This window comes from Arvicanthis niloticus, chromosome 11 (genome assembly GCF_011762505.2).
Source record: "Arvicanthis niloticus isolate mArvNil1 chromosome 11, mArvNil1.pat.X, whole genome shotgun sequence".
NCBI classification, from domain to species: Eukaryota; Metazoa; Chordata; class Mammalia; order Rodentia; family Muridae; genus Arvicanthis; species Arvicanthis niloticus.
Window position 1 is genome coordinate 13,555,585 of NC_047668.1, and position 144,179 is coordinate 13,699,763.

A 144,179-nucleotide genomic window follows, 5' to 3' on the forward strand; every position below is an offset into this window, starting at 1 on the left:
CTACAGTACGGTCCTCTGCAGAGGTTTAGATCTTAGCCCTGCCATGGCATGACTTTAGGCTTGATACCTTCATGCTTTAATTCTCACTTGTAAAGTAGAGATAGCTGCCTACATGAGTTACATTGGCTAAAGAAGCATTATATTTTGAAAGCTTAAAACTTTAGTAGGCACGATGTTAGTTATTAGTAGTAATCAAAATAATAGGGCATAAGTTTGTCATAACTTTATTAGACAGGAGTGATGGATTTATGTTCTTAAATCCATTGTTAACTTATCTTCATTTCCCTAATTCTCTTAAGAACTTATGGTTTTTGCTGGATAAACACCAGATACCACCTATGATTGGAGAGGAAGCAATGATCAATTATGAAAATTTTCTGAAGGTTGGTGAAAAGGCTGGACCAAAGTGCAAGTAAGAGTAATGTGATTTAAAGAGAACCATGTTGTTGTTATGTTAGACATTTTTTTAAAAAGATTTATTTTTATTTATATGAGTACACTGTAGCTGTCTTCAGACACACCAGAAGAGGGCATCAGATCTCATTACAGATGGTTGTGAGCCACCATGTGGTTGCTGGGAATTGAACTTAGGACCTCTGGAAGAGCAGTCAGTGCTCTTAACCTCCGAGCCATCTCTCCAGCCCCATGTTAGACATTTTTAATGCCTCAAATATTGATGGAAGTTAGACTTACCACTTTGACCGACTAAAATGTAATAAAATTATTTATAGTCAAGAAAACGTTGGAGGTTGGGGAGATGGCTTAGTTAGTTGGATTCCAGCAATTATATAAAAACTAGGTGTGGTAGCATATGTGTGTGAGCCCCACTGTTGGTAGAAGAGACATGGTCAGATATGTAGAGGTTGATTAGTGAGCTAGTCAAATCGATGAGCTCCAAGTTTAGTGAGAGAATCTGTCTCAAAAAATAGGGTGGAAAACATTGAGGAAGACCTCCTGTCAAGCTCTGGCTTGCACATGCACATACACACAGCAACACAAACACACATATACCATCCATACACAACTGTTGCTGTGGAGTTACTGAGAGAAATAATACAAAGCTGGGTGTGGTGGCACCTGTTTGTAAGCCCAGCACATGCACAAATTGAGGGCCAGCTTGGGCTCTATAGTGACATCCTGTCTCAGAGAAAAGAAGGTACAAGGTTAGGCATAATGATATATACATGAGATAACACACAGACACACAGACACACACACACACACACACACACACACACACACGTTAATCCCAGCACTCCCAAGACTGAGGCATTCAACTTAAAGAAATGTAATAAAACAGCAAGAAAAACAAAAATGAGTGATATGAAGTTAAGAAAAATATTACCACTGGGTATGGTGGCATATGCTCTTGATCCAAGCACTCAGTAGGCAGAAGCAAGTGAATCTCTGTGACTTTGAAGTCACCCTCCTCTACATAGAAATTTCTAGGCTAGCTAGAGCTACATAGTAAGACCTCCATCATAAGAGAGGGAGGAAGGGTGGTAGGATGTATGCAGGGGCCAGGGTAGGGGGGTACTAAGTTGAGAATGATGATATATACCTGTCTTCTAACACTCTAGAGTCTGAGGCAGGAGGATTGTAAGGTCAAGGCTAGCTTGTGCTGTGCTGCATAGCAAGGTCCTGTCTCAGAGAAAAGAAAAAAAGAATAAAAAAAATGTCATTTATTAATTCTGTGCCTTCATTCCTTTTTAAATTCCATAGCAAAGATTTACTTTTTCATATTTACAGTCTTTTTAATATAAATATAAATCAGATTTGCTTACTATAAAGCCAGTTTTACGGGCACACAAAAGGTTAAGCACAAATGATGAAATTAAACCCAGCTGTCTGGAGCTACAGTGAGTAGAAGGCAGTTAGGTGTCTACAGCAGAGAGCTGGCCGCCTAAGGTGGTGTCTTCACAGCAGACTGGAGATGCATACCCAAGAGCAGGAACTGCATAATGTACAAACCCCACAGTGGGCTTTGTGCATGTTGAGTGCTTAATGATAACTTAGATATATATATGGTCTTTATATCAACTCACATCCACTTAAACACATATTTTCTATTATGTGGTTATAAGACTGTAATATTCCTTTTAGACAAACTGGTTAATATAGTTTTATTGGTAACTTTTTAAATGCTCCATACATCATGACCAGCGTATTATATATCATGACCGCTATATTAAATCATTTACATTATATCTAATGACCAAGGGAAATTTATTAAAAGATGCTTAGACATCAGTGTGACATACTCAGTAATTGATCCCATAGGTAGAATTACAGTCATGATTTTAGTTCCTTTGTCTGTAGGCTAGATTAGAAATGTTCATTTATAGAACACGGGCCTGCAACCACCCTAGGAGTGTGTTGGCTATTCTGTTAGCTATCACAAGCTCAGATGTGATCTCTAAATATGAACAAACTCAGAGCCAGTTCTCATCAAAATGATGGTAGTGGTTTTCAGGTGCCTTTAAAGACAGATTCCCAGTCTGTTAGAGAGCTGTAGAAACAGAGGCAAAACCTTCAGAAATTCTGCTAAGAAAAAAAATTTTTTTTTTTCGTGATTGAGCTTTGCTTTGCTTGGTTTGAGTTGATTTAAATTAGGGTCTAGCTCAGGCTGACCTAAAACTCACTCTGTAGTCCAGGCTGGCCTCAAACAGAACAATCCTTGTGCCTCAGCCTATCGAGTGCTGGAATTGCTGCATGCACAAACCAGCTGCTCTTATTCCAAGCACATGTTCCATATGTCGAGAGTAGCTATGCACTGGCTTTGGAAAGGGGCTCCTCAGCTGGGATAGTTCACTGTGCACGCTTTTCATCCCAGCACTGGAAGGCAGAGGCAGGCAGATGTTTGTGAGTGCAAGGCTAGCCTGGTCTACATAGTGAGATTCTGTCTCAAAAACAACAACAAAAAGGAACTCTGGATGAGGGGATGTCTTCTCACTGTTCTGACCAATCTCATATCCACCTGGAGTTTTTCTTCTGGATGCTTTGGGTTTATTTCCTTCTCTATATAACCTACAGAAGGAATGATGTTTTTAAACTAGTGCTATGTGTCTCTGTTTCAGAAGCCCTGTTTACTGTCTTGTACCTGTTATCAAGGTGGGATGACACAGTACCTTAGGGGTTTTTTTTGTTTGTTTGTTTTGTTTTTTTTTTTTTTTAAATTTTTCGAGACAGGGTTTCTCTGTGTAGCCCTGACTGTCCTGGAACTCACTCTGTAGACCAGGCTGGCCTCGAACTCAGAAATCCGCCTGTCTCTGCCTCCCAAGTGCTGGGATTAAAGGCGTGCGGCACCACTGCCCGGCGCCTTAGGGTCTTCTATTACTGTGACAAAACATCATGACCAAAAAGCAAGTTGGGAAGAAAAGGGTTTATTCAACTTACATTTACACATCACCAAAGAAAGCCAGAACAGGAACTCAAGCAGGGCAGGATCCTGGAGGCAGGAGCTGATGCAAAGTATATGGAGGGGTGCTGATTCTGATTAATGGCTTGCTCAACCTGCTCTCTCTCTCTCTCTCTCTCTCTCTCTCTCTCTCTCTCTCTCTCTCTTTCTTTCTTTCTTTCTTTCTCGTATGAGTGCTCTATCTGCATGTACACCTGCAGGCCAGAAAAAGGGTATCGAATCCCATTACAGATGCTTGTGAGCCACCATGTGGTTGCTGGCGATTGAACTCAGGACCTCTGGAAGAGCAGTCAGTGCTCTTAACTGCTGAGCCATTTCTTTAGTCCCTCGGCCTGCTTTCTTATAGAACCCAGGACCACCAGCCCAGAGATAGCACCACTTACCATGGGCTGGGTGCTCCCCCATCAACCACTAATTGAGAAAATGCCTTACAGCTGGATCTCATGGAGACATTCCTCAACAGAGGCTTCTTCCTCCCTGATAACTCTCTCTTGTGTCAAGTTGACATACAAAACCAGCCAGTTCACACTGTAAGAGCAGAGCCATTGGGGCTGCTGTGTCCAGATTCTGCAGGCATCCAGCAGTATTTGTTCCATATCATCTTTATACACAAACAGGCTAGAATACTGCTCTGATTTCATTACCCACCATTCCTAAGGTGTGTCGGATAAGTCTCCAGCAACCCTACTGGTTTTCCTCTTGCAACTTAGGAGCCCCACTCTGCACAATGTCGCCCGAGGGCAGCTTTGCAAAGGGACCTGCCTCTTACTAAGGCTAGGCCAAGGGGGCTGTCACAACAGGCAGCTAAGCCCAGGCTTCAACAGGCAACAGCATGCACACATCTAGATCTTTCATTCTTTGAAGAACGTAAAGAAAATGCAAGTATTTATAACTTGTTTCAAATGTTGAGCTATGTTTCAAGTGTTGAGGAGTCTTTATAGTCTCTTACTTTGATTTTTAGTTGTATTAATTCATGTTGTTCTTACAGACATTGTTTTTATACTATGCTGGTAGGCAATTTAATGTTTATTTCCTTTTTTTAGGCAATTTTTTACTGCAAAAGTCTTTGCCAAACTCCTTCATACAGATTCATATGGAAGAATTCCCATCATGCAGTTCTTCAACTACGTCATGCGGAAAGGTGATTTATTGTGTGTGTTAGTTTGAACTCTTGTCTGTCTGGAAATCAAGCTTCAGTCTGTGCTTCTCCATGACTTCTTTTATGTCACATCATGTTACTTTTTCCCTATTCTATTATGGTCCTCCTGGACACCAGACAGAGCTGTGTGTGTATTAAAATTGAACTCATTATTTATTCAAAAGTCTTGTGTACCCCAAGGAATGTGGCAGAATAGAGATAGCAGAAACATTGTTTTCACTTTTTCTGGTCACACCTGTCCTCTTCCCAGAGAGCCTTTCCCTGTCAGCTCTGTCCTGTTGCCATAGTGTCCTCACCTTGCATAGGTTGATGTCTTAATAACGATGTGAAGGAACAGAAGTACACATGGGGCAGAAAAGTGTACAGTGCAAGGCACAGTGTTGCACTAGTCCATTTGGTGGTTTGTGGTAAGGTATTGAGACGCCTTAAGCCCATTCTTGATCTGCTGAGATCTTTGCCATCTAAGTAAGGAACCAGTTGCTATTTGCAACTGTCCTGAGAAGAACAGATTGAGAGAGAACTGAACTCATCAATTGGCACATTCCTGCAATATCAAGAGACTGCACTCTCAGTTAGAAACCTGAGCTGTCCACAGCCTGCCCTAGTGGCAAATATCTGTCTGGTGTACTTGATCGAGCAGTAAGATCACTTTAATCATTTTAAAAATCAGAGCAAGAGTTTTAATGGGTAGGTTTGAAATGATTTCAATTCACTGGTAATTTCATTTAACTAATATATATGCCTGAAAGGATAGTCTCAAATCCAGAACTGTGTTGTTGTTTTCAAGAAGCCTGTATTAAAATATTTTGGAGTTGTTATGAATCTCCTAAGAGTATATGATCTGCAGAATCTTACTGTGCACTGTTGTTAATGAATAGATTGGCTGCAGTAATTAACCTCAGGAGGATACAGACTTCACTGAAGACACAGTGTGGTACTAGCTCTCTCTGTTTGGGGGAACACCAAGTTTAATGTTTGGAAACCAGTATCCCCAAGGGTGTCAGCTTTACTGTAGCTGTAAACATGGCAGAATTTTTGGAATCTGCCATTTCATGGCTTTTTTCTGTTGGTTTAAATGTCTTACAGGCCACTGATGACTGACTGTGTGTGAAGTGGGGCTTTATGGAGTTCCTGAATTGGCCTACACTTGTAGTCTAGCACATTACTCTTTTGTTCATATGTGTGCTACAACACACATAAGAACAGATCTTAGCATTTACATGTAATTTTCTTGTTTGTTGTCAGTTTGGCTACATCAGACAAGAATAGGACTCAGTTTATATGATGTTGCTGGGCAAGGATACCTTCGGGAATCAGTGAGTATTGATCTTAATTTAATAAACATTATAGACAACTGAATATTAATATTAATTACCAATGAGTAAGTTGTCCTTGTAGGTAAGTCTTACTTTGCTTGACTTTGTCTTAATCATTTTGTTTGCCTGGCTTTGCCTTTGTAAACATGTTAACTTTAGTATATATTGACCACATAAATAATCTTTAGGTTCTTTTCTTCTAGCCTTTTAGAAAAATGTTTTGATCTTTTTTTTTTTTTTAAAGGAAAATGAAGCTGAGCATCCTAGCACATGTTTCTAATCCAGGTACTTCAGAGGCTGAGGCAGGAGGATTGTTGAGAGTTCAGAGTTAGCTGAAGCTCCATATAGAGTTCCAGGTCTACCTGAGCTATATAACAAAACACTATCAATCAATCAGTAGAATGATCTGAACAGGCTTTAAAACTGATTGACGAGTGAGGTGCGGTGCCACACACCTGTAATTCTAGCTTAGGAGGCCAGGATACAAGGACCACTGCAAGCTTGCAGCTAGCCTGCTCCATACATAGAGTTCCAAGGTGGCTAGGGCTGTGCAGTGAGACCTTGTCTCCAAGATCCAAAAGAAAAGAAAAGAAAAGAAAAGAAAAGAATTACTGAAGAAAAAAATGTGTTTGTGTGTGAGGCATGCGTGTGTGGCATATGCACAGCAGACATGGAGGCCTGAGGTTGAGCTGATGTCAGGAATCATCTTAATTCACTCTTTCTTTTTATTCATTCAGGCGGGCTCTTAGAGTCAAACCCAGAGCTCGCTACATGGCTGGTTTGGTTTGCTAGCCAGCTTGCTCTGGGATTCCCGGGCTAAGGCTGACGTTACAGGAGGATCACCAGCCTGCTGTCGTTGACATAGGCTCTGGGGTCTGAACTCTAGTTCTTCTACTTGCAAAGGAAGTGCAGTAACCACTGAGCCATCTTCCTAGCCAGCCCCCGTAGGGACTAGAAAGAGAAGCACCAGGGCTCACCCGTGCTACCGAACACATGGAGGTTAAGGATACTTCATGTACTTAGTGCTCTCTTTCCACCTGTACGTGGTTTTAGGGCTCAGACTTAACGTCTTTGGCTTGCACAGCAAACCCTTTATGTGATAAGTAAGCCATCTCACCTCGGCAGATCTTGGTTATTCTCACATATGCATTATTTTATTATTTTGAAAAAGAACAGGGAGTTTCTTTTTTATAGAATAGAACCCATGTGGCTTTGTTTTTACTCACAGGTTTAGAGGCACATGATAAGTTACCAAGAGGATATTTGTTTCCTATTAGGTTTGCATGTCGTTAGGTCAGGTTATGAATAATATTAAAACCTCATGATCAAAATAGTTATGCTATTTCCATATTTTTGGCAGTTATCTAAATTATGTAGGTACATTTTTTTGGCTTATATTTTCTCTCTAATATGGAGCTCTCTTACAGAGCTTAAGGGAGAGGGTATGTTGGGTATAAATATCAACCACTGAGTTAACTATTCAAGTATGTGTTTAATCATCATTATTATTAACCAATAATGTCCTTCCAAGGACACTGTATAGTTCTTGTAGTAGAGGCTCTTGCTCCTGCCTGTCTGTAGAAATGGAAGCCAGTGTGGCTAGAACAAAAGCTAAGGTGGCAGGGAGATCTCAGTACAGCAGCCACACACTGAGCCTTTTAGGCTCTAGTGCAGAGTTTAGATTGATTGTGAGACTCTGAAGAAGCCAGTGAACATTTGAATGTGTTGTCAGGATTGGGTTGTTAGTTTGTTTGTCTTCCATTTATAGTTTGTGAGTGAATGTGTGGAGGTCAGAGAACATCTTGTAGGACTTGGTTCTGTGTGTCATGTGGGACCTGGGAATTGAGTGCAGGTCATCAGGCTTGGCTACCATGAGTGAGTGCTTTTACACACTGAGCCATTGTTCCTGGTCTGTGGTTTTGAGTTCTAAAGAGTGATCCAGATGTATTATGAGAGATTATAAGAGCATAAAATGGAGGCAGAAGTAATAGGCAGCTGCTATAGTCGTTGAAAATAATAGTGGCCAAGGTGACTGGTGACTGTCGAAGAAGCTAGAAATAAACCTGGATATGCCGGCTCACACTTGTTAAGCTCACCGAGTAGGCCAGAACAGGAGAGGACTCACAAATTTGAGGCCAGCCTGAGTTACACACTGAGACCTTATCTCACCACCCACAAATAACCCCCCAAAAGCTAAAAATAGATCCATTCAGTATACATTTTGGATATCCTACCTTCACGTCTACCACACTGAAAAGGAAGGGAGGGGGGGAGGGAGGGAGGGAGGAAGGAAGAAAGGGCAGCAGAAAGGAAAGAAGAAAGTAAAAATGAAAGAATTTACACACCTTGCTGCTAGGTTGGATATGTGGTACAGGGAATGGGACACTGGGAAAGGAACTATAGAAATCGAAGTTGAGTCCTAAATTTTATTTTTATAATATAAAGTGGGGAATGGAAGAAAGCCCACAAAGGCCGTGAGGAGCTGAGAAGAGCTCGTTTTAGACACCCGGTGTGAGTGCCTGTTCGTTTATGAACTTAGAGTCTCTGATCTACCAGGCATGTGCTCAAATAGTTAGAGCAAAAACAAGGTTGTTAAAATAAATATAAAATGGCACAGAAGACTTGTATTTGTTAATTTGACTTTTATGAGACAGAGTCTCATTTTGTAGCCTTTGTAGCCAGCCTGGACTTGAACTTGCAGTGATCCTCCTGCCTCTGCCTCCTCCCAGATTCTGGGAATACAGGTAGGTGCCAGAGAGTTTTAAATATAATAACTTGGTGTCTTAATATTGTGTCTTTTGTGGTAATAAAATGTTCTAACCAAAAGAATCTTGAGGGAGGGAGGGTTTTATTTGGCTCCAGTTCCAGCTTCCAGTCTCACCACCATGGAAGTCAAGGCAAACAGTTAACCAACTCCGTGTTTTGTTCCCAGGACTTAGAGAACTACATTCTGGAACTCATCCCTACTTTGCCACAGTTAGACGGCTTGGAAAAGTCCTTTTACTCCTTTTATGTTTGTACGGCAGTTAGGAAGTTCTTCTTCTTTTTGGATCCTCTTAGAACAGGTAAAAAACATTATCTAATTTAAATATTGGGATATTATTTGTTGATACTATCTTAGTATTAGACACATTTCAACAATTTCTCTTTGTTTTTAAAGTCAGTGGCATAATCTGGCAACTCTCAGCGTGTGGGCAAGTGTACAAGCCTGCAGGCTTTCATTATATAAAGAGCTTCCAGAATATTTTTGCATTGACTGTAGCCAGCAGTCGTGGGATGTCACCTGCTGTCTCAGTGTTGTAAAGAGACACCATGAGCACGGCAACTCTTGTAAAGGATGACACTTAACTGGGGCTGGCTTACAGGTTCAGAGGTTTATTTAGTCCATCATCATCATGGTGGGGTGTGCGGAGGCAGCTGAGAGTTTTAGATCTGGATCCACAGGCCGCAGGAAGAAAGAGACTGGGCTTGCACTTGAACATTTGAAACCTCAACTCCTCCGGCACCCCTCCCCACCCCCACCCCCCCACCCCCTCCTCCCACCAGTGACCCACTTCCCTCAGTAAGGCCTAATCCCTGTAAGTGCCCTTTCCTAATGACCAAGCATTCAAAGATAAGAGCCTAAGCAGGCCATTCCTATTCAAACCATCTCTATTCAAACTGTAACACCTACCCTCTTAAGATTTTCCCTCACACTGGGCATGGTGGTGTAGCCCTTTAATCCCAGCACTCAGGAGGCAGAGGCAGACAGTTCTCTGTGAGCTCAAGGCCAGCCTGGTCTACATAGTGAGTTCCAAGACAGCCAGAGCTACATAGTGTAACCTGGGAGACCTGTCACTATTGCTTCTTCCAGTTCTGCTGATGTACTGTCTGTGGTTCATGACGTACTGGGTGGTTGCTCTCTTCTTTATGAGAAATTTGTGTTGGGAAGTCATTTATTTATAAGGTATTCTTTCTCTTTTTTTGAGTGGTGGCCAGATTAGTAAATATACTTTATCAGTATACTCATAGAAACCCCCAATTCTTTAGTTAGCTATACTCTTTTATTTAATTAGTTAATTAATTAGTGATACAGTGTATATAGCCCAAGCTGGCCTTGAACTCACAAAGATTCACTTGCTTCTGCCTCCTGAGTGTCTGGGATTTAAAGTGCGTCTCCGTACTTGGCAAAAGGAAAGCTGGGAAGCTAGACTTTGACATTGATGGCACAGGTGCTAGAAACTTTCAGAAGGATGAGCCCTGGCCTTCAGCTGCCGAGCTATAAGCCCTACCCCTCGTTACCAGTACTGTCTCTATTGGAAAAGCTTGACATAACCTTTTGTAGATTTTGATAGCATAATTTTAGTAGGAATTTACTGCTTAGTAGCTTCTTGCAGTTGGAGGCATCCAAGTAGCTATGTAGTTTTGTGAGTTGTTGGGGGTTGTCTTGTCTTTTTGTCGTCTAGAGTGTTTTTGTTTTACTTGGCTTGTGTGCTCGTCTAGCTGTTTGTTATCTCAGTTATAGGCTTGCCTTTGTAAAATAACATCTTTTTAAAAAGTCATTCTCAAAATGAAATTGAGTCTCATTATATTTTTTTAAGGGAAGATCAAAATTCAAGATATTTTAGCATGCAGCTTCCTAGATGATTTACTGGAGGTAAATATTTTTTGAACTACATTTTATCACATGATAATTGCTATTTTCTAATTATATTTTTATGTTTCTTTAGCTAAGAGATGAGGAATTGTCCAAAGAAAGTCAAGAAACAAATTGGTTTTCTGCTCCTTCTGCCCTGAGGGTCTATGGTAGGCTCTGGTTTCTGAAGTCCCACTGTTGCTTCCCCATGGGATGGGTGTTCAGAGGACTGTTGTATACACACAGGCTGTCTGCCTCCCACCAGACTGTCCACCACTTAAGGATCAGTACTGTAGGCTACTAAGATGTACTTCTTACATCTTAGTACTAAGATGTACTAATGTTTGAACGTTTGGAACTCTTCCATAGTAACTATGCTTTGTTCTCAGTAGAACAATGTAATCTGATCCTTTTTCTTTATCTGAGAACAACAGCTATTGTCTCATTTTGTGATGAAATGTGGTTGTCAGGATTCACACAGGGGGATTTGGGAATGATTTGGTTTCACTGAATTTCATTAGTCTTCTTTCAGTATCATTTTGTGTTTCTTTTTTGCAAGGTCAGTATTTGAATCTTGATAAAGACCATAATGGCATGCTGAGTAAAGATGAGCTCTCCCGATATGGAACAGCAACCATGACCAGCGTCTTCCTAGACCGTGTTTTCCAGGAGTGCCTCACTTACGACGGAGAAATGGTAGTTACTGAAATCTGCTGAGTTTATACTTTAGGCTTCTACAATTTCCATAAGCTATTTTCTTGACATAAATCAACAATTTTTGTCTGTCTTAAAGACAGGGTCTCATGTAGGCCACGCTGGCACTGAACGTGATTTGTAGCCAAGAATGATCTTCGGTTCTTGATCCTCCCGTCGTACCCTCCCAAGTGCCAGGACTGCAGGCGTGTGCCAGCATGCCTGGCTTCCTTGAGCTTATTAATATCAGTGTGGAACAGGATCTTAAAGTATGAAGTCAATGGAATTATTTGACATGCTGAGTCTACTCTTAAGGAAATTCAGTTAAAAACACACACCTCCAGCTGGGCAGTGGAATATGTTTTCATTCACTGACAGTGTCCCTAAGGTATAGGAGTATCGACTGAACTGTCAGTGAATCCTGTAAACCGTCTCTGTGTAAATAGATCAGTCATTAAATTACCAGGTCTGACACAGACCACATATGCTATGACTTAAATCAGGCCCATTGCCTTAATTAGTTGAGACAGAGGCTACCTCTGTTGCACAGGCTGGCTACATTACTGTATCCTCACTCCTGCTGAAGTCGCCTAAGTGCTGGGATTCTAGGTGTGAAGCTGCCATAGCCATCCAGAGTCATATTGGATTCTGTGTCTGCATTAATAGCTGAAGATAACTGACTTGTAATTGTTTTTTTCCCTCTTAAAATACATGGATATCTAGTTACACTTAGTTTTAGAACTTACATCTTAGAGTATACAGATATTATAAAGAGGTAGAGATTTTGCTAAATATTCCCTTTAATGTTTTCAAAACACTTGAAGAAGAAAATTATTTTTCTGACGAGGGGAGAGTCTCACTGTGTAGCTCTGGCTGGCCTTTAACTTACTATGTCAGTCTAGGCTTGAACTTGGCTTTGCCTCCCTGGTGCTGGGGATTAAAGGTATATACCACCATGTCTATCAAGATAGCTTTTTCAAATAAATAAATAATAAATAAATAAATATCTCACTCTGTAGCCTTCACTGACCTGGAACTCATAGAGATCCACCTGCCTCTGCCTTCTGAGTGCTGAGATTAAGATGCACCATACCCAGCTTTGAGAAGAAAAATTGTAAATAGCATTTTAAAAATCAGTATTCTTGGGGCTGGAGAAATGGCTCAACAATTAAGAGCACTGACTGCTCTTCCAGAGGTTCTGAGTTCAACTCCCAGCAATTGTGAGGTGGCTCACAACCATCTGTAATGGGATCTGATGCCCTCTTATGGTGTGTCTGAAGACAGCTGTGGTGTACTACTATGCAGAAAATAAATAATTCCTTTTTTTTTTTTTTTTAATCACTATTCTTGCTATTAAAAACACATGGAAGTCAGGCTTATAATCCTCACATTGGTGAGTAATGAAACAGTGTTCTGGCTGGACGTTGCCAGCATGAGGAAGTGTAGTAAGGGTGTCGGCAGCATTAGGAGCTTGAACACTAGTGCAGCGCATCTTAAACAACTAGAGGGATGTAGTAGAGACATGGTTTTCCCAGGCAAGAGAGCTTAGTAGTAGTCAAACAGATAAGAGTGAGCTCGCACACTGTGCTGCGCCACTGGTGCAAGCAGGTTAGGCAGCACTGCTCTTGGCCAGCAGCAAAGGAAACGTGTCCAGGGCTCCTGACATAGACTGCTGGAACTTATGGTAAACTGATACCTTCTGGTGACTGGCAAAGATCAGGGCAGGAAGTGGATGGGGTGACGCCTTGATGAAGCTCCATCTCCTTAACTCTTGTTTTGTTTTGCTTTTTTAAGGCAGGGTGTCCTGGCATTGAAGCTGGCCTCGGTGCTAGGATTACAGGTGTGCTCTGCCATGCCCTGTTTACTCTCTGCTGGGATTTAGTCCAGAGCTGCTTTTGGGTGCAGGCAAGCACTGTAACAACTGAAGTAAATCCTTATGCCCCTTCCTTAATCTCTTATGCTACAATTTTATGCGAAACCATTCTTTAGCATATCCTACAAAATCTTTTTCAAGAATGTGAATTTCTTTTCCTATCCTTTTTATCATATAAGACAAGTATTCTGCAAGGCATGGTGGCTCATATCAGTAATCACAGCACTCAGGAGGCTAAGACATAAGCTCCTTGAGTTTGAAGCCAGCCTGAACCATGTAGTAAGTTCCAGGACACCCTGGAGTGAGTGGGACTCTGTTTCAACAAGCAAAATTAATAAAAACATATAAACACATAACCTACAAATATCCCCTTTGCAAGGGTTAAACAATCTGTTCTTTTTATATGTTTCTAGCTTCCATTCATAGTTTTGCATTTTTATGTTCTTGTGTGTGTGTGTGTGTGTGTGTGTGTGTGTGAGTTTACATGCCAGTGTGTATTAGAGGCCTACAACTTGAGGTGTCCTCCTCAGAAATGCTGTCTGTCTTGGGACAGGGTCTCTGGCTGGCTGGGAGGCACTATTGCAGACTGGCTGACCACCAGACCCTTCAGATCCTCATCTCAGTCTTGTCAGTCCAAGCACACGCCACCATGCTGGACATTTTTACCTGGGACTGGATTTGAACTCAGGTCCTTGTGCTTGTGAGGCAAGCACTTTGCCAACTGAACTACCTCCTCATCCTACTGAGAATCTTTTGATTTCTTTTTTCTTTTATTTTGGAGAAATAATTTTGCAGGCCCATGCTGGTTTCAACTCAGAACTCACTGCTTCAGCTTCCCAAGTGCTGGGATACAGGCATGTGCCACCAAGCTCAGACCTGACTGTAGACGCTTCCAGAATCCATTTTGGCTCCAGTGTACTTGCGTACCTGGGCTACGTGTATCCCTGATACAATATAAATGGTGTGTAATTGTACTGTGTTGTTTAAGTACTGACAGGAAACGTCTATGATGGGTGAAAATTAACATTTTTTTCCTAAATATTTTCAGCCCACAGTTGACATGATCCACAGACATGGGTGAGCGGGTTCTGAAGAGTCAATTTAAATAGACTAATGTCTATTCTAGAGAAAATAGATTCTTCAAAGAAACAACACTGAAATGAAGATATAAATTTAATGGCAGCAAAAAATAGCTTAATCACTGTCTTGACAATTTTATAGTATAATGGAAGAAAATTATAGTTTAAGCAAATCTCTCAAGGAAAGTGAGTTTGGTCTCTCAAAACTGTCCTCCAGAGTAGTGCCTACTTAGAATTCTTAGAAACTAACACTACATGCATAAATGGATTTATTTCATATTTTTAAAAAATAGTTGAGTTTGCCATCTGTGATTACAAAATAACTTCATCTCAGCAGGTCCTCATTTAATGTCACTCAGGACTCGGTATGAATGCTCTCTCTCTCTGTCTCTCTCTCTGTAGGACTATAAGACCTACCTGGACTTTGTTCTTGCCTTAGAAAACAGAAAGGAGCCCGCAGCTCTGCAGTATATTTTCAAACTGCTGGACATTGAGAACAAGGGATACCTGAATGTCTTTTCCCTTAATTATTTCTTTAGGGTAAGTATGGTTTGGGTAAAGCAGCATGGTGGCCCTAAGATATCTTAAACTATTTGGTTTTAAATTATGTACTAACAGTTTTACCTAGCTTGTTTTTAATTAGGTACACATTCAGTTAGACAGCGGACCTCAATGCTGTGTCTAACTGAATGTGTACCTAATTCTGGATCCTCCTGCCTCCTGAGTGGGAGGATACAGGCATGTGCTGCTGTGCTGGGCTTTGGGTTTAAAGGGAGAAGTCTTGGTAGTCTAGCTCTGTTGTTTTCTAAGTAGAGAAAGTGGAGAAGTGAGTAGAGTGATCTGTCTTTTAAAATGGTGACTTGGGGCTGGAGAGATGGTTCCATGGTTAACAGCACTTGCTCCTCTTGCAGAGGCCTCAGTTCCCAGCACACATATGGTGGCTTACAACCACTGTCCAGGATATCTGACACTTTCTAATTTCCTTGGTTACCAGGCACACATGTAGTACATATACATATATGCAGGCAAAACATTTGTATATGTCTACATTTAAAAGTTTAAAAAAACAAAACATGTGAAAGTATAAGCCTCTGTGAAAACCGGGAGAAGCTGGTTATAACAGTAATTGCTAAGGTCACGTTGGGGGCCCACCTGAGGCTGGAGAACATTCTGTGTAGTAACAGCAGTTTGCAGTCTTCACCCTCCCTCCTCACCCCAAGTTCTCAACTGCTAAAGTATAAGCATAGAAAGTCCATGGCTTTGCTCATCCAGTGTGGATACAGAAAGACTGCAAGCACAGTGAAGCTTACATACAGCGTGGAACTGGACGTGCTGAGAAGGGTATTATGGGTTTTATGAATTTAATTTTTTATTTACAGATTTATTTCCATTAAATACAGGCCATACAAGAACTAATGAAAATCCATGGACAGGATCCTGTTTCATTTCAAGATGTCAAGGTTATTACCCTTTTATTTACCTATATAATATTGTCAGATAATATAGCCACATAATATGAAATAATGCCGTATCCAGTGTTGTATGAAAGTGATTTATGAAGTATGAAACACCATTCCAAATCAGGTTTCTGCTGTTACTCGTTCTGAACTGAGACTTAAATCATCAGAAATGGAGACAAAATTGGACTCACTGATTTATGAGGTTGATAATTTCATTATCAGTCTTGTGTTCTCATGAAAACATTCATTTTATTTGAAAAATGTCAGTTAGCTTGCATCCTTTAGCATTCCTTTTCACTGTAAACCCAACATTCAACTGAAAGGCTATAGAGATCCAAGCCCCTTTTTAGTGTGCTGCCTGAGCCTGCATAACTGATTTATTAAATGTAAAGAAACACTCATCTTTCAGTATGAAAATCATCATTATTTAAGGCCAGAATGACAGCAAAGCCAGTAAAAGAGTCAGAGACTGCATTTTATTCCCAGCACCCATGTAGGATACATGCTGGGCTGCTCACAACCATCTGTAACTCCAGCTCCAGGGGTCTGAGGCCTCTCTGCACACACCTACACACACACACACACACACACACACACACGCACGCACGCACGCACGCACGCACACACAGATCTAGAGAACCATCATTATTTGAACACATGGCATTTAGTCAGCAGTTTCACCAGCTAGGAAAAATCATCCAGTAGGATCTTTTTGGTTCAAGTTGACTGACATAATAAAAGACTGATCAATTTTAACCAAGAATAAGCCAGAGGACTATTTTGATACACAAATGGGGGAAATTTCAAACTCTGTAACAGGAATTTAAGAACCAGCACTTTAATCTTTAGCAAATCTGGAAAAAGAATACACACTTTAAAAGTTTGTATTTTGTGAACCTGAGTTACTCTACATTTTTTAAAAATGCAGTTGCTTCTTTAAATGCTATTAAAAGTTCTAGAGTAATTTTACTACAAAAGATTAGAAAACATGGGTTAATGCCTTGCAAATATTTATACTGTGCACTTGATAATGGAGAAGAGGTTCTTTGCAGAATTGTAGTTAAGTCTTGGAACAGTTTTATTATTGTGGATGACTAATTCTTTCATATGGAGTTCCATTCCTGTCAGACTGGGAAGAGAGTAACAGGCACTGTTACTGGAAACGGAGCTTTGTCACTATCTCTGAGCCACTTGAGATCTTACTACTTAGCTGAGCTCTTACTTAAAAGCTTAGTGGCAGAGTGCTTGCCTGCCTTGAGACTAGATGTCTTGGGTTTGATTCCCAGTAGTGGGGATGAAAAAGAAAATTGTGTCAAGACTTTACTTCGCCATTAGAAGGCAATAAAAACTGTAACAACTAGTTAGTCGCTTTCAAAGAATCCTGTATTAAATAGCTCGTCCTTTATTAGCTGTGAGCTTCAATTAAACTGAGCCTGTTTTCTTCATCTATAAAATAAGAGAGTGATTCAGCTAAAGAATAAAGAGTTACCCAAGAAAATCCTGTGGTTAGAGAGACCTATCAGGTGGGGAAGAAGAAACTGGAATACAAATGTGTACAACAATTCAAATGTCCACCCTGAATTCTACATCACTGTGTGACAGAAGTGACTTCAATCAGATTTCATAATTTTTTTTTCTCTTACAGGATGAAATCTTTGACATGGTTAAACCAAAGGATCCTTTGAAAATCTCACTTCAGGATTTAATCAACAGTAATCAAGGAGACACAGTCACTACCATTCTAATTGATCTCAATGGCTTCTGGACTTACGAGAACAGAGAAGCCCTTGTTGCAAATGACAATGAGAACTCTGCAGATCTTGATGATACCTGATCTCTGCAAGAACAGACTTCCTTCATAAAGATGCCTGAATGCTGCATGCAAAACCTTTGAAGCAGAATCCTTAGAAACATTATAAATAAAACTCATCACGTGCCTGTACAACACAGCAAATATCTTGCTTACTAGAGTTTTGGTTACAGTTGGAACAATTTGAAAGTAATAGGACCAACTATTGTTTTTTATGAAGTGGTAAGTTCTAGTTTTGTTTAGCTTAGAAGTGGAAAGTAAGGTTTGCTGTAGTTAGTGGTGGAGTTTCTTCATGTGGAGTTACAGGAGCTGTTCTTCGGGAACATTGGGGACAGTAGACTTCCCATCAGTAGCACCACTGTCTCTGGCCTCAGAAGCTTTAGATGTGACTTCTGTTGTTGTTTTGGTTTGTCTGTTTGTTTTGAGACATGGTCTCACTATGTGGCCCTGAGTGGCCTGGAACTTGCTATGTGGGCCAAGTTGGCCTTTAACCCTGAACTCAGAGACGTCTGCCTCGGCCTCCCAAGTGCTGAGGTGAAAGGCGAGTGCCAGCAGGTCTAACTTCGTTTGTTTGTTTGTTTTTGCTTTTTTTTTTTTTTTATGTATTTCTTGTGTGTACACCAGAGCACACATGGAGGTCAGAAGACATTGTTGTGATTCTCTCTCCTTTCCCCATGTGGGTTCTGGAGATCAAATTCAGGTTCTCAGACTTCCCAGCAAAGCAGTTGTACCTAGCTAGAATCCTCTTGCCCTCCCAAGGTTTTTTGTTTGTTTGTTTGTTTGTTTGTTTGTTTTTAATATGGTGTTTCCAAAGAAAGTATTCAAACAGACATTTTGTTTCATTAAACTCATCAGATTGTATGAGATTTTGTCTAGGCTTATTAACCATTTATAAAACTAACTTTTGTTAAAGGTTTTGCTAGAGAATTTACTAATTCAGTATACTAACTCATGGGTTTGTGTTTTTTTGCTATTGTTTGTTTGTTGTTAAGGGTCTTGCTATGTAGTCTAGGCCAGCCTCCAACTCATGATCGTCCTACCTCAGCCTCCCTACCCCTGGGGTACAGATGGACACTACCACACCTGGCTGTGCTCGGTGCTTATAAAAAGAACAGAAGAAACTAGGATGTCATGAACTGTGATCCAGAGGGAAAATAATTCTTCTAAGGATTAGAAAATAGGAAGAGGTGAGGGAGACTTACAATAAAACAACAATTTAACCATTTATGATCATTTTATAGCTCATATAAACCAAAGTATAAAAATGTAAGGCACACAAATAACTGTAAACATCACCCACCAGCCAGTGCCAAACAAGCAGCAAATAGGTCAACACAGGAAGCTCAGGCCTGCATGGTACCACTCTCGTGCTGTGATCACAGGCTTGAGCATACACTCTGAGATGCTAGCCCTTCAGGAAAGAAGGCCTCGGTCTCCTGTAGACCTTCACCTCATAAACAAGTGTCTGTGGTAGCATTGTCTCAAAGTTAAAAATATACCAAGAGCAAGAGGTCAGGCCAGCATGTTTTAGCAACTATCAACTGAGACAGATTTTTAGTAAACTGTAGCTGATCGTGACATTGATTACACAGTGGAAAGATAAATTCCTAAGGCGAAGTCGCATGTTTCCACCCATGAAGGTGCTCAGCTCCTGACTCAGAGGACAACTCCATGCTTGCTAGCCTTACAAACGTCAGTCCAACGGAAACTTATTCAGTAATAATTCACCTTTGAGTTGAGAGTGCTGGGGTCCACTGGCAGGTCTCTACAGTGCTCACCTCCCCATGTTTTCATTGTAGACATTGAGATGGAAAGAGCCGTGGTACTTAGAAGGCTGGTTTATAACCATTCGTCTCTAAAACCTTTTAGAGCTGAGAAGGCTTTTAAATGATGAGGATTTCCAAAATATGGCCACACTTTCCTTTTCTACATTTGGCTATAAATCAAAGTTATACAGATACAAGGTTCTAAGCACATAGTCAGGAATATTTCTTAGAAGAAGCTTCATATTATATAACTTTGTGAAGGAGTAAGCTAGTAAGAAGAGAAATGGCCAAACTTGGTTTACATTAGCTGTCCGAGTTACCATTGCCACTTCAAAATGGTGACCAAAGTAAACTGTTCTCAATTGTTCATCCCCTGTATGTATCATCACTCTGCCTGTGATACATAAAGAGCTGATAACTGACATGACCAAGATGCCATGTGGGTAATCACTAGGTATCAATGCATGACTACAGCTACAGATCCATTCAGTAACTAGTGTTAACTTGTGATCAGAGCAAGTCAATTCGGTAACTACTGAAAAACACAAGGATGCCTTACAGTGAAAGTGAAACCCCAATCTTTTCCATATAATATTCTCAACAAAAGGAGATCCACAGTGCTTCCATCTTGCTCCTTTTATTATACATTCTGAACCCTCTTTGTGTAAAATCCAGGGGCACTTTATACTGAGGCTGTTAGGATTATTAATGATTAATCAATACTTAACCTTTAAAAAACAAAACAAAACAAAAAATGCCCCCAAACCAAAAATCTTAATGAATTATTTAACTCTTCTTACTGTGGAATGCCTTCGGGTTTTGATGATGATATTGTTTTAAGACTGAGTGTCACCATGTGGCTAGGCTGGAGCTCACTATGTTGACCAGGTTGGCTGTAAACGCACATAGAACCACTGCCTCTGCATCCCTAGTGCTGGGATCAAAGGCATGTAGTACCATGCTTGGCTAAATGTCCTTATGTTTTATAAAAGATCATCTTCAGATCAAAGCACTGGGCTTAGGGTAGAGTCCTTAGCTAGTGAAAGGAGCCCTGGGTTTGCTTCTCATCGTGGGGGCTGGGAAGGGGCTCACTAATGTAACTCAAAAATATCCCAACTTCAGACCTTACTGTAATAGATATGGCATTAGAATGAAGAAAGATTTCCCTTAATAATTTAAAATATAAATAGTTGTTTTAAGTCCCACTAAAAACATAAAAAGTTCCTGATTGGAAAGTTTAGGGTTTGACACTTTATATACAGTCATTTCATTCTATGGTGGGACAGAGACTGGACGTTGTTTGTTTTCCTTAATTGCTTCACAGTCTTCCTCCATTTCAAAATTAATATTCACAAATGAGCTCGACATTTCTGGTTGGTCTGTCTGTACAATGGAATCAGCCTGCAGCTTGTTTTGTTGGAATTGTCTTTCTGCTTCTTCTGACATCCTATTTTCTTCTTCCTCCTCCTCTTCCTAAAAATGGGAAATAAAGTAGTTAAAATAGTACAGCCAAAAGGAACAAATATTCCTTCTCAGTAGCATCGTTTATAGTGACATGTCTAATCCGGACAGACACCCGGGCCACGGATGCAGCTCAGCGGCCAAGTACATGCCTAAAATACTGAAGAATCCAGGCTTGATCCCCAGTACCACACACACACACACACACGCACGCACGCACACACGCACACACACACGCACGCACACACGCACACACACACGCACGCACGCACGCACGCACGCACGCGCGCACACACACACACACACACGCACGCACGCACGCACGCACGCACGCGCACACACACACACACACACGCACGCACACACGCACGCACACATACACAGGGAGGGAGGGAGGAGAAAGAGAAGAGAGAGAGAAGAAAGAGAAGAGAAGAGAGAGAGAGAGAGAGAGAGAGAGAGAGAGAGAGAGAGAGAGAGAGAAACTGTTACTGCCAAACCAAACCTGCCCCTTTCCCCTGTTGTCAAAGTAAAATAGTTGTTTAAAAGCACTAGATGGCCTAGCAGTACTTAGCTTAGGCGAGACCTAAATTGAGTTAGCCTAATAAAGAATCAAAATAGCTTCTGTACCACTTTAATTATAAGGTATCATCCAATTAACAGGTTGGTTCATTCATTCATTAAGTGGTATCACATGGTTTGTTTTCCCCTAAGCACCTGACCAATGTATAGATAATCTGGTTCCTTCCCTTAAGAACTTTACAATCTAGTCGGGAAGTTAAGACTCAGGAGATCGTGATACAGGAAGAAGCACTGGCAGCCACTACAGAATAATCTCTAGTACACAGTTGAGGTGGCATCTGTATTTTGACCCTGAGATATATGCAGTCAATACAGAGTGAGTTTCCTCACTGAGAGGAGACTCACTGGGAGATCAGGCAGGAGAGTTCAGAAGCTACTGAAGTGGTCAAAATGAGACCAGAAGGCTCTAAGCAAGGCATTCAGTGTCTTCTTGGGTTTTGGTTTTTTGGGTTTTTTGTTTTGTTTTGTTTTTTAAAAAAACATGTTTGAAGCCACACAACAAAATAAGGGTGATCTTTCTAGGCCTGCCTCTAGGTACAGCCCTCAAGGACAAAGCTTCTTGCCTTTACCTAACACACACCCTATATGTTCATGCCTCTACCTGAACTATTCCTCTTTTTTCACTTAAAGGAAAGTAGCGAACTCTAGCTTACTGTGCACTTGTCAGTGCACACCAGGTGCTGCTGTGAGCATTTTACATACTAATCCAAGAGTAGATGGACTTCTCATGACAGGGAGCTGAGACTTACAGAAGTTAGTGACTACCACCCTGCTTACACAGGCTGGATGTTGTTCCTTCATTTTTAAAGTGACAATACCCAACGATACATAAAGATCAAATACACATGAGGAGATTCAGTTGTTAGCACTGGCAGACAAAGCCTAGCATAGGTTTTATACATTTACCTTAGGAAATCCGAATTTTGAAGACTCAGAAAGCATGTTAATTTGATAAACTAAATAAGCTGGCTTCAGTGGTAGAGCCTTTGTGTGGCATGTAAGGTCCTGTGTTTGATGTCTAGCACTGTCACAAATGAAGGAGCTGGCTTTCAGGCTATTAAACCATCCACATGGCCACGAAGCTCAACAAGGCTCCAAACCACCAATAAAGTGAAAAGAGGAGACACACCTCCTTCTTCATCCGGTAATACTCATCGATGGCATACTGGTATTTTGGGGTGCTGATGCCCAAGACTGATGCAATCTTCTCTCCAAGAAAGTCACACACTAAAGATAGAAAAGTTAAAAGATATATAACACCATAAATATTTCTTGAGCATTTTATGTAATACTAAGAATACAAGAATTACTGTTTTGTCCTTAAACACAATATCACCCTGTCTTCTCACTTTTGTCCTGGACACTCAGTTTGTTCACATCTCTATCTCTCTGTGTGTGTTGAGAACAGCTTCTCACTCTGTAGCAGGGATTTCAGAGTATTTTGTCAGTGATCTTCCACCACCCTCCACAGTGCTGGGATTCCATGTGTGGTGCCATGGCTGGCACAATTAGAACAGGTCTCATTAGTTACTGCAGTTATCAGGTACAGGTCTAGTCCTTAGGACAACACACTGTATTAGAGCATCACTGGGAAGAGGGCTGGTCTTGCCACCAGGACTTCCTCACCAGAATGGACTGTTCCCTTGAGCTCTGCACCAGAACAAACCCTTAAGTTCTTGTGTCATGCCTTCTGTCTCACCAAGATCAGCACCTGATACAGAAGGCTCTGGCAGGCAATGAGAGGTCAGGCCTAGTGACATAATGCTGCTGCCAACGTGGATAAAAAAGCTAACATTGAATACAGATCTGTGTAAAGCTTGTGCCCTTCCATCACACCAAACTGTCTCACATACAGTACAGGCTCAGGAGATGTTGGCTCAAATACTAGCTATGATTTGCTCTAAAAAAAAAAAAAAAAAAAGTGCCGGGCAGTGGTGGTGCACGCCTTTAATCCCAGCACTTGGGAGGCAGAGGCAGGCGGATTTCTGAGTTCCAGGCCAGCCTGGTCTACAGAGTGAGTTCCAGGCCAGCCAGAGCTACACAGAAACCCTATCTCGAAAAACCAAAAAAAAAAAAAAAAAAAAAAAAAAAAAAAAGTGACAGAGTCATCAACTAGTTAACTGGAAGCTGTAAATTTTGTTATTTACACATTAACATTTCCCTTTAAGTATCAGTTACATTTCTATTTAAGAAGTGAAATATTGCTGGGACATAGCAATGGAAGAGTTTCTGCCTATCGGGATGTACAGGACTGGTCAATACTCAGCAACATGAAAAAGTTATATGCAAAAAAAGTATGCTTCCTTGTAACTACATAACAGAATAGAATGGTAAGATGCTCGTATGCAAGGAAGAAATAGTAATGCAAATAAAAATATGAATGGTTTCTAATAAGGCTTTAGAACAGGCAGTGAGCCGCAATAAGATCTTCAGCAATAGGGAACCAGTTGGTGACAGAAGGGGTGATGACAGCTTTAAAACATGACAGTCCTGTCTACGTTAATGGTGCCATTTTCCACGGACTTTTTATTATTACACTAACAGGGCAGCAGAGCATATTCTGTGGAGACCAGAGGACAACTTGTGAGGAGTAAGTTCTTCCCAGAGGGATTCCAGGAATCAAATCTGGTTGTCACTTTGATGGCAAGCACCTTTACATACCTGAGCAAACTCACTGGCCCTAGCTTGTTTCTTTCTAACACAACTGTAAACTGAAAACCATTTGTACAAGCTAGAGTAATAGTGTTTCCAGTGCTAGCTGGCTACCTATAGAGGACAAAGTAGTCCCCTACTTTGTTTCTGTGTCAGTGAGAACATTTCATTTGATAAAGCTCCTGTGTGCAGAATATATTAGAGCAGTCATAGAATAGTCAGTTCAAAGGGCAATACCTGAGAGGGTTGAGGTGGCAGCCCGCAGCATGTAAAACCATAAGTAGGGGCCCCAGGTAAGTTTGGTCTGCAACAAGAAGTCAGATTAGCAACATTGATCTGATAGTATCTTTAAACAGAGCGAACTAGCCAAATGATTAGTAGGCATGTAAGGCATCCACAGGTAGCATTGCAGAAGCCAGTCAGATCAAAACCTAAGTCTAGCCAAAGTCCACAAAGATGCTTCATGTTTTTCCATATGATTATCACCGCCTTTACCCTTGGAAGCACTGAAAACAGGTTTAGTCTGGAATGGCACCGGAACTCAGGCTAGACTGCCCACAGCCTTTCTCCTCTTTTGCTTTCTTGTCTTCATTCTTGATAAGAGCATCCAGGAGAATGCACAAAGAAAGGACCTTGCAGATACACCTGACAAACACTGCATCAGGAAAATTCTGGTACAGAAGTGAAGGTAAATAAGGGGATATCGAGTGAGCGATCAATGGTAAAAAGTGAGCGGCGCTGGAAGGGAAGGATGGGCGGTTTGTTTGTTTTAAGACAGGGTCTCGCTCTGAAGCTTTGGCTGTCCTGGAACTCACTAAATAGACCAGGCTGCCCTCAAACTCAAGAGAGATCCACCTGCCTCTGCCTCCTGAGAGCTAGGATTAAAAGCATACAACAACACAGTCAAAAGGCATATTCACTAAAGACCCCAGTCTCTTTTTTCCAGTTTTATTGTTGTTTGGTTGTTTGGTTTTTGAAATAGAGTCTCTGTATGTAGCCCTGGATATTCTGGAACTCACTATGTAGACCAGGTTGGTCTTAAACTCAGAGATACCCCTACCTCTGTGTCCTGAGCATTGCGATTAAAGACACATAGCACCATGCCAGACACAATTTCTAAAACATAATGTGAAATTTCTATACGTTTTGGATTGTATGTGTAAGGAAGTACTTAGAAAAAAACTAGGCATAAAACCCAGGTGTGTAGTGTGTGCTTGTGATTCCAGCACGGGAGGCAGAGGCGGTGCCTCTCAGGGCTTGCTGGCCAGACAGCCTACCTAACTGGCAAGCTCTAGATCTCAGTGAAAAATCCTGTCAAAAATCCTAGTCAAACAAGGCAGACAGCTGTAGAGAGCAACATCTGAGCTTTTACCTCCACATGTGCATGCACAGGCACACCAGCATACATGTGATCATGCACACACAGCTACACAGGCAAAGGGAAACAGATATTCTCACAGGACAGTTCTGAAGTTGTTTCTAGAGACAGTAACAGCCAACACTGAAGCAAGGACTATCAACCCTGTCCCAGCTGAGGAGATAGACGGCACCTGTCATCACCCCATAACTGCACAGAAGGAACTTATCCAGCCTGTTACTTGGACACAGATATTGCTAAGTCAAAATCACAGGTAGCTCAAGTCTCCCCACAACCATGTCACCATCTCAGAAGCACATATCTGGGTCTACACTGGTTTTTCCAGGCTTTGAGTTTACAAGTAAAACCACACATTTTTCTGTTCCTTCAAAAATGTGTCTGTCTTCCGTCTCATGACCTTTGATTTTCAAATGACTCTGGTTAATAATATGGCCGTACTCTCTAAACCAGTGGTCCTCAACCTTCCTAAGGTTGCAACCCTTTAATACAGTCCTCATGGCATGGTGACCTTCAACCATAAAAGGTTTCATTGCTACCTCATAACGGTAAGTTTGCTACTGTTATTGTAAGGTGAATACCTGATATGCAGGATATCTGCTGTGTGATCCTGTGGGGGTTGCAACCCACAGGTTGAGAACCTCTGCCCTAAACAGACCTATAATTCAATAAGCTTTCCACTGCCTTCTCCTCAGAAGTTAGCAAACTACTTCTAAAATTTACATAGTACTTTAAGGGACCTAGAACAGCCAGACAATCCTGAAAAGAGAAAGGTGAACAAGTCCTGTACTCACATTTTTCAGCTTCAAAATCTATACCCAGGCACAGGTGCATTCTCCTGTGCTCCGGAAGACAAGAGGCTAGGAAGGGTACTGGCACAAGAACAGATTCATAGAACTAATGGAGGCCTTAAGTCCAGAAAAAAACATATTCAATAGTCAGAGGGTTTAACAAGGGCAGCAAGACCATTTATGGTAGTCTGAATAAGGATGGTCCCCATAGACTCATCAATTTGAATGCAAGGTCACTAGGGAGTGGAGCTATTTGAAAGCATTAGAAGGTGTGGCCTTGTGGGAAGAAGTGTGTCATTGTGGGGTGGGCTCTGAGGTTTCAAAAGCTCAGAGAATCAGTGTCTCCATCCTCCCCTCTCCCTGCCATGGGATTAGGATATAGCTCTCAGCCAACTCTCCAGCATCATGTCTGCCTCTGTGCCACCATGCTTCCCACCATAATGACAATGGACTAAACCTCTAAACTATAAGCCAGCCCTCAAATGTTTTCCTTTATAAGAGCTGCCTTGGTCCTGGTGCCTCTCCACAGCATCAGAACAGTAACTAAGACACTACTTGAAGAAAGAGATTCTTCAAATTATACTGTGAAGTCTGGAAAATCACATGGCAAAGTATGATGTCTGACCCTTACCCATATACAAAATTAACTCACAACAGATGTGGCTGCTGGCATCTATCCGCACACCTGTAATCCCAGCATTCAAGAGGCTGAAGCAGGAGGATCACCTTGAATTCTGAACAAGCATTGGCTACAGGTTGTCACAGAACAAAAACCAGTACCAAAGACCCGAACGCACAAACTGTGCTCCTAAGGTCTCATTATGTAGCTGGCCTGGCCTGAAACTTACTATGGTGCCTAGGCTAGTCTTGAACTTGGTACTTTCCACGCCCAGTCTGACACTATAAAACTAAAACTAAAAAAAAAAAAAAAAAAAAAAAAAAAAAAAAAAGCCTAAGAATTAACTCTAGCTGGGTGTGGTGGCACACACCTCAAATCCTAGCACTCAGGAGACATAGGCACTGCACATACATGGTACACAGACATAACATACAGGCAGGCAAAACACCCACACACATGAAAATAAAAGTTTTTAAAAAATGAAAAAGAACAAAAAATGGTGTAGCCACATAGAAAGTGATCAGGCAAAGTTCCTCAAATGTTTAAACAGTTAACAAATGACCCAGCTACTCTACCCCTAGCTACATGACCAAGACAAAAACCACGCAGTGACACAAAAGCCTGTATTCACTGCACAATATTCATATGACCCAAATAGTATAAACAACCAGTGTTTGCACTAACTGACGAAGGAATGAATGAAATGTGTATAGTCACACAATAAAGTATTATCTTGTTCTGTAATATAACAATAAAGGAACAAAGTACTAATGCATGCTATACAGGAATGAACCTTGAAAACATCAAATGAAAGAAGACAGTGAAAAAGCACACAAGGCTGTGTATCACAGGGAAATCTATGTCTGCACACAAAGACTGTGTACCAGGAATGAGGTAGGGCATGAAAGGTAGAAAGGAAGCTAACGCTTTTCAAGATGGTGTAACTGTGCTAAAACGGACTGCCCATGGCTGTGCCATGCTAACTGAGGATATGCTAACTGCTACTAAATTATACTTTAAACAGGTGAATCTGTACGGCATGTAAGCAGGAGTTCAACCAAGCTTTTTTAAAGAAACTGAATCTATAAGTGTAAGGATTCAGGCTTTCTCTAACAATGTGCCACTCTTGTTTCTATGGAGATACTGGGTAACTTTTGAGACAATGGGGTTGGGGGGTGGTGGTGATGGAGAGCTTTTTTTTCCTTTTTCTCTTTTTCCTTTGAGACAGAGTCTCATGTAGTCCAGACCAGCCTCAAACTTGCTATATAGCTGAGGCTTGCCTTGAACTCCTGATCCTCCTGCCTCCACCTCTTGCCACATCAGCTGAAAATGATTTTAAAACATGGAAACATCTTTTAAATGATTTCTTTTTTTTTTTTTTAAAGAATTATTTATTTATTTTATGTATTCGAGTACACTGTAGCTGTCTTCAGACACACCAGAAGAGGGCATCAGATCTCATTACAGATGGTTGTGAGCCACCATGTGGTTGCTGGGAATTGAACTCAGGTCCTCTGGAAGAGCAGTCAGTGCTCTTAACCACTGAGCCATCTCTCCAGCCCTAAATGATTTCTTTATTTTCTGGGCATTGGTGTGAAGGTGTCAGATCCCTTGAAACTGGAGTTACAGGTAGTTGTGAGCTGCCATGTAGGTGCTGGGAATTGAGCCCAGGTCCTTTGGAAGAGCACTGAGCCATCTCTCCAGCCCTGTATACAAACATTCTGAAGACAGTTCTAACTAATCCCTTCAGAGTACTTTAAAAGAAAAACATTTATCCAAATAATCCTTCTACTTTATGGATTACCTCTAATATTCAACATATCTGGCTATTCTGAGTATATTGTACTTTGAATATTTTCTGTACTATAGAATGTGGAATTGCTTTTTTTTTTTTTTTTTTTTTTTAAGGAGCTGGGGAAGTTCTGAGACTCAGTTTCTCTGTGTAACAGCCCTGGCTGTTCTGGAACTCACTTTGTAGATCAAGATGACCTCAAACTCATGGAGATCCACCTATTTCTGCCTCTTGAGTGCTGGGATTAAAGGCATAAGTCACTGAGCCCGACATGGAATTTCTTAATAGCTAAAAATTTACTCAGCTAAACCTTATAAAAATTAACATCTTAAATTAAATATAATTTTTAAATTCTCTAATCTATTTCTAGGTTTTATCTGTAGCCTTATGAGAGCCTTCTTAATTATAGGGCATTTGTTTGTTCATTGACTGTATTCTCATATGGCTTATACAAGCCACTGCCCCATGAGCAGCATCTGAACCAGAACCTCTCAAGGTGCCCACTGTGAACACGGGATCAATGGACTCTGTTACCTCTAAGAACACTCACTGTGTGAACTGAAAAGGACTCAGATTCAAACACTGGACTTACTAGAGCTTCCTATAAATTCCCACTGATAACAAGCTCTGCTACAAAGAAGCAGAACTGGCTCAGGCCACTGAAACGCTGGAAATATTTCCATCCATACTGTGTGAGGATAATGTTTTCTACCAGATCATAGTGGATGGGACTTGGCTTAAGCTTCAAGTGGTCCCTTCCGTTCAGTGTTCAAGAGACAAACCTAAGCAGGCCAGGCCAGCAGCAGCAAACGTACCGGGTCGACAGAGGGCAGCACGTCTTTCTTGTCCAGGCCGTCCACCTCGTCCTCGTCGGTGCTGTACTCCTCCATAGTCTCTCCGCTGACGAAGTGGATGACCCTCCTAGGGACTTTCTTCTTTTTTCCCATGACTCCCAGTTCTACATTCTCGAAGCCTCTTTCATTACTCAGCTATGTCAATGAAAAATTAAGAAAATGAGTTTTGAGTGAGTCTTTCATTGTATATCTAACAGATGTTTGATTGCTTTATTTTAAAGATCAAAGAAACTAGAACAATTCTTAAGCAATTTAAAAAAAAAATTATACACACCTCAGGAATACTAAATCCAGCTCCTTTTAGGCCCAAGAAATTACCCAAAATTGATAAATCTCTACAGGGATGAAGGGCTCCTAGGAAGATGCATGGCCCAACTAAAAGCATTTAAAGTGAGAGGAACCTATTTTTTAGATTTATATGTTCATGAGTGTTTTGCTCATTTATTTACAAATTATTTACAAATAATATTGTATGTGCAGCACACGTGTGTCTGGGCCCACACTGGATCCCAATGACTGGGAGTTATAGACGGTGTGAGCCACCATATAGATGTAAGTAGCCAAATCCAGGTCCCTTCTGAAAGTAACAAGAGTTCGTAACTGCTGAGCCATCTCTCAAGCCTGGGTTATGGGGGAGGATTTTAAATACTGTGCCAAATAAAACCTAAAAAGCCATCAGTGTTCTATACCCGAATTTTCAGATAACTTGGTCATTAGTACATATGTGGCAACAGGGTTTTTATTATTATTGTATTGTTTGTTTGTTTTGACAAAGAGATCTACACATTTCAAAACTGCTTATACAAGACTGGCATGGTGGTACACACTTTTAATCCCAGAACTCTGGAGGTATAGAGGCAGACATATCTGTGAATTTGAGGCCAACCTGGTCTTTAGAGTCCCAGAACAACCAGGGTTACATAGACCCCCATCTCCAAAACAAAAACAAAATGAAACTACTTGTATAGAATTCTAAACACATCCGAATTTCATTCTGAGGAATTATTTACTCTGGTTTCGTGTGTGTGTGTGTGTGTGTGTGTGTGTGTGTGTGTGTCCGCAAACTTGCCATGTAGCTGATATAGCTATGAACTCTTGATCCTTCTTTATCCATCAACCAAGTAGTGAGGTTATTCATAGCTTCAGAAGTGCGGGGGTGTGTGGTGTGTGTCGGGGGATGGGGGGATGGATGCACTCATGTGTGACAATCAGGACAATCAAAGTGTCATCTAGCGGTTTTTTTTTTTTTTTTTTTTTTTTTTGTCTTGTTGTTTTGTTTTTTGTTTTTGTTTTCGAGACAGGGTTTCTCTGTGTAGCTCTGGCTGTCCTGGAACTCACTCTGTAGACCAGGCTGGCCTCGAACTCAGAAATCCGCCTGCCTCTGCCTCCCAAGTGCTGGGATTAAAGGCGTGCGCCACCACCGCCCGGCCTTTTTGTTTTTTTTTTTAAGACAGGCTTTCTTCTTGGCCCTGAACTCTCCAAGTAGGGCAGACTGGCTGGCTAGCAAGCCTGGGACCCACCTGTCTCTGCCTTACCAGTGCTGGGATTACAAACTTTTTTAAAAAATATGTCTCAGGGATGGAACTTGTCATTCTTGTCCTATGTAAGTCATACAGGCTAGCATAAAATTCCTGTTAATCCTAACTTTTGCCAGTTTTTAAAAATCTAAAAACCAGGAAGCCTAAAACATGATTCACAGGGGGTTTTTTTGTTTGTTTTTTTTATAGTACCAAAACTATATAAGTATACAACCAAATTTTGACTAACACTTGGCATGTGATAGTTTTAGTGGCATTTGACTTATTCTAATTATCACATTTCATATAAAAGCTTTATGATAGCTATGGTAATACAAGCCTATAATCCCAATATTTAGGGAGAGCCAGGAGGATCAGTGGTTCAGGGCCAGCCTCTACCACGCAGTAAACTTAAAGGCAAGCCTGATCCTCCCTTAAAAATCAAACAAAAGAAGGTGAGGCACAGAGATGGCTCAACACTTGTTGCTCTTAAGAGGATCTGGGCTTGGTTCCAGCACACACACACGATGGGCTCTCAATCATCTTAACTCCAGAGCCAGGGAATCTGACACCCTCTCTGGCCTCTGCAGGCAGCAAGTGTATGTGGTATACAGACATACATGCAAGCAACACACTCATATACATACTAACAGAAATTAACCATTGTTTTTGACATGGTAAATCTCAAATTGTAGGCCTATATTTTAAGCAAACCTTGTGTAAAAGCCAAATAGTAATAATATCTTAGCTTTTACAGAGCAGCTAACAGCAGATCTCGGCCTGTGGGTTGTGACCCCTTTGAAGGGTTATATATCAGATATCCTGCATACCAGATATTTACATTATGATTCATAATAGTAGAAACATTACTGTTATAAAACAGCAACAAGATAATTTTATGGTGACAGCATGAGGAAGGTTGAGAACCACGGAGCTAGGGCTTCATAAAAGAACTCTGCAAAACAGGCAAGGATGAAGAACCACTTATATGGACACCATACAATGGCCATGAATGGCTTCTAATAAAACTTAGCATGAAGTGGATGAGGAGCTGGACCTGGTTCCTGGCCTATGGCTTGTGAGCCAGACTGGAAAGCAACAGGCCTATGAGAGTCGGATGATTCATGACCTGAGGGTGCTTTCAACGGGAACTTGGGGAATGGAGCGGTGAAGGGAGGTATCACCAGGCAAAACCAACCAAAAAATTAACCCGACACAAAATTTCCAACACCTATAAATAAAGTCTGGAATATTTTCTGAATATTCCAGATATCTCATCTTTACAGACAGTAAACCTGTGTAGGAGAATATTTTGCTGGGGACTGGGGGACAGGCAGATCAATGGCTTAGGGGTCAGAGTGTGAGTTGTTCTTACACAAGACCCACATCATGGCTGACAAGCTCCATCACTCAGATGGTCCAGCACTCGGTTACCAAGCACACTCACGGTACCCATACATACAAAAAGACAAAACATTCAAACACATAAATGTCTTTTAAAAAGTATTTTATTGTCAGTTATATAAATTTCATTTTCAAAAAATCCAAATATCTGAAAACACAATTTTCTAACAGTAGTAAAGTGAGAAATATAATGTCCATTAACATTTAATTATACTTTATGGTTAACTAGAATGAGAAGCTTGAGTCTCAGGAGCTGTGGGGTGTTGTTGTTGTTTTGTCTTTGAGACAGATCTCTTTCCTGTCCGTCTCTGCTGTTTTTTTAATAGGTACTGTCTTTCTTGTAGATGTCCACAATGCTCAGGCCTTCTTTTAAAATAAATACAACACCTGGAATTATTCTGTCATCTTCCTCAATGGGGATTTTAGCAATGCAGGGTAGGTAATACCACACCCTTTGGTCAACAGCAGCTCTTGATACACAGAGACAGAGGTGCTCAGGAAATGAATACAGCGGAAACCTGAACTTCAGCTGTACTGAGGCTGCGACTCTGTTAAAAGTCTATTCAGAAAAGAGTCTGAATACTGTGTCCTATTAGATCCTAGGTGGCCTGGTAAGGCCTAGTTAACAATATGGTTGAGTCTACGGTTTCTCCTCCTGCATGGTGCTTCGGGTTGGCCTCTCTTCTCTCTCTCTCTCTCTCTCTCTCTCTCTCTCTCTCTCTCTCTCTCTCTCTCTCTGTATGTGTGTGTGTGTGTCTCTCTCTCTCTCTCATTTTTCTTTTTTCTTTGTGAGGGCAGGGTTTCATTGTATAGCTAAGGCTAGTCTACAATTCAATTCAAAATGTAGCCTGAGCTGGCCTTAAATTCACCCTCCTGTCTCAGATTCCCAAATGCTAGGATTACAGCTATAAGTCCCCACACCTGGATGGGGTTTCTCTGTTTGTTTAACAGTGCAAGGAGAAATATAAGTTGTCAGTAGCCTCTTCCTCCTCCCAGATCTCCACAGACCTCTTCCTCAAACCGGGCAAACCCCTTCAGTTCTCAGAGGTGTTTTCAGTTCAGAAATGTAAGATAAAAAACCGGTGAATTCCAAGAGTCTCTATCTATGGTGTGAGTTTGTATTAACAAGGACACAGTATGTACACAGGACTCCTTTGACATTTGTATTACACAAATGGGAACTCAGGAGAAGAGGCCATGGGGTATTCCTGGTAGGTTTACCTTTTCCTCTACTGCCTGTTTAAATATTTATTTATTTATTTTTAATCAAGACTATGAAAACTGGGGCTGGAGAGATGACTCAGCAGTTAAGAGCACTTGTTCCTCCAAAGGACCTGAGTTCAGTTCCCATCGCCCATCTCACCACAGCCGAAACTCCAGTGCCAAGCATTCAACTCTTCCTGCCTGAGGGACCCAAACATACATGGACACACACACATAAGTAAGAGTTTTGGGAAAGACTATGAAAACACTGTGGTCTAACACTTTTTTTTTCCCTCTTATGGTAACAAGATGCCATCTTGGAATGAGCCTTAGTCCTGGAAGTTAGACCATAATACATGGGTGGCCAGGTCTGTGGTGACTGTGATGGACCTGTGAGCACTCCTGAAGGGAGGGCTGGGAAACCCTTATCTGGGATTTCAGCCATCATTCCTTTCCCAACTAGAAATGATCTTGGGAGATTCGAGACAATATATAGAAGCAAAAGGTTGATTAAATGAGAGGCTCCCTGAGCTCAGTATCCATGACCGGATGGGACAAGATAGTGGTACAACTGTTTGAGCCACCTACAATCCTGTGAGGAATTCATCCATACTCTGTAAGAAGGCCCGATACTGATAACCTCCCACGGACGGACATGGTAAACTTGCATCTTGGTGTGTCTGTGGTCCCCATCTGGGGTAGTTGGAGGTTTGCTTGTGCCTCCCCATGAAAAGTTAACATAACAACTAAATATTAAACCAAAGTAAGGAGCCACTCTTGAAATAAGAGGCAACTGGTCTGAGTATTGATTATGCTTCCTCTGCAATCAGTTCAAGCTGAAGCAGTGTGAGCACAGCACCAAAAGCAGGAGAGATTATGAAGTGCATCATGGACCGCACTCCTGAAGGGGCAGGGCAAGCCAGCCAGGCAGCACAGAGGGCCTCCCCTCAACCACCTCATTTTCAACACTGTAGCCCAGCCAGGTGGACCTCATACTGGTGGCAACCCTCCTCAAGCCTCCTAAGTGCCTGAACTCTTGACACCTTTCTCCTTCTACATAGATAGAAAGGGTAAGGATAAGATTCCATATTGACTCATGTAGAGCAGATTTTGTTAGCACACTACAATTTAGACTTAAAAGTGATATACTCACAGTCAAATCGTAATTCAGGAGCCTGTAGTTTCGGAGAAGTGCCCAACCAACACTCAATTAATTTTTGTTAAAATATGAAGAAAGTTTTAAAGTGATTTTTTTTTTCTAAACTAGTGATGACTGAGACAACCCCCAGCAGCCACTAGTGGCTTGTTTGGATTTACAATGTAACCAGTCACAACCGTATTCTGGATTTGGGACAGCAATGGAGGGTATGATAGCTCAGGGTGCAGAAGACGGAACACCTGAGTTGTCCTATGACCTCTTTCCTTCGCTCTCTTTCTCCCTGCCCCTCTCTCTAGCATACCGACACAGCCAACTACAAATTAAAGAGAATGTAAAACACTTCATTAGTAATATTTTTATTACTTATATGTTGAACTGTTTTTTTTTTAAACAAAGGATCAAATACATTAAAGTTAGTATCACAGGATTATTTATTGTCCTAAAGTATCGTCCTTTCCCTGTGACTCACAATTGCTGTTAGCACATGTCTGTGTTGGGCTGTGCAGGTCACATCATCCGTGAACCCATCTCCAGACGTTGATATAGAAGGATTAGATGAACTGAAGACTAAAAGTCTCAGAGAGAGGTTTTCCAGATCAAACTACCTTAACTGACGCGGGAAGGCAGCCCGAGAGTGAGCAGCCGGCAGAGTTCCCTGAGTCTGGGCCCTGGGCTGAGTAGTAGTCGACTGATCTAGCTTATAGTGCTATTCCCTGGTTCCTCGCCGCTGTAAGGCGGACCCCGACCTAACAGCCCTGGGTTGTCGTCCCTGGCTTTCGGCTACTTTAAGGACAGGCAGCCTTTCCGGGACACGCCTGTTTTCTCTCTCTGGCAACCGGTGGCTGGAGTGTCTCCCCGGAAAGCCCGGGCACGGAGGCCGCGGCGCCTTGCCTGGGCAGCCGCTCCTTGCCCGAGCAAAATGAGGACACCGAGCGTAACCCCGAAATGTCCAGCGGCTGCCCCTTTCCGCCAGCCTACCTGCCGTGTCGTGTCTCCGAACGCCGCGGCGGCCGCTGCCTCGGTTTCTCCCGCCGCCGCGCATCCCGACTCACGGTCCATCGTCAGGCGCCGGCCCAGGCAGCGGCGACACGGAGGTTAGTCGGAGGAACGCTCCCCACCGCCCGCACGAAGGATCCTACCGGGACGCCCAGGCCGCGGGGGCTGCAGCACCCCGTCCACCCTCCCGGCAAAGGCGCGCCTGGATCGCAGGCGCTGGGCAGAGCGGGGCGGGGCGGGGCGGGGCCTTCGCCGCTTCCGCGGGCCCGGGGGCGTGGCCTCTGCAGGTACCGCCCTACCTGCGCCGGATAGTCTCGCGGGCTGCGCAGGGCCCAGTCTGGGACTGAGACCCACCACACCAGTTCTCAGCTGGTAAAACCAGAATTGCATTCATGTCGAAAGCTGAGATGGAGGCTCTAAAGCTCGAAAACGCACCGCTCAGGTTACGTGTTCCGTTTCTCACGAAATGCCCTTGAAATAAAGACCCAAAGGTGAACATTGCTTACAGTATGCTAGGGAACGGGGACTTTATTTATTATAGGACGGTGTGTTGGTGGACCCCCAAGACTTTATTTTTCCTAGTGTTCAACCAAATTATAGAAGTCATAGCCGCAATAATTACTACAAGACTTCCTGGTTTCCTTTTTGAGACAAGGACTCTTGTAGCCCAGGCTGGCATCAAACACACCCTAAGTAGATCGAGGATGTGTGCTGGGATTTGAGGCAAGTGCCACAACGACGCTGAGGTATTATTTCATGACTTCGACATTATGCTAGTTGGAGCACTTCCAGGTAAATAGCTTTTTACTAACACGAAGATCTTCAATAATACATAGAAAGACAAAATAGAAAATACAGGCCAGCCTGGTGGTCCACACCTGTAATCACAGCACTTCTGAGAAAGAGGTGGTGTGTGTGTGTGTGTGTGTGTGTGTGTGTGTGTGTGTGTGTGTGTGTGTGTGTGTAGAGGACACCTCCCACCTCTATCGTGAGCCTGAAGCCATCTTAGATGGCTTACAATATTTGTAAAAATAATACACATTATTTTGGCCAAAGAAATGCGATGGTCTAAAGTTGCCTGTATAAGTGTTTCTGTTCAGGTGGAAGGGTATCCTGAGATGCAGAAGCTCAGGAACCACAAAGCTCTGAGAGGAAAAGGTATCATGGAGGGGCATCATGAGACACAGGAGTTCAGGAATCACAGAGCTCTGAGAGGAAGCCTCCTCAGCAGAGGCTTGCAGCTCCTGGGGGAGGGTATCCCGAGCCGAGCTCAGGAGCTCCGGAGCCTCAGCCCCGCCCCCTCTTTGCTTCTTCTCTTGGGCAGAACTTATATAGGATTTCTTAGTGGGCAGAGCTTTTCAGGGCAGACATTTCCAGACTGAGGATTGATGGGATTTCTTTTCTTTGTTTCTTTCTTTCTTTCTTTCCTTCTTTCTTTCTTTCTTTCTTTCTTTTTTCCTTCCTTCCTTCCTTCCTTCTTCTTCTTTTTTGTTTTTTGGTTTTTTTTTGTTTTTCGGACAAAAACAAAGACAAGACAAAAACAAGACAGGGTTTCTCTGTGTAGCCCTGGCTGTCCTGGAACTCACTCTGTAGACCAGGCTGGCCTCAAACTCAGAAATCCGCCTGCCTCTGCCTCCCAAATCCTGGGATTAAAGGCCTGTGCCACCATTGCCCAGCAAGGATTAATGGGATTTCAAGTCCTGAGTTTGAGGAGCTCAGGGATTGGTGACTTTTTTTCACCCCCCTGCATCGGTCCCACGAGTTAGGGTGGGAGACTCCATCTCTGTGGGGTTGCTGGGGTGCGATGGAGAGGAGGTGCTGCCACTGTGGACAGTTCCTGTGGGACAGACACCTCCTGCTGTGGTGTTTCACCAAGGCTGTAGGCTGAGGCAGGAAAACTGTCCTGGACACCTCCTGTGAAGGCTGCAGGCTGAGATGTCTCCCTGCCTCCATTTTGACAGGAGCCGCCAGTTTTGATAGTTCCTCCTAGGCCACCTCACCGCTGCCATAGGCTGGAGAGGGAAGGGGCTGGCCACCGCTTTGATGGATTTTGTGGTGCTGTGCTTAGGGATTACACCTGTAAACATGTTTTCTTACACATGCAGGAATAAATAAAATATTCCTATTTCCCAACCTACTAAGCAAAATTCACCCGCTGGGCTTTTAATTCACACTCCATTTTTTGAGGAATGGGACACACATCGTGAGTGGTGCTTTCAGAGACAGCACCCCCTTTTCAGCTTTCCACATGCACTTTTTTTTTTTTTCAAATGTAAAGTAGGCTGACCTCAAATCTGCCTTTCAGCCTTGGGATTACAAGCCTGGCTCATTTGATAGATTTAAATTGTATTTTCATGCCAGTCACAATTCAGAAATATTCCCTAGCGTTATGACATGTGTTATTCAGAATGGCAGCAGCAGGCCCAGACGTTAGCATCCTTACATGGTCATTCTCCACAGGGCTATCGTTCTTTCCCTTACTCTCAACATAATACTCTTGTACACTTTCTATCCTTATGGCCATCTAAAAACAATACCCAAAACCTTTAAGATATAATTCTTTAAAATCCATCATCACTGAAAAACTGGTAATGAATATAACCAAATCGACTTGAAGTAAACAAATTATGACATGATCTAATTCGATAGTGTCAAAACAATGCAACAGTCCAAAACTGTCGTGCCCCACTCGACCAGCAAGGAAGACGCGAACAACCGGATCCTTCTCAACAGCCTTTATTGTAGAAGCGCTTCTTCATTATACAGGGGACCCAAGTGCCCAGGGTGAGCTGCTTATATACCCTCAGCCCCTGGGCAGGGAAAGCGCGTGGAGGTATGCGATTGGTCAGGATTGCAGTGCCTCATTAGCATATCCCACTCGGGAGGGGTTGGCGCCAAAACTGAGTTGGCCCAAGGGTGATCGCATGCGCAGTGCACTTGTTTACCAGTAGATCATACCAGAAGCCGGCGCCATCTTGACCAGCCGAGTCCGGTTGGCGGCCTACACAAAACATCAAAACCAAACTGTGATCAACTGAAAATAGCCAATTGCTAAGTTTTGTGGATTGGTCTTATAAACAACACAGTTCTGCACTGTATGTATTCAGATATCTCTTCCCTCTTACTGGCATGAGGGGCAATCAACAATTGTCATTATTAAAATGTAGGTATCTATAAATGCATGCTACTTGGCAAATTAGCAACAAACATTGTTATAATGTTCGCTGCTAAATCAGAGTAATTTTCATGGTTTACAAGTACCATGTTTATTGAAAATTCAAAATGTAAGCTATATTTTGATAAACTGTAAATATTTTCTAAAAACAGCATTAAAAATGTATGCGTGTTTTGTATACATGTATATCTGTGATGGTGCCAGATCTGGAAATGGAGCTACAGACAGTTGTGAGCTGCCATGTGGTACTGGGAATTGGATCCAGATCCTTTAGAAGAGCAGCCAGTGCTCTTAACTACTGAGCCGTCTCTCCAGCCCCCAACCAGCAGATTTTTAACAGAGGAAGTTGGAGAGCGACTCCTTATAAATCTACCATACAAAGTAAAATATCAAAGAAATTCCAGTTGTTTGAGCATTTATAGCCATTTCCAAACTGTCATAGCACAACTAAATGAAAGCAGGCAACAAAGCCACACGCCAAGATATATGTCCTTTCACACTGTTGGCTATAGAAGCTGTAACATGAAGGGAGGACTACACATGCCTTCCTACATACCTGTTCTTGAAACCTAAATGGTACACCCAGAGCTATAAAGGTAAATTTGGATCTACTCACTGTGTAAAACTAAAAAAATAAAGCTGAACAAAAACTGGAAATCAGGAATATTCATGGAACATGATGGCTTTTTGTACAATTCCGTGTGTGTGTATGTGTGTGTGTGTTTGTGTGTGTGTGTGCACGTGCACATATTTAGTTGGAGCTACCTTTTAGGTTATCTTATCCCGTAAGTACAATTTTTTTCTGAAGGTGGATGTTTCATCAAATATGATACACAAGGTTGAGGGACACATAGCTCAGTCGTAGAGCACTTGCCTAGCCCGTGTGGTCAAGGGCTAGTCAAAGTTCCAGAGGATCTGACACATTGACACAGACACATTTGCAGGCAGGCAAAGCATCAATGCACTTAAAATACTACCCCCCCCCCCCAAAAGTCAGTTTTTAAAAACTTAAAAAAAAAAAAAAAAAGGAAGAAAAATACAGCCACAACTGGACTGTCCCACCTTTTCTCTAGGTTGGGAAAAAGTATTTGGAATGTCAGCTGTGCAGTGGTAGCTCATGCAGAGGCAGACAGATCTCTGAGTTCAAGGTTAGCCTGGTCTACGGAGGTTAACCAGAGCTACACAGACAAACCTTGTTTCAAAAATCCAAACCCCGCCCGGTGGTGGCGCACGCCTTTAATCCCAGCACTTGGGAGGCAGAGGCAGGTGGATTTCTGAGTTCCAGGCCAGCCTGGTCTACAGAGTGAGTTCCAGGACAGCCAGGGCTACACAGAGAAACCCTGTCTCAAAAAACAAAACAAAACAAACAAACAAAAAAAAGTCCAAACCCGAAATGTTAATTCTTTTCTAATATTTAACATATATGGGTGTCTTGCTTGCATGTACTTCTGTGTACCACATGTATGCAGTGCCTGTGGTGGGCAGGAGGTGTTAGGTCCCCTAAAACTAAGAATTACCGATGGTGGATAGCGTGTAGGTGGGTGTCGGAATTGAACACTGCCCTCCAAAAGAGCACTCGTGGGCTGGAGAGATGGCTCAGTGATTAAGAGCATGGACTGCTCTTCCAAAGGTCCTGAGTTCAATTCCCAGCAACCACATGGTGCCTCACAACCATCTACAATGAGATCGGATGCCCTCCTCTGGTGTGTCTGAAGACAGCTACAGTGTACTCATACAAATAAAATACCCCCCCCCCCAAAAAAAGCACTCGTTAACTGCTGAGCCATCCCCCCCCCCCCCCCCCCCCCCGGTAACTTTGTAACTCTTCTATTTGACTGGATCAGACACAAGATCTCGCGCAGGCAGGACAGCTTACAGCTCTTGGCAACTGTTCCTGGAGTTCTTCCTTCTTTCATTCTCTTGGCTGTAAGTTTAGCATGTTCTGTAGCTTGTTTTCTTAGTGCTTTGTTTCTTCAGAGCCATACACTGGTGTCCATGCTACAGGACAGGTAGGTAGGGTAACAAGATGCTAAGTATTGGCTGCTCTGCACACTTAATGTCAGGCACATCTCAATTACCCCCAAAGCAGCAGGTACTATATGCAATTTCTTACCTGTTTTGTTTTTAACCTTTATGATCCAACCAGTATTGATAAATGCATTGTTTTAGGTTAATAAAAATCCCTTAAGCAAAGTGAAGCTAAAAGATATGTATGGAGAAAGATATGTATTTTTTTTTCAATTGGAGAAAAAAAAAATAAGAGTTGTAAAACAGAAGAAATACACGCAAGCCAAACATTGTGCTGCATACCTTTAATCCCAGCACTCAGAAGGCAGAAGCAGGTAGATCTCTGTTGAGTTCTAGGCCAGCCTGGTCTACAAAGTGAGTTCCAGAACAGCCAGGCTGTTACTCAGAGAAACCTTCTCCAAAAACAAAAAACCAACCAAACAAAAACCCTAAAAGAAAACAAACAATGACTTACAAGATAGGCTCACATTAATGAAGTATTACTAATTACACCATTTACAGAGGTCCCTTTTCATTTTACAAGCATACACTTACCTGGAGATCACTATCCTGCTGCAGACTGTAAGGCAGTGCAGGCAGCTGGCCTAAGACCACAGATGAGCAGAGTACTCAACAGTAAGCAGATAAATGTCTTTCCTCCTTGCAAATTGTTGGGAGAAAACTAGCATAGAACATTTAGCATACGTTACCCGTGATGGTTTGTATGAGCTCGGCCCAGGGAGTGGCACTACTCCTACAAAATGAGATATTGTAATGGGTTTCTTCTCTTGTCATCATGCAATGAGTAATACTTCCCATACCCGTCTCGATGCCTTTTGACGGGGGGGGGGGGGGGGGGGGCACAGCTGTCCGTGAGCGGAGGGGAGGTTTTGGCATCAAACTTTGTGCAATCAGGAATACTTTCGGGAAATCTATCCACACTCGTGGAACATTCCCTGCTGAGTACCCACTAGAAAACACCTCAAACTGCCAGTAGTGTACTCTTTGTGGGCTCGTATCTATGAAACCCGCTTTGTTGTCTCATGCTGCTATTCCTCTCCAGGCACTGTCTTTCAAAATGCCCATGTTTCCCGCAAGTAAAGCAGGCTCTGGTTCTTTCTATTCCTTTTGCAGCTTGCAGAACAGCAGCTGCTAATCCTGCATTGGACAAAGGGCCTCCTATCTCCCTGCATGCCTTCATCCATGCCTGCAATCCTTTGGCCTTCCATGGAGTGATAGCATTCCTACACTCCTTAGTACACTGTTCATAGATGAGCTGTTCTACCAATGGCATGGCTGAATCTGGGTCGCCAAAGATCCTCCCTGCTGCCTCCATCATTCTTGCCACGAAGTCAGAAAATGGCTCCGTGGGTCCCTGAATGACCTTTGTTAGGTTTCCTGATACCTCTCCTTTGTTGGGCAGGGACCTCCATGCCTTTATGGCCATGGCATTAATTTGGCCATAAACTTGTATGGGATAAACTGTCTGATTTGTGGCCCATTGACCCTGACCCATCAACATATCAAATGACCATGCAGCCTGGCCATCGATTTGGTTGGCCCAAGCCTGGCTTTGAGTGTACTTGGTATACAGGGCCTTCCAGTTCAAATATTGACCCATGGTTAAACAGGCTTTTAACTGTACTCATCCAATCGAATGGGGTCATGGCACGCAAGGTTAATCTTTCTAACAATGCCTGAGTAAAAGATGCATTAATCCCATACGCTTGGACGGACTCAGCCAGGGCCTTTAGTTGTTTAAACTCTAAAGGCTCATAAAATCTCTGTTGGTTGTCATCCTCAAAAACAGGAAAGGCCCACGCGGCCTCCTTCCACGTCTGAGGGCAAAGGGAAGATCTCTGATTCAATGGTGGGCACTGTGGAACCTCCGCATAAGGCGGCGTTCCTGCAGGAGGAGTCAAAGGCGGCACAATGGGTACCACCCAGGGCGGTGGCTTAAGCCCACTTCCGTCTTTTCTCCCCTACTGTTTCCTTTTTGAAAGAGTTATCACCTCGATTTTGGCTAGCAACTCTTTCAGCTCCTCCTCCATCTTGTCTAACTTATCTTCTTCCTGTTTGTCCTTGGTCTTATGACTCTCAGGATTATAAGATGGCACCATCTGTCCCTGATCTGTCTTAGTCTTATTGATGTTTCCTCGATCAGGATCACATCCTTTTTGTATATACTTAGCGGCCTCCTTTTCCAGCTCCGCTTCTTCCTCAGAGGCTAACCCAGACTCATCGGAAGTCTCCAATTCCTTCAAAGAGGGGTAAATCCCTGTGGACCCCTCTTCCCTCTTATCCTTTTCAGGCCGTTTAGGCCTGTCTTTGGTTCTGATAGCTTTCCCCTTATCCTTTTTTCTTTCCTTAAAAGCCCTTTCCTATTCTGGCATGCCCTCCTGATGCTCTTGAAGCAATCTCTGTCCTGCTTTCACACCCTCAACACATCTTTTATCATCCAAGCAGGCGTGTGCGCCAAAGAGGCCTCACCCTGGGTTTCACCGACCCTTCCTCAGCCTCCTTATCAAGATCTCGACCCAATTTTTCCCATGAGCCAATGGTTAGAGACCCCGTGAGCTCAAACCACAGGGCTACTCGCTCTATTTCACGTAAAAAGCCCTCTAGGACTTTTCCTTTTATATCAAGGTGTCGTTGCTCAAGGAGCTTGTGCAGTGTGCTCAAAAATTGGTTGGAATGAGTATTCCCCATGTTACTCACTTAGCTACGTGAGGTTTACACACGGGTGGACAGGCGGAGTTGTTTAGCCTTGTCTGTCTTAATCAAATATAGGGCTTACATTGTCTCTTTCCCTCAGAAACTTCCCCCGTCGCTTTACTGCTGATGGACAAATTGCCTCTTTACTGAGGTCTTTTGAATCCATGAACTTTCAAATCCTCTCTCTCCCAGGACCTTTTCTTGTTATCCCATTTGACCTGGGAACTTACTGGTACTGCCGTTTCTAGGGTGAAGAGTTCTGGATCCACGAGAATTTCTCCTCGGGTCCCCGGTTCTCAGGTTTCTTCTTTCTTCCATTCCGGGTTTCTTTTTTCTTTTCTTCTTTTTTTTTTTTTCTTCTTTTCCTGGGTTTTGGCACCACTTGTCGTGCCCACTCGACCAGCAAGGAAGACGCAAACAACCGGATCCTTCTCAACAGCTTTTATTGTAGAAGCGTTCTTTTAGTTTTCAGGAGGAGACCTCAAATGCCCAGGGCGAGCTGCTTATATACCGTCAGCCCTGGACGGGAAAAGCGTGTGGAGGTGCGCGATTGGTCAGAATTGCAATGCCTCATTAGCATACCACATTAGCATACCCCGCCCAGGAGGGGGTGATTGGTCAGGATTGTGGTTCCTCATTAGCATACCCCATTCAGGAGGGGTTGGTGCCAAAACTGAGTTGCGCATGCGCAGTGCACTAGTAGCCGGTACCAGAGGCCGAGGCCGATGCCATCTTGGCCAGCCGAGTCAGGTCGGCGGCCTACATTGCCTGGTCATGGTGTGTGTTCACAGCAGTAAAACCCTAAGACATCACCTAACTGCTACAACTCATCTAGAGCTAAAGTTTAAGCTAATCTCTTAGCAACTGAGATAACAATTAACCAGACCAGTAACTTTCAGTCCAAAAGCAGAGGGTGTTAAGATGACATTTGATTAAATACTATAATGTTCCAAACACTGTAACTGAAAATTAAAGCAAAATTTAAAGAAAATGATTTGGGGACTGAAAATGGTGTTGGTTAAGGGCACTTGCTGGTTTTCCAGAAGACCTACTTGCATTTGGCTCAATGGTGGTTTGAATGACAATGGCCTCATAGGCTCTTGTTCTTGAACACTTGGTCCCATTTGGTGGGACTTTTGGGAAGGAGTAGGAGGTGTGGTATTGTTAGAGATGATTCCAGGAGCAAGCTTTGCGGTTTCAAAAGCCTCTTCTCTTCCCCAGTGTGTCGCAATCTTCTTGCCTCCTCCTTGCAGATCAAGATGTGAACTCAGTTGTTCCTTTGTTCCACCATTCATGGAACATATATGTTGCACACTGACCTTGGGGGTAGCCAACAGTTCTCTAATTGGGCTGGAAATGATGCTTGACACCAGAACCCTAGCCAACTTACCTAGGGGTTAGTGAGGTCAGATCTTGGAGGAAAACCTAAAACTGCCATTTTACTAAACCTGCAAAACTAATCAAATTCTGAATATCTGTCCTTGTACCTACAGAGAGATTCCTCACCCCTCATCAAAAAACCTTCTCCTTGTAACAGAGATCATTACAGAAACAACCATTAAAATGTAGAGTTGAGACATCCAGTCCTGATGGATACTTCTACAAAACATTCTACCATCTAAGGCTCAGTAAGTATTTCAAGAGTGGGTGGGAAGGCTCTGAGAACTAGAGGATCAGGAGTTGGCTTTACAACTGTGTCTCCTAGAAATGTCAGAAGCTATACACATAAAATTTCACCTACATGGCTGCCTAAAAATGATCTGAGCAAGGACACCACCAACAGACAAGCCAACATGGACAAAGGAAAAGTCCTTGAGGCCTTAACCTTACACAAAAACACAACAGGGAACTAAGGAATGCTGAGAGAGAGAGATAGTCTTCCCCAGAGAAAAGCAATCAATGGGTTATTAATAGCATATTGTCAGCACTCACTGAGCCTTGGGTGGTGGAATGTAACATTATACAGATTATATTTATGTATTTAAGAATATACATCCACCCACCTCCACACGTACATGTATGTTACAACTAAAGAGAGTCCATGAATCTAAGAGAGAATAAGGGGGAAGAGTATACGGACGGAAGACTAGGAAGGAAGGCAAGAGGGGAGTGATGTTATATTATAATCTAAAAAAAATTTAAAAATTAAATGATTATCCACCCGTTTTAGCTTTGGAGTTTGTTGCTATTTAATACCTACTTTTGTTTTTGAGGCAGCTAGGCTGTTTTATGCTTATGTTTAAGCAACTTCTTAATACAATTAATTTAACAATTCAGTGCTATACAGTATTTGATGTATCTAATGACTCATGTTGGGAAAACTGTCAGATCCTTAAAAACTAAGAAATAAGATTTAAAGTAGTAAAAGATAAAGGGCAGTTAGTTCAAGTTCACAGAAAAGGATGAAAGTTGGAAGCTGACTGTGATAGCTATTCCTGGTTGTCAACTTGACCATATCTGGAATGAACTACAATCCAGAAATAGAGGACACACCTGTGAGAGATTTTCTGGCTGGTTTGAGGTGGGTGGATCCACTTCTAGTGCAGACCTCTGAGACAGAAAGACACGTGACTCTGATCCAGATCTTGAGGTGGGAAGGCACACACCTTTATCCCAAATCTTAAGGCAGAAAGACATACCTTCCAAATGGACCTTACCTTCTGCTAGAAGTCTAGATAAGAACGTGGAAAGAAGCTTCTGCTCCTTGCCTGCATGTCCTCCATCTTGCTAACACATCTACTCTCACTGGCATCGAAGCCTACTTATTTGGGATTCCAGCAACATATAGAAGACCAGCTGAGCCATCCAGCCCTACGGGACTAATCAACTACTGATTCATGCCACAGTTTTTATAAAAATATCAAAACCCATGCAGAAAGCATTCAGGATGCTATGTCCAAAGGTTCATCTCGTTCACCTTTATTAAGTCAGAACAAAATATCCAGAAAACAGAAATCACTAACACACATAACCAGAAAAGGTAGTGTGCACAGTTTAATTACCACTTACTCTAGTTTCAGATGTCTATAGCTATACCTTGCCATGCCACTTTTGCAGAACACAAAATATGTAATTTTTCCATGGCTATATACGATGACCACTAGGGAAACCTTAGTCTTCTACTAAACAATTCTTAGCTAAAACATCTGTCCCTTAGCAAACCACAAAACCAGACGCATTCTTGTTACATTTTTGTTTTTTGCGACAGGGTCTACATAACCTATGCTGGCCTCCAACTCATGATCTCCCTACCTCAGCCTCTATTTAAATAGTGGAACTGCTAAGTGCTGCCAGGCCCAGCTGAACTGCATTCTTTATGAGAATACTTTTCTAAGAATGGCAAATCTACTATAATTCCTGCACTTAGAAGGCAGAAGCAGGAGATTTGTCATGAGTTCCAGACTAGCCTGAGCCTTTCTCCTAAAACCAACAAAAGGTAGACATGGTAGCACTGTAGTCCCAGTACTTCTACAGCAAGATGGGAGGCAAAACCAAAGAGGGTCCCAAGAGCTTGAAGGGCAGCCAGCCTGGCTATATGGAAAGTCAACAAGGAACCCTGTTTAAACAATGTAGAAGGCAAGGATGAGCCCCTGAGGAGGTCTTGACTTCCAACGTGTACCCTAGTGCGTAGAAGAATGTACTCAAAACCACACATACACACAGATCGCTCTCTCTCTCTCTCTCTCTCTCTCTCTCTCTCTCTTTCTCTCTCTCTCAGAACTGTGGCCAATGACATGGCTCTGTGGGTAAAGGCACTTGGTGCCAAGTAGGACTGAGCTGAGTTTAATCCCTGGACCCACATGGTGACGTGAGAACTGACTTCTTCAAGTTGTCCTCTGAAACCCAACATGGTTACTTGTGCTTTTAATCCCAGCACTCAAGAAGCAGAGGAAGGCAAAGCTCTGTGAGTTTGAAGCCAGCCTGGTCTACATAGTGAGTTCCAAGGATAAGCAGAGCTATATAGTGAGACCATGACTCAAAGAAACAAAACAGAACAGAAAGACACATGTGCTATGGCGCAAGTGCCAACACAACCATTCCTTGGCTGGAATTGACGCTTACTTTTCTGAGATCCCAGGACAGGCATGCGCAGCAGTAGTTATCAATAACCCAACCAATGTTGCTATGGCCTTATTATTTTTAATATGTAATACTGTAAGCCTAATAATTTAATATTACTTTCCATTAGCAAATTTATGAATTATCTATTATCAAAACATATCATTTTTCAATAGTATGTAAGAAACAAAAATGGCTTTAAAAACAATCAAGGACCATGAGACTCCAAAACATGTAAAAAATTTAAGTTTGATACAAAACATCATACATTATGAACTGTAACCAAATTCTTGATTTCAATTTTAAATGGCAAAACTAAAGTTTCTTGCAATAAAGTTATTTTATTCCAAAATAAATAACATTTTCTAATACTCATGATTAAGTTATTCTACCATATCTCCCTTTAAATGTACCTGCTGGCTTTCTATTTTCTGGGTGGTACTCTGACCACATCAAATCATAAAGAAAGTTAACGAACCCTTTAACTTATTACTTGAAGTTTATTTTGTAGCACTTTTCTTCAATATCATGTAATTTACTGATCGCAACTGTTTATAAATGTAACGCTTGGCCTTTGAGACAATTAAAAACCTTTAAGTACTAAATTTTACATCATGATTTGTTTAACTAAGAAGTGTTGTGACATTGAAAACTAATAGATTTAAAGCAGAAATGATGACTTCCACAAAAACCAGGCACTCCTCCCAAACATCAAAAGGGAAGGAAGACAAGGAAAAGGATGAGACAAAAGAATGAAGGCAAGACAGGCAAGAAATTCTTCTTCCCCGTTTGCAAAAGGGAGAGAAACTGTGAGGTCTCAGCAGATAACATAATCAACCACGTCCATCTGTTTCTACTAAGACGGCTTCTTTACATGTTATTGAATCCCATCATGCCTTTCATATTGCCAGCAGCACCCTGCTGAAACTGCCGCATCATTGACTGAAGGCCGGCCATGCCACCTAGAGGGAGATGGGAGGAAAACAGGTCATGACCCAGCAGACTGAACGGTTACAACTTTTGGTTACAACTTTTGCATAAGTACTTTAACTTCTAAAGTACTCAGCAATTAAGTCAGTAGCTTTTAAAAATACACAAAATTAAAATTATATTATTCACTTTATTTTTATCTAAGAATATAAAAAATGTGCTTCATGAAGTTACTATGAAGAATAAAGGGAAACAAAGATCTTGGAATAGCTCCTGTCTACAATCAAGAAGTCCAAACAGAGTATCTTTTCTGTCAAGACCGAGTCTTCTTGTAACTAGAATTAGTTTTATAAAAACTGATCAGTGCAGGGTAGGCTGTGCTTCAAAGAAATTACAGACAAAAGAATTGACCTTTTGCTAAGACACTATGTGACATGTTTCACATATAGTAATTAGATTATTCACTTGTCACAATCTCCTGATGAATATTACCTACAAATTTTCCAAAAGGGAAGTTTAGAAAGTTTTAAGGACATTTCAAAGATAACACAGTAAAAATGGAATTAGAGGACAAAATTTTGTGTGATTTCAAAAATCCTATAAAGACACCCAAATCTAAAATGGGGAAAAGGTCAGTAGAAGAAGCACTAAGGAAAACTGACTAGTGCTGAGATTACATTTAGTGCTTGAGCTCAATTGCCCAAGATGCACGAGGCTCTGGATTCAATCCCAACACTCAAGACCTGTGATCCCAAAGCCTGGGAGATTGAGGTGGGAAGTCAGAAACTCCAGATCACACTCAGACACAACAACAATGTCCAGCTAGCCTGAACTATCTTACATCCCATCTCAAAGCAAAGATGATCAAACAGCTTGCCCCCCAAATCACACCTGTAATGGGCTGGACACAGTGGCAGAACCTTTAATCCCAGCATTTTGGAGGCAAAGGCAGGAGGATCAAGCTGGCCTTTATACCAACTTCCAGGGAGGGCACTCAGGGCTACATAGTGAGACCCTGTCTCAAATCTCCAGGTAATTAAATAATTTTTAAAAACTAGGGGAAAAAAATTGGGCTTGGCAGATGGCTCCTTAGGTAGAGTGCTTAACTGTGTCACAAAAGCTGGGAATGGTAGTGGCCAGTGCTTCTATAATCCCAACCCTGGGAGGTGGGGAGGAGAACAAAGAGGCATGTGGGTCCTGAGCTAGCCAGGAGCCTAGCTGAGATAGCATGCACCAAGTCTGTTCAGTTAAAGACACTATCATTAAAAAGTAGAGGGCAACAGAGAAAGACACTTGATGCCAATGTCAGGTCTCTACATGTCCTTACACTAGCATACACATGCATACACCACACTTACACATAGACACACCATACAGGTGGCAGCAGAGGACAAAATAAAACCTCAGCTAATTTATACACTACGGAGGAGGCTCAGTGAGTACAAGTGTTGGCCACTCAAGCCTAATGACCCAAATTTAACTCCAAAAACCCATGTAGAAAGCTATATGTAGCAGTTTGAATCTGTAATCTCAACCCTCAGCAAGATAAAGGCTTGTGGGCCAGCTAGCCTGAACTACACAGTGCAGCAGCAAAAATGAAAGACACTGTTCTCCGAGGTAGAAGACTCTGGAGTTTGTTCTTTGACCTCCACAAGAGCAATATAGCATGAGCACACACACACACACACACACACACACACACACACTCAAAGGTTTTTCATACTGTTCAGAAACCTTCTCCTTATCTAGAGTGATTAAGTAAATAGTCAGCTGGGATGCAGATGGTGATCTGCTTCAACCATGTGTTTAAACAGGTTGCTATGTTTCACTACAGAAGGCTTACTGTGAGACAACAGCCCTTGTGTATTGAACTGTGTATCACAACTGACCAAGGACTTGATATTTACCCATGTGATGAAGAACTCGTGGATCCATCATTTTGGCCATTTGCTGATTTAATTTTGCCATCTGTGACTGACTCACATTCTTGGACATATCACCACCTGATAAAACAAAACATTTAATTAGTATAAGGTGTGCTATAGAATATCAGGCACAGGTCTAATCATTTTCTCAATTACTTTTTTTTTTTTTTTAAAGGAAAACCACAAGAAACTCTCTATAAAGGATCATTTGAAGGACTTTTCATTGTTGTTACTGCATTAGCCCCGGCTGGCCTGGAACTCACTATAGAAGCCCTACTGGACAGAATTCCCCTGCCTCTGCTTCCTGAGTAATGGGATAAAAGGCATGAGCCACCACACTCGGCTGGAAGGATTCTTATAGCTGTGATTTCCCCCTGATATTTTTAGTTATAAATGTGGTAAACCACTATAAGCAAAACTGGACTGAGTGGTTACCAACAGGTGCAACAGCAACTGCTTAACAGAAATCTGAGGTAGAGAGAGACCTTCCTTCACTTCTCACCCCCGAGAGCCCAGTCGTACACTACAGTACAACCACCAGCAACACTAGGCAGCCCCTACTAGGGCCCATGGCGAAGTAGGAAAGCTGTGAGAACCACCATATGGAAAGTAGCAAATGATACAGTAACACGGTGTGGTGTCTGCATGTGTGATGTGCTCAGAGAGCTCCCAAAGACCAAATGGGACCATATGGTGCTCCTGGTTGCCCTGGGTGTATCCCTAACCATTCAAGAAAGAAATATCAATTACCTCAAATGATACAGGAGACACAAGACCTTCACTAATCAAGTGGTACTTGAAATGATTATCTACATAGTGTCTGTTTGCTGAAAGCTACCTCACTAAAAATAAGTTAAATGCATAATCATTATCAGAAAGACTTTATTCAGCACCTGATGAGAGCAGATGCAGAGCCCTGTAGCCAAATATTACTATGTAGCCCTAATTGGTTTTGAATTTGAAAATATCCTCCTGTCTCCTGAATGCTGGGATTACAGGCACTGTGCCTACTTGAATGGTAACTTTGGAGGGAATAGAGGACCAGAGATCAAAGCATCTCAGAGGCCCTGCATGCACTCTGACTTTCACCTTTACCTCCAGCCATAAAAGTAGAAGTTTATTAGAAAATAGAAATAAAGTCAAATAAAACACTTGGGACGATATTTAGAGGTGAAAAGCAAGTCTGTTAAGATGTTATTACAGAGCAACAGGGAGAAAGACCTGAGTGACTGAACAGGAAAGAAGTGACTCACTATGGAAATTCAACTTGGTAGACATACAAAGAAAAAAAAATTTAAAACATCAGAACTGGAAATGTGCTTTAAAAAATGTGTCCATTAAACTAGAAGCTACATTAGAAAATGTACTTGGTGGCACACACTTTTAATTCCAGCCCTGGGGAAGCCGAGGCAGGCAGATCTCTGTGAGTTCCAGGACAGCCAGGGCTACACAGGCTATACAAGACAGAAAAGCCCTGTCTTGAAAAACAACAAACAAAAATATACTTGGTGCCTACTATAGTTCTATCAAAAAGGACATAACTGATTCCATGCAATTGCCTAGAAACTGACCCTGACATAAAAGCAGACACGTCAACTTAAGAATTTAACGAGCGGCACAAAGATACACAACCAAAAGAGCAGGAGTTAGTGGTTAAACGGAGCGCATGTGTGTAAAATATATAATTCTTATTTTGGCTGGTGCTGTTTTGACACTGGTTCTAGGTGTGTAGCCCTGGCTGGACTAGCAGTCACCGGGTGATCAGGCTGGACTAGCAGTCACCGGGTGATCAGGCTGGACTAGCAGTCACCGGGTGATCAGGCTGGACTAGCAGTCACTGGGTGATCAGGCTGGCAACACTCCTGCTGCTTCTCTTGTCTCAAGACTTCTGGGAGTACAAACATGGGATACCCAACCTAGTTAATTGATATAGCTGAGGAATGTTTGGCAATATGGGAGAATCTTCAGTAGTTATGTCAACTGTTATCTCCAATAGGATTTGTGGAATTCTCTGAGGAAAAGAGAATTCAGTTTTTTTATACCGTAATGTTCTTTAAATACTCTGGTTTGTATGTTGATAAAGATAGTTTTTCAATATTAATGTCTACAATCTTGATTCTGCAGAGATAAACCATTGTATAAATTGTGGTACAGAACCCAGGGACCCAGACAGGCCCTACCACAGAGCTAAGCCCCAACCACTACAACAGAAATTCAGCAGTAACTTTTCCAATATGAGACTACTCAGCTTTAATATTTTGTTTCTGAACTTTGTTCTTTTAGGTATCACCTAAATTTATTATCACCTAAATAAATTAATTTATTTTTCTGTTTTAGATACAGGGTCTCATTATTCCTAGCTAGACTCAAAATCTCTATGTAGTTAAGGATGACACTGAACTTCTGATCCTCCTGCTTCTGTTTCTGGAGGGCTGGGATTACAGGTGTTTGATACTAGACCCTGTTTACTGAGTTCTAACAGAGAGATTCCTGCATGCTAGGCAAACACTTACCACCTGAGCTATATCACTAACTCTCAGTTATCAGTGTGGTGTGTGTGTTTTTCCCCACTCACCTTTGAAAAGTCCTTTGATACCTCCCATCTTTTTGACCATCTGTGCAAACTTGGTATACTGGGTCAGAAGTTCTTGAACATCTCTTGTTGACACACCTGATCCCCGGGCAACTCTTTGGATTCTGCCTGGTTGCTTACTGAAAACCTTGGCACCATCTGTACTGTCCAGTTCTGCAGACAAAGACAAAAAATTATCATTCATTATCACAGTAGCCAAGCACTGTGCTTTTGTTCTAAAAATGGAAATGTATTTATTAGAAAATGAGAATAAAGCCAAACTTGAGACAAAACTTGGGACCGAACAAGGAAGAGTGACTCACAAAGGAAATTCAAATGGGCAATATGAAATTTCAGAGGCTCTTACAGATGCATTTTTTTATTTATTTTTGTGTTTTAGATACAGGGTCTCATTATTCCTAGCTAGACTCAAAATCTCTATGTAGTTAAGGATGACACTGAACTTCTGATCCTCCTGCTTCTGTTTCTGGAGGGCTGGGAATACAGGTGTTTGATACTAGACCCTGTTTACTGAGTTCTAACAGAGAGATTCCTGCATGCTAGGCAAGCACTTAACACCTGAGCTATATCACCAACTCTCAGTTATCAGTGGTGTGTGTGTGTGTGTGTGTGTGTGTGTGTGTGTGTGTGAGAGAGAGAGAGAGAGAGAGAGAGAGAGAGAGAGAGAGAGAGAGAGAGATACATGTGTGTACTCTCCAAATTTATTTGTTGGTATACTATCAGTGAACACGAAGCTTGGTGTTTTGGGTAGGCTGAATGGCTAGCAAGCTCCTAGGCTCTGCCTATCTCCATAACTCAGCAGAAGTGTTAGAGGAATACAGCCATGCCAAGGATTCTGGGGATCTGAAATTCAGTCTTCTTGCTTCATAGCAAATATTCTCACTCCATGAGCCATTTCCACAGCTTGTTTCATTTTACAGAGATAAAATTTCATTTTTCTGTACATTATAACATGTACATGGAACAACATAAACGGTCAAACCACAAAACAGATTTAATAAATGTTAGTGTTTGTCATGTTTGCTTCTACTTTAACATTTTAAAGTAAAAAAATTTAAAAAATATTTATAGCATTAGAATAAAAGGAACAAAGCAAACATATGTACAGTTTATCTACAATTTAAACAGAACATTCTGAGAACCAATAGGTGTAGTGGAACATATCTCATGATCCCAGGATTCATGAGGTAGGAGGATCACTGCAAGTTTGAAGCCAGTTTGGACTACATAGCAACTTCCAGGCTAGATAGGGCTACATAGTAAGACCTGGCTTTGAAAGGAAAAATATCTGAGGACTTCTGAAACTCTATGTCTGTCACCCTGTATATTACATGTCCACTCTTTCTATGTCCTCCATATATGACAAGAACATAACATAGCTTAAAAACAGAACAGAAGCACTTGCCTTCATCCTACCCTAAATAGCTGCTAACTTCTACTTCACACCATTCATAAGCAAGTTGAAGACAGACACCCTATGTATAATTATGGAGACATTTTTGGATTTCCTATAATGGAGAAGTTACAAAAGGATATTGTAATCCTTTTGTAGTATATTCCAGAGTCCCCTTCAGCTTTTTGATCATTTGCAATATAAGGTGGAGTTCTGCCCTTACTTGTGTCCACTGTGAAGAATGAGATGGACTTCAGTTAAGACATCTACTTTGAGCTATACACAGTAGCATACACATTTGAGAAGTTGAGGCAAAAGGATCGCAAGTTCCAGGCCAGAGAGGGCTACATAGTAAACCTTGTCTCAAGAAAGACAAAAGAGTGGGGGAAAGAAAAATTCTATAGTGTGACTGTCTCAAAAACAAACAAACAACCCAAACAAATAAACAAAACAAAGCCGGGCAGTGGTGGCGTACACCTTTAATTCCAGCGCTTGGGAGGCAGAGACAGATGGATTTCTGAGTTCAAGGCCAGCCTAGTCTACAGAGTGAGTTCCAGGACAGCCAGGACTACACAGAGAAACCCTGTTTTGAAAAACCAACCAACCAACCAAACAAACAAACAAAAAAAAAAACAAAACCAAAATGCAGACATAACAGAAAATACCTCTCTGTCCCTTTCTCATTCTATCTCAGGTCGGCCTCCTGGGTGACAGGACTGTAAGCCTATTATGCTATGTCCATTCCAACATTCTCTTTACATCATCCCTAGACCCTTAATAAGCAGTCCAGGTGCCTCAGTAGATAAAGGGGCTTGTTACCAAGCCCTGAAACTCACATGGGAGGAGAGAACCAACTTCTTAAAGATGTCCTCTGACCTCCACACATATATAACAAGTCCCTCTAACCCACGTCAATAAGTCTCTAAGTAAGTTTTTAATCTGAGAGTCAGGGTGGTGGTGGGGAAGCTGGGCAGTGGGTGTATACATATGACTTTAATCCCAGCATTTGGAAGGCAGAGGCAGGCAAATCCCTGAGTTCAAGTGAGGCCAGCCTGGTCTACAAATCCAGTTTCTAAGACAGCTAGGAATATACAGAGAAACCTGTCTCAATATAATAAAATCAGGGTGGGGGAGTAGCTCTGTGATTAAAAGCACTGGCTCATTTTCCAGAAGACCAGGGTTTGCTTGTTTATTTATAAATGTATTTATGTATATGGGTGTTTTGTCTTCATGTATATTTGCATACCAGAAGCGGGTATTGGATTCCATAGGACTACTACAGTCAAAGATGGTTGTGAGCCACCATATGGGTGCTGGGAATTGAACATAGGACCTATGAAAGAGAAGCCAGTGCTCTTAACCGCCAAGCCGTCCCTCTAGCCCCTAATTATTTTTTGAGACAGGATCTCATTATATATCTCTGACTAGTCTAGAACTTGCTATGTAGGCCAGGTTGGCCTCAAATTGACCCTCCTCTGCCTCTCAAATACCTGGATTAAAGGAATGCAACATCACACCTAGCCAACATTTAATTCTTTCAAGCCCCAGGATTCTCTCAAAATTGACTGAAACTTTCCCCCTTTATTTGCATCCACATAATAAAAACATACAACTCTTTCTTCAGAACTCATTTGAGGAAGCTTTATACTTCACATTTCTCTCAATGAGGAATCAGTTCAGTGATCACAACCCTGAAAGCCAGAGCTTACAAGTTATTCTACATCTATCTAAAAGTAATCTTTTGGACTACATTTCTTCCATCTTGCCAACCAGAAAATAATGACACTCAGAACTTGCCGACCTCAGAATGCTGCCGCTCAGTGACGCCATCCCTGCCTTACCTTGATCATTCATACTGTCCATTATTGTCATCAGTTTCTTGAGCCTTGCCATTGACTCCTGCTCATTTCCTTTGCTCATAAAATCTGTGCCAAAACCAGGAATCATCCCCTAAAACAGATTTATACATAGTCACCAAGGATTTATTATTGCTCAAAATGTCAATATTTAAATACTAACTTTGAAACTAATTCTTAAAAGATCCATTTTACCCAATGATTAATGTAAGTATATCTGTTCTTAGAAATTACAATGAAAAAAAAAAAAAAAAACAGTACAATCACATAAACTCATGAAAATGTCCTAACAAAACCCCACTAATTTACAAAATTGGTATAAAGAAATTTTAGAAACATTTAAAGGTAACTAACCAAGATCTGACTGAACGGGCCCATTTTCATAATATTCTGAAACTGTTCATACATGTCTCGCAATGTAAACTGACCTGAAATGCAATACAAAAAATTCAGATATAGTAGCAAGCATGAATTCATCTTGAAGCATACTATGCAATCAACAAACATTTACTGCATAGTCACTGTGTACAGGGCAGGATGAATGCTATAAGGAGTCGTAGGCACAGGGTCAGATTGTACCACGGAGAAGCCTACTACTCTAGCACATTAGATAAACATATACAAACACACAGAAACCCAGAAACAAGACAGACAAACTACACCTACTAAAGTGGCTAAAGTAGCAAAAGCTAGAGAGAATATAGAACATGTAAAATTCCTATGCTTTTCGGGCAAAAATATAAAATGGCAAAAATGATTTATAAGATCTGCAGTGTCTTAATAGCTTAGCTCTCCATGATCAGAAAACCGAAGAGAGGAAGAAACAGAACTCAAATAATGCCAGGAGTGATGACACATGCCTTTAATCCCAGCAGAGGCAGCTGGACCCTACGAGTTTTAGGACAACCTGGTCGACATAGGGAGCTTCAGGACAGTCAGGCTATATAAAAAGTCCCTATATGAAAAAAATTAGTTACATATAACTTCACTGATGATTATAAAAATATTATGCTGATGGGCATAGTGGCTCACACCTCTAACTGCTACAATCAGGGGGCTGAGAAGAGTCCAAGTCTGTAGCCAGTCAGGGCTAGATAGGAAGATTTTGTCTCAAAAACAAAAACAAATCATGTGGGTTGGTCAGTGGATGAAGGTACTTGCCACGACACCTGTTGACCTGAGTTTAATCCCTAGAAACCATAAAAAGGGACAAGTAGAGAACTGATTTTAGTTGATCTGTGTATACTTACCACAGCATGCTCACTCATACATATACCACACACATAGCAATGATAATAATAATCATAATAAATTAAGGGAGAAATCATGCTGTGTGAAATAAACTGACTGGGGGAAATGGACACACTATAGGATTTTGAAAAAAGCCTGGGCTGGAGAGATGTCTCAGTGGTTAACAGTGCTTGCAGTCCTGCTATAAGGCTCACTGTTCAGATGCGAGCATCCACGTGGCCATTCATAAAGAAGCTGGACCAGCTAGATGGCTCAGTGGTATAGGCGTTTGCCGCCAAACCTAATGAGTTGAATTTGATCCATAGAATCCACATAAGAAAGGAGAAGAGAGAGTCCTGCAAGTTACCTTATGACCTCCATACATATGCATGACTTGACATGTGTAAGTATACACACATTCATATGCATACACACGTGAAATTTGTTTTTGTAAAACAAAGTGAGCACTAAACAGAGAATCAAGTGAAAACTTTAAAACTAGAAAAATCAAGTAACACTGTCAAATGTTAACTGGAGAACATTGGAACAATAATTCTATTTGGAAAGTAAGTAGAGCTTGGTGACCTCAAAACAAGCACAATATCAGGAATTAAAAAAAAAATGCTGCAGATATCTAAGGAGTCAGAAGTCAGAGAGGAGACAGACTATGTTCAGTACACAGAAGCAGAAGTAGGCCACTGCTTCAAGACAGAAAGGGCCTGGCATGATGCAGCCTTTAATCCCAGAACTCCTGAGGCAGAGGCAGGGGGATATGAGCCCAGCCTAGTCTACATAGCAAGCTCCAAGACTCTATTCTCAAAAGAAAAACAAAAATCAACAAAGAATGGCAGAAGGCAGATAAATCAGGCAATGAAGGATGAGTTCAGCCACTGAATCCGTATCTACAAGGACCTATGTGTCAGACACTGAGCAAGGTACTGCGAAGATGGAAGATGAAGAACACAGTGATGAACCTGACCTTCACCTTCACGAAGGAAGGTGAGTATCAAATGACTGTGACGAATGACAGCGATTAATGACAGAGTACAAAGGAGCATGCATCACAGGCTTCAGGCATCAGGTAGGACACGTTAGGAGAGATCAAGATGTGAGAAACGCAAAGTTCAGCAGGTCGGTTTAGAAGGCTAAATACAGCAGCGTCAAAACTGCATACAGAAGATGGGAGCCAGCCTACATAATTGGGTTACTGACAAGCACTTTAAGAGCTATGGGAAGGAGCCGGAGGATTTCGGATGGATGAAGTCAGTCAGGCATAGTGGCACACACTATACCTCCATTACTCCAGAAGCTGAGGCAAAGGATCCCAAGCTCAAGCACAGTCTGGATGAGGTGATCTGAATGGCAATGGTCCTCACAGGCTCACACTTTGAATATTTAGTTCCTAGTTCGAGGGCTGTTAAGAAATGATGAGAACGTGTGGCCTTGTTGGAAAACTGTCACTGGAATGGGCTTCCAGGTTTCAAAGCCCATGCCGTTCCCAGTCTTGTTCTCTTGCTACACAGGGTTTCTCTGTGTAACAGCCCTGGCTATCCTGAAATTCACTCTGTTGACCAGGCTGGCCTTCAACTCAAAGAGATCCCCCTGCCTCTGCCTCCCAAGTGCTGGGATTAAAGGCATGTGCCACCACTGCCTGGCTTACAATTTTTTTTTTAAAGAAAAGAAAAAAAAAAAAGGAATCCAGGAAAGTATGATAGTGCACGCTTATAACCCAAGGAGAAGCAGGAAGATGAAAAGTCCAAGAGCAGCCTAGCTCTACAGTAAGACATGCTCTCAAAGGTCAATGGGTTGGGGGAAACTGGCAGTGAAGCACTTGCCTAGCATGTGCAAAGCCCTGGCTCACTCCTCAGCATCATGAAAAAAGAAAGAAAGCAAACAAAGCAAAAACCAAAAACATTGAGATCAAATGCCTTTTTGCTACAAATATACCGTGTTTCAGCTTTTCTATAAGTGCCTCGTTATCGTCCAACTTCAATTCATTGACTTTATCAATCAGTCCTTCAATGTCACCCATTCCTGAAAGACACCAAAGAGAAAAGTGAGCAGATCACAATATGCTCACCTTTACATCATTAAAAACACACAGACACATGCGATAGTTTTGCAAGGTTGGTTAAGTCCTCTCACTGTATTGTATGTGAAAAGAACTGAAGCTAAGAAGGTTAAATTGCAGCAAAGTCATGAATCAGGGAAGACAGCCCAAGCTGATCTACCTCCATGCTCCCTAACTACAGCACTTGAAGACGACAGGAATGCTGTACTGTCAATACAGCCTCTGTTGCTACAGCTACGTTTTCTGTACTATGTGCTCAGACTCCTCTCAAAAGCTCTGCATTCAGTACCTCATGCTCCCACACTGCCACAGCACAGACAGGTCGGGAGGCGGGGCTGCAGCTCAGTAGCACAGCAAGACCCTGGCGCTGATCCCAGCACTTAACGTAAAGTCAAGTTAGAATGATAAATCACAAAAGGAAATTACCATTTTAAGATAGTAAGCACAGGACTAAGGCCCTAATTTGTTCTAAGATCCACACTATCTCAGAGATTGTTCCATATTATACTTACCAAGAAGTTTGCTGATGAACGGTTGTGTTTTGAAAGGTTCAAAATCATCTATATGTTCCCCTGTACCAATGAAAATAATTGGACTTTTTGTGGCAGCAACTCTACAAAGAAAAAAATAAAACAAAAAATAACCTTAAAAAGAAAACACATTTTTTAAAGATAATAGACAAAATGTATAAAATTAAAGCTTCTTTTCACTAGATAGACCTATACCAAATGGACTCCAAAATTCTTCTTGTACTTAAATCTCCTTTATGGATTCTATCAGTTCCATTATTATAATGTTTTTAAAAGCAGAATAAGAAACTCATAAATACACACACACACACACACACACACACACACACACACACACACGATCCCAAGGCATAAACAAACGATTTACATGGCAAAGGGATCAGCAACAGCCACAACAGTGACACTTCAGCTGATACTCACGCACTGAGGGCACCACCTCCTTTTGCATGGCCGTCAAGTTTTGTCACTATCACTGAAGCTACATCGACTTTATCTTTAAAGGCCTTCGCCTGGGCCTCACAAGCCTGCCCAATGGATGCGTCCATCACATAAACAATGTTATCAGGTTGCTAGAAAGGGTAAATAAAAAGACATGTTCTTACTGGTGTTATAAAAAGGTCACCATGAGCATGTATAGAATGCTTATTATGAATATTGATCAGTTAAGTATTGACTGGGGAAGCACCATAAATTAAGTGGCATGTAGGTCTTCACAAAGAGATAAATAGAGAAAACTTTGTGCTCATGATACAGAGAAGAAACTATGGTAACCTCTCTGGAAATGATTTTGAGCCGAGACCTAAATGAAGAAGAAAGGTCGCACCTTTAATCTTAGCACTTGGGAGACAGAGACAGGCAGATCTCTAAGTTTGAAGCTGAGGCCAGCAAAGTCTAAAGAGAACCAGTTCCAGAACAGCCAAGACTACAAAAAGAAACCCTGTCTCAAAAAAAAAAAAAAAAAATCTGTTGACATTTGTCAAGTAACAGTTTCACTAACAAGACACTAATTAGCACAAATCACTAAATAAGGTATGCAAAAGGTGTTAAGCTGCTTCTTACAGCTACATAATTTCCATCATAATTTTATTTTTGTTTTGTTGAGTCTGGGTGTGATGGTTATATTAAAAATGGTCCCACAGCCTCCTATGTCTGAATGCTAGTCATCAGGGAACGGTGCTACCTGAGAAGGCTTAGATGTGGCCATTTTGAAGTAGGTATGGCCTTGCTAGAGGAACTGTGTCATCGGGGGTTGGCTAGGCCCAGTGGCTCTCTCTCCTGCTGCTTACAGATGTGGATGTAGAACTCTTAGCTACTTCTCCAGCACAATGTCTGTCTGTGTGCCACCATGATGAAAATGGACTAAACCTCCTCAAACTGTAAGCAAGACCGACTAAATGTTTTCTTTCATAAGAGTTGCCTTGGTCATGTTGTGTCTTTCACAGCAACAGAACAATGAACAACACACAGGTCTCACTATGTAGCCTTGGCTGGCCTAGAAGGTAAAATAACATAGAACAGGTTGGTCTTGAACTCACAGAGATCCACCTGTGTTTCCCAAGTACTAGGATAAAAGGTATGTGCCACTACACCTAGCCCCATCTTTTAAGAGCTTTAAAGGAAACACTAAATGACAATACTAATGCTTCATTTTGAAAAATCTTTAAAATTATTGTTTCAACTGAATTTAAGTAACAAGAAAAACCCAACAAATACTTAAGACTAATTCTTAATTTTTCATTATTATTTTTTTCTATGCTGATGACAGTAAGTCCTTTATCACTCAATGATAGTAGCTGTCTTACAGGTAACGAGTAATTTATATTCATAAACTCAATCAGGTTTTACAGTTAAATTGAAGTTCTTAAAATGATGCTACATGGAAAGCTACTTACTATAGCATTAGAAACTTGAAGCATTTCTTCAAACAAAGAGTCTTCTTGTTTGTGACGGCCACTTGTATCAACAATAATAATTTCAAAATTTTCATTTTTGAATTTCTCCACTCCTTCAGAAGCAATGATGACAGGGTCCATTTCAGTATAGCTATTTGAGATGAACAAATGATTTAACAATACTACAATGGGGAAACATTCAAATAGTATTTACTTGGAAACTGTCAGTTTACTTTTAATCTATTCTGAAAAAGTGAAAATATTATAGTTTCAATTTAGAAGACATTACTAAGTAATAAATACAGAAGCCCATTTCTTTGGCATTGTAAGATACCACTAAACTTTTCCTACCCAAGTTGCCAGTGTTGGTGACAAGTAATTCTACCTGCTGAGCCAGCTCACTAGTCTCCACTATATTCAACTTTTTAAAAAAAAATTATTTTATTTATTTCACATATGTAAGTACACTGTTGCTCTCTTCAGATACACCAGAAGAGGGCGCCAGATCTCATTACAGATGATTGTGAGCCACCATGTGGCTGCTGGGAATTGAACTCAGGACCTCTGGAAGAGCAGTCAGTGTGCTCTTAACCACTGAGCCATCTCTCCAGCCTCCCACTGTATTCATTTTAATGAATGTTCTTTTGAAGGGAAGAGGTTGTTTTGTCTTTTGCTTTGTTTTGGTGGAACTAGGTATTAATATTTTACTCAGGACCTTGTATATCCTAGGCAAGTACTCTATCCGTAAGCTACATGGCCAGTCTCCTTTGATGAGTTTTGACAAATGTATACAATCCATATAACCATTACAGTAAGTAAGACTCAAGGTACAAACCTGTTCTGGCTAGTTTTATGTTAACTTGACACAAGCTAGAGTTATCTAACAGTAAGGGACCTTAAATAGAAAAAACACTTCCAGAAGAACCATGTGGAGGAAGCCAGTAACCTGGCCTGCCCATCAACTTCTGCCTCCAGGTTCCTGTCTTGTTGGAGGTCCTGTCCCAAATTCCTTCAATGATGAACTATGGTGTGGAAGTGTAAGCCAGGTAAACATTCCTCCCAAATTAGTTTCTGATCATGGTGTTTCGCTGTAGCAATAGTAACACTAACTAAGACAGCTGTCAAATAATCATTTTAATGTAAGTAACCTATCTTCCTATAAACAAAGTGCTAATTAGATATGCCAACGTGTGCTTCATTTATAGTGTTTTAAAGATATACTTATTTGTAGGTGTCTGTGTGTGTGTATGCTCGCACGCGCATGCACACACATGCACATGAGTAGGCATACCGACACATAACCTCCACACATAACCCACTGAGGTGCCACAGTACATGTGTGGAGGTCAAAGGGCAACCCTCTGAAGTTGGTTCTCCCCTTCTACCATGTTTCTATGGTCAAACTCAGGTTGTCAGGCCCCTATTTTCATTTTTATTTTATTATTGTACTGCATACTTTATATTCCCTTGCATGAGGTATGATTCCAACGTCTTAAAACAAAAGAAAGGAATCCATGTATGGTGGCACACATCTTATGATCCCAGTACTCAGAACACTGAAACAAAACAATCACAAGCCAGAGGCCAGCCTGGTCTACTTAGGTTTTCCAGGTCAGACTAGACTAAAACTGAGACTGAGACTCACAAAACCAAAGCAGACAGTAGCCTACCTTCCATAGAACGGAATTCTTGCTTTGGTGGCATTCTGTTTTAGCTGGTCAAAGGCTCCTAAAAGAGAAAGAGGTAGTGAAGCCTCAAATATGACAACAGAAATTACAGAAAACAGATTTTAAATTTCAGCACACTACCTGCTCTGAATGTATCTGCACATATCAAACAGGTCTTCCAACCTTTCCTCTGGTAATAATATGCTAACTGGGAAAGGAAGATTCAAAATAAGGTATCAGAAAAAATAATAAATCATTTTATATACAACTTCATATTTCTTGAATGTAATATAAAATATTGAGGCACAGCAAAATCTCTTAAGAGTTTAAATTGCCATTCAATGACTTTAAGATGGAAAAGCAACAATAATCACTGTTAAAAATGCAATGTTAAGGCTAAAATAATTAATGACATCCTTTAAAAATAACCATCACCCCCGCCCTTTAAACTTTTATCATGACTAAAGCTTGTTTGTAGGAAAAAGAAAAAAAAAATCTAGCAACTAAGTTAGGGAACCCAATTATAGAAAAAAAATACAATAAAATGATAAAAAAAAATCAATATAAGAATTATGTAAGCCGGGCGGTGGTGGCGCACGCCTTTAATCCCAGCACTTGGGAGGCAGAGGCAGGCGGATTTCTGAGTTCGAGACCAGCCTGGTCTACCGAGTGAGTTCCAGGACAGCCAAGGCTACACAGAGAAACCCTGTCTCGAAAAACCAAAAAAAAAAAAAAAAAAAAAAAAAGAATTATGTAAGATAAAAGGCCATATCATACACAGTAGGACATTCAAAGAAAAATTTTGTGTCAAAACAAAGTAAATTTCCTGGTTTTTCTTCAATTAAAAAAAAAAAAAAAAAAAAACAAACCACTGTGGACCAAACCACTGTGGACACAAGAGCCCTACCGCACACACACCTTATCCTTGTTTTTATTATGCAGCCCTGCCTGGGCTGGAAGTAACTACAAGACAGGCTGCCCTCAACACACAAGGCCATCACCTCTTCCTCCACTGTATCTGACCATACTTACTCTGTAAGGACAGGAACTGCCTTTTCTGTTTCAAAAGAAACCAGAACTAACGTTGCTTTTCCTTGGTTTTTGGTTTAGGGTTTGGTTTGATTTTTCTGAGATGGTCTCCTACAGCTAAGGCTGACCTCAAACTCACTCTGGAACGGAGGAGTCCTTCAATTCCTCACCTCCACCTCCACAAGTGGCTGGAACTACAGTCACACATCACCACACTTGTGTACAAGTCTAACATTCTAACAAATGTCATAGAAAATTATAGGATTCTGTTTTTTCCTATAAAAAGTTACAAAAGCAGAAAAGATACACTAAGTAACAAAACTGTAAAACAACTATCTATAGCTTGGGTTTAAAATAAAACTCTATTCATACAAATATATCTTCCAGATGACATTCTAAAGAGTATTCACCTTTGAACAGGTTGTTGTTTTACCACTCCCTTGCAGTCCAACAAACATGATCACATTCTGCTTTCCCTTAGTTGGTGTCCACGCTTTAACTCCAGGGTCTACAAGCTACACAAGAAAGAAAAATATCAGACTAACGTGTGGCGTTCAAAAATCCCTCTCCCTGTGACTCTGATTGATAAGTATCAGGCTGAGGATGTTTTCATTTTACTGAAGCCACCATAATCCCAACATTCTTAGGCAACTTTAACAGTTCCTTTTGTGCAGAGTGAAATTTAAGAGTTTTCGGGCTGGTGAGATAGCTCAGCGGTTAAGAGCACTGACTGCTCTTCCAGAGGTCCTGAGTTCAATTCCCAGCAACCACATGGTGGCTCACAGCCATCTATAATGAAATCTGATGCCCTCTTCTGGTGTGTCTGAGGACAGCTACAGTGGACTTATATACATAAAATAAATACATAAATCTTTAAAAAAAAAAAAAGAAAGGTGATTACCAGACTTGCCAACCTAAGTTCAATCCCCTGAAGCCACATGGTAGAGAGAAACAGCCAACTCCCTCAAACTGTTAAGCACAGTACGTACTTGCCAGCCACCCCCCAACACATGCAAAATAACAAATGTAATTTTTTAAATTTCTCATAATATATAAAGTTGACACTACCTAAAATATTTTATTATTTAGCCTATTTACATTTGTTACTCAAACATTATCATTTCAGCGGCAAGCTATATAATGAGATATTTTATATTTCTTTTCTCATATAATAAGTCTTCAAATCCAGTGAGTATATACTTTTTCCAAATTTGTCTTTCTTCTTATATTAAAATAAGAAAAAAATTAAAAGCTGTTTTTGGCTATGGAGATAGAATCCAGAGCTTCATATAGCAAGGCAGGCATTCTACCATTTTTTACTTAAATTAGGGTGTTTAATTTTCTACTGAAATAATCTTACAATTTAGCCTAAATACATTACAAGTGCTCAATAACCACGTGTCTAGAGGCTTCTATACTGGTATGAATATTCATTTGACAAATGTTTGTATGAAACAAAATGATAAGTGGCACACGAAGACACCTTCTAATTCAAATATTAAATTTTCTAATACCAAAAGATCCATAAAATAATTTCCTGAAGAAAGCAAAGGAGAAAAATATAATTTACAATGGGTTAGTGGGCAAGAGTGGCATAAGAACAGCTCCCCAACACAAGGCTATTCTCTTAACACCTAAGCTGGCCGTGAACTAGTCAGAGACGTGACTTCCCACAAGGATTAAGGAACTTGAGTACAGCACACACAGAACTTTATATTTCCATTTCATCTACAGAACCTTAAAAAGTTATACACATAGTCAACTGTCACAATTTAATATAACTGATAACATCTGTTTGTTTGATCATGGATTTAAGTGAAAGCTGGCATTTTAAGTGTTTGCTGGTAAAGTCCCTAGTCACTAATATTATAATGTAGTGTCTTTTTGTTTATTTTTTTTCATACAGTGCCTTGTTATGTAGCTTGGCTGCCTTTGTGTTCCTGTTTCAGAGTACAGGATGAAAAGAAGATAGGTTTAAAATTATTCTTAAAATATTTAAGATATGTAAAAATAGGACATCTGAACATATATTTTATGTCACGAGGTATAAAGAATGAAGGTGAACATAGAAAAGTAATAGGATTGAGGGTACGTGCCACCACAGTCAGCTGGTATTCACGACTCACGCTAGCAGGCTGTCACGCTGTGTAAAGACCAGCACAGTAAAAAGGTAAAGAGGACAAGGCAGAGATACAGTTCAGTGACAGAGCATATGCTGTTATGGGTGAGGTCTAGGTTCAATCCCCAGCAGGACACACCAGAGTAAATAATGCTTTAATATTACTACGAAAACAGTTTTAACTTTGCTTTGTACTTATCATTGCTCTAGACTGTTAGCTTCTCTGAGATAAGGACCAGTACTCGGCTGTCCACAGTACCTGCCATACTGCCTGGGATACAGTAGTTACTCAGCAAATGCTTCCCACTGAAGTTCCAAAGTGATGATAATTCTTTTTTTTTTTTTTTTTTTTTGGTTTTTCGAGACAGGGTTTCTCTGTGTAGTCCTGGCTGTCCTGGAACTTACTCTGTAGACCAGGCTGGCCTCGAACTCAGAAATCTGCCTGTCTCTGCCTCCCAAGTGCTGGGATTAAAGGCATGAGTCACCACCACCCGGCGTGATGATAATTCTTACAAAAGACCTAAATTTAGTTTCCAGCATCTACATCAGGTAGCTACCAACTACTTGTAACTCCAGATCCAGGGAAATCCAAAGTCTATGACATCTACAGGCACCAGAAATCACATGCACATATTCACAGATACACAAAAATATTTTTCAATTTTTAGGGTTTTTTTGTTATTCGTTTTTTATATTATTCATTTCATGTGTTTTGCCTACATGTATGTATGTACCATGTGGTACCTGTGGTGATCAGAAGAGGGCATCAGATCCTCTGGAACTGGAGTTACAGATGGCTGTGAATCGCCATGTGGATGCTGGGAATTGAACCCGGGTCCTCTACAAGAACAACAAGTGCTCTTAACTGCATAGCCATCTCCCCAGGCCTACACACAAATATTGTTTTTTTAAACAGCCCACTTTCAGAGTTACTAGCCCTTCCATTTATTTCCTAACTTGTGTGTGTGTGTGTGTGTGTGTGTGTGTGTGTGTGTGTTATCTGTCTATGCTCATGTCCCATGACACACATGTGAAAGTCAGGGAACTGTTACAGGAGTCAGTTCTCTCCTTCAGTTCAGGTGATGAGTTTTAGCACCAGACACCTTTACCAGAGAAGCATCTTGACAGCTCAAATTTATATTTCAATATAGACAAATTGTTCATAAAATACATTAGAAGGGACTCAAAAGCACTGGGCTGATGGACGCATAATCTTGATACACTTTTACCTTTACAAGTTCTTTAAATACAGCATGCTGAATCATTTTTCTTTTGTTCAGACCAGATGCCATCTCTTCAAGATCAATTGCAGACCTTTACAATGGTGACAATTGGGATAAAAATGAAAGTCAGTTAAGATAATCTCAAAGTACTTCCATCCCACAGAATGTAAGAGTATTCAATTATTCATATTAATTAGCATTCAAATAATTGTCATAGATTTATAAGATTATACCACAAAGAATTATACTATAAAAGACTAGATGCAAGGCTTTGAGTAGTTTTTAAAGGCTTACAGTTCACTGCATAAATATCAGTTTCTCTGGCTATAACTATATCAAATATTAATTTTATTTTTCTTCAGCTTGCAAATTTTATACCCAGAGAATCACACTGACTTTCTAGCTCTGTTTAAATGCTAGTAGTTCCTTATCTTCTCCCAGACTATCCCTAAGAGAAGGAATGATAGACTGGGTTCCAGACATTATTAGAGGTGCCTGCATGGTTCCCAGTGCCCTGTCCATATGCCTCTCAAGGACGGACTACTGTAACAAAGACCACACAGGACTCCTTCAAACATGGAGAGAGAAACCAAAATGCAGAACAAGAGAGAAGAGAACTCTTCAATCGCGAAGAAGGCTGACTCATGTAATCTTACCACAACTTCAGGAAGAAAATGAATTGCTGAAAATCTTTTACATTAAAATTGTATCACATTTAACTATAATAAATAACTAACCCCACCCAAATGAACAAGTAAGAAAATCTACAATGAAATGAAGCCACGAAGCTGTCCTTAGTTTGTTCACGGAACCATAATTATAGAAATACATAGTCCGTCTTTCTTTCTTTCTCTCTCCCTTTTCTCCATTTAAATCTTTTAGTCGAGGCTAACCTGAAACTCACTGTATAACAAAGGCTGGTCTTGAACTCATGATACACCTCTTGCATCAGCCTCCCAGGCATAAGCCACCAGACCTTGTTTCACAGGGAGTTTTCTGACACATGAATTCAAAACTTTCCAGTGCTGCCTAGAAGTATCTTAATAGTAAAGCAAACTTTCCTATCCATCTCTATCCCAGTAAACCAAACTTAGTTTGTCTTGTTTTTACACAATTAATTCAACTTACTTAACATTTTCTCTTAGTTGCTTCACTAGTTTAATATTAACATCGGCTTCCAATAATGCTGTACATACTTCTTTCAGCATAGCATTTAATACCTGAAAATAAATAAAATTGAAATATGCTCAGTGTTTCTCTAACAACATAAAAACAAAGGTTTCATGTACAACAGCAGCTCGACAACAATACAGCAGTGCCTCGCTATTGGAGGCGAGAAAGGAGTTTTTTCAATTACCCTTGGAAAGAAAATATTATTAAATCCCAGTCATTCTGTCAAAATAAGGTATGGCATTTAGTTTTATACAGGTATTAATAACCAAGTATTAATTATTCCTACAGTACACACCACCACAGTAGGCTAAAATACTAATCTTTTATATAAAGAATGCTAAATGAAAGGTACAGGAAAAAAACAGATCAGCACATGTCTAACAAAGGAGAAAGAAGGACCGTGAAGTTCTAGATATATGTTGAGACAGAGCAGCATATTTTCAGATTCAAGTATTCAAAAGCTACACTGTTTTTTGTTGTTGTTGTTTTTTGTTTTTTTTTTTTAAACTAAAGGTAGGTTTGGGGGATTTTTTAAAAGCTCTAACGAGTGCGGTAAAATAATTGAAGGGGAGATGGGTCAGTGGGTAAGAGCACTTGCTGCTCCTCCAGAGGACCTGGGTTTGATTCCTAGAACTTGGACAACTTACAGTCCTCTGTAACTCAACTCCAATGACCCAACCTCTTCTGGCTTCCATGGGCACTAGCATTGTTGCAAACATAACCTCACACAGACACAGACACAGACACAGACACAGACACAGACACAGACACAGACACAGACAGACAGACAGACAGACAGACAGACACACACACACACACACACACACACAAATAAAAAAAATTTAAAAAGGTGAAATATCACAGTGGATTTTTCAATGCAAAACACTCCTTACTGATATTGTGTATTTACAATACTAAATCTACATCAAATTAAATCACAAGTCTAAAGAGATGTACTTAGTCCAGTTCTCTAATCCTAGTAACAATGCACTAGCACAGGTATCTCACACTCTATTTTCATACCTCTTCATTGATAATGGTGGCATTGCTCAATGAGCGTAATGCTGATGTTATTTTTCTTCCAAGATCTGCTAGAACCATCTTGAAGGTTTTAAGACGTACTTATGAGAACTCTAGGAAGGAAAAGAAAATATAAGTGAAAACCATTTCTCGTTAACTCCTAAGTGAAGAAAAAGAATATTTAAATTCAAATTAAAGTATTCCAATATTTGAACACTATAATTTCAGCTTCTAGCGCATCAACCTGCAACTTTAATACATTCCTGTCCGAAAGATAAATTTGGTTATGACGCCTTCCATTTACATACCTAATTAGAGAATCTTAACATAAATCATCAGATTTAAATGTCCAATAGTATCTGTTGAGAAAATGAAACTATGGTCTTCAGTTAATTTTGTTCTCTCTTCCACACATGCTCATGGGTATGCGTAACTGAAAGGTGCACCGTGTCCACTTGTGAAGACAAAGAGAAAGAGACCTCAACTCCACAGACGTGGGCTTAGCTCCTACATTATAGAACTCCATGCTAGTCTCAATCTGACTCTCAAGTAGAAAAGAAAAAGGCAAGGAAAACTCACCTTAATTCATAAATCATTTAACTTTTGTAGCACAGAATAAATCAACTGCTGAGTCATTAACTACATGACAGTCGCCCACTAAACCTCTCCACATAAATAACATCACATCTAAGGCTGGGCATGGCAGCACACACCTGTAATCCCAGCACTTGGGATTCACTATGAGTTGGAGGCCAGTCTGATTTACATTGAGAGCTCCAGGCTATCAAGGCTACATAATGAGACCATGTCTTAAAACAAACGAAAAATAAATCATATTACTTCATTTTATTCTTCTAACCACTAAGGAAACCATTATTCTTCCCATTCTAAAGTGATTTACTGATTTCTCAACTCCAAACTACAGTAACTTTAAAACTCCTTTCCCTTGAGCCAGGCATGGTGGGACACTTTCTGAAGTCTTAGCACTTGACAGCAGAGAGCAGGAGGAACAGGAGTACAGACTTGGAGACCAGCCTGAATTACATGAGACAGTCTAAAATGAAAACAAATCAAAAGGTGCAGCTTTATAAAAGTATACAGATATACTGCTATATATTAGAATGGCAGAACTCAACAGAAAGTAAATGAATATGATTGCCCATCCTCAACATGCTTTAATTACTAGCTGGTAAGACAAGGTACATAAAAGAACAACAGAATAAACACCAAAAAAGAATTCCTCTTGCCTAACTCCGAGAGAGAGAGAAAGAGAGAGAGAGAGAGAGAGAGAGAGAGAGAGAGAGAGAGAGAAAGAAAATCAGCTCCTGTGTCTTCAGTCTGTCCCGTTAGACTACAACTACAGCGTCAGCCCTCCCACTTGCCAATAACTCCTGCCTATCCATCTTCAGGCTCGCTGGCCTCTATAACTGTCTAAGCCAATTCCTACACACACAGATACACAGACACACAACTAAATAATAATAGTAATAAAATAAATTGGTTTGTTTCTTTGGAGAACCTTGCCAATGACTAGTGAAGTATTAGGGGTCACAGTCAACTCTTGGTTTCTATAAAAGTCACAGAATGAAAAACAAAATTAGGCTAAGCTAAACAGGATAGGCTTTATCAAACTTTGGTTCTGAAATAACAGGTACTTTTTATTTTTAGCTCAGTAAGTAAGAGCACTGACTTCCAGATGACCCAGGTTTAATTCCCAGCACCAACAAAGCAGCTCACAAGTGCCTGTAACTCCAGTTCTAGGGAATCTGGTACCCTCTTCTTGTAACCTCTGGCACCAGGCATGTATGTGGTACACAGGCAAACATGTAGGCAAAAAAAAAAAAAAAAAAAAATCCCATAAACATAAAAAATGAAATCTAAAAATTAATTTAAAAGGAAAACTGAGAAAATAGCTAAGATATTTGCCACAGGGAGACTTAAGAGACTGAGCTTAGGGGAGTTGAAGGTTGTAGGAAGGGAAAGTACACTTTGGGGTCTAATAGAAAAAAGGTTTCTCAGGCTGAGTAATTAGTTAAACATTACATTCCAACACAAGCAAAATTTAATAATGTAGAAGTTAAAAATTATTATTTTCAGGTGTGCTGATACACACCTTTAATCCCAACACTTGGGAGACAGAGGAAGATCTCCATGCATTATTTCTAGGCCAGTCTGTAGTACATTCTGGGCCACTCAGGTCTACATAGTGAAACACTGTCTACGTTTTAAGAATAATTAATTAATTGAAAAAAATTAAAGCTGGATATGGTGGCACAAACCTTTAATCCAGCACACCAGCACACAGGAGACAGAGGTAAATAGAGCTCTGTGAGTCGGAGGTTAGCCAAGGCGACATAGTGAGACCCTGTCTCCAAAAAATATTGAAAATGAAATTAAATTAAAAATTTTAAATTATTGCTGACATGATGAAAATGAGAAAAGGTTGTTTACCTTAAGCAAAGGTAAGGTTTTATTTTAAATAGTTACATGATTGCTTAACCTCAAAGAGCAACTACTTCATTGAAAAGATTCAAGATTTATTTTCTTATCCCATATCCAATATGCTAAATCAATGAAGTAATTACTTTCATGGAAGAAGAGGGATGTTTCTATTCATCTTTTATCACTGTTACAGGAGTTATACAGTCCTATCTATGACAACACAATGATCTTAAGATGACATCATAAACAGGTCATCCTTCATTTTAAGTTATACCAGTTAATTCTTAAAAGTGAATGTTAGAGGGCTGGAGAGACGGCTCACTGATTAAGAACACTTGTTCTTCCAGAGGACCTGGGTTGAATTCCCAGCACTCACATGGCGGTTCACAACCATCCATAATTCCAATTCCAAGGGATCCATACCATCTTTCAACTTCTGCAAGGACCAGGCACACAAATGGAGCACATACATACATGCAAGCAGAACACTTTTGTAATGGCTCTAGTTGGGCATGGTGGTGCATACCCTCAATCCCAGTGCTTGGAAGCAAGATAGCTGGATAACTGATAGTTCAAGGCTAGCCTGATCTACAGGCCAATTCTATGAAAGGCAGGGCTCCATTAAGAAAAGAAAAAGATCTAATTCCCCACACTGTGACTTTTTTTTTGTTTCTTTTAGAGACAGTCTCTCTACAGAGATCTGGCTATGATTTAAGGAATATACCAACCAGTTGTGGCTCTTTTTAAACTAAAAAACAAATATGGCATTTTTTCAACATGTCTTTCCTTGTATACGTATTTTTCTTTTCTAAAAAAAATGTTAGCTATTTATTTATTAGAAGGTAGGTGTCCTGTATGGCTGACCTTGAATTCATTAAACCTCCAAGCATGACCTCAAACTCTCATCTGCCTCCCAAGAACAAAGAGTACATGGCGCTAGAAACTCAACTCGGGGTTCCCACATAGCCTACTTACTCAAGCTACTAACTGAGCAGCATGCCCAGCTTATGTAAGTACTTTTAGCAGCACACTTTAAAAATATTTTTCTTTATACAAATCTAGACTTCAGAAGAATCATGAATTTCAGGCCAGCCTAGGTATTAGCAAATTTCAAGCCAATTGCATGTAGAAACCACTGTTTCTGAAAAATAATAAAATTTAAAAAGAAAAGAAGCAGCAGCACAGCTAAGCCTCTGAACCTGTGAGCCAGCCCCAATTAAATGTTGTCCTTTATAAGAGTTGCCGTGGTCATGATGTCTCTTCACAGCAATAGAAACCCTAAGATACCACCACTGGTTGGCATATTATTTTTTTTTACGCCAAGAAGAAAATTATTTTCTAACATGCTTCTTTGTGAAAGACAGAGCTTGTGCTGTTAGTACATAAACTAGTAGTTCAGCGAGATGTTATCTGTGCTCATTCATCTAGTCATTGAATACCTACTATATGCTTCATGAACTGGGTCAGCACAAACATTTTCATTCCAATTCAATAAATTAACACAAGTACAGACAAAGCTCTCTTGTTCATGTCATACCACCATAAATTCCTCATTTTGGTTTCTTTGAGACAGACTCTTACTATATAGACAAGGATGGCCTGGAACTTGGAACAATCCTCATGCCTCTATCTCTTGAGTACAGGTGTGTGCCTCCTAACTAGTTTTTCAAAGTCTCAAATCTTAACATTAAACCTAACACTGCAAGCAGGCATGGTGGTGCATGCATGTAGAGAAAAGAGGTGCCTCAAATGCCACTGCTCAGGAGCTAGCCACTTGCTTATTGGTCTCTCACTGACCTGGCACTTGCCGAGTAGGATAAGCTGGCTGTAAGTCCCATAGCTCTGCCTGTTTTTATATCTGTGGTGCTGATGAGATTACATGTATTTGCAACCAAAGACTGGCTATTTTAGTTGGGTTCCTGGAATCAAATTCACTGAGCCATCTCCCTGGCTCCCTTAGGCAACTTCAATAAATCAAAATATTCTGGTGGGACATAAAGATTAATATAAAATCTCCATCATTCTTGATTCTTGGCTATAATTTTACCAAAAGATTTAAAATCTGAAAAAAGGGTTTGGACTTAGTACTTTACCAACTGACTTATCTCTCCAGCCCCCACTTCACAGTCTAACGGAAGAAAAGGTAGAGAAAACTTCTATTAGGCTAGACATGGAAATGCATACCTAACTGAGGCAGAACAAGTTATTTTAAAAGAAAAGGAACCGTTAGAACCTCTCCCATCCTCGGGAGTTTCCCTCACTTTTTCTTAATAAATCCATGTTTGCTCTGGAAATAAACACAATCTTAAACAACTATGTGAGGTGCCTGGGGAAATGGTTCAATGTCTAAGAGCACCTATAAAAAACCAACAAAACTAAAATACACTTAGGTCTCTATATAGATAAATACATATGTAGTTTAAATGAATTTTTAAAAATCAGAGCCAACAATATTCCCTCCAAAAACCAATGACCATCTAACAAAACCTCCAACACCGACCATGAAAAGCCCTCTTTTGAGTGTTTGTCAGGGCTGTTGAGTAGGCTACTGTTATTGCCCTCGGCTGGCCTTCCCCACCAACAGAGGTGGAAGGCAGGTCCCTATTAATGAAGACACCATGTATTTTAGACATGGAGCCCAAAGGCCTCTCTTTGAGCTGGAACTGATCAGAAAGCCTCCTCCCTGAGGACTAGCCCCCTTGGTACTAGAAGGTACCATGAAAGGAAGCTTCAGAAGGAGGGAAGCAACCAATAGTCCTACCAGCTATGACATCTATAAACCACAACAAGTGGCATGGAACAATGACCCTAGAGGTGCAACAGTGGCTCAAACACCCTGCAGTCACCAACAACTCTTCAGGTGGCCTCAACTTTACCCAAGGAACTCCAGGCAACTAAGAGCTGGAGAAATGGTCTTCCTCATGAAGCACACCAACTGATTATCTGATAGCAAATGGTCAGCTGTGAAAACCTACATACTAGTAACATATAGACTAAACAAGGAATACTTATGTATTTAAGAATATATGCATAAACATATATGTATGTAACAACAATTAATGAAAAAGAGGCCATGAATCAAAAGCGAGTTAGGCATATAAAGGATGGCTTGTTGGGAGGAAAGGAAAGGAGAAAAATGATGTAATTATATTAAAATCTCAAAAAATAAATAAACAGAAAAAGATTTTACAAAAAAAAAAAAAAAGATCCTGTTTCAAGGGGGATAGAAGAAGACATCCAACTTTTTCCTCTGGCACATACACATGAACAAATATACACACCTCACTCCCTCCCCAACACCATCCCCAATAAGCAATAAGAATAGTAACTTAAAAAAGCAAGAAGGTGGGGTACAGTAGTGCACAGCTTAGCACACAGAAGGAATAGACTCCTGGAGCACTGTGACCCGGGGCTAGCATGCTCTATGTAGCAAGTCCCATGCTGGCCAGCCTGGAAAGAAGGGAGGAAAGAGAGAGGGAGGGAGGGAAGAAAAGAAGGGAAGGAGAAAGGTACAGAAAAGAGGAAAGGAAAAAAAAACCTACAAGGAATCTTTTAACTCTTTGGCACCCAGCAGTGGTGGCACATGCCTTTAATCCCAGCACTTGGAAGGCAGAGGCAGGGGGATCTATTCCAGTTACAGGCCAGCCTGGTTTACAGAGCAAGTCCTAGGACAGTCAAGGCCATGCAGAGAAATCCTGTCTCAAAAAAAAGAAAATGAAAACAAAACGATACAAGATTCTCTTTGGCTGTTGGGTTAGTCATAAAAAGAATCTTTATATGAAATCTTGCCAAGAGGGAAAATGAAAACAAAAAAAATTCCTTGGAAAGAGTTGCTTTTGAAAATGACAAGAGCACCGAGGGGCAGATGCAAAAGTGTGAGGAGGCACAAGCCCAAGCTGTGCTACACTGGTTACATTTAAAGCCTGTCAGCTCAAAAGTAACTCTTGATTAGAGAACAAAAGAAGTCATGATAGACCCTGGTATAGAGCCAGGCCTAGTAATTACTGCACTCAGCAGTATCCCTTAAATCAAAGGAATGAAAATCTGTCCTCAACTTTTAAAATATCTCAGGCAGAGAACAATCATAGGTACTTTTTACTTGGAAAGTTGAGTCAGGATTACTTCAAACTATGGCTTCAAGGTAAGCTAAGCCAACATAGTTAGACCTTGTCTCAAAAAGGAAAACAAAAATTCTATAGCTATCTCTATACCCAAATATATAGACTATAATAAAAACCTCTTTAGAAACAACAGCAAATGCACCAAATGGAGAAAAACCCAAGAGTTAGAAGTCTACAAAAGTTTACAAGAAGTTTTACAGAGACAGGTTGCAAAGAGAGAACCAGCTAGGTATAGATGAAGACAGGATGAACCAGAGCATGAGAAGGAGCCAGAGATTAGAACGGATTGCCAGAGTTAGTTTGAGGCAACGTACAGCATTTCAGGAGAGGCAGAAAGAGAAAGCCAGGTTCAATCAGTTCAATGTGGAGAGGAGGTTTGAGCCAGAACAGCTGAGTTGACCAGCCAGCCAGGGATCAGAAAGAATTAGGAAGAGGTGAACTTATTCAGCAGTTAAGTCTCCAAGGCTTCCAGGACTAGGTGTAGGTTAGCAAACAGTGGCAGTAAGCATCCTCAATGACAATCACTTCGGTCAAATAAAAGTTACTTTTATAAATGTGCAGATAAGTGTTCCTTTTATTACACTACTTTGTTGCGTATTTTAGAGATGGGGTATTGATAATGATGCCCAGGCTCACCTCCAATTCCTGTGCTCAAGTAATTTCCCTATCCAGACTACAAAGTAGCCAACTAAGCACATGTGGCTTAGTCTTTTTAAAAACTGAACATACACATAACACTCAACAAATAAGGGTCAAAACTCAAAATCACGCTTATATATGCTTCCACGTGCACGCCACATACCCTAGTGGGAAACGGGAGCTGGAAGCAGTACATTTACTTCAGAAAGTGCCCAACTCTCAAAATGAAGGCCAGAGAAAAGTGCATGTAAATAAATTGTTGGCATATGAAATGGTGTATGGAAGCAACACGTGGGTGAGAATTCTCAAGAGAGTCTACGGCAGAGCCTGTGCTCTACCAACTCGGGGCAAAGGGAAGAGCAACTCAACCAACACTAAAAGGATCCCAAGGGGCTGTAAGTTTTACTGGTCATCTTTGCCTCCAAAAGCACATGGGGGGAAAAAAAGCCTACTTCTAAAAGAAAGCAAAGTTACCATTCAAGTAGCAGACACAGATAGTTACAGGAGTGCTCCTTGTATAATAGACTTTCTTTATTAAATCAGAAAAATACTAAATCTGTCAATACCAAAAAGTTGAGGTAAAAAGGTTTGATGGACGTGTCTCCCTCCTCGGCTGCACCATTACAGCTATGTCACAGGAACTATGCTACCTTACTTAACCCTCGTCTATCCTCCTAAGCCTATTAGGACATTGAGGCTAGCCTTCAAAAGCAAATGACTCAGACAAATCTCTTAAGGGGCACATTAACTGTCATCACTGCTCCATGTCTCTTTTGGCCTAACTAGAGTCAGTCTATAATATAATTTATGGACTTTTTCATTCTCTGTACTGCTAGAATTCCTATGTTAGGAATAGTGTACTTCGCCGGGCGGTGGTGGCGCACGCCTTTAATCCCAGCACTTGGGAGGCAGAGGCAGGTGGATTTCTGAGTTAGAGGCCAGCCTGGTCTACAGATCGAGTTCCAGGACAGCCAGGGCTACACAGAGAAACCCTGTCTCGAAAAAAAACAAAAAACAAAACAAACAAACAAAAAAAGGAATAGTGTACTTCATTACTTTATCTCTCCTGCTTAAAAAGAAAAAACAAAGAACACCTCATAAACATTTTGTTCAAATGCATATCTAACAACTAAGTGAAGACTGGTAACAGAAGAGCTGATTTAAAAAGTTTTTTAAAAAGTACATGGTCAGTAGCGTCGACTGATAAAAGTCCTCAGCACATCTTATCATTGTCGTTGAACTAAAAGTTCTTATTCATTCTACTACATAAAGGACAATATGCTAACCAAACACGCTAATAAACAGTAAAAGATAGAAAAATAAAACCTGGTATATGTCAAAAGGCTTTGGGCAAGTAGCTTTATCTAAATTCTTGTTCAGGAATGCTTTCCATAAGCCAAGCCTACAAATGCTTACTTTTTATTTGGCTCCGGTAAATCTGAAGACAAATTAAAAGGGTTTCAGCGCATCGTTTGGTAAAACTTGAGAAAGAGGACAAGACAAACGTGTCAGTGCACCTCAGCGATCACAGCCCGTGGCGACTGGGGAAGACTCCCGCAGAAGCGTCGCTCTAACTGGGGGTCTGGCTGTGCTCCCCCACCCCACCTTCTCAGCAGTGCTGAGAACCCACACTCACCGCAAAAGGCACCACTAAAGCTGTGGCCCCACAGGGCCGGCGAGTCCTTGGCGAGGCTCCACGCCGCAGAAGGAAACCCAGGAACACTGGAAGCAGAAGGACAGGGGCGACCCCGCAGCCCAACTTCCCAGCTACAGAAAGTAGGGGCCCAGCGCCCAACACAGTGGAGCCAACTCCCACCAGCTGGAATACCGACGACTGCCACCGAACCTTCCGCCCAATGAGGAGACGTCATCACTCAGCGTAGTTCAGCTCTTCGTGAAAATACACTTCCGCTTCCGGGGCACAAAGCCCGGTTTCTACGGTTCCCTTCTGCTAAGGGTTGAAGGGGTGTCTCTTTGCTTGAGCTGACCTTTGACCTTAGTGTTCTACCTGTATGTCACTGCGGCGGCAAGCTAGCAACGAAACAGGCCCTCTCCGGGTGCAATCTCAAGGAAAGGCAGGACTTAAGGAAAAGTGACTAGGAGAGAGAGAGAGCAAGAGAGTGCAGGACACAGCGAGGGGGCGAGGCTTAGGGCTTCTGCAGCCGCGAGAGGCGGGATCCTGAAGGGCGGAGCTTAGCGTTTCGGCTTTGGTAACTGGAGGGTCCGCGGGAGGGCGGAGTCGCGGCGAGCGCGTGTCTGGCTGCGCGTGCTCAGTGAGAACCTGCTCTTGGCTGTCTTCGCCATGGACTTTTGGTCCGCTAGGCGAGCTGTGCTTCAGCTGCTCAGAACTACGGCTCCCGCAGATGTCCCGGCACTGCTCCACTGGATGAGGACTACCCGTAAGCAGTCGTGGCTAGAGTCCGGCAGTTGGCGGTTGGCTGTTGGATTTAGTCTTTGGGTACCAGGGAGGGGCGGAGCTAGGCACCGGGTCGCTAGGCAGCACTTGATCGCTGCATTCCCCACACTTAGACATCGGAATGCATTTTAGGATTGGATGCCCGAGAACCAACTTTAGGTGATTTGTGATTCCGGTACTGACTTTGGGCAAGCTTTGTTCAGTTACTCGTACAGGCGGACACTACTTGGAAAAGCTCTGTGCAAGATAGGCTTTTTAGGCTGTGGAGTTATCCTCAAGGCAAAGAAAGTCACATATATCTAGTACATTTATTTTATACATGGTAAAACAGACCGTTTAATAATCTTTCAGGGGATGGGGAAGAAAAAAACTTATTTTAAACTGTTAATAGTAAATATGAAAAGTCACAAATTAGAATCGAGGAAATGAGGTGATTCTATCTAGTTAGTGGATAAAACTTTTCTTCTCTAGCAAAGTAAAGTCTAGTGAAAGCACTGTTTTATTTATATACTTGATCCTTTTATATTTATATACTATACCAATGTATGCTATACTGAAAAACATTAATCCCCAAGGTTACTTTCATTCAAATCCTTAAAGTAATCTTATTTGATATGACCTCCAATGTATTTTTAATTTTAGAGGCAAGGTCTCATGTAGTCCTGCTAGACCTCAGACTTTACAGAGGCTGACTTAGAACTCTGGTCCTCCTCCATCTGTCTCACCTGTACTGATGCTGGAGATCACACCCAGGCCTGGGCCCTGCCTACTAAGCTGCACCCTCAACTCCAACTTCCAATTTTAGATCTTCAATCTTTGACCTGTTAGGAAAAATATTCTTGGTGTCGTTAGAGAATTGTTAAACGTTTTGAGAGATTATATTAAGTGAGGCACCAAACTAAAGTTGGCTTGAGGCATCTGATAGCAAAGTGTATCTTGGAAATGTAGGAACCAGAGACACCATTCCATGGTTATACACACATACAGGACTGAGGGTAGAACCCAGAACTTCATGCATGCTATGCAAACAGTCTACCAATACAATTACTTCTGGACCCATCTTCCAGCAAAAATGCCATGATTTCATTTTTCTTTATGGTTAAATAAAATTCCGTTGCATATATGTGCCACATTTTCTTTATCTGTTCATCTGTTGATAGACATCTATCTTGACTCAGTTTCTTAGGTATTATGTGTTTTAGTTAGGAAATGTGGCATGTTTTGGTACATTGTATTCCAATACATTTGCACGGTTTTCTAAAGTTAGTTTTCTTTGTTCTTTCACTATACAGTTTAGGTCCAACATCTCTTTATTTTTATTTGGAGCTATTAAAAATTATAGGTTTAAAATATGTGATATTCTATTATTATCATTATTATTGTTGCTACTATTCTTTTATGTCTTTAGCACCACATATGTGCCTGATGTCTGGGGAGACCAGAAGAGGGCTACAGGTGGTTATAAGCCACAATGTGGGTACTAGGAATTGGTCCTGGGTCTTCTGGAAGAGCAGCCAGCACTCTGAACCACTGAGCCATCTCTTCAGCCCAGTTGGAGGGTTTTGTTTTTAGATTTATTTGCTTTATGTTTTTTAGTGTTTTGCTTACATTTATGTATGTACCATGTCTATGCCTAGTGCCTGCAAAGGTCAGGAGAGGGCTGGATCCCTGGAACTGGAGTGGCAGATGGTGTGAGCCACCATGTGGGTAGTGGGGATGAGTCTCCAGCCTCTTCCAGTGCCCTGCCACTGAGCCTTCTCTCCAGCACATAAATTGTGCTTTTAATTTTCTGTTTCTACGTAGAAAGATAAGGTTGGCTGTGCTTTCTTATTTTGTAGCCTGTGACCTTGTTGAAATGACTAGCTTTAGGAATTTTCCTGTGGACACCTTAGAACTTTCTACCTGGATAATCATGTCACGGATAAGCGTGATTTCTTATTTTAATGTTTTTATTTTTTTGAAAATTTCTTTCACTATATTTCGATCATGGATTTCCCCTTCCGCCAACTCCTCCCAGATCCTTCAACCCCTCTTCACATTCTTTGTTTCTCTTAGAAAAATCAAAACTCAAACCCATACAAAAAGTAGTAGAGTGCGTCATGAGTTTGTGTGTCATCCTCTGTGCTGTTTTCTTTTCCCAACCTCTGCTCTTTTCCTTTTTCCCAAACTGCATGAAAGCGTCCTTTCTTCCTGTGTCTGCTAGCTAGTACCTTTACTACACTGTGTGAAAATACTAAGAATGGGCGTCCTCTCCTTGTCCCCAGTCTTCTGTCATCAAGTAGAATGGTGGTTGTAGAGGTTTCTCTGAAGGAACCTGGCTGCTACTTTCTTATCTGTTTACTCCGTTCTTTCTACAAGAGCCGAAGACACTTCGGATCCTCTTGTGTTGCTAAGCTGCCTTTCACTGATGAGAGCAGGCAAAACCAGCCTGTCGTTTATTTTTGCTCCTGGACAGAAGGTCAGGCAACGCCCATGCATTGAGGGCCTGAGACCGGCTCCCTGAGCCGCTGAGCCCACTGCCCTGTGTGCAGTGGGGTGGAGCTCTCCAGTGGTCTCTGCTATTCTGTTTTCTCTGTCTCTGGCCACAAACAAGCTTTTCTTCAGTCTGTGCTTTTGTTGTTTTCTGTGTGTGCTTAATAGCAGTTCTGGTTTGCAGACTTCTAGTACCCTGTATAGTCTATATTAAAGATTTTTTTTTTTTTTTTTTGGTTTTTTTTTTTTTTTTTTTTTTTGGTTTTTTTTGGTTTTTCGAGACAGGGTTTCTCTGTTAGCCTTGGCTGTCCTGGAACTCACTCTGTAGACCAGGCTGGCCTCGAACTCAGAAATCCACCTGCCTCTGCCTCCCAAGTGCTGGGATTAAAGGTGTGCGCCACCACTGCCCGGCTTATATTAAAGATTTTAAGACAGTTACCAGAGTGTACTTCCTCATATTCTGTGGTCACTAAACATTTCACTTTCCAGTTTTCTGAGTTCTTTTGTGATGCCGGTTGGGTTGTTTATAGGGCATTTAGTTGTATTTAGAAGAGAGCAAGGGAAAGTCTTCATCTTCTCTGGGACCAGAAGTCTCTCTGATGATAGGGCTGCATACTAAGTATCAGACAAGCTAGCACTTACTTGTGCACTGTACGCATTAAAGGTAGAGACCTGGATGAACAAGAGGGGGAATATAGGTCATACAGTCAAAAGAGCTGTGTGCTTAGAAGAACATGGGAAACAACTGAGGTGTGTCTAGAGCAGAACCATTAGGGAATAATGAGAGTGGAAAACGAGAAGTTGACCTCACACCTCTCAGAATGAGTGTTCATCAAAACCGTCAAAAATGTCATGGTGGCAAAATGTGAAGGAAAAGCTATTGTTGTATATTGTTGATAGAACATTTTGGAAAGTGGTATGGGGGAGCCCTCAAAACACTAAAAATAGAGTTAGCATAGTTTTGTGTGTGTGTGTGTGTGTGTATGCAAATATATATATCCCTATGCAAATGAATTAAAATTGGTGTACCAGTGTACCAAACCTGTGTGGACCCCTGCTTATTACAGCATTAGTCACAGTGTCTACAACATGCAAACAGTGGCCATCAATCAATGAATAGTTTTAAGACATTTTATATATATACAATAGAACTCAGCCTTTGCTGGTTGTTTGCTAGTTGCTTGCTTGCTTGCTTGCTTGCTTGCTTTAGTAGTGGCATTGACCTAGTGTCTCCCACATGCTGAGATTATGCCTTAGCCTTTAAAAAGAAGAAAATTCTTATTATTCGAAAATAGAGAGTATTGTGTTATGTGAAATAAACCAGGCACAGAAGATAGATACTGGATTATCTCACTGTAGTAGATACATTTCTCATCTCTATGGCTCAGATAACCTCACAAGAGGTAGCTTAAAGGAGACAAGACGTAATAATGGAAACTAGTTACTCACATTTCCACAATCAACCAGGAAGCCAAGACCGTGGGCTGAACCAGGGGGCTTTACCCCTCTAGTCCTTCCCTACGGTCATCTCTCTCTTCCAGCTAGGTCCTTTGTCCACAGATTTCCACAGCATCCCCAGAGAGCACTACTAACCGAAGCTCAGGTGCTCAAACACATCCACAGGCTCGTACTCTCGTGGCAAGGAGGAAATTGCCAGACTTGGAGAAATGTGCTGTGGTCACTACTTGTCGCAGAGGGAACGGAGTGAAGAGGGGAGATAATGATTGTTGGATACAAAATTGGGGAGGAGCAGGGGTTTCAAGACAGGGTTTCCCTGTGTAGCCTTGGCTGGAACATGTTCTGTGGTCCAGGCTGGCCTTGAACTCACAGAGATTGCCTGCCTCTACCTGCTGAGTGCTAGATTTAGGCGTGGGCCACCATCACCCAGCAAAAAGCAGATTTTTAAGTAGACTGATTTGGTTCTTCTGTGAACTATACATGTATCCCAGAAAAATGTAAAATGATTATTTGTTGATTTAAAATTAAATTTTAAAAAATTAAGACAGTTAAGACTCCGGTGTCAAGAGCTTTAAAAGTATACAGTGAAGTCTAATACATTAAGCTTTAAAAGTATACAGTGAAGTCTAATACATTAAGCTTTAAAAGTATACAGTGAAGTCTAATACATTAAGCTTTAAAAGTATACAGTGAAGTCTAATACATTAAGCTTTAAAAGTATACAGTGAAGTCTAATACATTAAGAAATAGGAAACCATTCAAAACTTGTAGGGAAGGTGAGTGAAAGTGAGATTAAAGCAGGAGGTGGGTTTATAACCATCACGGGGGGTGGGGGGGACGTTACACTACAGAACTTGTGAGACGTTAACGGGTGCCACGTGAGGTCCTTAAAGTGACAAGAAGAGAACAATGCTAGGGCCCATACGACAGAGGACAAGCAGGGTTCTTAAATTCTTACAGTTAACGTGTGTGTGTGTGTGTGTGTGTGTGTGTGTGTGTGTGTGTACACACGCGCATGTGGAGGTAGCTTTGTCAGAACTTCTCTCCACCCACCTTTGCTTGGGTGCTGGTAACCAAACTTGCACAGGCTTGTGCCTGACACTAGTGCCTTTCCCGCTGGACCGTCAGTTTCACCAGCCCCTAGAGTGGGGTTTGCTCCTTAGGCTATCAGCCCTGGGTGTTTATTTCCCGTATATTTAATTAAATGTAAGCAGAACTTCTAAAGGATTGGTGTTGCCCCGTGGAGAAATTCTTCCTTCTCTCTTCCCTCCTACTTCTGTATCATTTGAGAAAATCTTAACTGTCCTTAGGCGGTCATTAACACTTCTTTAATCTTTTTCCAAAAGGTTAAAGTTTTCAAAGAACTGTTACTACACCTCCTGAAATAGCTGTCATACAGGTTAAAAGATGTTCGGTCTAACTAGTAATTGAATACATGCGAATTAAAACAACCAAGTGTGTTTTTATGATTACATCCAATGCTGAGGCAGTTTGATGAAATATATATTCTTTTGTTGTCTTGAGCTAGGATCTTACTGTTTATTCCAAACTGTTCTAGAATGCATGACCACCCTGCCTTAGCCTCCCACCAGTAGGAAGGGAGATGGACAGAAGAATGTGAGGATAAAGGCAGGACTACATGCCACCACACCTGAGACCGCCCATTCTTACTCATGTCTATCAGAGCAATGTAGTATAGTCATTCAGAAAATTGGAAAGTACATTGCAGAACCCTTCAACATGTTTTAGTACCTGAGTAAGGAGACAATCAGAGCTGAAGGAGTCCTTGCATGCCTTTCTACCACAAAAGTACACACACACACACACACACACACACACACACAGATGTACAAGTAAGTTAAATGTAATTTAACATCTTTTTAAGATGGACACCATGGTGCAGTTCCTTAAATCCTAGCACTCAGAAGGCAGAGGTAGACAGATCTCTGTGAGTTCAAGGTCAGCCTGTTCTATATCATAACTTTCAGACCAGCTAGAGCTATATGTTGAGACCCTTTCTCAAAGTAGTAGTAATTTTTTTTTGAAGGATAGTGTTTCAACAGCAGATTCTTTTTCCCAATAGTTTGATTATATTGCCTCAGTCCAGCCATAAACTCCTGGGTTCAGGAAATCCTCTGGAATAGCTGGAGTCACAGCCGTGTGCCACTAAGCCTAGCTTCAACAAATTTAGTTTCTTAGAGTAAATATCATCTAATATTAAAGTGAATTCAAAGGCCAGAGAAGTGACTCAGTGGTTAAAGGACCTATCGCCACACTACACCATGAGTTCTCTCCCTGAGACCCACATGCTAAGAACGCACGGACCTCCACAGGTGGTCCTCCAACATCCATGTGCACAGAGTGGCCCCTGCACATTAAGTAGATAAATATGTAATAAATATTTTAAAGTGATTTCCATTTTTATACACTTCCATAGTATATCAGTTGCCTTTCTAATATTTCTATAGCCATTATTAGGCAAAAAAGATTTGTTAGCTAATCTTAGTTCTAAGTTATGTCTCAATCACCATAGATAATAAAAATTACTTTGAGATATGTGGAGGAGGACATTATGTGCGTTTGAGTTCAGGCACTGGAGGAAGCTCAAGGCTTGGCACTGGAATGATAGCAGGTTTGGGATGTGGGAACTGAGCTTGGATCCATGTAAGAACGGTCTGTGCTCTTAACCACTGAGCCGTCTTTCAGCCTCTGGTAATGCTTTAAAAGTGTAATTTTAGAAAATGAACTTAATAAACATCACTGATCCTCAGATGTAAATGAACTTCTTGAATGATGGTTATGACTGATTACAATTCTGACAAGATTTTTATAATTATTAATATGTGTGTACGTATGAATGTGTGCGGGCATGTATGCAGAGATCAAAATACAATCTGTAGGCGTCAAACTGGGGGATCAAACCCAGGTCATTGGACTTGCCACCGGGTACCTTTACCCACTGAGCTACCTACCAGCTCCCTAAGGCCGTATTTAAATATTCCATTTATGTTCTCATCTAACTCCCCAGCCTTTTGATGTGGGATGGTTCTTTTCACTTTATAGATAAAGGCAACTGAGGCGCAGAGAGGAGTAACTCATCTAAATAATAAGTTGGTAGCACAGGATTCAGATTCAAGCAGTCTAACTAGAGATATCTAGTTATAGCATTCCAAAGAGCAGAGGGGAAGCCAGATGAGAAAAAGGTTGGTTGTTCATACGTAAGATCCCATTAGAAACAGGACAGAGCAGCCTGCAGTTACTGGAGAATCCCTTCTACCTTGGAGTGCAATCAAGTCAGAGCTCTCGGGGTTTGTTACTTTTTTTTTTTTTTTTTTAATATTTGTACCATGTGTAAGGTTCTTAGATGTGCATGACTATATTTGAAAACTTGCACAATCTAGTATCCCTAGAATGTTCATCCAGTAAATGCATAGCATTAAAAATAATGATACCTTTCAGGCTGAAAGAAAAAACTGATTGAGTGTTAGAGAAGCAGATTCTAACTTAGCCAAACTCAGAAGTCCTTCCCTGAATGTGCTCAGCCCTGAGCAGCTGAGTATCAGACATCAAGACACAGTATTCTGTATATCATGGTACATGGTACTCTGCCACTGGTAACAGAGGAGGTCATAGCGTAGCTTCCTAAGATCCTTTGATTTCAGAAGGTAAACTTATATCAAGACATTGTTTTGTTAACTTGACTGTTTGTAACTAAATTTAAAGAAATTGGGCCTTAGGATATTTTCATTTAATATGAGATTTTTTGGTTTTCTTTAAGAGTCCTGGTGTAAGTAAATTAAATTTGAGTCATACAAGTTCTCACAGACTGTTTTATCTTTAAGAGCAACTTAGCAGATTCTAGGTATTAATTAACACCTTGGGAAAATGTAATTAGATTTTAGGAATATGGTGGGGAAAGGCCATGTTGGGAGAAGACAATGCCACTTAAGACACTCTTCATGTTCCACCTAAAACAGTGAGTTTGTTAACTCTATTTTGTTTCATTATAAGTTATAGTCTGCCTCCTAGAACTAGGAAGGAGCAACTTAGAATATTAAACTAGATGTGTAAGGAAAGAAAAAGGCCTTCGCATATCAGGTCAGAGCCAAGTAGTTATTTTGGCGTTAATTCCCCTTGCAAACAAAGAATGTTCCTGTGCAGAGAGACAGGCCGACTCTGGCAAGGAAGAACACCTTCCTTATGGGCATCAGCCACAGCTTTCACACTGCTACTGGCCTTCTATATAGCATCTGAGATTCAGTTAAACTTACGACCCAGTGTCCTAAATGTGGGCTAGCTTTCCCTCCTTCATGTTGGTGCTGTAGCAGTGAACTGACTCTGTATATGAAAGAACTTTGCAAGCTATGAAACATTATCCCATTTGTAGTTATTTATAACATGAAAATGTCATTCTAAACAAACAAACAAAAAAGTATCCTGTTTAAGAAGGAAGCCTTGTGGGGTAGTGGGTTGATCTCTGTGACTTTAAGGCCAGCCTGCTCTACAGAGGGAGTTCTAGGACAGGCAGGGCTACACAAGAGAAACTTGGTCTCAAAAAACAAACAAAAAGAAGAGAGCCAGGCTTGGTGGGCTCACACCTTTGATCCCAGCACTCAGGAGAAAGAGGCAGATAGTTGTGAGTTTGAGGCCAGGTCTACATAGTTTGTTTGAAGCAAGCCAAGAGTACATAGCTATACCTTGTCTCAAAAAAAGGAGGAAACTGGAGAGATGGCTCAGTGGTTAAGAGCACTGACTGCTCTTCCAGAGGTCCTAAGTTCAGTTCTCAGCAGCCATCATGATGGTGGCTCACAACCATCTGTAATGGGATCCAGTGCCCTCTTCTGGTGTGTCTAAGAGAGTGACAGTGTGCTCACATACATAAAAGCCAGAGGCCACCAAGATGGCTTGGTGGGTAACCTGACAACCTGAGTTTGCTCCCAGGATTCCACATAAAGCAAGAAGTACCAACTCTTAAAAACTGTCCTCACTGCACACAAAATAAGTATTTCCAAAAACTGTTGTTCAAAAAAACAAACTAGGTATGGAGGTACACATTTGTAATCCCAGCAATTGAAAGGTTGGGGCAGCAGAAACAAGAGTTCAAGGCCCAGTTAAGGCAATATGAGTCCCTGACTTAATTAAAAAAAAAAAAAAAATTAAAAGGAAGCTGGATATGGTAGTGCGTGTCTTTAATCCTAGCACTCAGAAGACAGAGGCAGGTGGATCTCTGAGTTCAAGGCCAGCTTGGTCTACAGGGTAAGATCCTGTCTTTTAAAAAAAAAAAAAAAAAAAAAAAAGAAAGAAAGATAATTGTGTGCTCTTGCATAATAAGATGGCTCTAGATAATAATGACATACATTTTTTTTAAAAAGTAGAATAAAAAATTTTGAATGTTTTCACCATAAATGTATAAGAGATATTTCTGACCTGATTTAAATATTAAATAATGTAAATATGTATCAGAACATCTCATTGCTTCATATGCAGTTTTATTTATACATTAATTTGTATTGTTTTTACAAAATGATCATAGTGCTGGGGAGATTATGCAGTGGGTGGGTGAAGTGCTTGCTATGCAGGCCTGAGAACCAAAGTTTGGATCACCAACACCCAGTAAGAAGCTGGGCACTGCCTATAATTCCAGTACTGGGGAGGTGCAAAGAAAGGAGGCCTGGGACTCACTGTCAGCTGGTCTAACTGAGTTGACAAGCTCCAGATTCAGTGAGAGACCATCAGAACTTAAGGTAGAGAGTGACTGAGAAAGACACCATTGGACATCTGGCCTCCAGCGCAGGTGCGTATGCATGTGCACACGCATACATACTTGTACACATACGCACAAAAGAAAAAATCGTGGTCATACTTCAAAATAACAAAAGTTTTGGAGGATGTAGAAATGGAAGAAATGGAATGATATTCCCTTCAAGATGTCCTTGATTTGTTTCTAGAATTATTCATCTTTCTCTGCCTTCCTGTTATCATACTGGAGATAAAAAAAATAGGGCTTTTTATTCTCTAAGCATGTGTTCAGCCACTCGGCTTTGCCGTTAATCTACACAGCAATTTCTTTTTTTTTTTTTTTTTTTTTTTTTTTTTTACGGTTTCAATGTTTTGTGTAGACTGGCTTCCAGCACAGCGATCCTCCAGTCTCAGCCTTCCTGAGAACTAAGACCACAGGGATGTGAACCACAATGTCTGGCTTCATAGCTCTTTTTAACAGTAAGGAAAACTGTGTTCCTTATGTCCTGGCAAGGACCCGTAGTTATAGTCTTTTCAGAGAAAGGTAAACTCCTTTGTTTTCCAATCTACCATTTTAGTCATAGTCTCTCCCAGTCTCCATTGGGCATCCTAGAGAGAAGCTGGCCTCTAAGAGTGTTTCATTTCCAGATACGTCATATTCTGTCTTAGGTTGTTTATGAACTACTTACAGGTAATACAGTTGAATCCACAGGAAGTGGAAACTACAGAAAAACGAGTGCCATTGTGTACCCTTACCTAGATTGGCTCACTATTAATCTCTTACCATATCTTTACCATCTTTATTTCTGCCCTTCTACCAGACCAAGTGTTGGCCACAGTGTTTTCTTTTGTTTTAAGATTTATTTACTTATTTTATGTATGTAACTACACTTGTTGGTGTCTTTAGACACACAAAAAGAGGGCACTGGATCCTGTTACAGATGGTTGTGAGTCACCATGTGTTTGCTGGGAATTGAACTTTGGAAGAGCAGTCAGTGCTCTTAACTGCTGAACCATCTCTCTAACCCTGGTCACAGCCTTTTAAAATGTCCTATTTGATTCCTGAAGAGATGGCTCAGTCCCCAAGACACACATGTTATGGTCTCACAACCAAACTCCAGTTCTAAGGGATTTGATGTCTTCTGACTTCCTTAGAAACACACATGAGGCTTACACATAAATATAGGCAAAACACTCATACAGATATAATTAATAAATATTTTTTTCAAAAATAATTTTAAAGAAATATTCTGTTTTAGCCAGGCATTATAACATACACCTATAATTACAGTACTCCAGGAGCCTGAAGCAGGATTGCTTTGAGTTCAAGGCCTATCTGGATCTCAGAGTAGACCTTATGTCCACACAATTAATATACATGTATATTAATTTCTCATCCTTTGCTATAGTAAACCAGAGCAACATGATTTCAAGTGGATTATGTAGTTTTTGGCAGTGTTACTCTTGGTTATTTGGTTTACGTTTTGAGACTGGGTCTTAGATAGCCCAGAGCAGCCGCAGAGTCACCGTGTAGCCAGTAATATTAGGTATGATCTTCCTGCTTCTTGGAGTTACAGGTGCAAGACACCACATGTTCATGAATTGCTGAGAACAAATTGGGGCCCAGTACAAGTAGGCAAGCACTCTGCCACCTGGGCCACAGCATCCCCTGCCCTATTACTCTCACAGCTTGAATGCATTTCACTGGAGTCAAGATGTTCAGATTGAGGCTGTCTGTCTTCTGAGTCATCCTTGAACAATAAGAGTCACATGCTCAAAGATGAAATAGTTTATTATTTATTAGTGACTTTAATACCCTGAAAACTAAAGGAGTACTATTCATGAATTAAAAGAAAGCATTTTAAATACTACTTATTTTCTTGAATCTCTTTGCTTTTATTTGATAAGTGGTTTGGAAAAAGAAAACAATTCATTTTATTTTATTTTTAAAAGATTTACTTATTTTATGTAGGTGAGTACACTGTAGCTATCTTCAGACACACCAGAAAAGGGCATCAGATCCCATTACAGATGGTTGTGAGCCACCATGTGGTTGCTGGGAATTGAACTCAGAACCTCTGGTAGAGCAGTCGGTGTTCTTAACCTCTGAGCCGTCTCTCCAGCCCCCAATTCATTTTCTTTTTAGACATCTGTTTTTTATATGTGTTTATTTTGTGTGTGTACAGCTCTATAGCACACATGGGAAGCCAGCGGACAGCCTGTGGAGTTAGTCCTTCCTACTCTGTGGCTTCCAGGGATTGAACTGAGGTCATCATGCTTTTTAAGAAGTGTTTTTTACTCATTGAGCCATCTTGACAGCCTGAAAATCTCCTCATTTTAAGTGAACCTTAGACTAATGCTGCTATGTCAGTGTTTAGAAAGTTTTTTCTCTGATGGAAAATGCACCTTCCGTAATCACTTAGTCTAGGAATGATGGCAAGAGTGGGAGGTATTTCTTTTTCCTTTGCACACTATTTTTATAATTTATTTATTTTTATTTTATGTACATTGGTATTCTACCTGCATGTATGTCTGTGTGACAGTGTTAGATCCCCTGGAACTGGAATTACAGACAGTTGTGAGCTGCCATGTGGGTGCTGGGAATTGAACCTGGGTCCTTTGGTTAAGAACAGATAGTTCTCCTAACTGCTGAGCCATCTCTCCAGCCCCTCCTTTTTATTGTTTTTCAGGGGATTTTGATGGATTTACTCAGGATAATAATGACGTTATGCTGAAGAACATAGCTGATGACCTGCGGGACTGTTTGCCCTTAGAAGCTGTGCTTTGCTCAGAACACCTGGCCCTTCAAAAAGTAGGTTGAACCAAATTCATTTCTTTTTGTCCAACTCAAGAAATCTGTTTTTCCCCAACCCCACACATTATAGTCTCTTTAGTTGTAAATTTAGCTTTAAGCAATATTTCATTTACTGTTTCCACCATGTACCCCTTTCTTTTCAGGCTTTAACTATTGGATTCTGGGTACTATATACTCAGTGAATGCTTTGTAGAGAATTCTGTTTATCCGCCTATTAAAAAAAAATTAAGTGTTAACAGGCTGGCTTTTTCCCTTTCCAAATATCTGAGCAGAGGAATTACATCCTATGTTTCAGGTTTGTTTGTTGTTTGTTTTGGGGGGTATCGTTTGTTTGATTATTTGGTGGGTTAATCAGGTTTTATTGCTCAGGTCTTGCTCTGTAGAACTGGCTGGCCTCAAATTTGAAGTCTCGGCCTCCCAGATGTTACAGGTATGTAACACCACACCAACTTAAAGCCAAAACATTTCAATAATATATGGATATTGTGAACTAAACTAAACTTAGCCAGTCTTAGAACCAATGCTGGCCTTCAGAATGGATCTCAGAAGAACAAAGAGAACCAGGCAGTGATGGCGCACGCCTTTAATCCCAGCACTCAGGAGGCAGAGGCAGAGGCAGAGGCAGAGAGGCAGAGAGAGAGGCAGAGAGAGAGGCAGAGAGAGAGGCAGAGAGAGAGGCAGAGAGAGAGGCAGAGAGAGAGGCAGAGAGGCAGAGAGGCAGAGAGGCAGAGAGAGAGGCAGAGAGAGAGGCAGAGAGGCAGAGAGGCAGAGGTAGAGAGGCAGAGAGGCAGAGGTAGAGAGGCAGAGAGGCAGAGGCAGAGAGGCAGAGGCAGAGGCAGAGGCAGAGGCAGAGGCAGAGGCAGAGGCAGAGGCAGAGGCAGGTGGATCTCTAAGTTTGAGGCCAGCCTGGTCCATAGAGCAAATTGATCTACAGTGCAAATTCCAGAAAAACCAGGGCTATACAGAGAAACCCTGTCTCAGGGGGAAGAGCAGAGCAAAGTAGAAGGTGGTATTAAAGCTGAGCTTTCAGAACACAGTTTGGGGAGTTGTTAATCCTGGATTTGTAAGACAGTTAATATTCGTATCAACACTGTGCTGTAATATAATTTGTTAAATAAGGAAAAGCATTTATTAATAACCTTTAAAAATACTTTGAAGTTTTTCAAAAGGAAAATAAGCATTGTAATTCAGGCACTTGGGAGGCTAAGGCAAGATTGTTGGGAGGCAGCTACATGTTTTTAGCATATTTTATATATTAAATATATATTTAATATATAATATATATATAGTTTTATATATATTATACATAACAGGTTTGGTTGTTTGTTTGTTGAGTCTATGTTTTTCTGTGTAGCCCTAGCTGTTCTGGAACTCTTTCTGTAGACCAGGCTGGCCTTGAGCTCAGAGATCCTTCTGCCTTCTGAGTGCCATCACTGTCTGACTTACTTATTTTTGAGACAGTTTCACTATAGCCTTGACTGGCCTAGAACTTGCTGTGTAGACCAGGCTTCCTTCAAAATCTGAATGTGTCTGCCTCCCAAGTACTGTGATCAAGGCATATACCTCCATACCCAGCCTGTTTTGGTTTTTGATACAGGCTGTAACCCTGACTGGTCATTGAATTTACTATATTGCTCAAATTTGCCTCAAATTCAGACACTCGTGCTTCAGTCTTCTAAGTGCTGGTATTACAAATGGAACTGCCATGCCTACATATATAAACCTGAAGGTTTAATAATATTTTAGCAATTTGAAAACCTGGCTTTCTGAATAAAGATGTCTTGCTAGTATTTTGATGGTAATTGATATGTAAGATTCAAAGTTAGATCTCAGCCATGCTTTGTGTCCTTCCAGATTAAAGACAGAGTTATCAGTGTTTCAGGTTTTTTGTTTTTGTTGTTGTTTTGTTTTTTTGAAAAAGGAGGAAGAGGAGGTGAAGTAGACAGGATTGAATGAGCAGCAGTGCCTTCTGTGCCTGCTCTCAGAGTGTAGCATGGTGGCCACTGCTGTTTTGCCTTATTTAGCAGTACAAGAAGCTTCTTTGAACTTCGTTTTCTTTGATGTGTCTTTGCAGATACGACAACAGCCAGAACCCACAGTTCATGTTGATGCATTCCTGTATGATGAAGACTTTATTGATAGATTATGTGAGGAAGGGAAAATGAGCAGAAACTACTGTATGGTGTGTGGCTCTCACCGAACAGCGCCCTTGGGTAGGCATCCAAGTCTGCAGGGCTGTTACTTAAGTGGCTTTTCCCCCCTGTCTTTAGTGTGTAAATTTGTAATCAGACTATTGAATATTTTTTAGGATAAAAGCTAACCTCTAGCATAGCCATTACCAAAACTAAAGTAAGGAAACCACGTAGAAATATTTTCTAAGGGCCAGCGAGATGGCTCGGTGGGCAAAAGGCTTGCTGTCAAACCTGATGCTCTGAGTTTGATCACGGGAACCACCCGATAGGAGGGGAGCACCAGCTTCCTCAAGTTCTCTGACTGCCACGTGTGCACTGAGGCACACTCGAGCCTGCACTCCCCTCACACACTCTGAGTACGTAGGTAACTGGTGAATAGGAAGATAGATGAGATGCAATAGTTTCGGTTTTTTAAAGTGAATGTCTGTTTACTCAGTGTTCTACCGAGAAATATTTTTCACATCTGGAAACTGTTTAATCAAAGATAGCTGCAATCCAGAGACTAATCAGACATGACTGAAAACAGAGGACAAGCCTCATACTTCACATACTCAGGAGAGACCAATACACAGACCACATGCTGACTTCCCGTGAAATAGTTTCCCCGCTTAGCACGTCAGGAGGTGATAAAATAGACAGACAACTCTGAGAAATGTTTATTTAGGCATTGTTTTGCTCAAATGACGCATCTCTAAGGATTACATTCAGGGGATGGAGAAAGATGTGGCTGGGAACTAGAGGGAAAACTGAACCATGAATAACTGCAACACCATCCACCAAACGGCTGGTGTGTAAACATTTATACAACTAAGTTTGACAAATAAGTCTGAAGGTTTAGCCTCTGTCTCCCCATCTAACCAGTGATAAAGGATGACTCAGGTAACTGAACAGAACAGCTCAGATAACTAAGAATCTAAGATGGTTGTCACCATGAATGACTCTGACAGTACTCAGATGACAAGGGCTTTGTCTAGCTTCAGGATACCCCAGAGGAATCATTGGAGCTCTGAGGGGTGTGAGGATGGGATCCAAGGGAGGGGAGGGCTTCGGTGGCCTAGCCCCTCCCAACTCTGACACAGAGGCACACCCCAGATTTCTCCCTGGAGATTGGTCCACATGCTTCAATTTAGTTTCCATCTTTGGGGTGTTGTTGTTGTTGTTATTGTTTGACCAAGATATCTCCTCTTCTTGACAGTTACATTATGTAGGACATGATATTGTGTCTTTTGAGTTCCCTCCAGGTCAGAGGAAAACAAGTCAGTCAATCACGGACACTAGGGTGCAAAACTTAGACAAGGATAGAAGTGACCCCAACTAGCCAGGTGAGGTGGTACAGGCCTAATCCCAAAACTCTGAGGTAGAAGTAGGCAGATCTCTGTGAGATCCAGGCCAGCCAGAGCTACATAGGGAGGCCCTGTTTCAAAAAAAAAAAAAAAAAACAAAACAAAAAACAAAAAAACCCAAAACCCAAACAAACAAAAATCATAACTTGCTGCTCATTCTCTTCTTCCTCCAGGATTTATTTCCCATTCCTTCTCCCTCATGGAGTTGAAGTTCATTTATCATCATGTGCTCCCTGATCTGTCAGGAAAGGTCTTGGTTGACGTTGGCTCCAGACTTGGCACGGTCCTTTATGGGGTAAAGTGCAGCTTGTGGACATACTCACCATGTGGAAAATACTTTCTCTGCTAGCGACAGCTTTGCCTGCCACCATCCAAGGTGACAGCTTGGCTTTATTACTAAAGTAACAGGATAAGGTTAAAACAGAATCCATTGGCAGGCTCCTAAATTCTGCTTGGTGGTAATAATTGGGTTTGGAATTTCAAGGACAGCTGTTGTCCGGTTTCTTCTCCTGGTTTGCCTCCACAACACAAATGACAGATATAAACAGAATAGATCATGTGGCTGACTCTCTCCTCTCCCCTCCCCACTCACTCCCCCCTCTGTTTTTTGTTTGTTTTGTTTTGGAGTAGGGAGGGCGATTTTTTTTAATATGGCCCAGCTGGCTTCAAACTCGCTCTGTAGATGAAGATAACCTTGAACTCCTATCTCCTGCCTCAGCCTACTAAGCACTGTGGTTGGGGATTGTCTCCATCCCTGGCTTCTGTTTCTTTGTGCTATATTAAAATAATATAGTGTGTTTTGATAAGAATTCACAAAAATAACAAATATATTGAGCCTAAGAAACTTTTGCGTGGCCATAGCAAATCCCTTGCTAGCTCTGGGTTTCTAGTTCTTGTCTTCAAGTGTGCACACTAGGTGATGCTGATATCCAAGAATACATCATGTCCAATTTTCTGTGTCCCAAAACAAGCACATTTCTTTTGTTTCTGAAATCTGACATCTTGTTATAAATTCAAATCATGAGTGCTTAACTTTCTTAAATCAATTTATCAAAAAAATTTAAATATGGTTTCTAGCTGTCATTAGTACCTTGTTTTAAACAAACAAACAAACAAAACCCAAACCACGAGGCCATAGCAATAAGGACTCCCGCTGAAGCAGGTGCTGTCCGTTTTCAGAATTGCTTCCTGCTTTAGGTAGAAACTTATTCTTTAAAGCTTGGCTTAAAGTTTCTTTGAATAGATGATACAGTTTGTTGGCTTTTGTTATTAGTGCTCCTGGGGTTTTTTTGGGGTGGGTGGGTGGGTTGGGTTTGAGACCCAGCAGATCTAAGGCTGGCCTTCCAAGGGTCCTCACTCAGCCTTCTGAGAGCCAGGTGTAAGTGCAGCTGCTTTGCCCACCTCGCCCCACAGCTTTATTTAAAGAGTGTTGCCTGTCTTGGTGCAGTAAGGTGAAGGGCCGGAGAGGAAGACACCATTCTCTGGCATGCCCATGAGCACATACACCTATGCATTCAGATACAGACAGACAGACAGACAGACAGACAGACAGACAGACAGACAGAGGAAGAAGAAGGAGGAGGAGAAAGAAAAACAAAGAGAAGGAGGGAAAGAAAAGAAAAAAAGAGCCATGCAAAAAATGTAATGTCAAATAACTGACATCACAGGTATAGTATCAGCGTTGATAATGTGAATATATTGATTTTTTTTTCCTACAATATATCACTGAATCAATACTAAATTCCTTAATATTTTACATATGCACTTTGAAACATGTTATAAATAAATATTATAAACATGCATGATGAAGCTATAGATTCAAACTTGGTTTTGGCATATGTTGGTAGGTGTCATCTTTAGGAGACAGCCATAGTGGTACATGTCGCTAATCTTAGCATCCAGAAGATAAGTTCAGAACCAACCTGTGCTACATGAATTCTGTCTCAAAACAAACAACCCTTAAACAGAAGGTTACCTGACAAAACCAGCAGACTTTTTCTTCCAGATTATCGTTTGTTACTCTGTAACAGGAACATCACAGTTTCCAGCAGTTTTCCTCGTCCTTGTTCGCTGGTTGGGCTGGTTACCTTCCTCCCTTAGTTTCAAATGGTGTGTGGTTGTCCCTGCATTCCTTACAGATTAACTCCTGGATATAACCTTCCCAGAAATTATGAAGGCTGACTAGACCCCACAGAGGTTGGGAATGTGGCCGTCTTCATCATTTCCAATTTTGCTGAATGCCCAGTTTTATCAGGAAACTTTAAAAGCTAGTCTTTAAAAATATAGCTATGTAATAAAAATTAATAACTTCAAGCAAAGCCCTGATTGGAGAAGTTCCAAACTTTGTGAGTTTTGTAACAATTTGGTTTTATAACTCAGGCAGACATAAACCTATACTTGAGAGCTGACTGTTGTGTGACATGCTGTGTCTTCCCATTTCAGGGTTACCTTTACAGCTCAGCAGTGCAGCTCTGTGGGGTAGAGCTGAATGGAGAATTTTGCCAATTGCAGGAAATGATCATAAAGAAATACCAGTTCGGTGACAGAATAAAGGTACCTTTACTGTGTTTTTCCTGTTACTTCTGTGAATCTTACCTAACCGCTTCTGTATTCTCACAGCACTGCTGTTGTATGGGAATGCACTGAGCTGACCGACTGTCTTACTACAGAGTGTTTCCTTTGTTTTCTTTGTGTCAGACAGTTGGGGTAACAGAACTGTAACTCCCCAAGGCTGGCTGCCAGTGTAACTTTATTAAACTGGAAATTAAAGGGCTTGCACTGCTCGTGGTTGCTTATCGTCTTGTAAACTGGGAGCTATTGTAAATGTCACAGGATAGTGGTCATTAGGGAAGAATGTCTCTCTTGGGCTGGAACAGGTTTTCCCTTTTTCCTGTAGAAGAAAAGTAACAAGATAAAAGATTTGGGGGTTTTGGCTTTTTGGAGGGGTCTGATTGTTTAATACAATGACCCTTGAAATCTCACTAAGGTGCTTCTATACGTCTCATGGCAATGCAGAGAATATTAACAATCTCTGATACTAAGGACAGCATAGCATTGGAAAAACTCAGTGAGTTAAAGGTCAAGGACCTGGAGACGTGGCTCAGCAGGTAAGTGGGTTTGCTGCTCTTGGAGAGGATCCAGAGAGGGTTCCCAGGGCCGACATCCAGTGTTCACAATTGCTTGTAAGATCAGCTGCTCCTGATCTGATCCAACGTGCTCTTCTGGTCCCCACAGGCACCTGCACACACAAGGTGTACCAACAAGTAGACACATAGACATGTACATGAATAACAATAAATAAAACTTTTTAAAAGTTGGAGGATGAAACCTTCGCCTTTCTAATAAAGGTAGTTATTTTATTCTCCCACCCTGTTCTTTTTCCTACCCTTGTTTTAGAAATGTAGAGATAAGTGATCAGTATAAGTACATTATCTGGTAATAAGTTTATGGGGCTGGAGGTAACACTTGGTGTAGAGTACTTTTCTGCCATGTACAAAATCCTGAATTCAGTCTCTAGAACTGCAAACAAATTTCATGGGTTTTCTTTTCTGTGTATACCAGACTGGCCTTAGACTGCTCTTATGTAATAATCACATAGCTAACAGGAATTTCTATTAAGTTGAAAATTGAGGTTTAAAAATTAAGAACTCATTGGGAGCTAGAGAGATAGCTCAGCAGTTAAGAGCATTGCAGAGGACCCAGGTTCAATTCCCAGCACACATAACAGCCTGCCTGTGACTCCAACTCAGTAGCTTCTGACTGACGTCCACAGGTACTGCATGTATGTGCTACACAAGCATACATGCAGGCAAAACACCCATACACATAAAACAAAAGAAAATGAGTATTTCTTTAAAAATTAGGACTTCTGCCTGGTGTGGTGGTACAGGCCTTTAATCCCAGCACTCAGGAGGCAGAGGCAAGCAGATGTCTGTGAGTTCAAGGCCAGCCTGGACTACAGAACAAGTTCAGACAACCAATGTTATACAGAGAAACTATCTCCAAAAACAAAAACAAAAATTAAGACCTCTGAAGAATCATACTTAATAAATAATAATAATAAAGCACTTGCTTGTTTTTTAAATATGATAAAAGTATATAAAATATTTATATTTTTGAAATTTTTATTACTTTTTAAAATAAATTATTTCGGTGTACACCCATGTGACTTTTCTGACATGTAGCTTCTGTAGCTACCATCAGTAACTTTTTGGTGAGAAACTTGGGTTTGTTTTGTTTTGTTTTCTCCAGTGTGGCCTCAAGCCCACGACCTTATATATGTGGGACAAGTACTCTAACATCCATAATTCCTAAAATAACACCTTTTTATACCACCCAATGACACCCAATGACTATTGGAAACCTTAACCCCTGCCGCCTCCTTGAAGTTGTAGATAAATACTGGATTGAAGGCTTTTAAAATCAACAAAAACAGTTTCTGTAGTTATTTTTAATAGAATGTGTTGAAACCCATCTTCCCTTTCAGGCGAATTCTTTATGCGTAATTTCTTGCTTGCTTGTTTGCTTGCTTGCTTTTTTTTTTTTTCAATTTATTTATTTATTTTTTTATGTGTGTGTTTTGCTTGTTTGTGTTCATGTATGCCACGTGGGCGCCTTTTGCCCACAGAGGCCAGAGGAGAACAATGGATGCTGGGGAATTGGAGTTTCAGGCAGTTGTGACTCTCCATGTGGGCGCTGGGATCCAAGCCTAGTCATCTGTAAGAACAGCAGATGCTCATAACTGCCAAGCCAACTTTCTAGACTGCTTTTTCTTTTTAAATTTATTTGTCCAGTTTCTTGCTTGGTTTTTGAAAGGTATGTGATAGTCTTTTTTGTTTTTAGCAAGTCCTTCCTCCACAGTCTACAAAGTCTTAGTTGTCTGCCCATATGTGCCTGAGAAGCAAGACATGGGTGTCTCCATGGCTTCCCTTGTACACAGAGCTTCAGGTTTGATCTCCAACACTGAAAAAAAAAAAAAAAAAGAAAAGAAAAGAAAGAAAGAAATGGGAGAGGAAACAGCTAATTGAAGTTCTTGGTATCTCGAGTGAAAATTCATAATCAGAGCTTCTCTACTGTGTGATCGTAGTGGGTAGATAGTGGGCAGATGTCTAAAGTCTTTCCTTTTGGGCTGGACTGATCACCCCGAACAGACTTTCCAGTGTCTGAGCTGGAGAGTGAGCAGAGTCCTGGGAGCTGAGTGGGAGAGGAGAGCGCTGGACAGCTCACCTCTGCTGGTTCGTTTTCAGTCATTCCCTTGTCCTTCAACTAGGCCTGCTGTCCTCCTACCACAAGCCTCTGTTCAGTCCTATCCTGTAAGTCTGTACACTTTTGCCAGGGTGGGGAAAAGCATGTAGATGTCTCACTGTTTCCCAAACTGCCTGTCAACCAAATCTGCTTATTTTTAGTATTTCTCTCTATTCTCTCAGCTGCCACTGCCAATTGCAAGGCTGATGGAGGTTATTTCTAGTTCAGAAATCAATTTTTCAGGTCTCCTCTAAATTCCTTAAGACTTCCTTTCCTCTTTTTTTATTAACTTCAACATTTTTGTGTCTGTTGTTTTTATTCCTGTTGTGTTCATCTTTCTAGGTTTGTAGCCATTTCTGTTTAAAAAAAAAAAAGTAACTCCATATTGTCATTCTATAGAGTGACATGTAAGTGTGCCTTTGTGTTTGAGCCTCTGTCGTGACCCACGGTCTGCTGTCTCCCAGTCTCCCAGTCTCCCAACCCTCTCCTCCAGGCTGGCCCTGAGCTTTCCCTCTTCCTAGTCTTGCTCTCAGCTCACTTCTCTAATAGCACTAGGGAGTGACGACAGTTGTTTTGAGTGTTTGTCACATTATTCCAGTGTCACACATTTGGGCACACTTACTGTATCTCATTTAGCCTGATTTGTCTCCCTCTACAATATCTTGCATAGCAGAGGTATCCACTACATTTTTCTTGAGTTTGATTGTTTTATGGCTTCTGTACTGCCATCAGTCCAGACGCCGACCCTGGGACCCTGGGAGCACTCCTGTTGGCTGCCTTGATTAACTGAGCCTCTGATCTTCTTCCCCAGTCTGTGTAGTAGAAGTCCATGAAGAGAAGGGTGAAGGTGGATGGGAAAGGGAAAGGAGAGCTCAGGATAAAGAGAAGGAATGAGGATAAAACCACTGACTAGTTTACGTATCTGCCGATAGCTAGGCTACACATTTACGACATCTGCTTACTAACTGGGCTGTTTGTGACAGAGCTGTAGCCTCTGAGCTGTCTCTCCAGCCCAGCTATATTTCTTTTTATTGATGATTGCGTCATTTGTTTTACTCCTGATCAAATAAGTGTATCTTCTTGTTATTGTCCCTGTGCTGTGAAGTCTTAATTATGGTTTAGTTACATTTTTTTAGTTATGTAGGGTTTTTTAAAAAAGATTTATTTATTTTATTATTTTATGTGTGTGTTTTGCCTACTCATATGTCTGCACCATCTGCGGTGCCTAGAGACCACAGAAATCGGAAGAGGCTGTTGGTTCCCCTGAGACTGGAGTTACAGAAGCTTATAAGCTGCCCTGTGGGTGCTGAGAATCGAACCTGTGTCCTCTAGAAGAGCTCAGTGCTCTCAAGTGCTGAGCCAACACTTCAGCCCTAGATAGTGTCTTAATAAATTGTTTTGCTTACTTTTTTTGGCAGGTAATAACATTCAAGTGAATGTTAGAATCAAGCTAGCATAGGACATATTAATATTTGACAGATTTGACAGTGTAGAGTTTACTCTAATGGTTTTTGACAGATGTGGGATTTTTTTAAGATGACTTTATTGTATTTTATGTGTTTCCAGTGTTTTGCCTGCCATGGATGTCTGTGTATCACATGTGTGCTGGTGCCAACTGGGTTAAGAAGAGGGCACGGGATGGGTCCCCTGGGACTGTGGAGTTACAGACAGCTGAGAGCTGCCATGTGGGTACTGGGAACCAACCCTGCTTCTCTGTAAGAGGAGTAAATGCTCTTAATCATTGGGCCATAATTTTCATATTGTGTAATCAAGACTGATAACCGCTATTAGGAAAAAAAAACAAAAACAAAAAACCTAACTACCCAAGAGTACAATACAAATCTAGTTGGGCAGAGCCATAATTGAAACCTGGATCTTTTGACTCTTAAACCTAACAGTGTAATTATAATGGAAAAATCTCTAAACTCCATTAAGAATTAATAATTAGGAAGGAGGAACACAATTATAACAAAACAAATAATTTCATTCAAAGCCAGTCTTGTTTGCAAGCTTCTGGCTTTACTATGTATGAAGCATCTCTCTGTGGCCCTCACAGCATCACGAACCAGCGGGTGTCTGCTGTGTGGCTGCCTGCTCTACTGCTCTCATCCTCTCACATGAACTGTCTTTAGGTGCTTCATGCAGACATCTGTACCCAGAGTTCACTGCTGCAAACTGCTGACGTCATTGTAATGAATAATGTCTTCGAATATTTTCTTGCTGAGGCTCAACAGGCCAGGTAGGTTATTTACTGAAGCAAGAAAACTGTTGTTATTAAAATATATCCAGCAAGGTGTGAAAAGAGATTGGTGTAAGGTAGAAATGTTTTCATGCTAATTTTAAAATGACAAACTCTCCTTGGTTTTTTTGTTTGTTTGAGACAGGGTTTCTTTGTGTAGCTCTGGCTGTCCTTTAACTCACTCTGTAAACCAGGCTGGCTTCAAACTCAAGACATCTGCCTGTCACTACCATCCAGTGCTCAACTTGGTTTTATTAATATTCTTATTTTTTCTTTAATACTTTTGTACATGATATCAACTTAATAAGGAAACAGATTAAATGCAAAATTATGACAAACTGATTTTGTAAAATGTATTTAATTTTTTCTTAAGTTTACATGTATTTATTTGTGCTTGTCAGAGTGGCTGTGTAGAAGTCAAAAGAAAATTTGCAAGAGTCACTTCACTCCACCGTGTGTGTTCTGGGTATCAAACTCAGGTCATTGGGCTTTATGGAAGCCACCCTTATACACTCTGCGCCATCTCAGAGGGCCCTGTAATACGTAATCTTGATGGATATAAAATGATAGTATAACTCTCACATTTGCGTAGGGTGCAGTTAAATAGCAGTTCCCAGTGGTTCCTTACTCTGTTCTTTGCTGTCATTGTGCTAATCTGTTGCCTTAGTTTCTTTTCTGTTGCTGTGATAAAAACCTCTAAGAAAAGCAACTTAAGGAAGAAAGGTTGTTCAGTTCCTTGGTGCCATCTCTCTGATGGGGAATGGATGCACACTCAGGAACAGGGAGCAGGGAGTGCATGCTAATTACCCAGCTCTCGTCAGTTACTCCAGTCCAGATAATACCTTAACAGCTAGCCCAGAGTCCCTCTTATCAGGTGATTCCAGATTTTGTCAAATTGACAATTAACACTGGCCATCACACCATAAACTAGTATGGATTAACCGAGGTTTAATAGAGAGGATGAGAATATTAACCTTCAAAATTAGTTAACTCTGTTTACCTTTTACAGTTCTGGTACATGCTAGGCAGGTGCCCTGTCTCTGAGCTATGTCCTCTGTTCCTGGAGTTATCTCACTTTCCAGCCAGTAGGGAAGGTAGCAACTGTCTGATCACTTTTCTGTGCAGCCCAGACTGGCCTTGAATCTGAAGCCCTCTTGCCTCTGCCTCCGGATGCTGACAGCGCAGGCATTTATCATCACACCAGCAGCTTTTTCACTTTTAAACTTAGTTGCAGATAAGAAAAACATTATGTAATTGTTGACGAGTATAATAACACTAGTATATTAATTAGGCATTGAGAGAAAACTGTTAAACACTTTGGAGATACACAGATTTCGAATGCTGAAGAGTGTTGTGAGCTGTTGGTGAACTGTGGGGTGGGGTGGGTTCTATATTTAGATTGGTGTAGCAGGACACACCTTTATTCCCAGCACTAGGATGGAAGAGGCAAGCAGATCTCTGAGTTCCAGACCAGTCAGGGCTCCATTGTGAGACCCTGTCTCTAAACAAAAATAAAAACAGCTTTTTTCATATATTCATTCATAGAGACTACATGAGTCACTGAACTACATGATGTTATTTAATTACTTCTGTATAGGGAACAGTGAAGTCCAGGATGAATGTGTGTTATTTGACATGGTCATGGCCACGTCGAGGACCCCACACCTCACTCATGGGAATGACAGAGCTTTCCGATCCTCTCTGTGCAGATATTTATAGTGTCTGTAGGAAATGACTGCCATGGCTTTCTCTCCCTGGATGTTTATAGTCTGAACACTGCTCCCATACAGAGGCTGGTCTAGTGAGATTGGCTAAGCCTGTCTTCTTGTCAGCTGTCTGTAATAACCTGCCTCTTGGTTCAGCTGCATGCAATCGCCTGTTCAACTGTATATAATAAACGTGATGCGGCTTCTCCATCTGAAAGGAGAGCAAAGCCCGCCCAACTCGAGTGTTGCTGGTTGCCCCTAGGTCAGGGCTCCAGGACCAGGACACAGAACTTCTGCATTAGTCTATGGCTGTGAACTCAGCTAAATAGCTAGTTCAGGGCATCCTGAGCTCTATGAGACCTGTCTCAGATAAATGAAAAGATCGTGCTAATATACTTTTTCAGTTTTTTATTAAATGGACTTGTAAAGTACATCATTTTTAGGAACCACATTAAAAAGATAGCTCTAGTTGAAGCAGTGCTAGGTGATTATCATTTGCACCCTGAAAAAAAAAACTGTTATGTTATCTTGTAAATAAGGTCTAAACTTATGAAACTTACTGGCTGTAGCCTTAACCAAAAATAAATACAAGTGCTACTACTACCCACCACCTACACCTCACCAGTCTCACTGCATACTGAGTTCCCCACTGGTGGGGTAAACTGCCAAGATCATAGGTAGTGCAGTCTGGTGCATTCCAACCCTGGGAGTTAAACAGAACTGCTTAAACACACACTGCACTCTGACATGCATTGGCCGGGCATTTCATTATCCTATAGAACTGGCTAGTCCCACCAAACTTTGCAGATGCCATTTAATATTGGAATTCTATCCCCAAAATACTCCCCCCAGCCAAATGAGGTGTGACTTAACTCTTGATGTGAGTTTAAAACGATCTGATCTACACACCATACACATCTACACACTGTTAATTTTGGTTTCTGGCGTCTGTGCCCCTTGTTTTCCCAGGACTCTTCATGTCCTTCAGCTTCTAGCAATCTTAGCCTAGTTCCAGTCTGAAGGACTGACTCTCCTGTGCTTTGTGGAGAAAGTCCAAAGCTTTGATGCTGATCTTGCTTCACTTGTGAGATTCTGAAAACGTCTTTTCTCTTACTCAGAACCTTTACGGTGACCCACACCCCCGTCTTGTTAACATCAGTACTATGACCTCGTAACTTTACCAACACCCCTCAGGAACTGGGAAACGTACCAGTTTCTACTGTGTTGCTGTAGTTCTATTTCCTGTGGGTAAACATTTTGCCCATTCAGATTTCTAGATACCGATTGCATTTTCCTTTGTCATCCTATTCAAAAAAAAAAAAAAAAAAAAAAATCCAGTGTCTGATAAAAGCTAACATGTCAGGTTTTTGTTTTGCTTTTTATAGTGAAGTTTTGAGTTCTCAGCAAAACTTTTAAAAAGATAAAGATTTCCTGTACATGCTACCCCACACACCTGCAGAGTCTGTGCCATTTTCATCCCTCCCACCAGAACAGCATCCTGCTTCACTTGTGTGATTCTTATGCTTGTGATGGGTCTTGGGTACTGCATAGTCACCAGAAGTTTCCAGTTTTCAGTAGCATTCACTCTCGGTGCTGCACAGCCCGCGTCTGTGTGTTGTATGTGTGTGGATGTATAGTGACATTCAACCAGCATTAAAACATGGGCCCTAAAAATCCCCTGCTCAGCTCTTTGTCCTCTCACTCACCCTTGGCAGCTGCTGATCTTTTAGCCAACCCATAGTTTTACTTTTCCAGAATGTGATAGTTAAAATCATAGAACCCAGGGCTCTTCCAGGTCAGCTTTCCTCTCTAGCAACAGGCATGAGGTTTCTCCACGTCTTCATGGCTTGAGCACACATTTCCTTTTAGAGCTGAACAATGTGCAGTTGTCTAGGTATGTCACAATTTACTCATTCTCCTACAAAGGATGTCATGATTGCTTTCAAGTTTGGTAAATTATGAATAAAACTACAATAAATAATCACGTACAGATCTTTTTTGTAGATACGTGTTTTTAATTTCATTGTGTAAATAACAAAGTGTACAGTTGCTGGGTTGTATATTAAAGGCTACTTCCAGGGTTTTGTTGGTTTTGTTGTTGCTTTGTTGAGATAAGGTCTGATTCTATAGCCAAGGCTGGTGCTCTGAAGCTCACTTTGTGCCCCAGGCTGGTTTGTAACCAAGCGGAGCCTCCTGCCTTAGTCTCCTCCGTCCTGGGATCCCAGGTGTGAACCGCCAGACTTGGATGGGGTTATGACTTAGAGGCAGAGCAGATTGCTAACAGGCTATGGCTCTCCTCCCCATCATGAGAGAGAATGGGAGACATTGAGCAAGAGAGCTATCTCTACTCTGATTAATATGCAATATTATCTTACTGTTTTCTTACATCAGTCTTCAATGTGTTCTAGTGCCTGGAGCTGCATCATCCATAATGTAAGAAAAGAAGGATCACTGTTAGTGACAGTGCCAAGTCTCCAAGAGTCTCTCCTGGGTCTAGAGGTATGTGACTACTTCTCCTACTGTTGGTTGGTTGCTTGGTTTTGGTAGTAGAGGGAATTAAACCTAGGGTTCCCAACCTGGGTGTGGGAGCACAGGCCTTTAATTCCAGCACTCAGGAGGGAGAGACAGGTAGATCTCGGAGTTTGAAGCTGGCATAGCCTATAGGATACCAGGTACCATGAAGCTGGCATAGCCTATAGGATACCAGGTACCAGGATAGCCAGGGTTACATGGAGAACAATGCAATCAAAAAACAAGCCCCCTAGGACTCATGCCTGTCAGGCAAGTGCTGTACTGATCTGTATCCCCAACCTTTCAACATTTTTTTCTCTAAACTTTTTTTTCTGATAACTATTCAGACATTCTAGAAATAGCAAGACTGTGTTGCTAAAGTACAGCTTTGTGGTTTATCTTCTCTCCTCAAAAGCACTGAGATAAGTTCACGTCTGGAGATAGACTTTCCTGGTTTTCTACACAATGTTTAATATCTGTCAGGTCATAGTTGTAGGTTAATAGACACTATTGAGTCATGGTTAAGAGCCTTAGCACCCACATCATAGCTGAGAAGGAAGGGTAATAAGCCCGCACCCCAGCTACATGGCAGGCTGAGGCAGGAGGATCTTGAACCCACTGGTTTGAGAACAGCCTGGTCATCAGAACCCCTTTCTCAAAAACTACACTGGAAAAATGAATGCCCACATCATAGCATTGTCCTTTAGCACAGAAGGAAGAGGTGACAGATGAGTTGGAGATCAGGCAGACGACATATGGAGACTTGTCATGCAGAGTCAAGGGCTGCAGTGGGGTCAGAGCTGTCCAGGAATGTTGAGATCTGTGGCCTAGGCTGCTGTACGTCAGTGTGACGATGAATGCTAACTGTTGGTTACCTAGACTGTAGAACCAACCACCTGGGATCTGAGCTCTGGTCCCCACGCTCTACAGCAACATTGAACATTGAACCATCTCTCCTGCCCTAATTTTGCTTGTTAGAGCAAAGGAAGTAATCCAGAAATGTGTAAAGGAAGATATTAATCTCAATTTCCCTGCTTTATCAGTAGTGTGATCCTACCATAATTTTCCATTCTCACAGAAACATCCCTTTTAAAATACGTTTTTGGTCAGGCATAGTGGTGCATGCATTTAGTCCCAGCACTTGGGAGGCAGAGGCAGGAGAATGCCTGCCTTAAGAATGGCTGCCTTAAGGCCAGCCTGGTCTACAGAGTGACTTCCAGCCCAGCCAGAGCTACATAGTGAGACTTGTTTCAAAAAATACAAAACAGCCGGGCAGTGGTGGCGCACACCTTTAATCCCAGCACTTGGGAGGCAGAGGCAGGCGGATTTCTGAGTTCGAGGCCAGCCTAGTCTACAGAGTGAGTTCCAGGACAGCCAGCGCTACAGAGAAACCCTGTCTCGAAAAACCAAAATAAATATATATACACAAAACAAAAATACTCTTTTTAAATTTCTAATTTATATAGTTTCCAATATATAAGTCAATTTAGTGGACTTTTTCCACTATCAAAATAAGGGTTTTTAAAGATTTATTTACGTGTATAACCATTTTGCTGCTCACGTTGGTCAGAAGAGAGCTTCAGATTCTCTGGAACTACTTAGGAATGGCTGTGAACCGCCATGTAAGTGCTAAGAGCCAAACCTGGGTCCTCTGCAAGAGCAGCATGTGTTCTTAACTGCAGAGACACCTCCCCGGCCTCCAAAATAATAGCTTTAATACTATGCACCTAAATCTGTCTAGACAGCCATTGACACCTGTAATTTCAGCAAGCCAGAGGCAGCCACGAGAAGATTCATGAATGACTTCAAGGCCATTTTAGCCATAGATCTGGTCTCAAAAAAAAATGAGGTTAGAAAGATAGTGTGTAGCAGGGACTGGAGAGATGGCTCAGTGGTTAAGAGCACTGCCTGTTCTGCCAAAGGTCCTGAGTTCAATTCCCAGCAACCACATGGTGGCTCACAACCATCTGTAATGGAATCCAATACACTCTTGTAGTGTGCGTCTGAAGACAGCTGCAGTGTACTCACATAAAATAAAAATAAATAATCTTAAAAAAAAAAGATAGCGTGTACCAGCCACATGAGTAGACATGCACACAAATAATAAATACATTGAACTGTTAAAAACTTGCAGAAGTTAGACATGTTGGTGCAGGTCACTAACTCATGTGTGGGAAGCTGAGGTGGGCAGGGTAAGAGCTGCCTGGAGGCCACCTGCCTCACACTGAAGACTATGGGAGAGATCACAGACAGAAACTTGCTGAATTTGTTGCTTTCTCATTTAAGAAACAACTTCAGGCCAGCACTGTGGGTCAGCAGGTAAAAAGTTCTGTTGTTCAGGCCTGGCAACCGGGGTTCAACATCTAGATTCTCCAGAGCACTAGTGGCCCTTGCAGATGACATGAGTTCAGTTCCCATTTATAACTGCAGTTCCAGGATAATTTGTCTTCTGAACTCCATGGGCACCAGACACCCATTGGTGGTTCACAGTCTACATGCAAGCAAAACACTTATAGACATAAATAAATTCATAAGCATTTTATATTTTAAAAATTTGTGAAAATTTTTTTCAAGTTCCAAAATCAGAGTAAAACAAAAGTTATTGATATGGTACTATGTAAACTTAGTCCTGTTTGTCATAGTAAAAATCCTGTTGTGTAGGGGGCTGGAGAGATGGGTTAGCAGTTTTAAAGCACAGGACCTGTTTTTGGTTCCCAGCACCTGTATGGCAGTTCACAACTATCTGTAACTTCAGTTCCAGGGAATCTGACTCCCTCTTGTGGCCTTCTTGGGGACCAGGCATGGACATAGTACACATATATGCATGAAGACAATATTTATAAATCTAAAATAAAAAATCAGTCTTTAGAAAAATCTGTTGTTGTTAATATTGAGAAATTCCGAATAACAGGATTGTTCTGAAGTTTTCATGTTGTTTATACTTTTTTCCCACAGATTAACATGCAGCTGTCCTCCTGGGTGGAAGAGATACCTCTGAACCTTGATGCGTACTCACAAGGGGACATTGACCAAGAAGCACTTCAACAAATTCATCTATATAAGGTTCTCTAGCACCAAAGCAACCTAGAATGATACCTTAATCCGTATGCTTTGTGTACTCCCTTTCAAGCGTTGTATGCATGGCTGTGTGCCAGTAACTAGTTCTATGTGACTGCATATACAATAGTTGTATGTGGATATAAATAAACTGTAAGATAAGATAACTAAAGTATATATCTGAAATGTTTTGTTTGCTCTTTTATTTTGTTACAAACATAAGCTTATCTGTGTTTAATTTACATGCCACATGCAAATATGACCTCTAGGGAGCCTGACAGCGGCTTCTTTGATGCAAGGAAGGAGGAAATGGAAGGTCTCACTGTATCTGATTTAGTGCATCTCTGAAGAGCTTAACTAGGATAGGAACTAGACAGAGCCCCCAGATGATATGTAGACACTTTGGGTAAAGCAGCTTTAAGTTAAGCCACACGGTCTGTGTCCTTCCTGTACTTCCCCTTAGTTCCTCATAGTCCCCTTTTTTTCCCAAGACAGGATTTCTCTGTAGCTCTGGATGGCCTGGAAGTTGTTTTGTAGACCAGGTTGGCTCAGAAATCCGCCTGCCTCTGTAACTAAAGTTGTGCACCACCACACCTGACTTTTTTTTTTTTTTTTTAAGAGAAAAGGTCTCCTTGTGTAGACCAGAGCACCCTCTAACGAAGCCATAGCAATATCATCCTCTAGCATGAGTTGCCAAATAACAGAAAAGCAACTGAAGAATTGTTTGTCAAGGAAATCCTTAAAAGTGAAATAGGAGCTTTATCTTCCCCCTTGGACTATTGAAAAAGATGACATTTCCAAACAGGAAAAAAAAAAAAAAAAAAAAAAACCACAATCTCCTTTTGAGCAAACACCAGTGTGGAAACTTTTAGAGTATGGCAGTCTCAGCGACCTCTGGGTAGCTCCTGTAGTCCTTGGGGTCAGCCTGGGAGTTTCTGACGGCAGCCCTGTCAGGTGAAGCAAGCCAAGTGCAGCCTTCCTGAGTAAGGCATATGGTCGAGTTGTATGCCTGTGGTCCTCCAGTAGCTGCAGCAGAGTTTGAGGTCAGATGGGATGGTTTCGAAGCAAGGAGGATGGGGTTTCCTGATGTAGCACAATTTTCCAAAATAGTTCTATGCTATAAATGAAAAAATACTGGAATAGCAAATTCCAGGATTTCTGAAACATTGTTACACATTGTATAACAGGGTTACACAATGAGACCTTTTCTCAAGAAAAACATGCCAGACAGTGGTGGGGCACATCTTTAATCCCAGCATTTCGGAGGCAGAGGCAGAGGCAGGAGGACCTCTGTAAGTTCAACACCAGCCTGGGCTACAGAGTAAGTTATAAGACAACTAGGACTATCTTAAAAACCAATAAAACAAAATAAAAACATAAAAATAAGTAAAAAAAAAAAAAACAAAATCCTAACTTTTAAAATGTATTGGCTCTTATAGCCTTTACTAGAGAGGCTTTTAACAACTAGTCCACCTTGATGTGTGGTACTGTGTATAGAGCATGGTCTTGCACACTAGGTACTGCCTCCAAAGTGCTGGGACTGGAGTCATGTGCCAGTACACCCAGCTAAAACTGCTATAACTTCTCTTTTTCTTTTGGTTTTGTTTGTTTTGTTGTTTGTTTGTTTGTGGGGTTTTTTTTTGTTTTTTTTTTTTTTTTTTTTTGCTTGGTGGTTTTTTGTTTTGTTTTGTTTTGAGACAAGGTTTCTCTGGGTAGTCTGTCCTGCAGCCCTGGAACACTATTTAGACTAGACTGGCCACAAATTCACAGAGCTCCTTCTGCCTCCGCCTCCCTCGTGCTGGGATAAATGCCCAGCTCTATTATAACTTTAAAATGTCCTTGTGTTCATTTACTTTACTAAAAATATTTTTCATACAATATGCTCTGATTATGGTTTCCCTCCCCCAACTCCTCCCAGATCTTCCCTGACTCCCCTTCTGTCAAAATCTACACCCTTTCTTTTTATCTTTCATTTAGAAAATACAAGCTTCTAAAAAGAATAATAATAAGATAAAACAAAAACAAACTGAAATAGGACAAAACAACAAAGAAAGATGCCCAAAGAAAGTGTACAAGAAACACATACAGATATGGAAGCAGCCAGGTCTTCACTCACAGAAGTTTTATAAAAATACAAAACTAGACACCCTAATATATACACAAAAGACCTGTGGGGCCAGGGGAGGGAAGCCCTGACAGAGTGCTGTAAGACAAAGAACCTCCAAAACCTCGTGTTGACCATCTACTGCTGGGCATGGGGCCTGCCTTTAAGAATGGTTCGTATACACACTGAGATTCCAGCTGTGTTCAGAAGACCTTGTTCCTTGGTGTCCTCCAGCCTCTGACTCCTCCACTCTTTCTGGCCCCTCCTCTGTAGAGTTCCCTAAGCCCTGAGGATGCAGATTGGTGGAGACATCTCATTTAGGACTAAGTGTTCCAAGGCCTCTCATTGTCTACACACTGTCCAGCTGTGGGTCTCTGCATTTGTCACTGTCTACTGGAGGAAGCTCCTCTTGGTGATGGCTGAGCAAGTCACAGATATGAACAGAGCAGAATGTCATTAAGAGTCATTTTATTTGCTATGTTCTCATCCTGTTGGTCACAACCCATTTGGGGGCCTAATGACCCTTTCACAGGGGTATCAAAGTCCATCAGTATTAGAAAACATAGATGTTTACATTAGGATTCATAACAGTAACAAAATTATAGTTATGAAGTAGCAACAAAAGTAATTTCATGGTTGGGGGTCATCACAACATGAGGTCACAGCATTAGGAAGGTTGAGAACCACTGCCCTAGCAGAGCAGTAGTATGTGGTTTTACCCTAGATTCCTGGCCTATCTAGACTCTTTCATTTCTGGAATTGTGGGTGTGTGCCACTCTATCCCACTGAATTTTTAAAACTTTAGTTCTCCTTTTGAATTTAGGACCTGGACAGTGAGAGCCTAGTTCCTGGAGCTGTGGACGTGGCTCAGTGGTTAAGAGCACTGGTTGTTCTTCCAGAGGACCCCAGATCAATTCTCATCACCCATATCCCAGCTCACAGCTCTCAGTAGCTGCAGTTCCAAGAACCCAATGCTCACTCTGGCCTCCACCAGTACCAGGCACAAATGTAGTACATAGACACATCTGCAGGCGAGACACCCATGCTCATAAAATGAAAGTAAATGCTTAAAAAAATAAATAAATACAAATAGCTTTCAAGGCTTCTATTTCTGTGGTTGCAAATATTGTCAGACTAAATGAGAATAAATGCTGTCTTGTATGCCTCTAATAAAATACAAAATAAGTGTTCAACAAGTTCTTGCTGATGACTGAGGTATCCTAAAATTTGCTGTGGGTAGAGGATGCTTTCCTTATCTGGTCTTTGTGGTGGGTCAGACTTTATCATCCAAGAAGCCTTAGGTTGGGACTCCTCCTCCCTAATGCTGCAGTTACAAGTGTGTATCACCATGCCTGGTCCAGAGTTGCTTTTGGATTATAAATCTCAGCACCACTTTGCTGGTTTGGTGGGGGAGGGAAAGCCTGGTTTGTTTGGTTTTTTTTTTGTTTGTTTTTTTGTTTTGTTTTGTTTTTGTTTTGTTTTTTTCAGTCAAAAAACAGCCAGGAACCACAAATAGTGAACAGCGATTTTGAATCACAAAGCCATCTTTGTTTTCGTGGAAAGTGTTCTTACTTCCCTCGGCAGTCTTTCCATTCCTGACCACAAAGTCATAAGGGCATCATTATCAATAACGCCATCTCTGCACACGAAAGATATTCCTTCACGCCGCTGCCTGCTGAGCTGGCATTCTTTTTTGGTGATTTTCTTCATTGTTCCTACAACAGACTGCTTCAGCACGGCTCCCAATGACCCCGTTTGCAGTTTTTACATCCTTCACAATGTGCTAGAACTTGTTTTCAATGTGTAAAATATGGCAGCATTATAGAGTGTCCTGTCTGAGATTAGAATAACAGAGGCTTGACCATCTGTCCAGTCTCATTCTCCTCTGCTCTTGCACTTACTCAATTGAGTGGGACCCGCTGGGTGGGTTTATAAGGCAAAGAAAATCAAGAGTGAGTGGGGTGAGTGGTGCTCACCGGTAATTCCAGCACTCATGAGGCAGGGGCACGAGGATCAGAAGGAAGCTCAAGGCTAGCCTTGACTGTTGGGAGCCGACTTTAGCAGAAAGCGGCTAGATCAACTTTGCAGCCATCTGGAACCATATACCCTGACGAAAGATTTGGTTTTCAATAGCCTACAACAGCTAAAGCACATTCTGATATCCCACATATTTTGTGTTGCTGTTTACTGGCCCCAGCTGCAAGGTGCACGTGGTGGCCACGCCTACAAGGTATTGCAGTTCACGTGCTGTCCATGTGCTATCTACGCCATACATGCCTGTAAGGCACACGTGCTATCCACGCCTACAAGGCATTGTGGTGCACGTGCTGTCCACGCTATAGACGCCTGTAAGGCTTAAGTCATATCAACACCTGCAAGGCACGTGATATCCACGCGCCTACAAGGCACGTGACAAAAGCCTATAAATAGCTCAGAATTCCCTTCAATAAACGAGACTTGATCAGAATCTCTGTCTTGTCTCCATTCTTCGCGTCTCTTCCCCTTTATCCCCACTCTCTCTCTCGCTAGACCCTGACCCTCGGACCGGAACGGGCAGTACGGGCTGCAACAGTTTGGCGTCCAACATCAGGCTCCAGTAAGCGCAACAGTTTGGTGCCCAAGCGTGGGGGGTTCGAGACACTTGACTACTTAGGTAATTCGAGGATAACCTGGGCTATGTGTGATTTAAAGACATGAGGCCATCCCTACAACATTCCAGAAGACAATAATCCTTGCCAATACATAACTTGTAAGCTGCCTTTCAGATGACTGCAGCACCAGCCAAGCCCTGGAATACAGCCTGTGAGGAACTCAAATCTAAAAGCTGTGGTGGAGCCAATAGAAGACAACAATGGTTTATTGCCTTCTTACTCTTTTGAGCTGTCCTTTGAGTATGAGTTTCACACGTGCCACCATGATTAGTTTTACTTAATTTTTTAAAAAGATTTATTTTTGTACATCTGTATGCTACATGTGTGGGGGTGCCAGTAGAGACCAGGGACAGGGTTGGCTCACCTGGAGCTAGAGTTACAGATAGTTTTGAACTACACGATATGGGTGCTGGAACTTAACCCCAGTCCTCTGGGAAAGAGCAGCAAGCACTCTTACAGCCACTGAGCCAACCACCGGCTCCAAGTTTTATTTAATTTTTGGAATAATTTTTTTACACAAAAATCAGTTAATACATCCAGTCATGATAGTTCATACAATAGTTAATCCTAGCAATCAGGAGGTAGAGGCAGGAGGGACTAGAAGTTCAAGAGAAGCCTCAGCTACATAATGAGTTCAAGGCCATCCTGGGCTACACCAAAACCCATTTCCAAATAAATAAAGAAGGTGGGTGAGCTGGGTCAGCAGGTGAAAGTGCTTGCTGAGCAAGCCTGGTTCAAGCACTGGATGTCACAGTGGAAGGAGACAGCACACTCCTGAAAGGTCCCTCTGACATCTACATGGACACACCAGTTCAAGGGCACCAGGAATCAGTCTCTCCCCCATCACACACACACACATACACACACAGACACACACATCATCATCATTTTTAATATAAAAGAAACAAAACTAAAAAAAAATAGATTACTGTCACTCCTCCTTCGCAGCCCCTCCCAGGAGTGGAGTTACCATGACAACAAGAGGCTAGGGCTATCCACCACAGATTACCAATACAATCTGTTAGATATATGTTGACTTATGCCTAACTAATATTTTCTCAGTTATGAAAACTGCCTGGTCTATATAAACAATGAGTTTCATTCCCAGCACCCATGGTACACACATACCCAGCCGAAGAGAACGAGTGCCTGTATGTGAAAAAAAAAATTACTCCTTATCCAGCCAGGGTCTTCACTACCCAGAAGAGGTTTCCACGCTGGCAAACGACTGCATCATAATTTTGCTTCTAAGTTTGTAAGTAAGAAATGTGGTCATGTTGTTTCCATTTAGAAACAAGAAGTTTTGTCATTTTGTTTTTAGAAGTTGTCCCTAATTAAGTCCCTAATTATTTCTCCACTACTCTGGAAAAGAATGAACTCCTAGTTTGGTAGTAACTCTGACCACTTCTGGAAACCAAGGACTCTGTAGATCTGTAGATCATTGCCTGAGGATCTGATCATATGTGTTTATTTAACACACAGCCATCATTGTGTGGAAAACAATGACCTTGATAATTCTCATAATTAGTTGACTTAAAAACATCATTGGGGAGGGGCTGGTTTTTGTTTGTTGTTATTTGTAAGTTTTTAAAGTAATAACATTTATTAAAAATTTTTAAATGTAAATAAATAAATGAAACAATCAGGCCTGTAATTTCAGCATTTGGAAGCAGGAAGATCACTGGAGTTTGAGACCAGTCTGAGTTACATGGTGAGTTCTGGGATAACCTAAACAGAGTGAGACGCTGTATAGAAAAAATAGAATTAACGAACTAATTAATCAATCAGTAAACTGACATAAGCTTTCTTCTGTGTTCTGAATTTTAAAGTTTGATAAAATGCTCAAGTTTTGGGGGCTGGAGAGATAGATGGGTCAGTGGCTAAGAAAGAGCTCATAGCCCATTCGGAACACTGAAGTTTGGTTCTTAGCACCCATGTCAAGGGCTCACAACAGCCTGGAACTCCAGCTCCAGGAGGGCATTTAACACCTGCATACATACCAGTCCCTGCCTGCAACAAGCACACACACATGCATAATTGAAAAAAAATTTAAGTTCAAGCTTTGAAAAGCTACAGAAAATAATAACAATGGGCTTTTCTTTCATTTTTAAATTATTTATTTGTTTATGTAATGTATTGTGGGTGTCTTGTCAGCATGTACAGCTGTGAACCACGTGTCTGGTTGGTGCCTGTAGATTGCACATGAAGATGTCAGGTTCCCTGGGACAGATGGTTGTGAACCGCCATGTGGGTCCTCGGGAAGAACAGCAAGTGCTCATAACCTCTGAACCATCTCTTCAGCTTCTGAAGGCTCTTTCTTCCATGAAACCTACAGATACATTTCAACAAATTCTGCTAAAATTGAATGTTACCTTTTTACTAATATCAGAGAACTGAAATTCTCCAGAGCTAATCACTCCTTTAGTTTGGGGCAATAAAGGATAAGAAATGAAGTGAGCCGGGCAGTGGTGGCGCACGCCTTTAATCCCAGCACTTGGGAGGCAGAGACAGGCGGATTTCTGAGTTCGAGGCCAGCCTGGTCTACAGAGTGAGTTCCAGGACAGCCAGGACTACACAGAAAAACCCTGTCTCGAAAAAAAAAAAAAAAAAAAAAAAAAAAAAAAAAAAGAAAGAAAGAAAGAAAGAAAGAAAAGAAATGAAGTGAAAGAGGCACCCACAAACTGAGCTGATGGTCAGCAGCTAACAGCACTTGCCACCAAGCCCGATCCCCAGGACCCACATGGCAGACAGACGACCTGACTCCTGAAAGTTGTCCTCTGACCACCATAAGCCCATTCTGACACTCATTTGTGGAGATATACAAAAGTACAAAATAAGGGACAAGGAGATGTCTCAGCAGTTGAGAGCACTGATTGCTATTCCAGAGGCTGGATTTCCAGAACTCACATAGCAGCTTACAACTGTCTGTAACTCCAGTTCCTGTGGGTATAACACCCACTTCTGGCCTCCAAAGGCACCAGGCATGCATGTAATATGTACACATACACACAGGAAAACACCATCTATAAACACAACAAATAATAAAATAAATACAATAACTAATTTTCACTGGGCGTGGGGATGTCTCTCCTTGTAGTCATGACCTACGATTCACTAAGTATACCAAGCTAGCCTCAAACTCACAGAGATCCTCCAGTCTGTGCCTCCCAACTGGGATTAAAACCAGTACAACAGCTGGTTTTTCTTAAAACAGCCAGTGGTTTTACACCAACACACACACACACACACACACACACACACACACACACACACTTTAAGAGAAGCCCATACAATGAACAAGCAAGTCCACTCCATCATCTTTAGTCATGTTCTGTCGGCTTACACATCTGCCCACGGGCATTGATGTCCTTACTCAAACACTTAGACACCAAAGGCCACCTTTGACTCTGCATCACAATCCTGTCCTTACTACTCATCTCTGAACTCCAGCAATTACTGTCACTGTCTAATTATGTCATCTAGGAAGCCAGTGATAGGCTTCAAAGCTGGGACATAGATTATTAACTTGAAATTCTGAATGATTTATTTTAGAATAGGGGCAAGTTTCTAAAACTTTTGCTTATTGTGTTTTATAAAATCAGAGCTTTTTTGTTTTATTTTCTTTTCTTTAAAACAAACTTCTAAAAAAGTGTGTATGGTGCATGCATGCAGATTTTCAAGTATTTGGGCACGTGGGAGAGCAAACGTGTGTATGTGTATGTATAGACAGGTATACAGCACAAGTGAAGAGCAGAGGTTAGCTCAAGATAGCTTCTGACCCAGCTAGTCTAGCCAGCTTGACCTAGGAATCTCAGCAGATCTCTGCCAGGCTGCACTGATCCCCTGTCATGAGCAGCAGAGAACCAGACACTGGTATTCACACTTGTTTGGCAAGTGGGCTACCTACTAAACCATCTCTCCAACCCATTGATGTTTTTGAAATCTCTTAGAAGTTCATTCTCTGATTTTGATTCATTCAACGTGTATTTACATACTTTTATTTTTATTATTTGAGTCAGACTACTGAGGAGAGCAATGCAGTTGTGAACAAAACAGACAAGGTAAAAAACCTGTGTCCGTAATAAAAACAAAACCAGAATCTAAGCAAACCAAATAGCTCTGTAGCCCACTTTCTACCCGGCAGAAGGGCGGAGGTAGAGAAGCTAGACAGGTAGATTATTAATTCACCAACTATAATTTTGTTTGGCAAATATTTTCAGTGCTACATGACCTATTAAATGTAACTATATATCTTCAAGTGCAGGTGTGCAATGAAGTGAAATAGACTGCTTGCAGTCCCTTTTCTGAGTACACATTAACAGGCCAACCACACAGCTAATGATATCCATGTAGTATATAATTAACATATAACTCAGTAAGTAATGGCTTTTTTCTCAATGATAGATTACACTGCACTAAAAATACACACTCTTGTGCATTAAAAGAGGTCAGAGGTGTGATACAGTCATTATACATCATGCACATTTTTGCTCAGTGGTGCCAGGAATCCTCCAGGCCTTATGTGTATCGGGTAAGCATTCCACCCCTCCCTCAGTTAGATCCCCAGACCTTCCTTTTCTTTCTTCCTTCTCTTCTGTCCTTCCTTCTTTCTTTCCTTCTTAAAAAAAAACTGTGTCTATAATAAAAACAAAAGCAGAAACAACAAAACAATAACAACAACAAGAACCACACAAGCTCTTCGTAGCTCTGAAACACACAGTCTACTTGAAGAGTGGAAGTAGAAAAGCTTCTTTCTCTCTTTCCTTCTTTCTTTCTTCCTTTCATTCTTTCCAGATTTTCTTTTTTTTCTCCAACATAATATTTTTTGTTAAATATTTGGGGTTTCATACAATGCACCTGATCACACCCACTTTCCATTTCTATCAGAGCCACCCTCCCACTCTTGTGTCCCCAACCCAAAAGGCACATGCCTTTAATCCCAGCTCTCAGGAGGCAGAGGCCAGTGGATCTCTATGAGTTCAAGGTCAGCCTGGCCTATATAATGAGTTCCAGGTGTTTTCGACCTTAGCCTACAAATTTTAATAGTTCAAGCACTTTAGGGAGTATCTGCTATCTGGTAAATGCAGCTCCCAAAAATCAAGACTAAGAATAATTATGGGCCGGGCAGTGGTGGCGCACGCCTTTAATCCCAGCACTTGGGAGGCAGAGGCAGGCGGATTTCTGAGTTCGAGGCCAGCCTGGTCTACAGAGTGAGTTCCAGGACAGCCAGGACTACACAGAAAAACCCTGTCTCGAAAAACCAAAAAAAAAAAAAAAAGAATAATTATGGATTCTTCTGAAGTACTAATAAAGTTGGGATACTTTACAGACAGAAAATGAAAATTTAAAATGCCCTTTTATAGAGAGAATTATTAAAAGGAAGAAAAAAAAAAAGCAAAAAACAGAAAAGCTGCCCTGGCTGCTTAGGAGAAACCAAGAGTAAGAAGAACCCCACATGTACAGGGCTGGCTGCGTTAACCATCCACAACCCTCAAAAAAATTAGGACACAATCCAATGTGGCAGACAGAAACCATGTAACCTTAGACATCTGTGAGTTTGGGTGGCCAATGGGCTAGCAGTGACAGGAGCTGCAGCAGTCAGGGGCTATGCCATGCCTTCCAGCAAGTCACATGTTCATTGAACTTTCACTTAAAAAAATCTGGAAACTTTCCCCCCATATTACAAGTGTCTTCCCCAAATACAGTTAACACAATACCATGTTTGGCTCCTTTGGTAATAAATAATCTCATTAGCAGTTTTCATCAGCTCTAGGACTAAACGAGGAGAGGCAGACTTGGGCATTCCAATTCTGTGGCTCTCCATCATAACCAAACAGGAAACTTATGAGCCAACCTTTAGGTTTCAAGAAGCTTAGATCAACCTCAGTGTTTGTACCCTGTCCTATATGGTCTTAAATTATTTCCTCCAATCTAAATACAATTTGGATTAAAATACTTGAGCAATTGTTTCCAAAGTTGTTATGTGTATCTAAGTGACTAATAGACTCCTTCTGTGACTAATAATAAAAGTTGAGGGAGGTTTTTTGTTTTTTTGTTTTTTGTTTTTTATTTTTTGTTTTTTGTTTTTTGTTTTTGTTTTTAGCATTAAGTGCTTGTAATATAATTATTTAACCACCCACAAACCATCCATTTGTTTGCTCTCCCTAAAGTCTTTATTAACTATGTTCTGATTCACTGGTTGTGCAGCTACTACACCCCAAACAAGCAAATATACTGTTGTATGGTGTAGCCAGTGCTTCCCCGAAAAGATGCTGCATTGTGCAGGGACAATGCTGTTGTTTGTAGTTCTGGTCCTATCAACTGGTTGTATGACTTTGTCACTTAACTTACGGTTCTCCCACTTGAAAGTGAGGGGTTAATCAATTTGAGGTACATCCTGTGTAGTGTTTACTATGGGGAATGCCAGTCTTTGTTATGGATGCTGTAAAGTCATACTTCTTAAGTTACAAAGCAAATACAGGGAGCTAGAGAGATGGCTCAGCATTTAAGGGCACTGACTGCTCTTCCAGAGGGCCAAGGTCAGAATCCCGGCCCCTAGATGCTGGCTCACAACAGTCTGTATATTGTTCCAAGGATCTAACAACCTTCTCCTAGCTTCCACCAGCACCAGACATGCATGTGGTACATGACATACATATGGGCGAAACAGACAAATAAATAATGAATTGGTTTAAAAATACAAAAACCAAATACAGGGCTGGAGAGATGGCTCAGTGGTTCAAAACACAATACTCATGTAGAGGAGCTGAGTTTAGTTCCTGCCACCCACCCTTTAACTCCTGTTCCAAGGTGATCCACAGCCTCTGACCATTGTGGGCACTATACACACACACACACACACACACACACACACACACACACACAGAGACAGAGAGACAGGAATGGAGACAGACACACACAGATAGACACACACAGAAACACACACAGACACACACAGACACACACAGGCACACACAGATACACACACAGACTCATATAGACACATACACATAGACTTATACAAAGACACATAGACAAACATACATATACAAACACACACACACCCCACACAATTATATATGCACAATTTTTAAAATTAAAATTAAAAATGTAAAGAAATACAGGCCTTATTCTAATTGTAAGCCAGGGGTAGATGTGATACCTGTGTGGGCTTCCTTTCTTTCTTTTGCTCTCTCTCTCTTTTTCTTTCTTTCTTTGTTTCTTTCTTTCCTTCTTTCTTTCTTTCTTTCCTTCTTTTTTTCCTCCTTTCTTGACATATTGTAGCCATGTCTGGTCTCCAACTTGCTATGTAGCCAAAACTGGCTTTGAATATCCTCCGCCCAAGAACTAGGACTATAGGCAAGTTCCACCATACCCAGGCCTCATGGTTCCAAGTAACAAAAAGGAAAACAGGCCCTAGCTTAGGTATTAAGGTGAGTTTATAGTCAGGCATGATTGCTCACACCTTTAATCCCATTCAGTGCACTCAGTGGGTTGAGGCAGGAAGATTCCCACAAATTAGAGAGCAGTCTAAGCTATATAGTGTGTTCTAGTGCAGTCTGAGCTACAGTGAGATCTTGTCTCAAAACACTGTAAGACGGTCCTGGAGCTGCTGACTGAGTCTTGCGAAAATAGTTCTGACGTTTGCAGTCATGCGCTCTGGGTTTCAAGTCCAGGATGGCAAGACTCAAGGATGAGCTGATTTTCAGTCTTCTGAAGGAAGGACAGGCCCCTAGAATAAAATTCCAGCTGTTGGGGTAGGTGCTGTGGACATGGTCTGTGCCTTCAAGTATCTTAATGAAGGACTTGGCAGATGAAGTTGCTTTTGTTGATGTCATGAAAGACTAACTAGAAGGAGACAAGTTGGGTCTCCAGCATGGTAGCCTCTTTCTTGGGACACAAAAATTTGTCTGGCAAAGATTATACGGTGACTACAAACTTCAAACTGGCCCTTCCCACAGCTGAGGCACATCGAAAAGAAGGAAAGAGCCTCCTTAATTTGATCAAGCATACATGAACATCTTTAAGTCTGCTACTCTAATGCTATGAAATACAGTCCAGATTGCAAGTTGCTGGATTTTTTTTAATTTATTTATTTTTCACTTATTCACTTTATATCCTGCTCACTGCCCCTCTCCCAGTCACCTTGCCACAGTCCTTCCCCCTCCCCAACCCCTTCCCCTCTGAGCGGGTGGGTGCTCCCCGTACTCTGGCACTTCAAGTCGATTCAAGGCTAGGCCCTTTCTCTCCCACTGAGGCCAGACAAAGCAGCCCAGCTAGAAGAACATATCCCATGGACAGGCAATAGCTTTTGGGACAGCCCCGATTCCAGTTGTTTGGAACCCACATAAAAACCAAGCTGCACATCTGTTACATATGTGCAGAGAGGCCTAGGTTCAGCCCATGTATGTTTTTTGTTTGGTGATTCAGACTGTGAGAGCTCTAAGGGTCCAGGTTAGTTGACTCTGTTGGTCTTCCTGTGGAGTTCCTATCTCCTTCAGTGCCCACAATCCTTCCTCCTATTCTTCCATAAACGTCCCCAAGCTCCATCCACTGTTTGACTGTAAGTATCTGTCTCTGTCTGAGTCAGCTGCTGGGTGGAGCCTCTCTGAAGACAACATGCTCCTGTCCACAAGCATAACAGAGTATCATTAATAGTGGTAAGAGATTGGTGCTTGCCCATGGGATGGGTCTCAAGTTGGTCTGCTTATTGGTTGGCTATTCCCCCATTCTCTGCTCCATCTCCGGTGCCTGCATTTCTTGTAGACAGGATAAATTTTGGGTTGAAAGTTTTGCCGGTAGGTTTGTAGCTCCAACATCCCACAAAGACACTTGCTTAACTATATTCATAGCAGCTTTATTCGTAATAGCCAGAAACTAGAAATAACCTAGCTGTGTCCCTCAACTGAAGAATGGATAAAGAAACTGTGGTACATCCACACAATGGAATACTATTCAGCTATTAAAAACAATGCCATCATGAATGGATGATGGGTGGATCTTGAGAACATCATCCTGAGTGAGGTAACACAGTCCCAAGAGGACATGCATAGTATGTACTCACTTATAAGTGGCTATTAGCCATAAAATACAGGTACCATGCTACACTCCACAGACCCAAAGAAGCTAAACAAGAAGGAAGGCCCAAGCAAGGATGCTTGAATCTCACTTGGAGGGGGAATTGGATAGTTATAAGAGGCAGATGGAGGGAGGGGACTGTGTGAGATGGAGGGGGGATAGGGAGGGGAATGGAGGTGGTTCGAGATCAGGTATGGGGAAGGGCAGGAGAGATGGCTACATGGCCATGAAAGTGAATGGAAATCTGCAACTTATGGAAGTGAGGAGGTGGGAGCTTCGCCAGGATGAGCCAGAGACCTGGGATAAGGGAGGCACCCAACAGTGAGTGCTGTGACTCACAACTGGGGACATGGAACCTGAAGAGGCCACCTCCTACAGCCAGGCAGGAATCCCTGTGGATCGATGGAGACATTAACCCAGCCACAAAGCTGGATGTTTCTTAACAAGTACCTCTTTTGACCTCTGTGGCTTGGAAAGATAACTGGCTTTCCCCAAAACCACATTGTTGAAAGTGGTCATGGTGTGGATTTAGCTGCATTTCCTATCTGATGGAGGAAGGGCTGGGAGCTCATCTTCCTTGTGGGGCATGGAGACTCCAGTGTGCCTGTGCAGAAGGAATGTGCCGGTGTCTCCTGAGGAATTTGCACCCAGACTTAGGCACTGATGCAGGTGAGAATCAGTGGAAAGAGGCTGACAAGTAGGTGGTTGCTAGTGATTACAAGGTGATCAGAAGTAAAGGCTGCCCACCCTGGGCCACTGGACTATCTGTGGTAGATTAGACCAGAGGTAAAATGAAGGATCCTAAGATCGAGTCTCCACTATGATTAAAAAGGACCTCTTCCTTAGTGTTCTGTACTTTTTTGGAGGGAAAATAGAGTCTTGTGTTGTGAAGATGAGTAACTCCTGATGAGGCTTAAAGAGGAGCACAGAGAGACTTTGGGGGGATACAGGAACAGCTGCAACTTAAGGTCTTCTAACGTCACACCATGTCACTGCAACAGCATTTCTGTCGGAGGTCAGACTTGTCCTTTTTGACTGATCTATAATTAGTGCAGTTGTATGACAGCCGCCTGGGATGGACATCAATTTCCCACAGTTAGATGCCCTTACAGCTACACACTAATTCTGAGTGGTGCTTGTGTAATGGTAAAACCGGTAAGTCTAAAAGAGTCCTACCCACCCCTGAGATACCACCGCCAGTTCTGCAGAGGCTCTAGCTGCCCTTCAAACCTAATGTATAACTTAGCACTACATCACTTCTCCAAGCATGCCTGGACCAATGACCTAATCAGTCATATTCTGAGCTCAAGACTATATATACATTTTAGCATGGTTTATATATGGCTGCTCTCAAGAGATATGTGTGTGTATGTTGTTATGTGTGTGTGTGTGTATAAGTAATGCACACTGCTATATAACATAAAGAATAAAATCTATGTATGAACATTGCAACCAACTACCCAAGTGTCATGCCAACCATAACACCAAATAAACTTTAAGCATGGTTTTAAAAGCATTTAAAAACATAAAGTATCTCACAGATCACAGACACAAATTAAATCTGACATAAGGAACCCATCAGTGTTGAGAGGACAAGCCCTCTTCCATCTCCCCTCCCTTCCTACACATGCTTTTTTTCTACCTACTGACAATCAGGATCTTTCTTTTTAAGTTATATTTTATTTATTTATCTTGTGGGCCTGCACACGCGCGTGCGTGCGTGCGCGCGCGCGTGTGTGTGTGTGTGTGTGTGTGTGTGTGAGAGAGAGAGAGAGAGAGAAAGAGAGAGAGAGAGAGAGAGAGAGAGAGAGAGAGAGAGAGAGAGATTGATTCACATTGTGTCATGGTGTGAATGTGGAGGTGAGAAGACAATTTGTGGAGATCAACTTCTTCTATCCACTATAGGATTCAACTTAGGCTTGGAGGCAAGAGGCTTTAATCAATGAACTATCTCCATGGGGTTCCACTGCTGCCCCTAAGCCCAGGATACCCTAGCAGGTCTTAAATTAATAAACTAGCTGGGCATGGTAGTACTCAACTTTAATTCCAGCACTCAGGAGGCAGGAGTAAGCAGATCTCTGGGAGTTCAAAGCCAACCTAGTCTACATTGTAAATTTTGGCCCCCCAAGGTTACATAGTGAGATCCTTTCTCTAATTAATTAATTAATTAAAAAATTAAATTTACAAACAAAGAGATGGTTCTCTGTCAGTCCCTAGGAAAAGGCTCCAACTGGCCACGCTGGGCAAATGTCATACTTATCAACTGTCATTTAGATGTGGAACAACACTGAACATGACAGTTTTCATCACAGTCCTCAAGAAGGAGGCACATGAGAAGAGGTGTAAGCAGCAAGTCATACAGTGCTCTGTGCTGTTACCCAGCAGTAGTCTGTCTGTCTGTCAATGGCTTAAAACAACAGGCCTAATCTTTGCACCTACGCATTGCAGGCCATGGATGTTTCTGCTCCAAGTCATCCCTACTCATAGACTCTTAGGAGGTTTCCAGACCACGTGATGTAGTTTTCATTGTTGCTTTTTTCTTTTTAAAAAACATCATTTTAAAAAATATTAAATTTGGGGCTAGAGAAATGGCTCCATGGTTAAGAGCAGTGGCTGCTCTTCCAGAAGACCTAAGTTCGATTCTCAGCACTCACACGGCAGCTCACAACTGTCTGTAACTCCAGTCTCTTTTCTGGCCACTTTCGGCACTGCACACTTAGTGGTGCACAGACATGCATTCAGGTGAACATTCATGCACATGAAATAAAAATAAATAAAAATGAACAACAACCCTTACAAAACAGAAGAGAGTTGATTCTCCACCCCTCACTCCAGGACTTTAGTATTCCTTCCAGTGGGTAGGAATATTCTGGGAGTCTGTGGAGCTTTTAGGAGTAAGGACGGAGCTGGCAAGAGTGAGCCACTAGGAGCAAGACTTTGAAGGTGGCTCCAAATTCACGGAATGTCTCCTAGTCAGCCACAGTGTGAGCATCTCCTGCCTCCAGCTTCCACAATGCAACACTATGAAACAATTCCACAGTGAGAGCATCTCCTGCCTCCAGCTTCCACAATGCAACACTATGAAACAATTCCACAGTGAAATACTATGAAACCCAGCATGAAAGTAAGCATTTCCTCCCTTGGGTTGTTTCTCTCAGCTTTTTGTCACAGTGACACAAAAGGACCTGACACACAGGCTTGATGTGGAGGCCACGGTGGTCTTGAACTCACAATTCTGCCTCCAACTCCCAAGTACTCAGGTTACAGGACTGTGTCATCAGGTCCAGCTTAGTCTTTCCTTAAAAGAGAAAGAAAAAAATTACTATAAGTGAACAAATCAAAATCCAGTAAAGTTGGCCCTGAGGAATTCTGATAAAGTCTGTGTCACACCTCTATAGTTACAGTAACTTAGGAAGTTGAGCCCATGAGTTCAAGGCCAGTCTGGACAAAAGACGGACAAACAAAAAAACTAATTCTCATGACAAAAACTACAAGTATCTTTATGTAGCAAACTATGATAAAGGCCTTTTGACTCCCCAAAGTGGTGAAGTTAAGAATTGTTTTCTTTTAGATGTACTCCTTAAATTTTTTCTTAATTGTGTTCCTCATAAGAAAAACTAAAATAACTAATACCTGGGCAAGAGATGCATGTCTGGAGTCATCTTATTTAAGACTAGGCTGAGCTCAGTAAAATAATAAATGATAAACATAAATTGAAATTGCAGGCAATCGTGTACATGCTGTAGCATGCACAGTGCAAACTCTGGAGGCAGCAGCATAGGCTGCACAGCCATTCATTCTCAGTTGTCCCTAAACTACACTAAATAACCCATTTCATATGTCGACTGGAAAGATTTTTGCTTTAATACAAGTAAATTCTTAGAATGGTAACTACTCAGACCAACTATTCAGTAACTATCAGGTTTTTTTTTTTTTCCAGACAGTGTTTCTCTTTGTAGCCCTGGCTGTCCTGGAACTCACTCTGTAGACCAGGCTGACCTCGAACTCACTCTCAGAGATCCACTTGCCTTTGCCTCCCCAGTGCTTGGGTTAAAGGTGTGTGCTATCACTCTCTGGTTCTGGTTCTATTTACTTGTGTATGAAATTTGACTCAAGGACTGACACCTGCGCTTTCCCCCAGGGCCGCATGACTCAGGGCCGCATGACTCAACTTTATTCTTTGTCTCTGGTCCAGCAAAGCATCTTTTTTTTTTTTTTTTATTTTAATTCCTGGCTCATTTTGGTCCTGACTTGATGTCAACATTGGCCCTGACACCTCAGTGACTTCTGGAGTATCGCCCCTCACCTCTCTCCTGGTTCCTCCCCTACTTCCCCTACTGCAGCAGAGCTTAGCCTGTTCCTCCAGACTCAGACAGTCTGGTCCTCTCTACTGTCTTCACTTTTCCCAGGTGCAACATTCCAGTTCTCAATTTTTGTGGCTCTTACAAAGAAGTTGTCATCAAAACGAGATAAAATTGCTGGGTGTGGTGACCTGTACCTGTAATCCCAGCCACTGAAGGGGCTGAGGTAAGAAGATCATGGTCACACACACCTTTAATCCCAGAATTTGGAGGTAGAGGCCAGGTGGTTCTTAATGAGTTCCAGCCTGGTCTATATATGGAGTTTGAGGCCAGCCAGTGCTACACAGTGAGACCCTGACTCAAACAAACAAACATACAAACAAGTAAACACAGTTGAGTTTGAGTGACAGGCTTTATCTTTGTGTTTCTATATATTATACTAATTATATTGTCATATTTATGTCTTTATCTTATCTATGAATTATATTAAATATAACATGACTAACGTGCCATTAGTAGCTAGATAGGTTATGCTTTATAGGGTTTGAATATTCTTTTATTTTTATCCTCAGTACTAAGGATTAAACTTGTCTTGGTATACTACAAACCTAATACTGACCTACTTCCCTAGATTTGAATTCTTTTACAACTTTTTTTTTTTTTAAAATAAGGTCTCCCTGTGTAGTCTAAACTGGCCTTAAACTCTTGGCAGTCATCCTGCCTCTGCCTCCATGTTTGACTTTAATATTCTTTATTAACAGTAGTAATAATAATAAAGGCAAAGGGAATGCTATGACCCATGTGTGATAGAGGACAGTGTGTGTGTGTGTAGTCCTTTCCCCCTTCTTCCTTTATGTGGCTTAGGGAAATCAGAATCAAGTCATCAGGCTTGGATGACAAGTACCTTTATATGATTTTTTTTTTTAAGTGGCTATGTTTTCTTTAAAGTTTATTCAATACAACATTATCCCCGACTTCACTGAGGTGGCTGACCAGGTCCACGACCAAAGCCGCCTCTAAACTGGAATTTGGTTGCCTAGCCAGCCCCAGCCTCAGCCTTCTTGTCAGTTCCAGGGGGCACAGCGCTCCTTCTGTACGTGTCTCTGTCTGCCTCTCCTCTTGTGAATCTTGCAGGCCGTTCACCCTCAGGACCTTTGGGCCGAGGCCTGCCAGTCTCGGGGCGGCTGTGGCAAAGGGTGGAGGGCACAATCTCCGGAGGTAGGTGCAGGTAATCCCGGAGATACTGGATGCCCTCATTCGTGAGGTACCAGTAAAAATGTCTCCAAGCAAACTGCTCCTTCTCGTAGCCTCGAGACTTGAGAGACTGCATGACCTTCATCACATGAAGGTTGGGCACATTCTTGTCTGCCAGCTCGGGGTGTTTGGGCATGTGTACATCCTTCTTGGCGACCATCACGCCCTCCTTAAAAAGGAGTTCGTAGATGGCAATCCGATTCTTCTTAGGCATCAGCATCGCGGCAGCTGCAGGGTCTGAGGCGGAGGCTGGAAAGGCCCTTTATATGATTTTTAAAATTGCCTAAGAACAGAGGTCTTTTTCTTCTTCCCTAAGTCAGAGACTAGACTAGATAGCAAAGACACCCATCTGAAGATAAAGCAGTCACCACCATTCAGTTGGTAGCTAGTATCAAAATTATAATGGCTTAAAAATTATAATGGCTTATAGAAAACAATAAATTTTCATGAGATCGACCTGACCAAAATTAAATATATAATCTGTCAATACAAAGCCACTTACAGCGGTGGCCAGTTGCAAGGAAATTGTCATTTTGACTATAAAAATACAAATAAACATCTCCACAAATGGGGTGATTTTAAAAAAAAAAAGATTTATTAGTTGTTATGTGTTTTGCCTGCATATATGTCTGTGTACCACATGGATGCATTGGCCAGGGTGGTAAGCTGTCCTGTAGGTGCTGGAAATCCAACCAGGTCCCTCTGCAAGAGCAGCAGCCCCAGGGTGACCTTCATACAAGTTATAGACCAAACAAATTTGTTGAAAAGTTAACACATACCACTCTACAATATTCTTATCCTATATTTAATGCCTGTTACTCCGAAAGACAAAGGGTTACTTGCTCTGATCCCAAATCCTGGACTTCTTCCTGTAAATCATGAATCCTTGCTACTACCTGGGCTACGTTTGAGTATGTAGAAAAGTTATCTGCATAGATCTTCACTGGAAGCGCACATCTTATGTAATTGTAACTAACTACTCTGGAGAGATTTTAGGCATAAAAATCTTTAGAGGTTCCTTTCTGCTTTTTGTTTTTCATGACAGGACACTTAACCACCTGCACATACTGACTGAGGTGGCTTGAGCCATCTTGGACCGTACCAACCAGAATTCAGCATTTATGTAAATGACAGGATAGGGTATTCGTCCCTCTAAGTCGTTAACTGGCTGACAAGGACACGAGTCCTAACCTCAGAGGCTGGGCTTGTAAACATTTCCGGGTCCTTCCTGCTTCCCCAACTCACCCCACGCTAGGTTCCTCTGTGAGGCTGGGGACCTGGCAGGAGCTCCTCCCCTCGGCTCCAACTTGCCCCTCCGGCAGGGGTGAGAATCTCTGGGACGGGAAAGGCAGAATTAGAACTTCCTCCCAAGTGTTGCGTTGTGTCGGCAAGAGCCATTAAAAATGTTCTCTGCAGAAACCTGCACGGTGCTTTAAAGGGATCTGAATCCTCAGCCCTGCCTGTGGCTAACCTCCAGGGGCAGCCGGCCTCAGAGAGTCCAGGGCGGGGCCCTGACCGCAGAGCAGAAGCAGCCAAGGGCCTGGGAGCAGCTCCCACCCCCACCCCCACCCCCAAGTCCTCTGGCTTATCACTGCACGGAGTTCACAGAGACTGGAGGCTGGGAGCAAGCTGCGGCTGCCAAGGTGTCCTGAGGACCGCAGCCAGGGATGCGGGGATGCAGATGGGAAGGATGCCCATAGTGTCTGCGTGAGGGTCCCACGGGTTAACTTTGGGAAGAAAATAAACATGATCGACTGTAAACTGCTAAAAAACAAAAACAAACAAACCCCAAAACTTGATTTCACATGAGCATCAGAGTATACTTTTAGATTCATATTCTCTTTCTCCCTCCCTCTCTCCTTCCCTCCTTTCCTCCTTCTTTCGTTTGGTTGTTTGTTTTTGAGACAGGGTTTCTCTGTGTAGCATGCAAGTCTTGAAGCTCACTCTGTAGACCAGGCAGGCCTCGAACTCAGAGATCTGCCTGTCTCTGCCTCCTGAGTGCTGGGATTAAAGACATATGCCACCACTACCTGGTTTACACATTCATTTTCTAATTATAAAATTCTTAATGTCACAAGGCAGGGGAAGGGTCTTGGCACCAGTTGCTCACAAATCCTGTTACTGTAACATAGCACTAATGTCTTTTATGTTTCCTCTAACATCTCTTTCTGCTTCATTTTAAAACATATCAGATGTGACATCAAAAGTATAGCCAAAAAAAAAAAAAAAAAAAAAATCAGACTTTGTAGTGGTAAAGACCTTTAATCTCAGCACTGGAGGGTTCCAAAGCAGGTGAATCTCAATGAATTGGAGGCCAACCTGATCTACATAATGAGACCCTATCTCAAGACCTTAGGGCTGGGGCTGTTGCTCCTTGAGCATGCAAAAGATCCTGATACTCTACAGCAACAGCACTCTGTACCTGGAGCCTTCAAGAGAGTCCACAGAGAGAGTAAGGAGTGCCACAGCTCAGAAGAAAGTATTTGAGAATAATGCTTTTGACAAAGGATGGGTGTGGCGGCATAGGCCTTTGATTCCCGCCCTGTGGGGTGGGGCACTCCGCTGAGGCAGATGTATCTTTCTGAGTTCCGTACTAGCCTAGTCTACCCCTCCAGCTCTAAGCTAGCTGGGTTTACATAGTGAGAGCCTGTCTAGAGAGAGACGGGGGGGGGGGGGGGGGGGGGGGGGGGGGGGGGGGGGGGGGGGGGGGGGGGGGGGGGGGGGGGGGGGGGGAGGGGAGGGGGATATGAAGGAGAGGGGAGGAGGAGGGGGAGAGGGAGAGACTAGTGGGAGTTTAGTTAAGGAAGTGTGTGTGTGTGTGTGTGTGTAGACAGTGGGTGTTTTATCTACATTAGATAAGATTATTTTTCTACCTAGTCTTCCAGAAGCTTCCAGAGCTTCCGGCCCCTTTGCTTCCTTTCTTCAGGATGCTGCTGTGCCCTGGTTGGTGGAGATGGAGGTGGAAAAGAGCTTGGCAGTCACACTTCAAATAATTTCCTTCAGCTCTTAATACAGAATGGAGGAAGGTACCTGACAGAATTCCTCTTTTCCATTTCCCGCATCTCCAGGGCCACTGAGCTACTTAGTTCCCACCAGGGGTCAGAAGTAACTCAGTGCCAGATTATATGTGGACACTCTAACCCCCTTTGAGCTTTAGCTTTAAATGTCCAAGAAGCAGCTAATTCATTGTTCCTGGTGACTACTAAGGTCTACTGTAGAATATTGACACTGAAATATATATATATATTGAGAAGGATTTGCTACATATTCTGACCTGGCTTCCAATTCAGTATGTAGCCTGGTGTAGCCTCCAAGGTATGATCCTTCTGGCTAAGACTCCCTAGTGCTATGATTGCAGGTGTACACTACCACACCCAGCCAGAAAGATAACATGCCTCCCCCTGCAGAGATTACATCAACAAGCCTTCCTCAGGACTAAGGGCATCCAATCCTTTGTCAAGTTCAATTATGAAAGGGCCAAGTCATCTCACCACTGAATTATGTATGCCACTTACGACCTTTGCCCTGATTCCTATGCTAAGTATTATTAATTTTATTCACTTATTTTTGAGACAGGGTCTCACATTGTAGTTCTGGTTGACCTATAACGCCATGCTGACCAGGCTGGCCTAAGAATCTCCTGCCTCTGCTTCCCTAATGCTGGTATCAAAAGCATGATTCCTCATGCTCGGCCACAGTTTTCTTTATAGTATATTGTTGGGAGCCGACTTTAGTAGAAAGCGGCTAGATCAACTTTGCAGCCATCTGGAACCATATACCCTGATGAAAGACTTGGTTGTCAAAAGCCTATAACAGCTGAAGCACACTCTGATAAATTATTGTTTATCCCACATAGCTTGTTTTGCTGTTTAGTGACCTCAGCTGTATGGTGCACGTGGTAAAGTGTTTTCACCTGTGTTCTCCTGCTTGTGTATATAAATACCTCAGAATTCCCTTCAATAGGAGGGGAGACTTGAGAAAATAGAAGAGGCTGAATCACACCCTGTCTTGTCTCCATTCTTCGCGTCTCCTGCCCCAAGAGCCACACTCTCTCTTGACCAGAGCACTTAGCCCCAAAAGTGTTGAGGCAAAGTGTTGAGGCAAAGTGTTGAGGCAGAGTGTGGGCCTCAACAGTATATGTTTATTTATTACTATTATAATTGTTATTGTTATATGCATGTATGTGGAGTGTGGGGGCATGTGTGCCATAGCACATGTGTGGAGGCCAGACACGACTCTTGGGACTTGGTGTAACTCCTTTCAACATGGGATCTGGGGCTTGAACTCAGGTTGTTAGTTTTGCGCAGCAAGTGACTCTGCCCACTTAGCTCTCTTACCTGTGAGTATTTTCTTTCTTTCTTTTGGTTTTTTGAGACAGGGTTTCTCTGTGTAGCCCTGGCTGTCCTAGAACCTGTCTGTAGATCAGGCTGGCCTCGAACTCAGAAATCTGCCTGCCTCTGCCTCCCTAGTGCTGGGATTAAAGGCATGTGCCACCACTGCCTGGCTCCTTTATATTTTTAGTTTAGTTTAGTCTAATTTTTCACTCTGTAAACCAGAGGAGTGTGGAGTTCATTATGTAACTTGGACTGAGGTAGAGTGAGTTCCAGGACAGCCAGAGCTATACAGAGAAACCCTGTCTCGAAAAACAACAACAACAAAATCAAAACTATCATTATGTTTGGCAGAAGGAAATTTGTTTAGTAAACACTAGATAATCTTTTTAGTATCACTAGACAGTGATAAAATATTTAAATTAGTGTCAATGTTTTTGAACATCAAAAAGTATTGCTAATGTCTTAAAGTTATTATTGCGGTGATGAAACACCATGACCAAAAGCAAGTTGGGAAGGAAAGTTGGTTTGTACTTCCACACCCAAGTCCATCACTGAAGGAAGTCAGGACAGGAACTAAAGGCACTCTCCTCTCAGATGACTTGAGCTTGTGTCAAGTTGACAGAAAACTAGCCAGCACAGCTCATTTATACTATGGCCATGTTTCCTTTGTTGAGTATTTACTCGAAAAAGACAAGAAAAGGTTTACAGAGACCCCTTTCTAGGAAACAGTGTAAAACCATGTTCAGAGGTTGTGGCTGCTGCGCATGCATGCTGTGCAGCACTTTCACCAGAGTTTAGAACTTTCCATTTTGGAGGGAAAACAGGATGTTTTACCTGTAAGTCAAACAACAGAATTTTCTAAGGGAAATTGAAGAAGTTGATTCAGACAGGAAGTAAACAATTCAAAATAGCTCAAGAAGTTCCTGAAACTGACTAGATTCACTACCCCCAAGAATGAATATATATATATATATATATATATATATATATATATATATATATATATTTTTTTTTTTTTTTTTTTTGGTTTTTTTGAGACAGGGTTTCTCTGTGTAGTCCTGGCTGTCCTGGAACTCACTCTGTAGACCAGGCTGGCCTCGAACTCAGAAATCCGCCTGTCTCTGCCTCCCAAGTGCTGGGATTAAAGGCGTGCGCCACCACCGCCCGGCCCCCAAGAATATTATAAATAGTAAAGACTTCAGTTCTGTCTGGCAAGCTTCTTGGAAGCACCAGTCCAACTGCCTAGAACAAGGACCAGCATAACTGAAGATCAGGCGAGCCTCAGACGAACTGAGCAACCTGGAAAGGTCACTCCAACTCATTAAGCTGCCTGCGTACTGTGCAGTGTTTCAGGTTTCCCTATTTTGTGACCTTTGATGCAAGGTGGGGTGGGCTTTGGTTATGTACTTGTCTTTGTTCCATTTCTACTTCTGCAGCCCCTCACCATATTTAACCCCTCACCCATATTCCTATAAGGAACCCAGTAAAACTCACTGGCTTATGAAGTAGGACTTTGATGAATACACATTTTGGTCTGTATGTGTTTCCTTTCTGGTGTAAGAATGTGTTGAGTCTCCCTAGGAAGTCTCTCACATAACAATGCATGAAGGTTTAATCTTAGGGTTTAATCCCTAAGCAGGGGGTGGGGGAGGTGGGGGGGAACAAAATTATTTAGATTATTTTTACTAGACATTATCAAAAGTCTTATTTCTCATAATAAAGAACAAGTATATGGTAGGGCCAGATGTGGCAGCACGCACCTCTAATTCCAGCACTAAGGAGGTTGAGGTAGGTAGATGTTTGTAAGTTCAAGGGCAGCCTGGTGTGTATGTGGAGTTCCAGGACAGCCAGGGCTACAGAGAGAGAAAGAGAGTGACCATGTCTAAAGAACAAAACCAAAAGAAAGTATATGGCAAGAGGTGTCAAAACACATCGGAAGTTTAAAAACTCGTCTTCCAACAAATTCTACGATCTTGAGAAAGTCACTAATGATTGTTCGACCGCTGTTTCCTCTTCTGCAACCTGGAGTAATAATGCATCCCTGACCCAGGTGAGCTGAGAGCTTACATATGATAAAATAATGGAGGAGTAAGTAAGCGCCTTGGAAAGTAGAGATGGTAGGCTTGTAATTCTTGTTATAAAGGCACTTTCCAATAAAAACCATGGTAGTGAGGATGAGAAAGACATAGTCCCACTGTGTAGAGAGCCATTTATGGCAACACACACACACACACACACACCTTACATCATTTCTTTATTCCAACATTTGTCGCACTGAGAGAAAGAGTGAGAATATGTGAGATCTGCATGTGTGCCGTATGTGTCAGAGAACAGCTTTCAGGACTCAGTTCTCTCCTTCTACCTTTGGAGTTCCAGGGATTAAACTCAGTCTTGGCAGCAAGTACTGGTAGTGTCAGGGAAATGTTAGTGGTCCCCCCCATAAAACGGACAAGAGCCAATCTGATGCAACTCACAGCAGGGTCTTTATTCTGTTCAAGCCAGCTCGGGGCCCTGCCAACACACCACCATCACACAGGACAGTTCTGGTGGTGGTGGAGCCCCGAATATCTGTTGGGGCAAGGCTTTATAGTAAGCAGCAAGGGGGCAGATAAATGTGCAAGCATCTAATTGGAAAGCTACTGTGACCTTTAACATAATTGGCTGGTGCTGGGAGTCATATCATAAACTTAACTTCTACTCCCCCCTGCTTTGGTGGTCGTTAGGCAGGGGGTGGGCTTGTAACCTGGGGGTGCAGGTTTGTTGAGGAAATAGCCTGGAGATGCTGGTCTTGTTGAGGGTGTAACCTGGAGGCACTGATCCTGTTGGGGGTGAGCTTAGAGACTGTAGTTAGGCTCGGGTTTTCTTGGGAGGCAACTTGGAAACTAATGCTAGGTACCAGCCTGTTAATTTAACTGAGTTCAAACTTAGGTCACGTTCTCTAAAATGGAGTCTGAACTTAAAAAATTTGGGCTCTCGGTACCCTTACCCAACTGAACCTTCCTGATGCCCCCATAAATATCTTTAATAACACAGCCATATATAAGTAAGCCTAACACAAGATGGAAATGAGAAAGTCGAGGTATTTTAACTATAGGATACGGTTTTGTTTCACTCAAACGTTAGTGGAAAGTAGCTGACGCCTACAGCGCAACTGCGTTTCATTGAAAGGATGAAAAACTTACCAGTCTATTTCTCAAATTCTGGATTGTTCTGGAGTTTTTCAGAGCAGAATTTGGAGGGGTCTAAGAGACTCAACTCAAGGGAGTGAAGGTAACCAAAGAGCAGAGCCATTGTAGACTTCCCTGGGTATTCTGATCAGTCACAGAGCATGTGTGTTACTCAGGGCTTCCTGCCCCTACCAACACGCATGCATGCACATCCACAGACAGACTACTAGCTGACAAATCAGAATGTATACTTTTAAGGGCAAAATACACAAAACAGGTGCAAAGGTGTTGCCGGTTGTGGGTTTTTATTTTTCTGGAACCCCAACAGAAGTATGAGAGTAAAGATGTGTGGCTTAGGTGGTTGGAGGCAGAAAATAAAGCCACGCCGGGCGGTGGTGGCGCATGCTTTTAATCCCAGCACTTGGGAGGCAGAGGCAGGTGGATTTCTGAGTTCCAGGCCAGCCTGGTCTACAGAGTGAGTTCCAGGACAGCCGGGACTACACAGAGAAACCCTAGCTCAAAAAACCAAAAAAAATAAAAAATAAAAATAAAATAAAGCCACTGTGGCTGTTTGAAGACACATGTGTATTTTCATGTAGAAACTGTATAGAATCCATGCTGTGAGCCCCTCCAGTGCCTTGAGCTCATCCTAAAAGAAAGGGTTTACCTAGTCTGCTTTATGACTCTGTCTCCTGTTTTTCTATCTGCATCAGTAAGTGTGAGGGGTCCCCATTTTCATCCTTCTTCATTCTCTGTCTCTGTCTCTGTCTCACAATACAGGGCCTGACTATGTCGTCATGGCTGTCCTAGAACTCAGTAGGTAACCAGGCCTGGAACACACAGATCTGCCTACCTCTCCCTCCCAAGTCATCCAAGTCATGCACTGCCATTTCTTCCTCTCTCCCTCTCCTACCCCTCTCGCTTCAAAGATCTTATGTTTATTATTTATTTATGAGTATTTTGCCTGCATGTGTACATGCACCATGTGTGTACTAGGTAGGAATGGCTGTGAACCACCACTGGTACCTAGACCGTCTTTTAAGAACAAGAGTGCTCTTAACCATTGAGCCATCTCTCCAACCCTACGGCCAGTCTTTAGAGAACATACTAATTCCTTGGCTCTAATGTTCTCTCCTCACTCACCTAGAATTTCTCCTCCCCACTGAGTCTATCTGCTCCTTGGTCTCATCCAGGCTTGCTGAGTCCAGCAGAGGCAAGGAGCATGGCTGTTGGAATTTGTTACACTGCAAATTCTTGCCCACCAGTTTTCTGGGGCAGGTTCCCAGTGCACTATCCCATCTTACTGTTTCCCGACTTCCAGTCTCCTCTCATTTTTACAGTAGCCCCTCAGATGCTTTCTGTTTCACTTCCTCAAATTCAACTACTAATGTAAATAGATGGGCAGAAACTTAGGATGGTTCAGCTTTTGAATTTTTCATGTCTTAAGGTGCAAAAGCAACTGGTATTTATTAAAAATTGTACTTTGGATCTGAATTTCATCTCCTGGGGCTAGCCGTGTGCAGTATAAGACCTCCTTGGAATACTGGGCAGTTGTCACATCTCCCACTGAACCATGAAATTACAAAGGAAAACAGCAGACACTTGGCAGCCCAAAATGTTACTGAGGGTTTTTTTTTTTTTTTTAAACGGGGGTGGGTGGGGTGGGTACAAGAATAAATTTCATGAGACATTGAACACTTCTTATAAAATAGGATTTGTGACAGATAAGTTTGGCCAATCATAGGTTAATAGAATCGTTCTGAATATGTTCAAAGTAGGCTAAGCTAAAAGCAATGGTATCCAGTAGATTATGTGTACTATGTGTTTAGACATAAAGTATTTTCAATTTATGGTAAGTATATGGGATGAAGCCCCATCATAACTTAAAAAGTGTCTGTGTATAATTCTACTTTGTGAGTTAGTGTTTTTTTTTCTCCTATCTGACAGTTATCTGTGTTCTAAAGCCTTTCTACTCCTCCAGCTTTATTTATTTGTTTTTTTTTCAGGACAGGGTTTCTCTGTGTATAGCCTTGGCTGGCCTTGAACTCAGAGACCTTCCTGCCTCTGTCTCCCAAGTGCTGAGATTACAGTCGTGTGCCACCACCACTTGGCTCTCTTGCTTTCTTATTTTTTTCTGTCATCATCTTTCTTCTAATATATTTAATTATTTCTTTAAATTTCAGAATTATCTTATTTTTAAAATAATTTTAAATTATTCTATTTTATGTGTATGGGGGTGTTTTTTTTTGCCTTCATGCCTAATACCCCAAGGGCCAAAAGGTAGCATCAGATCCTCTGGAACTGGAGTTATAGACTGTAAGCTACCATACGAGTGAGTTCTGCAAATTGAACCTACCTCCTCTAGAACATGGGTTTTCAACTTGTGAGTCTCAACCCCTTTGGTAAACCTTTATATCCAAAAATGTTTACATTGTGATTCATAACAGTAAAAAAAATTAGTTATGAAGTAACAATGAAAATAATTTCATGGTTGTGGTCACCAGAACATGAGGATCTGTATTAAATGGTCACAGCATTAGGAAGGTCGAGAACCACTGCTCTGTGAGAACAGCAGTGCTCTTAACCAGCCCAGCCTCCAGATCAGCTTATTTGAGTGGCTTTAAAACAAAACAAATCAAAAACAGGGTCTCTCTGTGTAGTCCTGGCTAGCCTAGAACTCTGTGTAGAACAGGCTGGCCTCTAACTCACAGAGATCAACCTACTTCTACTTCCAAAGTCCTGTGACTAAAGGCATGCACCAACATTCCCGGCTTAATAGACTTTAAGGAGATTATTTTATGTGTGTAAGTATTCTACCTGCCTGAATGTCTGTGCGCCTGGTGCCCTCGGAGGCCAGAAGGCATTGGATCCTCTGGAACCGGAGGTGCAAATGGTTGTGAACTGCTCTGTGGGTGCTGGAAGCCGAACCCAGGGCCTCTGCCAGAGCATCGAATGCTTTTCACTACTGAACCATCTCTTCAGCCACCTAAGGGAGCTTTTATCTCATTTTATTGATTTTATCTTATTTCAGCCTGCGAAAAATATTTTAAAATCTTAGTTCCAAGATAAAATTATTCGTTGCCCTTTCTTTTGTATGATCATCAGAATTAATATATGGAGATCTTGATCCATGTTTACCTGTGCACTATGTGAGTGCCTGTTGCCCACAGAGGCCAGAAGAGGGCCTTGGATCCTCTGAAACAGGAGTAACAAATCGTTGTGAGTGTCCTGTCAGTGTGTAATGTGTAAGTGACCGTGTCAATGCTACCAGCGGAACCTGGGCCCACTAGAACTACAGCCAGTGCTTTTTAACACCGAGCCATCTCTTCAACCCCAGTATTAAGTTTTTAATGGATACAGACCAGAGTGCGTTGCAAGTATTCTTCCTACAGCCCATGACTCGATGTGTGATCTGTATACCAACCCCACTCATATTACTTGGGAGATTATTATGAACTGCTAATCTTTGTTCCCAACCCAGACTCAGTAAGTCAAAACCTGCATTTTAACAAGCCCCACCCATAATTTACTGTACACACGTTAAAGTTGGGGAACAGTATACAGTAGGAACTTTCCTCTAGGGAAGTAATTCCTGACTTTCACTGCACATTAAATTCACCTGGGGGAACTTTTAAAAGGTACTGAGGACTGGACCACTCCCTCAGAGACTGATTTAATTGGCTGGAGGTTGGAGCTGTTGGCACTGGTATTTTTAAAGCCCCCTAATTGCATTGGGGTTGGGAGGGTGAGCTCTACAATTACAGGCTGCCATCGTTAGGACTCTAGCTATTTCAAAAGCAGAAAGGATGCATCAGTCTTCCAATGAGGTTTTTCTAGAAAACAATAGTGATCTGAGAGCATTGTGCGCAACACTGTGTCCCCAGGACTTCATGGTGCTTATAACTGCCTGGCTTGTCAAGACACCTCATTATTTCTTTAGTGCCCTTGATAAACAAAATTTACTTCCTGGTAATTCTCTTCCTGTTCATCTTTCTGTTCTGACGCCCATCAAAAATGTTCCTGCCTTGCCCGCTCACTCGCAGAAGTGTACCTGTCTGGATGTCTGTCCTCTGTCTTTAAATATTCTTGTCATGGGGACTAGAAAGATGGCCCAGTGTTTAAGGACACTTGTTAGTTTTGCAGAGGACCAGGATTCAGTTTCTAGGGCAGCTCACAATTGCCTGTAACGTCAGTTCCAGACGATCTAATGCACTCTTCTTGCCTCTGCTGCCTCTTGCCTACACATGATACACACATACACTCAGGCACATACACACAAAATAATAGTCCTTAAACATCCTTGCCATGAACCCGATATAATCTGACTTCTCTCTATTAGTTCCAGTTTGGTTCAAAAGAGCTTACTTTCTTGTACAGTTAGAACTGCACACCCATAAGTAGTTTCCACTGTAGCCGTCAGCTCCACTCACAGTTCAACCACAGTGAGACATGAAGGTGGGTTCCAGGTAATAACCTTATCAAAGGGAGTGTGTGGGTATGACTGGGACATAGCTTGGTGACAACACTGACCTAGCAGGCTCAGAGCCGGGGGGTTTATGCTCAATGAAAGGAATCCATTTTGAGTGGCACTCTGAGAACCTGTGCTGTTACTAATGATCATGTTTTCCATCAATGCTCATAAGCAAATGTCTTTTATTTTGTATTTTATACATGTGGGAGTTTTACCTGTGTGCATATACACCACCACACCTAGCTTAGAGATCTCTGATATTAAGATAGATACTTAATATGTAGGGTATTACATATATTTCAGTTTGGGAGATAGAGTGCCAAAAGCAGACTTGAAGTCAACATATATTTATCAATCATAATACCTTAAAAGTTGCCCTTTTTATCCACACATGATGGTGCATGCCTTTAAGTCCAGCACTGGGGAGGTAGTGGCAAGTGGATCTCTGTAAATATGAAGCTAGCCTGATGCACATATCAAATTCCAGGCCAGCCAGGGTTATATAATGAACCCATATTTCAAAAGAAAAAAAAAATGTTTTCTTTTTCTGCTTCCCAACATCAGTAGAGAAGAATGTTCCTGAAGATGATCATGTCATTTAAAACCCACTTCAGGGGCAGTTATCAAGCCCATGTCCAGATCAGCGACAGGCAAAAAAGAATAAGCAATCTAGGGGCTGGAAAGATGGCTCAGTGGTTAAGAGCACTGACTGCTCTACCAGAGGTCCTGAGTTCAATTCCCAGCAACCACATGGTGGCTCACAACCATCTCTAATGGGATCCAATGCCCTCTTCTGGTACGTCTGAAGAGAGCAATGGTGTACTTGTATACATTAAATAAGTAAATCTTAAAGAAAAAAAGGAGTGAGCAAAGTGTATAAGTTATTATACACGTTGGAGCTCTAAGCGCTAGTTGTAGGATTCAAAGGCAGCTTCACTGACTTCAAGAAACACCATGAAAAATGCTCCTTTTTCTTTTAATATTTTATGGTTCTTTGAGGCAAAGCTAGCTTTCTTCCTTCTAAGCCAACAGAGTACTGCAGATTCTGACTTGAAAGCTTAGAAACCACTAACTAATGCCAGGTGTGGTGGTGGTGTGTCCCTTTAATCATCGTACTGGAGAGGCAGAAGCTGGTGGATCTCTTAAGTTTGAGGCCAGGCTGGTCTACAGAGTGAGTTCCAAGACAGACAGGGATACACAGAGAAACTTTGTCTCAGAACAAAACAAAAATTTTTAAAGAAAAAGGAGAAAAAAAATAAAAGAAACCACTAAATTGTTTTTATGTTTGTCCAAATGTGTGGTGATGGTTTTGCAGATCCTACTGTAGTGTCTTACATCTGTAGTCCTAGCATTTGGCAAGCTGAGGCAAGAGTTGCCATATGTTTTGAGGCCAGACTGAGCTGCCTGGTAAGTCTAAGTCAGCCTCCTGTACATACATGCAGGTGAATGTGTGAGATATTTATTCAGAAAAACAAAAAGTAAACTGGGCGTGGTAGTGGACGCTTTAAATCCCGGGACTGGGAAAACAGAAGTAGACAGATTTCTGTAAGTTCTAGGCCAGCCTGGTCTATATAGTGAGCTCCAGGACAGCCAGGGATACACAGAGAGACTCTATGTCAAAAAGCAAAACCAAAAAGTAAAAATAGATATGCAAATAAAACCTGTTGCTTTCCTTTAGCAAGAGGACAGTAAAAACAGCAGCAAAATGGTTCTTTGCTGACCCTCTGCTCTGCTGAGGTGCTGGTGGTCTCCAGGGCACCCACAGGCTGGCTGTTTGACTCCTTGCTTCCAGGCTCAGCATCTTGCTTGCATCTGACACAAATAGAAATATGGACATGCACTATCCCTGAAAGCCTCAGTCTTATATGACATTTTCCTGTTTGGAACGCAACACCTATGGGAGTCTGTTTATCAGAATTGTGTACCACGAATAACAGGAAAACCAGTTGCTTTCTTCTGATAATTTCTTTCAGCGTTCAGCAGTTGTCAGGTTTGGAAGAGGTTGAATATATGAACCTTTGCTTCGCTATACACGACAGTGAGTGGCCTTCCCACAGCAATGTGGGCTTGGCTACTTCTGATTAATCTTAATAGAATGTTGAGCTTGCACTGCTTTAGGTTACTGGTTTTTAACTGCTGGAAGGAAAAGACCAGTAAATAGAACACCTTCCCAGCCATTTGACAGTCAGCCTGTAGCTTTCCAACGCCAAAGCAAAGGTAATTACTG

General features: G+C 41.6%; 5 protein-coding genes and 1 long non-coding RNA gene across 7 annotated transcripts in view; 2 read left to right on the top strand and 4 right to left on the bottom strand.

Moving 5' to 3' along the window:
• Ppp2r3c (protein phosphatase 2 regulatory subunit B''gamma) overlaps positions 1 to 18,284 on the top strand; it is a 23,141-nt gene extending 4,857 nt beyond the window's left edge. For both annotated transcript variants that reach the window (XM_034513954.2, XM_076941864.1), the window contains exons 4-13: positions 300 to 412; positions 4,462 to 4,559; positions 5,823 to 5,893; positions 8,826 to 8,958; positions 10,474 to 10,529; positions 10,603 to 10,678; positions 11,068 to 11,204; positions 14,556 to 14,693; positions 15,554 to 15,613; positions 17,259 to 18,284. In XM_034513954.2, the coding sequence (XP_034369845.1) occupies positions 300 to 412; positions 4,462 to 4,559; positions 5,823 to 5,893; positions 8,826 to 8,958; positions 10,474 to 10,529; positions 10,603 to 10,678; positions 11,068 to 11,204; positions 14,556 to 14,693; positions 15,554 to 15,613; positions 17,259 to 17,447 (1,071 nt within the window). In that variant the 3' untranslated portion in view covers positions 17,448 to 18,284. The remainder of the gene's footprint in view (positions 1 to 299; positions 413 to 4,461; positions 4,560 to 5,822; positions 5,894 to 8,825; positions 8,959 to 10,473; positions 10,530 to 10,602; positions 10,679 to 11,067; positions 11,205 to 14,555; positions 14,694 to 15,553; positions 15,614 to 17,258) is intronic.
• A 1,526-nt stretch (positions 18,285 to 19,810) lies between these two features.
• On the bottom strand, positions 19,811 to 36,135 carry Fam177a1 (family with sequence similarity 177 member A1). Its single transcript, XM_034513952.2, has 5 exons — positions 35,574 to 36,135; positions 29,274 to 29,447; positions 24,119 to 24,185; positions 22,359 to 22,456; positions 19,811 to 20,662 (listed from the first exon to the last, which is right to left on the bottom strand). Exons 1-5 carry the CDS (start codon positions 35,652 to 35,654, stop codon positions 20,462 to 20,464), a joined length of 621 nt encoding a protein of 206 aa, XP_034369843.1. The 5' UTR covers positions 35,655 to 36,135; the 3' UTR covers positions 19,811 to 20,461.
• An 11,892-nt stretch (positions 36,136 to 48,027) lies between these two features.
• Srp54 (signal recognition particle 54) lies at positions 48,028 to 79,342 on the bottom strand. The gene is made up of 16 exons (XM_034513951.2): positions 79,037 to 79,342; positions 70,202 to 70,311; positions 69,134 to 69,225; positions 68,012 to 68,096; positions 65,074 to 65,178; positions 63,776 to 63,842; positions 63,638 to 63,695; positions 61,968 to 62,118; positions 60,496 to 60,644; positions 60,058 to 60,158; positions 59,422 to 59,508; positions 56,599 to 56,672; positions 56,230 to 56,338; positions 52,978 to 53,148; positions 50,385 to 50,480; positions 48,028 to 48,509 (listed from the first exon to the last, which is right to left on the bottom strand). Exons 2-16 carry the CDS (start codon positions 70,277 to 70,279, stop codon positions 48,418 to 48,420), a joined length of 1,515 nt encoding a protein of 504 aa, XP_034369842.1. The 5' UTR covers positions 70,280 to 70,311; positions 79,037 to 79,342; the 3' UTR covers positions 48,028 to 48,417.
• A 327-nt stretch (positions 79,343 to 79,669) lies between these two features.
• Positions 79,670 to 110,764, top strand: LOC117716881 (uncharacterized). The gene is made up of 8 exons (XM_034513956.2): positions 79,670 to 79,799; positions 92,176 to 92,297; positions 94,375 to 94,513; positions 96,009 to 96,130; positions 98,278 to 98,388; positions 103,212 to 103,318; positions 107,433 to 107,523; positions 110,491 to 110,764. Exons 1-8 carry the CDS (start codon positions 79,703 to 79,705, stop codon positions 110,605 to 110,607), a joined length of 906 nt encoding a protein of 301 aa, XP_034369847.1. The 5' UTR covers positions 79,670 to 79,702; the 3' UTR covers positions 110,608 to 110,764.
• Positions 110,765 to 117,055: 6,291 nt separating this feature from the next.
• On the bottom strand, positions 117,056 to 131,512 carry LOC143443951 (uncharacterized). Its single transcript, XR_013113409.1, has 3 exons — positions 131,226 to 131,512; positions 127,657 to 127,723; positions 117,056 to 117,676 (listed from the first exon to the last, which is right to left on the bottom strand). It is a non-coding gene; the product is annotated as an uncharacterized LOC143443951 (long non-coding RNA).
• On the bottom strand, positions 129,669 to 130,234 carry LOC117716915 (small ribosomal subunit protein eS10-like). The gene is made up of 2 exons (XM_034514036.2): positions 129,801 to 130,234; positions 129,669 to 129,744 (listed from the first exon to the last, which is right to left on the bottom strand). Exons 1-2 carry the CDS (start codon positions 130,198 to 130,200, stop codon positions 129,680 to 129,682), a joined length of 465 nt encoding a protein of 154 aa, XP_034369927.1. The 5' UTR covers positions 130,201 to 130,234; the 3' UTR covers positions 129,669 to 129,679.
• Positions 131,513 to 144,179: the final 12,667 nt, after the last annotated feature.

What these genes read in the sequence shown, in the direction of transcription:
- Fam177a1 (XM_034513952.2), bottom strand. Translation starts at nt 35,654, where the DNA reads ATGGACCGTGAGTCGGGATGCGCGGCGGCGGGAGAAACCGAGGCAGCG. An exon ending in TCGGAGACACGACACGGCAG is followed by an intron (nt 29,448 to 35,573) that starts GTAGGCTGGCGG and finishes TCATTGACATAG; the next exon opens with CTGAGTAATGAAAGAGGCTT. An exon ending in ATTACCGGATGAAGAAGGAG is followed by an intron (nt 20,663 to 22,358) that starts GTGTGTCTCCTC and finishes TCCCATTTTTAG; the next exon opens with GAAGAGGAGGAGGAAGAAGA.
- Srp54 (XM_034513951.2), bottom strand. Translation starts at nt 70,279, where the DNA reads ATGGTTCTAGCAGATCTTGGAAGAAAAATAACATCAGCATTACGCTCA. An exon ending in TATTTAAAGAACTTGTAAAG is followed by an intron (nt 65,179 to 68,011) that starts GTAAAAGTGTAT and finishes TTTCTTGTGTAG; the next exon opens with CTTGTAGACCCTGGAGTTAA. An exon ending in TGCAGATACATTCAGAGCAG is followed by an intron (nt 63,696 to 63,775) that starts GTAGTGTGCTGA and finishes TTTCTCTTTTAG; the next exon opens with GAGCCTTTGACCAGCTAAAA.
- LOC117716881 (XM_034513956.2), top strand. Translation starts at nt 79,703, where the DNA reads ATGGACTTTTGGTCCGCTAGGCGAGCTGTGCTTCAGCTGCTCAGAACT. An exon ending in AGTTCGGTGACAGAATAAAG is followed by an intron (nt 98,389 to 103,211) that starts GTACCTTTACTG and finishes AACTGTCTTTAG; the next exon opens with GTGCTTCATGCAGACATCTG. An exon ending in AGTCTCTCCTGGGTCTAGAG is followed by an intron (nt 107,524 to 110,490) that starts GTATGTGACTAC and finishes TTTTTCCCACAG; the next exon opens with ATTAACATGCAGCTGTCCTC.
- LOC117716915 (XM_034514036.2), bottom strand. Translation starts at nt 130,200, where the DNA reads ATGCTGATGCCTAAGAAGAATCGGATTGCCATCTACGAACTCCTTTTT. An exon ending in CAGAAGGAGCGCTGTGCCCC is followed by an intron (nt 129,745 to 129,800) that starts CTGGAACTGACA and finishes AAATTCCAGTTT; the next exon opens with AGAGGCGGCTTTGGTCGTGG.